This window comes from Medicago truncatula, chromosome 7 (assembly GCF_003473485.1).
Source record: "Medicago truncatula cultivar Jemalong A17 chromosome 7, MtrunA17r5.0-ANR, whole genome shotgun sequence".
Lineage (NCBI taxonomy): Eukaryota > Viridiplantae > Streptophyta > Magnoliopsida > Fabales > Fabaceae > Medicago > Medicago truncatula.
The window spans coordinates 40,889,806-41,025,176 of NC_053048.1; the positions used below are offsets into that span (position 1 = coordinate 40,889,806).

At 32.2% G+C, this 135,371-nt stretch overlaps 8 protein-coding genes and 1 long non-coding RNA gene across 28 annotated transcripts; 5 read left to right on the forward strand and 4 right to left on the reverse strand.

Moving 5' to 3' along the window:
• Nucleotides 1-36,149: 36,149 nt before the first annotated feature.
• On the reverse strand, nucleotides 36,150-41,488 carry LOC25480554 (putative FBD-associated F-box protein At5g22720). 2 transcript variants are annotated; one of them, XM_013586983.3, is made up of 4 exons: nucleotides 41,342-41,488; nucleotides 38,655-39,934; nucleotides 38,399-38,548; nucleotides 36,150-36,601 (listed from the first exon to the last, which is right to left on the reverse strand). In XM_013586983.3, exons 2-4 carry the CDS (start codon nucleotides 39,927-39,929, stop codon nucleotides 36,290-36,292), a joined length of 1,737 nt encoding a protein of 578 aa, XP_013442437.2. In that variant the 5' UTR covers nucleotides 39,930-39,934; nucleotides 41,342-41,488; the 3' UTR covers nucleotides 36,150-36,289. The 2 variants fall into 2 exon arrangements, with proteins under 2 accessions (XP_013442437.2, XP_013442438.2); XM_013586984.3 differs by having other exon boundaries at nucleotides 36,150-36,619; nucleotides 41,342-41,487.
• Nucleotides 41,489-44,099: 2,611 nt separating this feature from the next.
• LOC25480555 (alpha-L-arabinofuranosidase 1) lies at nucleotides 44,100-48,763 on the forward strand. Of its 4 annotated transcripts, none has more exons than XM_039827428.1 (17): nucleotides 44,100-44,285; nucleotides 44,396-44,450; nucleotides 44,718-44,923; nucleotides 45,014-45,135; nucleotides 45,256-45,409; nucleotides 45,542-45,611; nucleotides 46,121-46,266; nucleotides 46,347-46,392; nucleotides 46,490-46,542; nucleotides 46,670-46,814; nucleotides 46,956-47,074; nucleotides 47,195-47,266; nucleotides 47,354-47,457; nucleotides 47,603-47,659; nucleotides 47,773-47,968; nucleotides 48,106-48,249; nucleotides 48,479-48,763. In XM_039827428.1, exons 1-17 carry the CDS (start codon nucleotides 44,115-44,117, stop codon nucleotides 48,572-48,574), a joined length of 1,956 nt encoding a protein of 651 aa, XP_039683362.1. In that variant the 5' UTR covers nucleotides 44,100-44,114; the 3' UTR covers nucleotides 48,575-48,763. The 4 variants fall into 4 exon arrangements, with proteins under 4 accessions (XP_039683362.1, XP_039683363.1, XP_039683364.1 ...); XM_039827429.1 differs by having other exon boundaries at nucleotides 46,347-46,389; XM_039827430.1 differs by lacking the exon at nucleotides 47,603-47,659.
• Nucleotides 48,764-50,576: 1,813 nt separating this feature from the next.
• LOC11438482 (alpha-L-arabinofuranosidase 1) lies at nucleotides 50,577-55,259 on the forward strand. 4 transcript variants are annotated; one of them, XM_039827409.1, is made up of 17 exons: nucleotides 50,584-50,780; nucleotides 50,891-50,945; nucleotides 51,213-51,418; nucleotides 51,509-51,630; nucleotides 51,751-51,904; nucleotides 52,037-52,106; nucleotides 52,616-52,761; nucleotides 52,842-52,887; nucleotides 52,985-53,037; nucleotides 53,165-53,309; nucleotides 53,452-53,570; nucleotides 53,691-53,762; nucleotides 53,850-53,953; nucleotides 54,099-54,155; nucleotides 54,269-54,464; nucleotides 54,602-54,745; nucleotides 54,975-55,259. In XM_039827409.1, exons 1-17 carry the CDS (start codon nucleotides 50,610-50,612, stop codon nucleotides 55,068-55,070), a joined length of 1,956 nt encoding a protein of 651 aa, XP_039683343.1. In that variant the 5' UTR covers nucleotides 50,584-50,609; the 3' UTR covers nucleotides 55,071-55,259. The 4 variants fall into 4 exon arrangements, with proteins under 4 accessions (XP_039683346.1, XP_039683345.1, XP_039683343.1 ...); XM_039827410.1 differs by having other exon boundaries at nucleotides 52,842-52,884; XM_039827411.1 differs by lacking the exon at nucleotides 54,099-54,155 and having other exon boundaries at nucleotides 50,583-50,780.
• A 1,816-nt stretch (nucleotides 55,260-57,075) lies between these two features.
• Nucleotides 57,076-61,753, forward strand: LOC120576851 (alpha-L-arabinofuranosidase 1-like). 3 transcript variants are annotated; one of them, XM_039827416.1, is made up of 17 exons: nucleotides 57,076-57,275; nucleotides 57,386-57,440; nucleotides 57,708-57,913; nucleotides 58,004-58,125; nucleotides 58,246-58,399; nucleotides 58,532-58,601; nucleotides 59,111-59,256; nucleotides 59,337-59,382; nucleotides 59,480-59,532; nucleotides 59,660-59,804; nucleotides 59,946-60,064; nucleotides 60,185-60,256; nucleotides 60,344-60,447; nucleotides 60,593-60,649; nucleotides 60,763-60,958; nucleotides 61,096-61,239; nucleotides 61,469-61,753. In XM_039827416.1, exons 1-17 carry the CDS (start codon nucleotides 57,078-57,080, stop codon nucleotides 61,562-61,564), a joined length of 1,983 nt encoding a protein of 660 aa, XP_039683350.1. In that variant the 5' UTR covers nucleotides 57,076-57,077; the 3' UTR covers nucleotides 61,565-61,753. The 3 variants fall into 3 exon arrangements, with proteins under 3 accessions (XP_039683350.1, XP_039683351.1, XP_039683352.1); XM_039827417.1 differs by having other exon boundaries at nucleotides 59,337-59,379; XM_039827418.1 differs by lacking the exon at nucleotides 60,593-60,649.
• A 1,820-nt stretch (nucleotides 61,754-63,573) lies between these two features.
• LOC120576852 (alpha-L-arabinofuranosidase 1-like) lies at nucleotides 63,574-68,249 on the forward strand. The gene is given in 16 exon segments (XM_039827419.1): nucleotides 63,574-63,771; nucleotides 63,882-63,936; nucleotides 64,204-64,409; nucleotides 64,500-64,621; nucleotides 64,742-64,895; nucleotides 65,028-65,097; nucleotides 65,607-65,752; nucleotides 65,833-65,878; nucleotides 65,976-66,028; nucleotides 66,156-66,300; nucleotides 66,443-66,582; nucleotides 66,681-66,752; nucleotides 66,840-66,943; nucleotides 67,259-67,454; nucleotides 67,592-67,735; nucleotides 67,965-68,249. Coding segments are annotated over 16 exon segments (1,947 nt in total). The 3' UTR covers nucleotides 68,061-68,249.
• A 1,797-nt stretch (nucleotides 68,250-70,046) lies between these two features.
• Nucleotides 70,047-113,885, forward strand: LOC11426986 (alpha-L-arabinofuranosidase 1). 7 transcript variants are annotated; one of them, XM_024770429.2, is made up of 18 exons: nucleotides 103,494-103,569; nucleotides 106,073-106,165; nucleotides 106,272-106,326; nucleotides 106,595-106,800; nucleotides 106,891-107,012; nucleotides 107,133-107,286; nucleotides 110,807-110,876; nucleotides 111,386-111,531; nucleotides 111,612-111,657; nucleotides 111,755-111,807; nucleotides 111,935-112,079; nucleotides 112,221-112,339; nucleotides 112,460-112,531; nucleotides 112,619-112,722; nucleotides 112,868-112,924; nucleotides 113,037-113,232; nucleotides 113,370-113,513; nucleotides 113,743-113,885. In XM_024770429.2, exons 1-18 carry the CDS (start codon nucleotides 103,507-103,509, stop codon nucleotides 113,836-113,838), a joined length of 1,941 nt encoding a protein of 646 aa, XP_024626197.2. In that variant the 5' UTR covers nucleotides 103,494-103,506; the 3' UTR covers nucleotides 113,839-113,885. The 7 variants fall into 7 exon arrangements, with proteins under 7 accessions (XP_039683472.1, XP_039683471.1, XP_039683470.1 ...); XM_024770430.2 differs by having other exon boundaries at nucleotides 111,612-111,654; XM_039827537.1 differs by lacking the exons at nucleotides 103,494-103,569; nucleotides 106,073-106,165; nucleotides 106,272-106,326; ... (13 more) ...; nucleotides 113,370-113,513; nucleotides 113,743-113,885 and adding exons at nucleotides 70,049-70,267; nucleotides 70,378-70,432; nucleotides 70,700-70,905; ... (12 more) ...; nucleotides 74,087-74,230; nucleotides 74,434-75,053.
• LOC11431722 (F-box/FBD/LRR-repeat protein At4g00160) lies at nucleotides 75,264-89,246 on the reverse strand. 4 transcript variants are annotated; one of them, XM_039827541.1, is made up of 4 exons: nucleotides 88,524-89,246; nucleotides 82,091-83,382; nucleotides 81,826-81,975; nucleotides 75,264-75,723 (listed from the first exon to the last, which is right to left on the reverse strand). In XM_039827541.1, the coding sequence occupies exons 2-4, from the start codon at nucleotides 83,375-83,377 to the stop codon at nucleotides 75,715-75,717; spliced, it is 1,446 nt and encodes a 481-aa protein (XP_039683475.1). In that variant the 5' UTR covers nucleotides 83,378-83,382; nucleotides 88,524-89,246; the 3' UTR covers nucleotides 75,264-75,714. The 4 variants fall into 4 exon arrangements, with proteins under 4 accessions (XP_039683475.1, XP_039683474.1, XP_024625144.1 ...); XM_039827540.1 differs by having other exon boundaries at nucleotides 75,264-75,760; XM_024769376.2 differs by lacking the exon at nucleotides 75,264-75,723 and adding an exon at nucleotides 78,175-78,445.
• On the reverse strand, nucleotides 107,757-110,099 carry LOC120576903 (uncharacterized). 2 transcript variants are annotated; one of them, XR_005642977.1, is made up of 4 exons: nucleotides 109,770-110,099; nucleotides 108,965-109,057; nucleotides 108,788-108,883; nucleotides 107,757-108,020 (listed from the first exon to the last, which is right to left on the reverse strand). It is a non-coding gene; the product is annotated as an uncharacterized lncRNA (long non-coding RNA). The 2 variants fall into 2 exon arrangements; XR_005642976.1 differs by lacking the exon at nucleotides 108,965-109,057 and having other exon boundaries at nucleotides 109,770-110,096.
• A 2,838-nt stretch (nucleotides 113,886-116,723) lies between the features above and the next one.
• LOC11426987 (uncharacterized) lies at nucleotides 116,724-121,605 on the reverse strand. The gene is made up of 3 exons (XM_003624773.4): nucleotides 121,314-121,605; nucleotides 120,704-121,228; nucleotides 116,724-117,201 (listed from the first exon to the last, which is right to left on the reverse strand). The coding sequence occupies exons 1-3, from the start codon at nucleotides 121,465-121,467 to the stop codon at nucleotides 116,867-116,869; spliced, it is 1,014 nt and encodes a 337-aa protein (XP_003624821.1). The 5' UTR covers nucleotides 121,468-121,605; the 3' UTR covers nucleotides 116,724-116,866.
• Between the last annotated feature and the right edge of the window lie 13,766 nt (nucleotides 121,606-135,371).

Genomic DNA, 135,371 nt, shown 5'->3' on the forward strand with positions numbered 1-135,371 from the left:
CTTATAACTACTGAGCTGCTTGCTAAATACGAAGGTATCATAATCATAATGGATTTGGTATTAAAATAATGGTGTGAGAAAGGAATATTAGAAAGAGGAATGATATTTGTATGTATTGAAACAAGCTGAAACAAAAACTGATATGGTCAAACAATTCACGAAGAAGTTCGATACACGTTGACGCAAAAACAATTAAGTGGAAACAATTAAGTGAGTCCATTTTGAAACAACTAAAGCACTCCAATATCCTAAAGCATCAACTAGTATTAGTTGTTAAATACACAAATATAGTAGAACATTGAGATTTATCATCATCTAAAATTACATACGACCATCTTGTATAAGCCCATGTCAAATATTAAACAAAACATACGACATGTGTATGTATATCTTACACATTAGTTAAAGCTACATAAGTTAAAGTAGTTAAAATAAAAAACCAATGACCTGACTGAATCGATACCTCAACGCCTAATACAATCGATTCTCACAGAATACAATAATATCAGAAAGAATAAAAATGGTATCATATCAGATCCGTCATAAGGTTAAGTGGTTAACAATTTTCTTTTATACCCTGATTTCCTGAATTTCAAACGGCCCATTTTTATTTTCCCTAACTATGATTCTTAAACTTAATACCACCACCTGCATATCAAAACTATCTACCACTATGCTAAAAAGAGGGATGTTTACCTAGAATTAAAGACCCTTGAAACAGACGTGATACTTGAAGGAATGCCCACTTCCTTCCTATTATCCTTCATGTTAGTAGGCGTTCTACTTACATAAATGACCACTTCCTTCCCTTTCTCTTTGCTTTTTATAGGCGGACTTCTGGTAGGCATAACCACAACCTTTCCTTTATCATTCCTTTTGTTTTAAACCGGTCTTGAGACGTAGATTAAAGAATCACATCCGCATGTCCGCTGTTTCATTTTCCCCCCATTCACAGTCAGTGTCACACTCGTTTAATTAATGTCACATATACTATCACTACTACTGTAATTATTGTTATTATTATTATTTCCTATAGTCATGTTATATAGAATGATCACTGTGTTAGCTAGCTCATTTCAGGGACAATCATGTGTGTGTTTATCTACTTTTCATGAATGGTTGTGGTTGGGGTATAATGTAGTTAGTATATAGGGTATGTGTCTAGGCTATTTGGGCAGTAATACTATAATAATAATAATAATAATAATAATTGAAACTGATAATTGAAACAAAAGAAAGTAGAGATGACTAAAGAAGGCCAAGCATACCTAGTTTGTTGATGTAAAGGGTAAGTCACCATAATTCAGCGATCCATGACTACAGTTTAAATATTCAATCCTATAAAGTGCAAACATTCCATCTATCTTCTATCTACTAACTATTTATTAAAATTGATGCTATATAAATTTACAATTTTGCCCCTAGAAGGGGCAATTTAGTAATTCTATAACTCCTTAACCTTGGTGAGTGCCACCTCATCTAAATTATTTTTTATTTATTTTTTTATTTTTTATTTATTTTATATTATTTTCTTTTTTATTTTAAATTTATTTTATAAGAATAAAAATAAACCTAAATTCAGTTGCTTCTACATTATCGTTGTGGGAGATTAAGGTATCGTTTGACCCGGCTTTTTTTCCAACTTCTCTACATTTTTAAGGAGAAGTTAGGTCAAACGCAATATCAATTAAGTACTTAATAAAAAAAAAAACTTTTTTGAATGCCTAAAATTGAAGGGAATGAGCTTTGGCCAAAAAGTTGTTGAAAGTTACTTTAAAAAACAACTTCTCGATAATTTATTTCACAAACACCTCTTTTCAACTCACGCTGGGAACATTTTCTTTTATTTTTTAATATTATATTTCAATATATTTTTTTCTTCCATTTAATTTTATTTTTTGAACCGTTCCATTTAATTTTTTAAGGAGGTTCCATTTAATTTTATTATCTTTTTTTCAAAGGAATTTTATTATCTTTTTATCACTTATATATTTAATTTCAATATCGTTTAATCATCACAACCTCACAAATATTTTATTTACACTAAATGATACAAATATTTTTATTTCATTTCTTCAACCTCGCGAATATACACACACACATTAATGTATAGAGTAATGTTTTATGTCCGCCTGTCTGTTTTTTTTTTTTTATGCTAATGCATATACTTTTTTTTAGTGTTGCGTTGAGTGCTATTTCACCAATTTTTTTTTACCTATTTTCCAATTTTTATATTTTTAAAAACTTTTAACTATTTTACAATTTTTTTTTTGTTTTTAACTATTTTCCAATTTTTTCTCCCAAATTCAGTTGTTTCTACACCGCCGTTGTGGGAGATTAAGATACCGTTTGACCCAGTTGTTTTTCAACTTCTCTATATTTTTAAGGAGAAGTTAAGCCAAATACAAAATCAATTATTACTTATTAAAAAATATACTTTATTTTAATGCATAAAATTGAATGGAATGAGCTTTGGCCAAAAGTTATTGAATGCTACTTCACAAAACTACTTCTCGATATATTTTTTTTTTTTTGCTTTCGCACCGGTTTTTGACCCACCAAAGGTGGGCGACTAATCCGGCTCGTGCGTTGTTCCTCCTCGGAATCGAACCCGGTATTCCCCGGGTACGTCCTTGGAAGGAGTTCCTTGCCATTGGAGCCCAAGCAACTTGGTTTACTTCTCGACAATTTATTTCAGAAGCATCTATCTTCAATTCAGATTGGGAACATATTCTTTTATTTTTTAATATTATATTTCAATATGTTTTTTTCTTCCATTTAATTTTTTTTTTAACCGTTCCATTTAATTATGTTTAAGGATGTTCCTCTTAATTTTACTACCTTTTTTCAAAGGAATTTTATTATCTTTTTATCACTTATATATTTAATTTCAATATCGTTTAATTATCAAAACCTCTCAAATATTTTTATTCACGCTGTCATTTAATGATAGTAAATATTTTTATTTTCTTTCTTCAACCTCACTAATATACACACACACATTAACATTTAGAGTAATACTTTTTGTGTGTCGATTTTTTTGTTACGCTAATGCGTATAATTTTTTTTGGCATTGCATAATACATATGATTATTTTTATAAAATTTTTATTTTAATTAAAAGTAAAATTGTAGATGTCTTTTCTTAAAAAAAGGTATAGATGCCTAAAAAAATTATACTTATATATATATTGAACCTTTATATTGTTGGTGTAAGCTCTAGAGGCCAATAATTTATGTTAAACTTATCTTATGTATCATGACTTTTATTATTGAATAATATATGACACTCTTTATTATATTTATAGTAATGTTAATAAAGTTCTTAGAATAGATAGTTCGTGTAATAATATATTAAGTGTGACTTAATCATGAGATTACATTATCATAAAGAACATTATTCTTAAATGTATCCGTAGTTAAGCTTTAATATAATTAGGATAATAATAAAGCGTCGAGACTATTATGTATGTAGACTGATGACTGCATCTCATGGGTTATAGATATGAGATATTAAGTCTATATGTAGGTATAAATATTAGGAGTAATATTTATACTGGATAGACCCATTGTGAGAATACTACATAGTACGTTATGAGATTGTCATAAGATATTCTCACAATTATAATAGTGTATATCGCTCTTAGACCTGAAACCACTATGATCCCTAGATGTGGACTCAAGTACTTTGTTGTCATTCTAACGTTGTCTGTAAAAGGATAACCATAACGTTGGTTGATGGGTACTTGATGAATCATGTTGAGGGACATGAGTGTCCTAGATGGGATCTGTCCCTCCTCATAAACAGGAGATATATCTTTAGACCTCTTGATGAAATATGACTGTAAAATTGCATGGTCATGCCGAACTAAGTCAATATGAGATATTAGACTTATTCGTTATTCAGTATATTTCGGAATCAAGAAATATAAACATTGATCTATACAAGGGTGACAATATCTATGCATTGAGATCAATAAAGATATCGAGACAAAGGAGTAATTGTAAACATAATTATTATCATGGAAAAGGTTTCGTCATATCACTTGACATTCTTGTCACTTGGATAGCAATGATGTGTTGCTAGATACCGCTCATTGGTTATATTATTAAATATTAGATTTAATATTATTGCCAACGTGACTAGAATCTATAGGGTCACACACAAAAAACAGTCAAAAGAGAAATATATAAGTATGACTTATATAAGGGTGCGTTTAGTAAATAACGTTAATTAGTTAGCAGAATTACTAAACAAGTTATTGGGCTTACTGAAGCCCAATAGTGGCTTCTGACTTGCAGAGCACACAAGGAGTTCTATAAATAGAATCCTAGTGCTGAAGTTTGAGGTTGCACGTTTTTGAGAAACCTTAGCTCTCTGAAAGTTCTGATTCCTTGGCTAGCACCGAGTTTTGGAGGAGCACTGTTCGTGTGGACTTGCTATAGACTTTGGTGCTTGCTGCTTGCTTTGTTGTGATCGTGATTCCAGTTTCCAGTTTCCAGCTTTCAGATTCCACACTTCGAGGTAACAATCAGATCACTGATTCATGTGTAATTCGTAATGATCCAAGGAAAGAAAATCGAAAAATTTTATCCGCTGCTTATTCTGTTTTGAATTCGATTTTCCTTCAGTGGTAAGGTTTTGACACAATTTTTATTTTACCTTCTGGTACTGTAGTTGAAAAAGTGATGCATGTGGGTTATTTTAGTTTTTGTGAGTAATCCTAAAGCTGAAACAGTTTTCATATTTGGTTAATTTTTTCCTATATCATTGAGCCATACGAAAGTTGATTGGTGAAAATTTGTTTTGGTCATATCATTGAGGTCAAGAAAGTTGATACATAATTTTGTGCATTTAAGTTCACGTTGATTTCATGATACAAAAATTGATCACATAAAAATATGTTAGTTTCTTTCGATATGAGAATGAACAAAGGGAATAAAATTAAATGATGTATTATTGTATTTTCATATAGGACTTTCAATGTCAAAGGATTATGACTACATTGGATCTCAAAAATGATTTGGACATTTGAAAAATAGAATTTGGAGTGCTGGATTCTTGGATTGTGACTGGTAGTAATGAGAATCAAAGGACTCCAAATCCTATTTTCCAAATGTCCAAATCATATTTGGTTTATTTGTTTTTGTATTTCTATTTTTATGTGTGGATTCTTGGATTGGACATTAAGGTTGTTTTTGCTTCTGGTACAAATGTGTCGAAGTATGACAAGTTAACTGACATTGTTACTCATGAATTTCGCTTTAAGTTATTTAAGAAAATTCAAGATGGAAAATTCAAAACTGACGTTTTATATTGTATAGTTATGTTCTTTAATTTATTTACGTGTTTTCTCCGATTATAATGTTCTTATAGATGTAATTTTTTTTAAGAAATCATTGTGGTTCTTCATGAGATTGTCATTTATGAACGACAACAATTTCTTAGGAAAATGCAGCTATTTTTCTTAATTTGCTCATTTCTCCTTTATAACAAAGATTTTTCTATTTTAATCCCTAAATTTTTTTTTAGGGAAGCACGGGTTTGTAACTAGTTGATTGATGAAAACTAAAGCACACAAAGAAATATTTAATAAATAGAGAAAAAGCCAAAATTGTAGTAGTGTATTGATATTTAATAAATACTTAGAAAAATAGAGAACCAAATTGACTAGAAAAAAACTATATTTGATGACATTTTTCAAAATTTCAAACAAATTCTTCTCGAGTGTCAAGCCATTACAGATGATATTCTTTAAATTCCACACAATCAACATTTAACACAAAGTCTCTCAAGTGTCAAGCCATTACAGATGATATTCTTTAAATTCCACACCATCAACATTCAACACAACTCAAGGACAATATGCCACTAATTCATTCACACACTAATAATTCACTTCCGAAAATCAAACATGTGAAGAATAAAATTACAATTAGGCATGTAATTCACTTCCATGACAAATATGCAGACAAGTTAAATAAAATTACAATTTCTATGTCAATATTGTTCCTAAATCCTCAACTGGAGTCCACAAGCATGCTTCTACCTCTACAATTTTCTAAATCATTATTCATTTCAAATTACAATTCGTTAGCATCATAAATTACTTTTCGTTCTTAACCAACTTTCAACTCTTAGCAGCATTACAACAAACACATTTGTCGCGTCATTTTTCGGAGATCAAGGCTATTCGATTAGCTTTTGACTCACTAATTATTTCACGACTGAACATTTAATTTTTTATTAAAAGGGGAAAAAAGTTCAAACTACCCCATTTTGAAAAGATTTAGGGTTCGGGGGTTAGTTACATAAAGGGAAGGTGTTCGCACCCTTTATGTCCGTAGTACTCTACGGGAACCTCTTGATTTTATTTAATTAATGTGCTATAACTTGCTTACTTATTTTTGAAAAGAAGGAATTAAAGTGGAAAAATAAAGACCTAATTATCTACATTTTTTATTGATTTGAAAGGACGATTGTCCTCTGCCTACGTACCCGTGAGGGATCAAAACCTCGTAGTTCGGGGTAGAAATTAACGTTTGATTTGTTGAGTGTTTTTTATTAGTTTTGAAAAAGGTTTTAAAATGAAAAGTCAAGTGGCAAATTAGAATTTGTTTGTATTTTTTAATATTGAAAAAAAAGACTTAAAGTAAAGTTAAATTGATTGAAGTTTGATTAAGAAAAGAAAATAAAAATGCGGTCACTTGATTTGGATCAAGGTTTATTATGAAAATATTTTTGTGATTTTGATTATTTGCATGTTTTTTGTTGTTTTTTGGAATATTAAATAAAAATTAAACTAACGGAGCAATAAAAATGAAAGCGCGTGGATTTTTGTAGTGACGTTGGATCACCACAAAATCCCTAATCTAATTTTTTTGCATTTTTGGATATATATATATATATATATATATATATATATATATATATATATATATATATATATATATATATATAAGGCGGTAAAGAAATAAAAGGACACACACACCCACACACTTTTCTCATTTATATTTACATTGGACCTAAATACATTCTAATTGCTGGAAAATAAATAACAATAATTAAAATGCTAAAAAGAAATAAAATGCAAGAAAATAAAAGAAATGGACAACCGAAGGGACAAAATTCCGAAGGGACTTTTCCGAAGGGACAGAAAAAGGAGGGAGAAGAAAAGAATAGCTCGTCAACACAAGCTAAAGAGGGAGAAGAGAGAAAAGTTCTTTGACAACTCAATAGAACTTTTGGTGAGTGGAATGAGGGCTCTATTTATAGGTGAGGAGGTTGATGAAGAAAGGAAAATTGGTTTAATGGAAATGATGGGCAATTATGATGAATTTTGAAAAAGGAATGTTAAAGTTGACACTTGACTTGAAATTTTTTTAGACCTTGTACATTTTATTTTGGACCTATTGACACTTTGTTTTTTTTGGACACTAATTAATTAAAAAGAAATAAAAGAAAATAAACCTAATACGAAATAAAATAAAAAACAAATTAAACTAAATTATTTAAAGAAAAATAAAATTAAAAGATGGAAAATAAAAATTATTAAATATAAAAAAAAAAGTAACTAATCTTAAAATTAAAATTAATAAAAAGATGGAAAGAAAATAAAAAGAGAAAAGAGGGTCCGACTCGGAATCAAAAAATGAGGTATTTTAAAATACCTCCCTTCTGAATTTTTTTACTGAAAAATCAGAGATCGATCAGAGTCAAGTGACATGTGTCAGTGGGGCCTTAGGTCAAAAATTGGGGTATGACAGATGCCCCTATTTAAGTTTCTTCGTCTGGAGATTTGAAGATGAAATCTTTGATTTGACGAGTCGAAGAGACTTAAATACAAAGTACACCATTTTTGACCTAAGATGCTATGGATGCATGTGATGCAAATATGAATGCAGGACGACAAATTTGATTTGACTGGAATGAGAAACAATAATGGGATACCCTAATTCGTTGAAAGAAAAGGGGTCCGACTCCGCTAGGGGAATGTAGTTTCACCGGGGAAAATAATTGTCTACTATCATATTGATAGCTTAACGGAGATGATTGATACTTTTACCTAACTATCGATGAGATAGCTTAACAAAGGTAAGAATGAAAGAAAAACCATCGTCTAACTACCGTTGAAATGATAGCTTAACAAAGACAAATGATACTTTTACCTAACTATCGATGAGATAGCTTAACAAAGGTAAGAATGAGAGAAAACCATCGTCTAACTACCGTTGAACTGATAGCTTGAACAAAGACAAATGATACTTTTACCTAACTATCGATGAGATAGCTTACCAAAGGTAAGAATGAGAGAAAAAACATCGTCTAACTATCGATGAAATGATAGCTTAACAAAGACAAATGATACTTTTACCTAACTATCGATGAGATAGCTTAACAAAGGTAAGAATGAAAGAAAAACCATCGTCTAACTATCGTTGAAATGATAGCTTAACAAAGACAAATGATACTTTTACCTAACTATCGATGAGATAGCTTAACAAAGGTAAGAATGAAAGAAAAATCATCGTCTAACTATCGTTGAAATGATAGCTTAACATAGACAAATGATACTTTTACCTAAACTATCGATGAGATAGCTTAACAAAGGTAAGAATGAAAGAAAAACCATCGTCTAACTATCGTTGAAATGATAGCTTAACAAAGACAAATGATACTTTTACCTAACTATCGATGAGATAGCTTAACAAAGGTAAGAATGAAAGAAAAACCATCGTCTAACTATCGTTGAAATGATAGCTTAATAAAGACAAATGATACTTTTACCTAACTATCGATGAGATAGCTTAACAAAGGTAAGAATGAAAGGACAACTTGGTCAGTCACACTGGGGATGACACTATTGAGAGTTGAAATTGACTGGTGACACCACTTGCACAGCTACCGCTGGTGATGACACTTTTTGAAATTGAAATTGAAGTTTGATTAGTGTCATGACTAGCAAGGCTTCACGCCGGGGATGACACTTTGACAAAAGAAGGTAAATGGAAGAGGCTTATTTGTAGAAACTTGTGGCTTGACACAATGGTAAGTTAAGACTGAACCGAAGAGACACGACCGAATCGAGATTCTGGACGACTGATGCAATTATGTGTGAATTGATGTTGTGCATATGATGTGTACGTATAAACGTACGAATATGTGAAAATATTGATGAACGCATGATTGTATGAATGTGTGAATGTATGACTGTGTGAATGTATGACTGCATGACTGTATATGACATGTGACTCGATGAAACGAGACAAGACAAGTAAGATGGGAGACGGACTGACATCGCAGTACAAACACTCGGCAAACTTCCTTGGAGATGATACAAATGTGAACAAATCGAGCCGTTGACGGTGTAAGAACCTGGCACAAGGTAGAAATTGATGCCACCTTGGGGTAAGCCCATTGTTGATAAAAAGTTTGGAAGAAGTCGCCATTTGTAAACCGGCACAGAGTGTTCTTCCATTGGTATGCTTCAGCAGTCGTTTTTTTTTTTTTTAAAAGATCCCTAACTTTTGCCTGGACCGTCCTTTCAGATTTTCAGTCCATCGGGAATATATATATATATATATATATATATATATATATATATTTTCTTTTTGCCCCTAATTTTTGCCTGGACCGCCCTTTCGGGTTTTTCAGTCCACCGGGACGCTCTCTATTGCTTAAGCCGCCTTTTCAGGTTTTCAACTTAGCGAGCTTTGATTTTTGTTTTATTTTTTTTTGAATATTTTTTTTTTGACTGTGACAACATCTTGTTCAAGGCAGAGGTCCTTTCCATAGTGCTTAGCCATGTTTCTCTTTCGGAATGTAACTGTTTTCGAGGCGGATGTTGATGTATGCTTCATCTACTCATGAGTTCAAAGAGAGTGCGTTTGTTGTTCACACTTTTCAAAAGATGTTAAAAAAGTTTTTGTATTTTTTTTGAAAATTTTTGCTTTAAGTATTGCCATAAAAAGTAGAAGAAATTTTGCAAATAGAATAAATGAGAGTTTCAAACAAATAGGCATAGGCTCAAATTTGATGAATTGAGTGGTGACCTACCAATGGCATGGCTCCACGGATCTTTGAAAAATTTGGAAAATGGTAAATGTATGGGATAGTACATTGAAAACAATAACCGTTATTCTCCCTAACAACTTTGAATGCCCCTGTTCCGAGTCTTTGATCTGCAGATGCTTCGTATCGGAGGTCTTTTGATAGTTGGATGCCCCAAGTGGACTATGCCTGACCGGATGCAGTTACTTTGTCTTTTGATCCTTAACTTTTGCATAGATCGCCTTTTCGGGTTTGCGGTCTATCAGGATAATCTTTTTTGTTCATGTCTCTAACTTTTGCCTGGACCGCCCTTTTGGGTTTTCAGTCCACCGAGACGCTCATTTTTGCCTAAGCCGCCTTTTCAGGTTTGCGACTTATCGAGCTTTTATATTTGACAGAGTATTTCTTGACTACACCGGCATTCATAGGAAGTGCAAGTTTGTCACCATCCATAGTTGTAAAAGTCATTGCACATGAACCTTCATAGTTAGGCGTCCAAAGTCTCTTTCTTGAATTTTACGGGGACGAACCTTCTTGTTGGAAGTATATTTCAACCTCTTTTGACATGGTTGTACAAGGTCGTCATGCATTTTAAGTTCAATCAAGCTTGGACTTCGGCAAAACTTATATTGTCGGGACTTCGACCTCCACAGGAAGCACGACCTTCATGTTATATACTTGAGGGAAGGAGAGGGTTGCCCCTGTTAAAGTGTGTACTACCGGACAATACTCATGAAGTGCAAGTGGTAGCATCTCGTGCCAGTCTTTGTAAATGAAAGCAATTTTTTTGGATATTTTGTTTGCAGCTTTGACGGCTAAGATGCCCCAGTGGGCGAGAGATCTTGTTGGGAGTCTTTTCATTCTCCTCTTCTCCATCTTCGGTCACAGAGAACTCAAAGTTGGGAGAGAGTACATGGTTATTGTGTTCAACGGGTTTATTAATGCATGATTTGATTATTGATTTTGACAAGTAAGTACAAGTTATGATTATGCAAATATATGAGAATGATTAAAGATTTTTTTTTTTTTTTTTGGTTTTTTGTATTACCATTTTTCATAAAAAGCACAAAATAAAATAAAGTCGGGATCAAAACGACCTTTTTATTAATGATAACCAATACTTAAAGCAAAAAGCCCTACATAAGATCACTTTCATCTCGGGCGGGACGAAAGGATGTTTTTTTTTTTGAAAAGCGAAAAGCAACAAACAAACATTAATTGAACAAAAAGTAGCGGAAGGAACGTCAATAGTGTTGTTACCTCTTCACGAATGCTCGTGGATTTCTTGTTCAAACTGATACGTTCTCTTTTTTGTTTGCACGAGTGTTGTAGGTGCGAGTTGACTTTGGACGAGGACAGTTGGGACACCTTTGAGATGGATTGACCTTTAGTAGAAAAGACATAGTGTAAGACTCAGACTTGAAATTATGTATGCAAAATGATGCATGCTATGCTTATGCAAAAATATACACATTTTTTTGAAGGACTTGTCAAAGTAATTGTAAACTTGATAAGGAACATTGTTTTATTTGAAAATTGTGAAGATGTTGCAATTGGTTCCCTTTTTAAAAGTGAGAACGAAACCAAGGATAAAAGTTCTTAACAAAAGATAAAGCTTAGTTAAGATTTTTGAAGTTTGGATTTCCTGGTGTTCTTCCTTACAAGGACCATATCTTTGATGTTTACAAGAACTTATCTAAGTCCTTTGATATTTGTGAGAAAAAAGTTTTTATGAATGAATGCATGTATGCATGTTTATGGAATGCATGGTGAGGTTAAGTCCACAATGTTGGAGTCAAGGGTAACAACACCATTTGGTAAGGACTATGGTTTCAAATTGCACTTGTAACAAAGGTTCTACCAAGTTCCCAAAGTCTTTAACCACTTCCGAACATTTATCGGGTGATGGGAGTACTCCCATTCCAATTAACATCCGTCGGAAAGTCTCGTTTGGGTGTAGTATCGCGTATCAACTAAATCAAGAGTACTCTCGATTAGCCACCGCACTACGTCCTAAAGGACCAAGATGGGTTAAAGGTGACTAAGGGTCCTCAACTTCAATGGTCCCTTGAAAATAGCATGCCAAACATGAGTACTCACGTTGACAACATATACTTCCAAGATCCCTCCGTTGAGTGGGGTTATCACATGTACCAATACCGAAGAGTACTCTTGGCATGGAACTATGATTATACCACCGTCCTATCTTAAATTTCTCTCAAGCCCGGGTGTAGAGCTTATCTCACCACTCACGATAGAAAGAAGGTAGAACATATATACAAGTATTTCCATCTTTTATTTATTTTTATTTTTTTTAGCAAGTTATAGCACAAAGAATTAAATAAAGTCAAGTTAGGCTCAACCCTCTTAGGGGGGTCCCCAGTGAAGTCGCCATTTCTGTCGCATCATTTTTCGGAGATCAAGGCTATTCGATTAGCTTTTGACTCACTAATTATTTCACGACTGAACATTTAATTTTTTATTAAAAGGGGAAAAAAGTTCAAACTACCCCATTTTGAAAAGATTTAGGGTTCGGGGGTTATTACATAAAGGGAAGGTGTTAGCACCCTTTATGTCCGTAGTACTCTACGGGAACCTCTTGATTTTATTTAATTAATGTGCTATAACTTGCTTACTTATTTTTGAAAAGAAGGAATTAAAGTGAAAAAATAAAGACCTAATTATCTACATTTTTTATTGATTTGAAAGGACGATTGTCCTCTGCCTACGTACCCGTGAGGGATCAAAACCTCATAGTTCGGGGTAGAAATTGACGTTTGATTTGTTGAGTGTTTTTTATTAGTTTTGAAAAAGGTTTTAAAATGAAAAGCCAAATGGCAAATTAGAATTTGTTTGTATTTTTTAATATTGAAAAAAAGAGACTTAAAGTAAAGTTAAATTGATTGAAGTTTGATTAAGAAAAGAAAATAAAAATGCGGTCACTTGATTTGGATCAAGGTTTATTATGAAAATATTTTTGTGATTTTGATTATTTGCATGTTTTTTGTTGTTTTTTGGAATATTAAATAAAAATTAAACTAACGGAGCAATAAAAATAAAAGCGCGTGGATTTTTGTAGTGACGTTGGATCACCACAAAATCCCTAATCTAATTTTTTTTGCATTTTTGGATATATATATATATATATATATATATATATATATATATATATATATATATATATATATATATATAAGGCGGTAAAGAAATAAAAGGACACACACACCCACACACTTTTCTCATTTATATTTACATTGCACCTAAATACATTCTAATTGCTGGAAAATAAATAACAATAATTAAAATGCTAAAAAGAAATAAAATGCAAGAAAATAAAAGAAATGGACAACCGAAGGGACAAAAATTACCGAAGGGACAAAATTCCGAAGGGACTTATTCCGAAGGGACAGAAAAAGGAGGGAGAAGAAAAGAATAGCTCGTCAACACAAGCTAAAGAGGGAGAAGAGAGAAAAGTTCTTTGACAACTCAATAGAACTTTTGGTGTGTGGAATGAGGGCTCTATTTATAGGTGAGGAGGTTGATGAAGAAAGGAAAATTGATTTAATGGAAATGATGGGCAATTATGGTGAATTTTGAAAAAGGAATGTTAAAGTTGACACTTGACTTGAAATTTTTTTAGACCTTGTACATTTTATTTTGGACCTATTGACACTTTGTTTTTTTTGGACACTAATTAATTAAAAAGAAATAAAAGAAAATAAACCTAATACGAAATAAAATAAAAAACAAATTAAACTAAATTATTTAAAGAAAAATAAAATTAAAAGATGGAAAATAAAAATTATTAAATATATAAAAAAAAGTAACTAATCTTAAAATTAAAATTAATAAAAAGATGGAAAGAAAATAAAAAGAGAAAAGAGGGTCCGACTCGGAATCAAAAAATGAGGTATTTTAAAATACCTCCCTTCCGAATTTTTTTACTGAAAAATCAGAGATCGATCAGAGTCAAGTGACATGTGTCAGTGGAGCCTTAGATCAAAAATTGGGGTATGACAACATTCCTTATAAGAATCACAAATGAGTAATGAGTTAAATTAAATTGTGTTAAAGACATACAAAATATAGATTCAACAAGTTGTCTAAACTCTAAAAATAAAATTGAAATACCTTTATCAACAACAAGACCGAGATATCATCAAAAGTTTGATTCTGCCAGAAGATCGTCATTAGTTAGGGTAAGGTGCATTCCAACTACAACAATTGTCTTCCTTTGAATGAGATAAATTCAAACCTGTCAAGCAATAGGACTCGAGCATTTCGCTCGGCATTCATGTTTTTCCTTTGAAAAGATTAAATTCTTGTTAGGCTGGTTTAGATGAAGGTATTAAATGTCAAGGAATGAACCTCATTTCGTTGACACTTGAATACCATCATCTAAAGCACGCCTAACAAAAATTTATTCTTTTCAAAGGAAAACATGAATGCCGGGTGAAATGCTTGAGTCTTGTTGTTTGACAAGTTTGAATCTATCTCATTCAAAGGTAACACAATTGTTGTAGTTGGAATGCACATTCCAACTGCAACAATTGTCTTACTCTGGATGGGGCAATTCAAACTTGTTAATCGGCAGGACTCCAACATTCGATGAGCATCTTGAACAATGGTATTCAAGTGTTAAGGAATGCACCTTATTCTTTTGACACTTGAATACCAGCGTTCAAGATGCTGATCGAATACTGGTGTCCTGCTGCTTAGCAAGTTTGAATTTGCCCATTAAGTGGTAAGATGATTGTTGCAGTTGGAAGGTAAATTTCGGAATGTAATGCAATGTAATGTGATAACATATATTTTGTTTTGAATGGAACAATAATTATCTTATTTATTCACTTTTGAAATTTATTTATTCCAAATGCGATTTTATTCTAAGTACCATAATGTCAAACAAAATGTGCGCGACACAAAAATAAAACATAAAAAAATCCAAAACAATTAGGCATTAAAAGCCATTACATTCATTCTTCCTCGTCACACAAATCAATCGGGTTGCCCGCTACAGTCCCTGTGGTACCTTGTTTTGGTTGAGGACCGAAATAGCATGTCCTCCCGCTCCTCAACCTCGAGTGATTGTACACCGGCACCTTCGAACCCTTCTTTTTTTTTCGGAACCATCGCAAACAATTTTGTGCCACGGCATAGGCGATTTTTCTTTGTTCTTCTCATCACCCTGAACGTTACCCTGATTCTGATTCTGAGACATATCTACATAAAAAAAAAGGGTTAATAGGTCTTTACCCCCCTGTAATATAGGGCACTTTTGGTTTTGCCCCCTGTAAAAAAAAAAATTAGATTCCGTCCTTGTAAAATGAAGATTCTTCAAGATTGCCCCCAGATCCCTGTGACTCAGCAGAATCTATGATGTGACACATACATGGCTTTTTATTTTTTTTTGCTTACCACGTGTAAAAAATAGTTTACACGTCATTTTTATTTAAAAAAATTAAAATAAAAAATTAAATTTAAAAAAACGAAAATCATATTTTAAAAAATCTGAAAATTAATTTCCAAAATTTTAAAAAATCTAAAAAAATTCAAACTATTTTTTTAAATCGAAAAAAAAATTAGATTTTTTTTCCAAAAATAAAACATTTAGATTTTTTTTTCGAAATAGAAAATTGTCATATCTTTTTCGAAATTAAAAAACATTCAGATTTTTTTCGAAATAAAATTTTTTTTTTAATTTTTTCTACAAAGAATGAAAATTCTAGAATATATTTTAATTTTTAAAAATTTGGATATAAATGTTTTTGAATTCCAACTATGTAATCTGAAAAAAAATTGATTTTATTTAAATTTTTAAAATCTTAACTTTAGATATTTTCGAAAATTTTAAATTTAGAAAAAATTCTGATTTGTTTTTGAAATTTTTTATCAAATCCAGTTTTTTTTTTAAAATACTTCCTAATTTCAGAAAAAAAAAAGATTTTATTTTTATTTTTTTAAATAAAAAATAAATTCGTAAAAATTCAGGAATATATTTTTTGAATTTTTTTCTAAATGCTAACTTAATATATTTCCCATCAATGACAGGAAAACCCATATGGTATACCGTTTCCATTCTCAAACTTAATATATTTTCAAATTTTCCAAAAAAATTATACTAAATTTAAAAAAATATCCGAATTAAATTAAAATTATAAAATTTGGAAAAAAAAAGTATTATCTAATTTTTCTGAATTTTTAAAAAATATTTGAATTTTTTTTCTAATTATTTAATTTCAAAAAAGAATTTATAAAATTTCTGGAATAAAGATTTTGAAATAGAAAATATTTTTTTTATTTTAAAAATTAAATTAAAAAAATCTGCATGTTTTTTCTGATTTTAACAAAAATCCGGAACTTAATTTTTTTTTAAAAATCTGAATTTTTAAATTTTTTTAAAAATATCTGAATTTTTTTTCAATTTTTTAAAAAGAATCTGGAATTAGGAAGTATTTTAAATAAAATCTGAAACTTTATTTTAAAAAAAAAAATTTCAATTTTTTAAATTTTGAAAAAAAAATTCTATTTTTTTTTCTGATTTTTAAATTATTTTTCGTTTTTTAAAAAAAATAGATTTTTTTATTTTTTTAAATTTTAAATGACATGTAAATTATTTTTTACACTTGGCATCCAAAAAAAAATAAAAAAAAAATGCCACATCATAGATTCTGCTGAGTCACAGGGCTCAGGGGGCAATCTTGAAGAATCTTCATTTTATAAGGACGGAATCTAAAAAAAAACTTTTTACAGGGGGCAAAACCAAAAGTGCCCTATATTACATGGGGGTAAAGACCTATTAACCCTAAAAAAATGGCGATCAAAACCTAACAATTCAATAAAAGTTCTCTAACAATTCTAACCTAAACTATCCTAACATATCATAAAATCAACAAATCAATATAATCGAACCTATATAATTGAAATTTAACAAAAAATAACAAACAATTCGACCACAAAGCAACAATGCAATAAGATTCAAAAAACTTGTTTTTGTGATTGAAATTGGCTTGGAATGACTTCAAATGACTCAAAATCGCACCTTGGATAATAAAAAACGCAACAATGGAGTTTTGGAAACTCCTATGATGTTCTGTTCTTATAACATTTTCCTCGGCAGTTAACTGCCGAGGGGCATTTGAGTAATTTACTCGTGTTTCTCAGCCAAACTCAATGTGTCAACAACAATTGTCAAGTAAGGATACTCAAATGAGAGTTGCTATTTTGTTCCCACATTTGATAAGGTTGTGGCACACGAGTAATTTACGTTTTTGCCCCTTCGGTAATTAACTGCCGAAGAATTAGAAATCCGGCTGCAGTTAACTGCCGAGGATCTTCCTCTACAAATCTGGCAGAAGCTCTCTTATCCATTATTCATCTCATCTCATAAATTTACTTCAAATTTCTCTCACAAATCTCTCTAAAAAACACAATCAAATCCAACAAAATTTATTCAACAAAATCACAAGTAAGTAATTATAATGCTATTAACTTACATTTTAGTTGTTATAAATGTTTTTATTTTTTAGTTTTTGAGTAGATTTACATGTTATAATTAATTTTTAGGGTGGATGTTAGTTGATTAATGTTGTTAAAATATTTTCATGATGTTTATGTTATAATTTAGAATTTTATGGTTATTTATTATTTTGTTGTTTTATATTTTTTTTTTATTTTAGTTTTTAATTAGATTTACATGTTATAAATCAGTTTTAGATTAGATGTTAGTTGATTAATTTAGTTAAAATGTTTGCATGATGATTATGTTATAATTTAAAAATTTAGGGTTATATTTTAATTTGGTGTTTTATAATTTATATTTTATTTTAGTAAGAGTATATGATTTATTTTAAGAGTAAATATAAGTTGAATAATTTTGTTATATTTTATGTTATAACAAAAAAAAATTATGTTAAACATAAGTTGAATGATTTATGTTATATTATATGATTAATTTTTTTATTTTAGTAAGAGTATATGATTTATAATTTTTGGGTTATTTTTATGAATTTTAGAGTCTATGTATAATGTGCACACCAAGTGTTTGATGAAATGTTTGAATGAGTTTTTCATTGATTGTTTTTAATTTCTTATTGTGTAGATTTGAAACAATGGTCGGGTGGATCGACGTTCATGCGCAATTCAACGGCGGAGAACCTCAGAGGTTGAAGGTTCGATGCCTTGGTGTAACATTAAGAGGTCTCAAGGATGAACTGACTGAATTCAGCCAAGAAGTCAACCCTAGAGACACAAGGAGGGTGGAACAATTTCGGTATAAACATCCAACGCTCGACGAGGGGAGAGTATCATTCATTTGGGTGGAATTAACAAACGACGAAAACGTGACGGACATGTTTTGGGAGCACAACATGTTCCAGTGGATCGATATGCGGGTGACGTTGCTGAGATCAACTGAAGATATCATCAAAAGTTTGATTTCGCCATAAGATCGTCATTAGTTAGGGTAAGGTGCATTCCAACTGCAACAATTCTCTTACCTCTGAATTGGGGTAATTCAAACTTGTCAAACGGCCATGACTCAAGCATTTCGCCAGCGTTCATGTTTTTCCTTTGAAAAGATTAAATTCTTGTTATGCTGGTTTAGATGAAGGTATTAAGTGTCAAGCAATGAACCTCATTTTGTTGGCACTTGAATACCATCATCTAAAGCAAGTCTAACAAAAATTTATTCTTTTCAAAGGAAAAACATGAACGCGGGGCGAAATACTTGAGTCCTGTTGTTAGGCCAGTTTGAATTTACTCCATTCAAAGGTAAGACAATTGTTGTAGTTGAAATGCACATTCCAACTGCAACAATTGTCTTACTCTGGATGGGGCAATTCAAACTTGTTAATCGGTAGGACTCCAGCATTCGATAAACGTCTTGAACGCTGGTATTCAAGTGTCAAGGAATGCACCTCATTCTTTTGACACTTGAATATCAGCGTTCAAGATGTTGATCGAATACTGGAGTCCTGCTGGTTAGCAAGTTTGAATTTGCCCCATTCAGTGGTAAGATGATTGTTGCAGTTGGAAGGTACATATCGGAATATAATGTAATGTGTAATGCAATGCAATGTGATAACATATATTTTGTTTTGAATGGAACAATAATTATCTTATTTATTCACTTTTTGAATTTATTTATTCATTACGCAATTTTAATTAGTTGAATTCACGTTAGATTTAATTAGTTTTTATTCGAATACGCAATTGTTCAAAACGCGACTTTAATCGAAATTATTCCAAATGCGATTGTATTATAAGTACCATAATGTCAAACAAATGTGCGCGACACAAAAATAAAACATAAAAAAAATCGAAAACAATTAGGCATTAAAAGTCATTACATTCATTCCTCCTCGTCACACAAGTCAATCGGGTTTCCCGCTACAGTCCCTGTGGCACCTTGTTTTGGTTGAGGACCAAAATAGCATGTCATCCCGCTCCTCCTCAACCTCGAGTGATTGTACTCCGGCACCTTCGAACCCTTCTTTTTTTCGGAACCATCGCAAACAATTTCGTGCCACGTCATAGGCGATTTTTCTTTGTTCTTCTCATCACCCTGAACGTTACCCTGATTCTGATTTTGAGACATATCTACATTAAAAAAAAAATGGCGATCAAAACCTAACTAAACAACAATGCCATAAAATCGTAAAATCAAAAACTAAACCTAAACCTAAACTATCATCAAAACCTACACCTAAACCTAAACAATTCTAACAATTCTACAACGATTCATCAAAACATAAACCTAACAATTCAATAAAAGTTCTCTAACAATTCTAACCTAAATTATCCTAACATATCATAAAATCAATATAATCGAACCTATATAATCGAAATTTAACAAAAAAAAAAAAACAAACAATTCGACCACTCAACAACAATGCAATAGGATTCAGAAAACTTACTTGTTTTTGTGATTGAAATTGGCTTGGAATGGCTTTAAATTGCTCAAAATCGCAGCAAGGAGAATAAAAAACGCAACAATGGAGTTTTGGAAACTCCTATGTCTGTTATATTCTTATAACATTTTCCTCGGCAGTTAACTGCCTAGGGGGAAAAATCGTATTTTACTAGTGTGCCACTACCTTATCGAATGTGGGAACAACAATTCTCTACTCAAATGATAGTGTTTACATAAAAGTGCTATGCAACCTATTTTTTTAGAGTATCCTGTGATAGCGCTCGAACCTGTTGAGATAAATTCCAAGAATCTTTTTTTAAATTGTTTTAATGATAACAAAACATTTAAATTATATTAAAAGAATTCTGAGATTATTTGTTATTTAACATGTTTTCTTGAGTGTTATTAAAGATAGGCTTAAAGCAAACAAATACTTTTTTCAAGAATATTCTCATAACAAAGCTCATCACATAATCTTGGTATGCCACGCCAAAGTCAGCTCAAGCAAAGACAAAATAAGAGATCTTGGCTTTTAAGAAGAAGTTATGTGTTAAGGATCTTTGTGGAAATATGGAACAAAAGGATCAAAGGTTCTACACTACAAAAGGAACATATTTATTATGATGATATATCTTCAAAGGAATGAAGAAAAATAAATAAATATAGATCCTATAAGAAAATAGAAAAGGAACCCATAAGAATTAGACAACACATCAAGAATGAAGTTCCAAAGCAAATGAGAAATGGACAACACATCAAAGCAAAGGAATAGATAAAATCCAAGTCTCTTGTACTTGCTTTCTTTCTCTCCAAGGCGTGAGAATTTGACAGCCCAACAAAAGCAATCTTGGTTGCCAACTAGCAAACAAGATTTCTGCATGCTACTATTCATGACGTCACATCTTTAAGCAAGCTGTCCAAAGCAGATTTTTGAGAACGTTCTCAGAATTTCGAGAACAAGCTGCCAGGCATTTTTCTCAAGAATTTCTCACATTGATTAGTTGGCAAGTTTTATTAATTCTTCCTCTTATGCCCTCAGGAGCGTGTTTTATTTACTACAGCAAGGGACTCCTTTCATCTATAAATACAAGGTCTTGCAAAGAGGAAAAAGATTGAGTTTTTAAGCAAATATAATCATACTTGATTTCCAAAGCATCAAGAATATTTCAAAGACTCTTTCATCACAAGAAACAGCAAAAATCCAGCAGCAACTCTTTTACTTGAGTTCTTTACAAAGGCAACAAAAACATTGTATAACAAAAGCAAAGATATTGAAAAGAATCACTAAAAGTGTTTAGTGATCGTCATTGTAAAAATCTAGTTTGTGAAACTAGTGGAAAGACTAAGAGGTGAAAAGAAAGATATTGTATGGATCAAGTAAGTGATCTAAAAAGAAAAGGAGGAGTTGAGGTTAAGTTTTAACTCAACTATCTAGTGGATAATCTCACAGTATTGTGGGGACTGGACTAACCCACATTGGGGGAACCAGGATAACTTCTTGTATGTGTTTATTTTTCTCTATCTCTTTTACTTTAAAACAATATCACACACCTCACAATATTATTATTTCATCATCTAACGCACTAACCAATTTCCAAGTATTTACTTGAGAATTTTTATTTGGTAATTTTTATTAGATCACAATTCAAACCCCCCTTTCTTGTGATATTATATTACTTCAGAACCAACACGCTAAGTAAAGTCTATGTACTTCGTTTTTAATAGCATTTTAAACAAAGCGCTATTGAAGTAGTGCTATTAAAACTCAAAATTGTAGTAGTGATTGGACCACCTCACACTTGACCGACACGCAAACTTCCGAACTTGTTTCTGAACCTTGAGGACAAGGTTCAAGTGAACCCGTCGGCAATGTTAGAGGGTGTTGAACCTTGAGGACAAGGTTCAAGTGAACCCGTCGGTAATGATAGAGAATGCAATTAGGCTCAAATGAATAATTTAGATATCTAGTTTAAGAGTAAGATTATATTAGTTTATCTTTCACTTGAGTTGTTGCTAGTTGGGCCTTAAGTTAGGTCTTTAGTCTTTAGGCCCATTAGGGTTACTATCATTCTTATATATAGTGTCTTTGACACACCATCCAAAGGAATGAAATGAATCAAAAGTTATTTTATTTTATTTTATTTAGTTTATCCATCTTTATTGTTTGTTGCATTGTGAAGGTGAGAAAAACACAAAGAGGGGGGGGGGGGGGGGGGGGGGGGGTGGGGTTGAATTGTGTTGGCTTTTTCTCCTAACTGAAAATACAGATCTGAAGCAAATATAATTCTACTTCTGAAGAGATGTTCGGAACTAATTGCAGCGGATAAAACAGAGAGAGAAGAAAGACACAAGCAATTTATACAGGTTCCTTCCACAAACCGAAAGTCAGTCCTGTCCCCCTTGCATTTTCTCCTAACTGGAAATACAGATCAGAAGCAGATATAAATTCTACTTCTGAAGAGATGTTCAGAACTAATTCCAGCGGATAAAACAGAGAGAGAAGAAAGACACAAGCAATTTATACAGGTTCCTTCCACAAACCGAAAGTCATTCCTGTCCCCCTGCACTTCCAAGGAGAGTTCACTATGTAATATCTGAAGGGATTTTAAGAGGGGTTTTTCAAAATTTAAATCCTCTTTACGAGGGGTTGAATTGTGTTGGCTTTTTCTCCTAACTGAAAATACAGATCTGAAGCAAATATAATTCTACTTCTGAAGAGATGTTCGGAACTAATTGCAGCGGATAAAACAGAGAGAGAAGAAAGACACAAGCAATTTATACAGGTTCCTTCCACAAACCGAAAGTCAGTCCTGTCCCCCTTGCATTTTCTCCTAACTGGAAATACAGATCAGAAGCAGATATAAATTCTACTTCTGAAGAGATGTTCAGAACTAATTCCAGCGGATAAAACAGAGAGAGAAGAAAGACACAAGCAATTTATACAGGTTCCTTCCACAAACCGAAAGTCATTCCTGTCCCCCTGCACTTCCAAGGAGAGTTCACTATGTAATATCTGAAGGGATTTTAAGAGGGGTTTTTCAAAATTTAAATCCTCTTTACGGAAGAAATCCCATTGAAACGGATCTTGATTAAATCATTAATCACAAATCAAATAGAAACTTAAACACTTTAAGATTCATGTGTTTACCTCTTGAAGAGAAGAACCTTTGTAGCAGAAATCTTTCTGATCACGAGTAAAGCAAAGCAGCGATGCCTCTACTCAGTCCACACGAACAGAACTTCTCCGATGACCGGTGCTAGCCAATTCCAACGAAGATTCAGAGAGAGAACAAGGTTTAGAGAGCGGCGGCTAGGGTTTCACAACTTTTGTGAATTAGGTTAAGCACTCACAAAAAGTTAGTAATGTTTCAACACAAGGGTTCTATTTATAGAATCACTTGTGTGGACAACAAGACAACACTTAAATACACCGTATCTTACGGTGAACCGCGTTTCTCTATTTTTTGTAAATTAAATAATAATATCATATTTAATTATTTAATTAATAATAAGTCTCACTTATTATTTTATAAATAAGTCTTACTTATTTATTTCTCTCATCTATCTGTCCTTTGTGTGTGACCCTATAGGTTCCCGTAACATTGGCAATAATATTAAATAACATATTTAATATTATAAACAGTGAGAGGTATCTAGCAACACATCACTGCTACCCAAGTGATGAGAATGTCATGTGATCTGACGAAACCTTTCTGTGATAATGATCATGTGTATAATTACCCTTTTGCCCTCATGTCTATATTGAACACAAGGCATAGACCGTGTCATCCTTGTCTAGTTCAATATTGGGCCCGTAGACATTTCTCCTGTTATGTAGGAGGGGCAAATTCCATCTAGGTCACTCATGTCCCTCAGCATGATTCATGGAGTACCCATCAACCAACTTTATAGTCATCCTGTTACGGACAACGTTTGAATGGTGACAAAGCACTCGACTCCAACATCTAGGGTACATAGTGGTTTCAGGTCGAAGGGTGGAATACACCACTATCACTATGAGAATATCTTATGACACTTTTCATAACTTTTACTATGTAGTATTCTCATGGCGGATCAATCCAATATAAATATTACTCCTAATATTTATATCTATGTGAAGACTTGATAACTCTTTATCCATGATCTGTGAGATGTGATCATCAGTCTACCTACATAATAGTCTCTATGCTTTAATGATATCCCATTTCTCAATAAAGCTTGACTACGGATACTTTGAGAATAGTTTCCTTATGTTTAATGGGGTCTCACAATTAAGTTATACTTAATGTTCCATTAAACGGACTAACTATTCTAGGGACTTTATTATTTTGAAACAAAACAAAATCAATAAAGAAATGTCTTGTTATTATATATTCACAATATATATTTATATCAATATCATGATACAAAGCCGAACCCAATCAATATAGATTGGCTATTAGGGCTTATTCCAACAATATCTGATTACAATTGCTCACTACTAAACTTAGTAAGAGACTTCAAATGCTCAAGCACAACTACAAGAGACTTCCTATGCTCCTGAACACAATCAAGAGACTTCTATTGCTCAAGCACAACTGCAAGAGACTTCATAATTCAAACAGAATTACAAGAAAAATGTTTGAGCTTGAACACTTGATATATAATCAGTGGTGTTCACAATACAAATCAGATACAGACTCTAAAGACTCTAGAATTCCTAAGATATGAGCTTTGATAAGAAATTCTAAGTGAACTTTGACTGCATAACAATTTACGTAGAGTTTTGGCTTAGTTAATTCTTGGTATTGTTCTTCTGAAACTCTGAGTCTTCACTCCTTTATATAGAGGTGTGAAAGAGACGTTGAATTGCCAGCACATTCAAAATAGAGTCGTTTGAAGCTTTTGATCAATCACTAATGATTCTTTGCCTGATATGGTTATTCTCCTAAGAAGGATCAATTTCAAATGTATTCCTATTGAGAAGAAACAATGTTGCAGGCAGAGCTGTTTTTCTTGTCTTGTAGCATAGACAAAAACACAGTAGTGGAGATAGTGGTTGTACACTTCGTACAAACGTACTATGTCAACGCTCTTTGAAGAATAAGCATCCAATGCCTTCTAATCCTTCCAAAATAGTCGTTGCTATACTTTTCCAATCTTCTGCAATCTTTGATGAGTTTGAATCCGTTAAACAGCTTTTGAAGCTTTAAGTTGCATCTCCTGATGAACTACAACTTCTGGTGATTCTCAGCTTCTGATAAACTTGCTTCTGATGGCGTCATTACTTCAGGAGCACTTTGTCTTCATGAGCGCTTTAACTTCAGGAGCAGTTTTCGTCAGACGCTTTAAGCTTCATTATATATATATATATATATATATATATATATATATATATATGCTCTTTATTTGTTCTTTCAAGACCTTTTTAAGATGTCAAATTTTTGTCTATAGTCATGTACACTTGAACAAATATTAGCATATCCAATTGACAATTTTTAATACTTTGTAATCATCAAAACTCTTAAGAGTTATTATTGTTAAACACATTTTGTTCCAACAATCTCCCCCTTTTTGATGAGGACAAACAATAGTATTTAAAATGTTCAATTGTTGTTAATATAATTAACACGTTGACTTTAAGGGTATGAGGTTTGTAAGCTCTCCCTGAGTCTAATAGTACTTTAAGGTGAGGTTTGTAAGCTCCCCCTGAATTCTATCCATGTTAATTAAATTCATCATTAAATTCGCAATAATTCTTAGAATAAACTCACATTTATAAGACTTAGAGATTAAAAGATGGTCCTATTAATTTAACTTGATTAGAATTAAATTAATGGGGCTCAGAGCCTATAAATATTATACATCTACTTCCCCTTTTGTCATCAACAAAAAGTATAAAATACGAACAAAAAGAAAGAGATAAAAAAATAGTGAGAGATTCTACTATATATATATATATATATATATATATATATATATCAGAGCAAACAATGAAACAAGAAGTATACAAGAAGTTCAGAAGTATCCATTTAAATCAGAAGTAAATGGACAATGGCACAAGTTCAGAAGCAAATTAGAAAGTGCATAAATAAAAAACTTAAGAAATAACACTGAACAAGCTAAAAATATGTGTGCAACTAAAGTTGGGCTTGTCTTTGAATCATTTTCATCATATGTTGCATCATTCTTTGAGTTTCATCTGCCTTTTTGTTCATTTCTTGCTTAAATTCTTCCAACTTAGCATATGTAGACATCTTGTATTCAAGCATGAGTAGCTTCTAATTGAGAAGTTCCTTTCTCAGTTGCTTGTTCTCCCTTTCAAGTTCTGCATTCCTTTGCAAAAGCTCCAATTTAGTGGAAGCAGACTTGACGTAAATATTCTGGAGAAAAGTTAAATCAAATTCTCTTGGATGCACTCCTACTGGAATGAAATCTATTGGATTTCTTTCTCTTAGACATGGAAGAGATTGCACCCAAGTTCTTAGAACTTTCACTTTCTTCAGATCCTGGTCAATCCCTTTTAGCCAGTTCTGAAATTTCATTTGAGCAGCATCTTGAGCTTCAATGCAAGTTTCCTGCAGAGCAGACAGAACATAATCTACTATTTCCTTCAGCCTATTTCAATGTTGTTCATAATTATGCTTATGAATTAGCTCTTCCCTATCTTGAATCAGATTAGTCAGTTCCTAGTAAATATTTTCACACACACCTGACAATAGTGTAGAATCAAGAAAGATTGTTGGTGGGGAAGGTATTTTTGGTCGGTTGGTTGGGGCTATTGGTTGAATGGCTAAGGAAGTTGAGGGTTGGCTATTCGTAAAGATGGGAATTTGACTTGTTTGATTTGTTTGATCAGAACCAGACTCCATGATTACATTAGAAGAAGAGTTGTTAGGCTCTTCCTCAACATCAGAGGCATCTGATGTGATCATAGGTTCTGATTCAGGATTTAATTGGGAGATAGTTGGTGAAGAGGGTTGTTGTTCAGAAACAACTTGTTCAGAAGTGGTTTGAGGTTGGGTTTCTGATGGAGGTTGTTCAAAAGCAAATTGTTCAGGAACAATTTGTTCAGAAGTGTGAATGGTTTGTTGCTCTTAGGGGGTCTTATGAAATAACTTTTTCTGAAGCTACTTCAGAGGCTCTTTGTGGTTTAGGGTTGGTTTCAGGTTGAATCACATTGAGAGGTTGGATGTATGATGGTTGGAAAGGATTGTTAAGAGGTAGATGTTGACAAACATCTATTCTTCTTTGAGATAGATTCCCAATCCTTTCATCTGGACTAGGAACCATAGGTTCATAGGTTGTATTTTTCAAACTAGGCTTTTTATGGATCTTAGAGGTTGGTGAAGGGCTTTTATTAATTGTTGGATACACCTCTCCTAATGGTATGTCATCTAAATTTAAAGAGGATGAGGATGAGGATGATTCAGATAATATGGAGGGGGTTGAGTGCAACTATTACATTGTCAGAGTGAGGAGAATTGGAAATACCTTGAGGACTATCTGAGATAGTGGCTTCTGAAGAACCAACAACAATGTTCAACAGATGTTCTGCTTCAGAAGCTACCGGACTTAGTACTTCTTCAGCATCTGCACCAACATTTTCCCGTACTATGTTGGATGCAGGGATCTCTGTCTGCTTGGCAATCTCCAAGGCCTTCTGGATTGCAGCAGCATCCTCAGCTTGCTTTTTCCTTAGTTCTCTTGCAACTACTTCAGTTGCAGCCTCTTCTCCCTCTTTTTCTTCAGATGCAGCTGCTGCCATTCTTAGCTTTCTAATAGCATGCTTTCTCCTTTTCTTAGGAATAGCAGGCTGCTCAGGAGCTGCTTGAGAGGATGCAGCTTCCTTGCTACTTCTGGTCCTTTTGTTCAAGATCTCTTCAGCATTAAGATCCTGAACATCCTCTTGAATTGTTGGCAACTCAGAGCCAGCAATCAGTTCAGATGAGGACTTCTCCTTTTTGTCTATCTTTGCTTTCTTAGAGGTTTGTTTAGAAGCTTCCTCTAAGTAAGCATCTTTGCTTATGACCTTCCTCTTTGTTTTCCTGCTCTTGGCTACAGGCAGGGCTCCTCCATACATAGTTTCAAGTACATCCCTCAGACTGATTTTAATGCATGCTACTGCAAAATAGTCCTTGATGTAGTGCATCTGAACATCAAAGGGATCTTGTTTGCAAATTGGAGGGAAGTCCTTCATAATATATAGCTGAGACTCCATCAGATTCCTTCATATATGTGCTTAGCTTTTTGTAGTTTTCCTTGCTGATTAACCTCATTTTAATCAGAGTCTCTCCATTGATGATTTTCCCAGTCTCAGTTCCCAACAGATCATTAGTGAAGAAATCCACCTTGCAAAGAAGGTTTATGAGTCCTCCTTGGTGGAATATCTCTGAGAAGAACCTTCCATATGGTACCCAGCATATGTTCTTCAGCTGACTCTCCCTTAGTTGTTGAATCATGTGCCTGAAGATGTATCTTGGCACATTTGCTGGTTCACCAGTGATGAAGAGATGGAGAAGAATCTTGTGCTCCAATGATGGTTGATCACTGCCACCACCTTTTGGTAGCAGCTTGTCATTTTGAATCTTCAGCATCATCTTCTTTTCCATGCTCATATCAACATAGACACCCTTCTCTTTGTTGTTAAAGATTGATTGATTAACAATCTGATTCCATGAGCTGTTCTTAGCACTCTTGATTCCACCCCTATAAGTTCCTTCTGCAGGTCTTCTGAGGACGAAGGCGATGACTTGTTCTGAAATAGCAACAATGATACCCATAATGCTTGACCTGATTTCAGTCCTCTCAAAGGGTTCCAAACCCATTTCTTCCCTTGATTTCCCTTTAAGTTCTGGATGTAGCAGAACTTTCTCGGCTTCTTCTAGCTTGGTTGCTTCTTTGTCGTAAATGTTTGCCCTAACCCAGAAGTGACGTACCAACGTCTGATAGGTAGGTACATTCAGAAAGTTGAAGTATCTTACAAGCCCTTGTGCTTCATAGTATTTTCCAATGTCGCATCCGTGGTATGCTAGAGATGTGAAATCTACTGGACTTTCAGTTTGAATCTTTAAATCCCATTCCTCCAAGGACATGGTTCTTCCCTTTATCTCATATCCAGGAGCAGCTACTTGTTGTATGTTAGATGATGATCCAGGAGTAGAACTTGAAGATGCCATTTGAAGATAGAAATGAGTTCTGGGTTTTTAGGTTTTGAGTTATGAGATTGCGCTTACTTCACATAGAGTAGTTTGAGAAGATGAAAGGGTAGGTTGTGAAGTGAGTAGTGTGTGTTTTGAGTAAAACGTTTGCAATTCAGAAGTGGACAAACAAACACAACATTATTGACAATTGGGGGGGCGTGATAGTACGTTCAAAGCAAAAAATCATCATTGCCCACTAAAGTCATACACCAATACAAATAGACCACGTCAGACGAGTTTCAGAATAACTGCTTAGTTAGTGGGACAGGTGTTACTGAAGAGTAACTTCCAACGTTTCCACTAACACTGCTTATTCAGAAGCAAGGAATACAACTTCTGACGTTTAAGTGCTGACGTCATCTTCAGAAGCACATTTTCCTCATAATCTTAGTTAAGAGCTTCTGATGGACCATAGCTTCTGAACAGACTTCAGAACCAAACTTCTTTTTCAGGAGCAAGCAAATTTAATCAGACACAAAGTGCATGTTCAAATTTTTCTTTATAAAATCAAATATGTCCACAGTTAAAGGTTTAGTGAATATATCAGCCCATTGATGTTCAGTATCAATGAATTGTATATCTAAAATTCCTTTTTGAACATAGTCTCTAATAAAATGGTGTTTAATTTCAATATATTTGGCTCTTGAATGCAGAATTCGATTCTTTGACAAACAAATAGCAGCAGTATTATCACAGTAAATGGGAATACTGTTAGCATTTATCTGATAGTCTTCCAACTAATGTTTCATCCAAAATAGTTGTGTACAACAACTTGCAGCTGAGATGTATTATGCTTCTGTTGTAGACATAGCAATAGTTAACTAGCAAACAAAAAAGTAATTAAATATTTTTTGCAAGGGCGATATAAATATGACAAAAAAGTTAACCAGCATAACATTATAGATTTATAGTATGACAAAAAAAGTGCAAGGGCGATATAAATAGAAAAAGTTACTTCTTTGGAAGGATTAAAAAAAACTAATTTTGTACTCCTAATTTAAAAAGTAAATCATTAATCAAATATAAATAAAAAATTAAATTAATCTCTAATTTTATTTTATTTTAAAATAATGGATCTCATCAATGTATTTTTTTTATCTCTTGCTTGCATACATGAAATCTTTCTTTTCTTTAGTGGTCTAATTCACGTGCCTTCAATATGTACTATATTTCTTTGGTCAAGATCAATGTGTACTGTTTAGCACTCTGTAAATAGATTTTGAATATCCCTTATACTTGGCATAATGCATTTTGCTTATAGAAAAACTCAAAATAAACGAGCTTTGCTAATTATTTTCCGTCCTTTTTGACTCTGGTTCTACAGCAAAAAACAATTTTGAAATTCAGATCAAGAACCTTCTTTGCAACTTGCATCCAATTTTGAAAGAGTTGTCGGCTTAAAAAATTTCTATAATTGTATGTAGTTTAATCCTCTTGCCTTCGATGTCTACGATTTAGCACTATGTAAATAGGTTTTGATTACTGTGACTCATACATTAATTTCTACCTAATAAGAGAACAAGGGTTAGAAAGAGTGTTGAAAAAAGAGTATCTCTAGCATCCTAAGTAATGCTAGCAACATTCTCTCAAATACTCATTTATGTTCGGTCTTGTACTTTGGAAATGAGTTCCAAGTGGTGGACATACATTAATTTCACTCAATAAAAGAGTAAGTATTAAAGAGAGTGTCACTAACATTCGTCAATCCAACAAATGGGGTAGCATTTGGGTGCCATAGTTTTTTGGTGTCATAGGTAACTTTGTGTCTATCTCTATCTTAACAACTCATTCTCTCTCATCAAAATAATTTATTTTAATCATTATCTTTCATCTAAAATGAACATATGTCACCAATGGCACCAAAAAATTATGGCACCCAAGTATTTCACCTATCTTATACTAACTTGTCCTATAGCGAAATGATTCAGTTTTTTATTTTGAGTAAAAATGGTTAAGGTAAAGCCAAAACAAAAAAAAAAGGAGAAACTGTTCGAGTTTCAAAATTTATTTAGATTCATTATTAGTTTGAAATAGATTCATTATTCTTAAAAAAAAAAAATATTATGAAAAGTCGATTAAATAAAAAAAATAGTTCTTTAAACGTGTGATGTGTTTCTACAATAATCTTCTTTTTGTTTGTAAAATTATTTCAATAATTTTTAAATGTATCAAAAAATTTATTTAAAAAAATATCAAAATTACAAGAAAAACGTATTTAAATGTGTCTTGTAGTTTTTTTTTTTTTGACAAAAAATGTGTCTTTAATTAATCAATTATTTTGGCATTAATGTGTGTTTGCTAGTTAACTTAGAATTTAAATATGTTTTTCGTTAATTAATATAATCTATAAAACTATTAATAAAAGAGACACTTGAATATATATTTTTGTTACAGAGACACTTGAATCAAAAAAATATTTAATTACTTTTTTGTTTCGTGGCCTGTTATTGATATTATTTTATTAACTAAAAGTTGAGGAATTTGAAATTACAGAGACCAAAAGTGGGAGGAATCTGAAATTACAGCGTATAATTTATGCAGATTCTGCTGACGTGATGAAAGGAGAGACCAAAAGTGAAAGAATATGAAATTACAGGGACAAAATCTTTTTTTTTTTACAGAGACTAAAACCGGAATTCGCTAATATTACATGGACGAAAAGAGATATTTACCCTAAACACTATAATAGCGTAAGATAAATAAGTGGCTTAATTATATAAATGGTCCCTTAACTTATTTGTTGTTTTCGATTTGATCCCTTAACTTTAAAATTTTCTTGTTTGGTCCCTCAAATATGATCTGTCAGTCAGTTTGATCTATGTCAGTTAACTTTAACTCAAAACGTATTAGTTTGATCAACACTGTAGGTGGTCCACTGTAGACCTTATAAATTTTGTAATTTCAGGCCTTTGATATTTTTTTATAAAAAGGGGATGGCTAAATTATGGAGGTCTATTCACTCCATCACCACTATCTAATTTTTTTTTTTTTTTAACATTCTTTATCTTCATCGTCATTTTCATACATTCATAAAAAATTCCAAATAATTAATACATCATCCAGATAAACCCAGAAAAATTAATACAACAAAAAAACTTTAAACAAAAAATTAATACAGCATCCAAATTATTTATTTAGTTCATAGTAGCAAAACCATAACTAATAACTCAATTTTCTTCACTACAACGACACCATTTTTTTTAACTAGAAAAACTACTCCATTTCACTACCAGTCTACCGCCACTTCCCCTTTTTCGATTTTCCCTTTTTCTTTCCAGCACCGTTTTTATTATTTTGTTTCTTTCCCTTTCCCTCTCTCACACGAAGCCCCAGCTAATTCCTTTTCTTTATTGTTATCTCCGTCCTCTTCTTCCACCCTCAAATCTCCACAAATAATTGCGTTCAATTCTAAGAAGGGTAAAACGCGTATTGTGTCCGGAGCTTACTGAATAAGCAGCGGTGACACTCATGGTGAAAGGTGTTGCTATTTTCAAAGTTGGAACTTGTTGGGGTTTGAAAATTGGTGTTTCTATGTCAAATAGAACTTCTTTCACAGATTCCTCTGCAACAAGATTTTTTTGTTTGCAGTGATTTGAAGATTTTATCAAAATATGTCGATGAATGTGCAGATATGTGATGTTGTTCATCAATTTTGAAACTTCTGCAAAAGAATGTGCAGATCTGTTTGAGTTTGTAATGAATCATGAGTACAAAGCAATTGAAGTTGATGTTGTGGGCGTCAATTGTTGTGAATTCGGACAAAATCACATGAATGAATAACAAAGATGTGTGGAGCAAAGGAAGTGGTAATCAATAGATAAAATGTCTCCAAACAACAACAAAAACATACCTAAATCTAAGTATAGAGCAACACCACAAGCATAATTAAAGCAATAAAGATAAGAAATGAAAGAAAGGAGCAAACACACCAAAATTGTTGACCCAGTTCGGTTCAATATGACCTAATATGGGAAAGAGAGCAACCCTCCAATCCATTATGATGAAAGTGTTACAAAAGAGTTACAAGAAATTAGCTTATAAGCTTACACAAGAACAAGACCTAATTTCTACCTATTTTGTGTCACTCACACTCTTAATGAATCCTAAGAGAAAACACAAAAGGAAGTTTTTGAGGTGAAATCTCACTACCCAAGGTGTTTACAATGTTTCCCAATCCAAGAGATCTCCACTACAAAGACACTCAACCGTAAAGTTACCTCCTATGTAATCCAAGGTTCTCTCTCTTTCAAGCTATACTTCAAAATCTACAAAGAACACTTATATAGCAGTTTTCAGCTGTCAAAATCGTGACACGTTTGGTGCGTACGACTCAGGGTACGACCAACCTTATCATGAAAGCTTGCCCAGCAAGCCAAAAATCGTGTCACGTTTTCCCAAAATCGTGTCACGGTTGGACACCCTGCAAAACATGCTCTCGACATTGGAAAACCGTGAGTAATTGTTATGAATTCTGGACTCAAATTTCACACCAATACAAACTATGATGTGTGTAGCAAGTATCAATAGCAACCAATAATCAAATGTAAATAACCACAAGCAATAACAACAATCTAGATCTAATCTAGAAAACAAATGCATAGCAAAACCACAATCTAACCAAAGGAATAAACAAGATAAAGAGAGTAAAGAAAAGATAACAACACCAAGAAATGTTCACCCAGTTCGATCCAAACTTGACCTACCCTGGAGGAGAGATTGATCTCTCCAATCCACTATCAATGAGTTTTACAAAGAGATACAAATGAGTTACAAGAAATTAGCTTCAACAAGCTCACAATGAACAACCCTAATTTCTACCAATTTTCCCACTCTCACCAATGAACAAAACACTCATGATTTTCACTCTCCCAAAGTGTTTACAATTGTTTCCAACTCTATAATCTAACCCCAAAAGAGAACCAACTCTTAGTCTTTGATTTCACTAAGGATCTTCTCTTTTGGTTTTACAAGACTCACTCAAGTTGCTCACAAATAACTCTCCACTCATGTGTTTTCAACCTCATGAATCTTCCCCCAAAAGGCACCAACCCTTTTCACAAGAGCCCCCTCTTTTTGTTCTCCAAGATTCACATCTTGAAGCTTTGAACCTCACCCAAAGACCCGCAACCTTTAGTATCTAAAACCTATAAGTTTTCTCCTTTGGTTTCCATGAGATTCACCCAGCTTACCCAACAAATGTGTCATGGACTGCTTAAAACGTGTTTCAAATCTGTCAAAATCGTGTCACATTTTCCCAAATCGTGTCACGATTTGGCTTCCAGAACACACCCATTCACAACCTTGAAAATCGTGCCACGATTCCAACACTTTCTCAATTTCATTTTTTAGCCACATCTCAACAATTTCAAATAAGCAGCAGTTGTTGTCATTTCTGGATTAAAAAAAAGCAATTTTAAAGTTAAGTACCAAATTAAAAATAACAAATAAGTTAAGGGACCATTTATGTAATTAAACCTAAATAAGTAATAAACAAAAAATAAAGGCTTCATTACACTTTTGGTCCTTCTGTTTTGGCCTACTCACGAAACTGGTCTTGCCCTTTTAAAACATAACAAAACGGTGCTTCAATTATCATTTTTGTTGCATTTTTCATCCTACCCCCATTTTATTCTCCAAAAACGCAGAGAAATAACAGTTTTAGACTTACCTCTATGTTCAACCATGAAATAAACAAGGAATAAAACATCTGGGTACAAAGAATTCACTTTATTCCCAAAAAATGATAATTGAAGGACCGTTTTGTTCTGTTTTAAAAGGGCAGGACAAGTTTCGTGAGTAGGCCAAAACACGAGGACCAAAAGTGTAATTAAGCCAAAAATAAACTATAAGCTCATGATAAAAACAGGTACCAGCACATTAAATATGATTAAAGTTAAGGACCCAATTGAAAACAACAAATAAGAGTAAGGACTAATTATGTAATTAAGCCTAAATAAGTACTCCCACCGATCCTATCCTTATTATAAGAAAAAGTTGACTTTTTAGATTCATAGAATTAATATATCTTATTGTAAATATAGACTACTTACATCACTTACAAAATAAAACCAAAAAAGTCAATTGTTTATAATAATCAGGACTCGATGGAGTAATAAACTATAAGCTTGTGGTAAAAACGGGTAACAACACAGGTCATATTACTCCCTCCGTCCCTTAATGTAAACCCACTTTGTATTTTTCACATTTCTTACGAAAAGTTGTCAGTGCAATTAATATGTCTATTTTGTGCTAATATTACCAAATTATCCTTTGTTTGTATATATTAAAGGCTTAATTGCAATTTTCCCCATATAGTTTGCCAATTGTGCGATTTTGCACCCCATAGTTTTAAACGAGCGATTTTGCCCCCTATAGTTTCTCCCCTTTCTAATTTTATGGTCCCCATGACATTTAATGCTGGTTTTTTTTATCAATTAATGTGTGCCTAATTTCATTTTTTCTTAAATGGTATTTTTTAAATTTTGAGAGAAGGAGCATGTGATTTTTCAGATTTTAAGAAGAAATATCACGTGCCTCCTTCTCTCAAAATCTGAAAAATACTATTTTTTTTTTATTTTTAAAAAATAGAATTACACAGGTGACACACATTAATTGATAAAAAAACAGACATATCAACACTAAATGTCATAGGGACCATAAAATCAAAAAGGGGGAAACTATAGGGGGCAAAATCGTCAGTTTAAAACTATGGGGGGCAAAATCGCACAATTGACAAACTATAAGGGGGAAAAGTGCAATTAAGCCTATATTAAATTTGACTTTTCAAATTTCAAAACAAGTTAGTAGTATTAATTATAGGTATGTTTAAGAAAAAAATAATATAGTTATTTAAAAAGAGATTTACATTTAGGATCAAAAATAAAATCAAATGGATGCTTACATATAAGGACGGAGGGAATATCTTTTAAATTATAAAGTACAAAACATAAGCTAGTTTATTTGTGTTGCCAAACAAATCCACAACCAAATAATAACATGTATACTTCTACAATGATTATTTCGTATAAAATAGAAACACCCAAAAATAGTAAATATTGTAACTCATAAATAAAGTTATACAAAGTTTTTTCGAAAAATTACAAATAATAATAGTAGTAAAAACTAACTAAATAGAAAAAATACACTACAAAATTATAAGCTGACATTGTTCATTTACTTCATCCTTAAGCATCTCGTAAACATTTTTTCCTGACCAACAATGACCACCACATGCATTAAAAAAAGTTGTCCATCTACCACCTCCAAGATAGACTCTATCACTAGAACGGAAAGTCATTTTCTTAAGCGAATTTGCACTCCTCAATAGGTGAGTAGCTAACTGAATAACATTTATGGAGCAAACACAACCGCAAAACTCCACATATTCCAAAACATTATGAGAAAACCCCACATATTCGCTTTTCTGCCTCTTAAATCCGACCATATGTGAATGTTCCTGATATAGATTTTTAATCTGAAAATTAAAAATAAAGATCATAATATTACATTTATGAGGATTTTAAAATTCCATTAACATATAACACTAATCAAGGACTTATTCATTAATACCCCTGCAATATAGGTTACTTTTGGCTTCCCCCTGTAAAATTACACGTTGGCGGCCATGTATTATACCACTCTACTCCAAGTAGAGGGGTATTTAAAAAAAAAAAAAAAAAGCCAATATATAGGACGCAAGTCAAGCGTTGACTTGCGGGGTATAAAAAAAATTCAAAAAAACATAAGAAAATACCCCGCAACTCCGAGTGGAGTGGTACCAAAGACACCTGAAAAAGTAGGGTATTTTTGTGTTTTTTGGCATAAAGTAGGGCAGAAGAAGTGAAGAGAGATGTTGGTGAAGAAGTGAAGAGACAGGTGATATGATTTTGAGGCTGTAGCTTTTCGGTTCAACTAGAGGGAAAAGATATAGTCATTACCTCGGTAACTAACATTATATTAAATTCCACTAAAAAAATCATTTACTTTCAATCAATTTCAAGTTACAGCAAAACTTTCAACTGAATAAATACTCAAAATTTTATCGCTATTTATTTACCGGCAAAACCTACAAGTACTAACAAAGATTGCTGCTCATGGGAAAAAAATAACAGAAAAAGATTACTGCATTTAAAAACAGATTTTTGGTGATAAAAAATTATTTATCAAATATTAAGCATGTACGAAACATTAAACTTTTATATTCCCTTAAAAAAAATTAAGTGTTTTTATATTTTTTTCAAGAAAACATTATAGTAGTAGACTAGTAGTATTTAATTCCCTTAAAAAAGCACATTTAAAATATACAAAACGTTATATTTAATATTAATACCACCAAGACAACAACCGAAGATCATTAAAAAAAAGGCTAAAATATGGTTTTGATCCCTGCAAATATGTTCGTTTTGGTATTAATCTTTGTAATATTTTTTTTTTTGGTCCCTGCAAATATGTCTCGTTTTGGTTTTGGTCCCTAGCCCCACTTTTGTGATGATTTGCACACGTGGCACGTGATGATTGAACCAATTTATTAGAAAAATAGTCCCTGCAAAATCTTTTGATTTTAAAAAAGGTCCCTGCAAAATATTTTACTTTTGAAAAAAGTTACTCGATGGAATATTTTCAAAAACAAAATATTTTGCAGGGATCAAAAACAACAAAAAAAAATTACAAGGACTAAAACCAAAACGAGGCAAATTTGAAGGGACCAAAACCATATTTTAGCCTTAAAAAAACTTTATTTACAGTATTGACTTAATATTTGATGTGGAATTTCTTTTTAAATTGTGGGAAACTATAAGTAATTTTTATTTATTACTCCTTTATTAATTCATAATAAAAAATATATATTTAATTATTACCGGTTGGAACCCCGGTCCGACCTTAAAACCTTGAATCCATGAGTATACCGGTTTAATATCCGGATATATATATATATATATATATATATATAGTTCATAAATTTGGTAACTTTATATTATATCGGGTGAGTATGATTACTTCATAAATTAAAAAGGTTATATTTTCATTAAATGATTGAATAGGAGTCGGTTATAAATTTTAGGATTATATATTATATTTACCCCTGCCATTTGTGCGAGTTTCGGTTTGGTTTATCCAAACATTGAGATTTCCCCTTCTAATTTCAAGATTTTTGAATTTAGACTTCCATGCATATGATTGTATAATTGCTTAGTTTTAAAATAAAGTTCTAGTAACATTCAATACCCAAAAAAATAAAGTTTGAATAACTTACACTTAGAGTAAGTTTTTGGAGATGCTGAGAAGCTGTTGCAATATCTAAAAGCCAAGAGTAATCCATACTAGGATCGCATGCTCCTTCAATATGTAACTCCAATTGTCTAAGATTTTGAAACCGAACCAAGACTTTCGCTAATTCCTTTACCTGTTTACAACAAAGATAATTAAGTGAATTAAAAGCAACTAGGGAACAACGTAATGGAAAGAAACCTAGACAGTGCTGGAATGCACAATATTGTTGAATGACTCACTTGTAAAGTGTCGACGATCATAGCTAAATTCTCAATATGTGGTAAACTTGCAATTGGATCAAAAAGGTGTGGTCTATTCTCTCTCTCTAGTGTATCCCAAAAAACCTTTGATAACATTGGAGCCGTAAAAGAAATTATCCTCGTGGTGTACCCAGTATATTCAAAGGATGAAAGATTTAATGCATCAATAGATATCTCAGAAGGAGAGTTATTCACCCAAACACTATCAAGTATGATCAACTGACGTAACTTCGAACTGAAAATTTGTGTTGAACTTGTGAACAAACAGTTCTTAAGAGTGACATCTTCAAGTTGAGGACATTTAGAAAACAAATGAGGCAAGATGTTTGTGGATAGATCAACTAATAATGCATCAAACTTAATTGTTGTTACGTTCGTCAATCCAGATAACCCTATACGCTTTGAAAATGAAGCACCTCTAAAGCTAAACTTGGATAACATAGGAGCTTGAATGTTCATTTGGTGTACTACATGTTCTTTAAGACAAGAATACTCAAAGGACGAGAGACTTGAGGCAATGATAGTAATAAGATTTCGAGGGTAAAATCCAACATTAACAATGTTCAAACGAAGCAATGATGGGTTGTTTATTACCAACTTGGAAGTGATATTACAACCATCAAGGGTGAAGTCGACAAGGTGGTTGCAATTTGAACACAAAGTCTTAAGGAGTGTCTTCTTCACAATAACTTGTTGCAACACAAGAGTTCTCAAATTTTTTAATCCAGAGAAGTCTCTGGGTTTGTCTATGAGGCAGTTTTGTAGGTGCAAATAGGTCACAGAATCATTCTCAAGTAAGAGAATAAGGGAAAATCTGTATGGCATAATAGAAATAGTAGTATCAGTTGTTTTAGAAGAGAAGAGAAGTTCAATATGTTTGGCACCCTTAGCAATTCCTTTGGAGATCAATCTATCAATGACATCCCTATGTTCATTACCTAATGGAAATTTTACTCGAATGGAACGGATAATGACACCTTTATAATGGAGCATAAATTGATCCAAACTTGTGGCAAATTTAGATTGATAGTGAAACCTTTGAGAGAGAGGAACGATTTGTGGTAAGTCTTGATCTGTGTTATAGTCAAACATGGTATAGAGATCGAAGTTTAGGTCCATCCGTAATCCCCATTCATGAATCCATTGTTTGGACAATGCACTGGTTTTCACCAAATCCTTCAAAGCTAACTTGGAAAAGATACAAGATATAATATGATCAGGCAACTCATTCTCAAGCATTTCACAGTTCTTCATTGTTGCTGCAAGCAATATGATAATTCCAGTTAAAAGCATTTCACATCTCTTCTTTATTTTAAAGGCTTAAACGCACTTTTCACACCTAACTTTCTCAGAATGTAGAGATTTTAGCCCCTTCATTAAAAAAAAATAGCAAGAGACCCATATCATGTTAAGCACCTTTTGCAATATCTCTCAAGTTTGACTTAGTAGAGACTAAGTGTCATCCCACTTATTTTCTATTGTTACAAATCCAATATGGTGTGTTTAATCAAGAAATTAAAAATGGGTTTGAGACGATCTGATACTCAATTTGATGATTTTTTAGGTGTTTGCATCAAGGGTTTAGTTAGGTGGTTCTGCTAAACTGTTAGAGATGAGAGAGAGAGAGAGGGGAACTTGAACGGGATGAGTTTTATGGGATGATGATGGCGTGTTATATTGTGTTGTTCCAATTCTTTTTTATTTCTTTCTTTATTAATTTTATCCATTTTAGTAGGCTAGCATTTTTTCTAATAAATCAGAATCTCTATGGCTTAATTGGCAATACACATAGGCTTGACTAAGTCAAAATTAGGGTTTTGCAAAAAAGGACAAAACATGAGGGGGACTTTGGCTATTTTTTTTTAATTGGGGACCAAGATCAATACTGTTTAAAAGTTATTCAATTGTTGAAAATGAGCTAAAATAACATTTGACATTTGTCGTAAGCATGTATAGATAAATAAACAAGCGAGCACATCAAAAAGATTAAGTAACGCATTATAGAATACTTTCTAAATGATTATTTGACACATTATCTTGTTGATTAATATGCTATAACCAAGGTTCCTGATGTGTTTGAAACGTGCCAGTTTCTATGTTGGGTTTTAAAGCTACTTAAATCAAGAAGCACAGCAAACGATTGCATAAAAAGGAGAATTTTCTCAAAACAGAATTGTAACAAAGCAATAACAAATTCAATAAGCAATTAATAAAAGTAAAGGGGTGAAACAAATAGCAGCGGCCAAACAGCCGGCGTAGCATAATCAGGAAAACAGGAGATCTGGCCAGAAAACTAAGATATTTCTTTTTATAGTCTCTTATTTTAAAAGTCATAAGATATTAAACTGAAATTATAAATTAGGTATTTCAATGGCCGGAAAAGGTAGATCTGACCGAAAACATATATCTTCCAACGAAAAATTAAAATCTATCTAGGAAAACCCTTTCTTTCATCCAAAAAAAAAACGCAACCACCCACGAAAGCTTTCAGAATTGACTACTAGCCATCCCCCAATCAATCAAAGCAAACTATACTTGATTTTATTAACACATAAACAATTATGGCTAAACAGGTAAAGGAACAAAATTGAATAAATTTATCATATTCAAAGTAGAATCTAGAAAAGAAATTTAATCAGAGAGAGAGTAGAAGAAACAACGGGTACCTGCCAGTTTCGATCGGCCGAGGATTGAGATGCTTATTGTGTTGCGATCAAGAAGAAGACGACGGCTTGGATGGAAAGTTCGGGTATTACGTACGATTACTTCAGTCAGATTTATTTATTTATAGTCGTGTTGCCTAGGTTTAATTCTAACTGGGCCTTCCTTTTGAAGAATCTAACTGGGCCTCTTGTTCGTTTGTTTTTCACCATAAATGTACTTTTTTTATTCGATAGGTTTCTCACGCACTCTATTTTTTTTTTTCTTTCTTTTTTCAAAAATACACTTCGAATTTTAAAATAAAAAACAATTGGTTTATAATAAAATTGGACGAATCCTTAAAAAAAAATTGGACATAAGTGCATGTCTTCGTGGATTTATCATTTTTTTTTTCAAAATATAAATTATGTAAAAGACAAATAAGGTTAAAATTATATAAAAAAAATCATTATATTTATATATATCATTATACCAAAAAATTGAATTTATATCATTACACATTTTACCGAATGAATATATATTTCAATTAATGATATACATTTAATCTAATCCACCCTAAGATCTATACTAACATTATCAAGATTAAAACTTTCATCCTTTTCCATCTTCACATCATCTTTGACTTTCTTCTCAACAACTACCTTCTCTTTAGGATCAAGATTTTCAATAATGTACAAATCTTCTTCATCTCCTATCACCTCATAACTACCGCTGACCTTAGCGGTAGTTAACTAATGTTTGGTTAGATACGCTTCCGACGGAGTTGCACCTAGATTTCTTTCGTGATAGAGTTGGCTTGCCTAACTACAGGTTTCCTTAGTTCACAATAGTTTGCTTCAGTTTATTTTTGTTTATTTTCTTCTGAGGGTTTTGGCCTAGTCCCCCCTCTTCTTGTATATCTTTTTCCCATTTTTTGATAATATTTTAGAGTTTGACGGTATAGGATGGAGGTTTCCCGGGATGCCAACCTAATGGGATGTTGGTGTTTCCTCTCGATGCATGTCCTCTCTCTTTGCCTAGAAGAAAAAAACATTATGATATAAATGATATATATATATATATATGAGTCAGGATCCGTTGACACCAGGTGTCAACGGATTCGTTGACACCAAATCACAACCATCCATTAAAATTGATCTAAAGGTTCATAATTATTTACTTAAACCTTATTGTGATCTCTCTTTAATTGACTCCCATAATTAATGAGTGGTTTTCTCTCTTTCATATCTCTTGTTGCCGAAAAATAAGTTATTATCCTTCATCTTCTTTAACTGATCAAGCATGTTTTCCTCACAACAAACCAAGTTCCATTTTTATTCACAACCTATTTCATTTTTTTGACAAGATTCATAACCTATTTCATATCACCATCAATAAAAAATTAATTAATTCATTCATTCATTCATTCATTGAATTAAAAACTGGAATCCCGCCCGTGCCAATAATGATGAAATATCATAATTCTTTCAATTATCTATTTCTGAATTAGTTTTTTTTTTTAGACCAAATTTCTGAATTAGTTTTGTTATGTCAAGAACGTTATTTTTTTTTTCCTTCCGAATCTCACTTTTATAATTGATTACCTCATATTGATGGTGAACAACTATTTCATATCATAAAATAAACAATATTACGTGCTTCAATGTTGATACACACATATAAACAATGAATTTTCCAGAACATGAACCTACAAATTTATACTATTGGCATGGGTTTTTATTTGTCCAAAGAAATGGTGTAATTTTAATTTGTGGATGTCGAGAAGGTTCCTCTCCAAATTTCACTTTTAGTAGTTGTTTACCTCATTCTCTTCAATAATCTTCCCCTTTTGATTGAATTTAATATGTAAAAAACAAATTGACATTAAAGGAGGGACAAGAGACGATGGTAATCTGGAAACGTAATCACAGTAGCGTTAAAGGAAAGATCAATACAGTGTAAAAGGAGTCCACTCAAGTTATCACGTAGATAAATCGTAGCCGCTTGATTAAAAATTTAGACGGATAGGATTTGGTGTCAAACTAAAGTTTGACACCTGGTGTCAACGGATCCTGTCTCATATATATATATATATATATATGTGGAATACAAGCTTTTTGTGTTACTTTTATCTTTTGTATAACTATTTAATTTACAACTTAACCATTCTTTATTTAATCAAATAAGCAAATTTTCGATATCTATACTTTTATGTAAAAAATACTAAATTTAATTTGGTGTAACATTTTTCTTTATTTTGTTAACCATTTTCTCCCTCCTTTCTATTTTATTCTTCAAACTTCTATTATTTTTATCGATAAAAACGGAAAGGTGTAGTTGATCACCTCAAGTTGGGATTATCCAAAAAAAATTGCTGTAGTTTTTTTATACAAAGAAAAACAATTGCTGTAGTTGATATACTTCAAGTTGGGATTATCCAATTTTTCATAAACAAAGAATGTAGGTACTAGGTAAGAGTTTTAAACTAGAACTAGAATATAAATTAAATTAAGGAATGTTTTTAATCCAATTTTTCATAAACAAAGAATGTAGGTACTAGGTAAGAGTTTTAAACTAGAACTAGAATATAAATTAAATTAAGGAATGTTTTTAATAATTTGATTTGTAAATAGTAAATAAGGGTACTACAGCTAAAGTATAGGTAATGTTGTTAACAACTGATCATTATCCTTATCTCACTAAAAAAAAAAACTCATCATCCTTATCATCATCTTCAATTGTGTCTTTGTTCCTCTATAAATATAAGTGAAAATGATTGCTCAAAATATATTAGCAACAATGTCTTTCTCACATATGTTTACTGCTTTTCTTTTCTCTTTGATTGTGTGTTTGGTCATTTCTGAATGCCACGCTGATGTTAATGTTAATGCTAGCCATATATCAAAATTAGTGATTGATGCACGTACTAGAAGGCCTATTCCAGACACATTCTTTGGAGCATTTTTTGAGGTAAATTATAATATATGTTTTGATTACTGTAAAGATTACTTAATTAGTTATTTGGTTAGTGACATGACAACTTATTATTTATTGATTCAATTAATACATATTTTTTCCAGGAAATTAATCATGCAGGAGCTGGGGGATTGTGGGCAGAACTTGTGGATAATAGAGGTATATATTGATTGTCACTTATTAAAAAAAATCTTCAGTAATTAACTCACCAACACTAATTTTGGTGACCGAATTAGAGATATGTTTCTTACATTTCCTTTGTAAATTAGTTTATCTCACTAATTTTGTGCCACTTTTTATGTATGAGATATTACCTGCTTTGAGTCTTTTTCTCCTTTATTTAAAAAGTCTCTTAGATGGGTTGAGGTCTAACCAAGGACAAATTCGTGATTTAATTATTTTTATTATTCTAAATTAATGTTTCAGGTTTTGAAGTAGGGGGTTCCAATGTTTCATCAAATATCAATCCATGGATAATTATTGAAGATAATTCATCATCGATTATCGTATCAACTGATCGTTCATCTTGTTTTGAGCGTAATAAGGTTGCTTTACGTTTAGATGTTCTTTGTCAAGGACAATCATGTCCACTTGGTGGTGTTGGTATCTCCAATCCTGGATTTTGGGGCATGGTGAGTATTAATATTCTAACATTTTGTTTTGTATATGACAAAAAAATTAATGTCATTTATAACTAATGTTTCTAATATTTTTACAAACAGAACATTGAGCAAGGGAAAAAGTATAAAGTGGTGTTCTATGTTAGATCACTTGGTCCTATTAATTTACAAGTTTCATTTATCGGATCTGATGATGGAGTAAAATTGGCTTCAACAAACATAAGGTGATAATTTCATCATTAATTAATTTTTAAGCTACATTGTATATTTTTAATTTTTCATCAAATAAATTGAGTTATTGTAACTAAAATTAACTAATTGAGTTATTAATTAATCGATGTCAGTGCTTTTGGAGTTAATGTTACAAAGTGGAGTAGGATGGAGACAATTCTTGAAGCTAATGGTACAAATCATAATTCAAGTCTACAAATAACAACAAGCAATAGAGGGGTAGTATGGTTAGATCAAGTGTCAGCTATGCCCTTGGATACATATAAGGTATGATATTTTTCTTTTTCTTTTTTCTATGTTTTATTTTGACAAATTGGCAATGCAATTATTTTATTTTAATTTTTTTAGGAAAATTCTTTTAAATGGACTAACTTCATTAATCAATATATCTTGGCATAGGGTCATGGTTTTCGAAGCGACCTTTATCAAATGGCGGCAGATCTGAAGCCAAAAACTTTTAGATTTTCAGGTAGGGTACAATAATAAGTTAAAATTGTTAAGGTTGATTTGAATGATATCTCCTATTCTAGCACTGTCTTTTTTAACATTTATTCATTTATAGAATAAGTAAAAGTTATATGAGACTCACCATTTTATATAGGGTCTATTTTCAATATGGTAGGATCTACATAATTTTTACTCAATAAAAAGATATTTGTTAAAAAATGTATGTTAGGCAATATTGCCAAAAAAAAAGCATTGTTTCTTAGGCAATAATAAATTTAAAATAATTATATTTTTACTATTCAATACTTAGTTCACATGTTTTCAAAAAATGTTGAGTTCATATGTTAAATTAAGAGTCGGAAAACATAACACACAAAAATCACTCATAAGTTTTGTTAATTTCTTTTACAATCTCATGCAAAAATTCATGCATTTTTATTATAGGTGGGGAAGTTTGATATCCATCTATATTATAAAATAAAAAATAAAAAATTATGTAAACCTAACACAATTTTTTTTGTTTTGTTATAGGTGGTTGTTATGTAGAAGGAGATTATCTGAGAAATGCATTTAGATGGAAAGATACAGTTGGACCATGGGAAGAGAGACCTGGCCACTTTAATGACATATGGAATTATTGGACTGATGATGGATTTGGTTATTTTGAGGGGCTTCAAGTAATTTTATTTCCTTTCTAAAATATTAATCCTTTCCTTATCAAAATGAAAAATCTAAGTCTTATTGTTTATTGAAACAGCTATCAGAGGATCTTGGTGCATTCCCAGTGTGGGTGTTTAACAGTGGTATTGTTCTTCCTAAAAAATCCATTATAAAGTCTAGTCCCTAAGTTATTTATTTTTCTTTCTTTTTAATTGCTAATTTATCTATTGTCTCTTATAGGTATTAGCCATCATGATGAAGTTAATACGTCTGATATTTCACCATTTGTGCAAGTATACTTTTCTTCACAGTATTTTTCATTTTTTTATAGAAATTATTTTTTATTCTTCAGCAGTATTTTTAATTTTATTTATTTATTTATTATTATTTATATTTACACTTTGGATCATTAATTAATAGGAAGCCCTAGATGGTATTGAGTTTGCTAGAGGTTCTTCCACATCACAATGGGGTTCTCTTAGAGCTTCCATGGGACATCCTGAGCCATTTGATTTGAGATTTGTTGCCATTGGAAATGAAGACTGTCATAAATATAACTATCTAGGTATAACTTTTTTAAGTTAATTTGGAAGACAAATTGAATTTTTTTTTATGTATATTTAATCAAAAAATATTTGATAAGTGAGGTGGTTGAGCAATTAATACACTTTAGTTTACTAATTTGTATTTTTTTTTTATTGAATAGGAAACTACCTAAAGTTCTATGAAGCTATAAAACATGATTATCCTGATATTCAAATTATCTCAAATTGTGACGGTTCTATACATCAATTAGATCACCCAGCAGATCTCTATGATTTTCATGTAATAGTCTTTCTTTTTTTTTGTTCTTCCAATTTTTAAAGTTATTAATTTTGTATTTCAGTTTAAGCCACTTACATTTTATATATCCTTGTTAATAATACTTTTTATTTTTATTAATAGATTTATACAGATTCTAAGGACATGTTTTCCGATTATACCAAGTTCGATAACGCACCAAGATCCGGTCCAAAGGTTTGATTAATAATTCTTTATAGAAATAAAAATTTCTTGATAGGTGAATTTTCTCAAGTTTTATTAATTTCTACAATAAATATACAGGCATTTGTTAGTGAGTATGCTGTTTGGAAGGAAGATGCTGGTGCTGGAAGCCTTTATGCAGCTGTTGCTGAAGCTGCATTTCTCATTGGGCTTGAAAAGAATAGGTTTGATTATATATAACTATAGTTATATAGCTATATAGCCATAGCTTTTCATGAAATTTGATTTATAAGGTTTAATATTATGAACTAGTATGTGTTATTTTGAGCTAAGTTTTAATCATATTTCAATTTTATACTTTTTCTGCAGTGATATTGTTAGCATGGTTGCATATGCACCACTCTTTTTAAACACAAACGACAGAAAGTAATTTTCCTATGTTTTACCATTTATTTTTATTTATCATTTATATATGTAATTTTTTTTTATTTTATGTAAAAGATAGAGATGATTATTTAATCTATTTTTCATCAAAATAGGTGGATACCAGATGCAATTGTTTTTAACTCTTATCAGAATTATGGAACTCCAAGTTATTGGCTACAACATCTCTTTATTGAATCTAGTGGAGCAACATTGCTTAATTCAACTCTTCAAAATTCTTCTAGCTCAATTGTTGCATCCGCAATTGAGTATAAAAATTCTCAAGATGGGAAGAATTATCTAAGAGTAAAGGTAATGGTAACTTGAATTTTTATCAAAAGTGAATGTTGATTTAAATCTTGAAAAATGTTTAATCTTTTTTTACGGTAAATGCTAAGAATGAAGATTATAACTCAATTAATTAACTTTGAAATTATTGACTTTTACAGGTAGTCGACTTTGGAAATGCCACTGAGAACTTCATGATTTCAATAAATGGTTTAAATTCAATTGTTCAATCGTCTAATTCATCAATGGTGGTGCTTACGTCCTCCAATAGAATGGATGAGAATTCCTTCTCGGAGCCAAATAAGGTTACAAATTTTTTTCATCACAAAATATTATTAAAGTTTCACCCTTCGAACATGATGATTTTCCTCCTTTTTGAAATATGTAGTTTGTCACATGTGCCCATTGAAATATGTTAGTATTTGTGACGAGGACTAAAAATTATTTTCTAAAGATAGAGACGAAAAACTTATTTAACCACGTAGTCTTTGATTGTGTTAAAACTAAATATATGATTATTTTATGTATATACAGATTGTGCCCCAAAGAACTGCACTTGGAAATGCAAGCAATGACATGGATGTTAGACTTCCTCCTTATTCAGTTACATCATTTGATCTATCAATCTAAAATACGATGGTTGGATGTTGTTTTGTATTTTGAAAGAAGGGCGTAATGTTGCTTAGAGTCGAAATTGGGAGAAATGTATACATTTCTCGGTTCAAAAAATGTATATATTTTTATTTCATAAATAAATTATTTCACCTTTTTGTACCAACTTTTTTTATTTCTCCTTTATCTTAATGTTGATATTCACTACCTACTAAAGTACCTTTATTATTACCATTAGTTTGCACTTTCTATTAGTATATGTGTATCTGAATTCTGAATAACTTCGGAGAAATTTTTCAAAGAATAACGTAAGTTGTTCAAGAGATTTGTATGGTCTCTAGATTACCTACAATGTTGATATTTTTATATTATAAGTTTTTATTTGAAATTGAACTCCTGATCACGCAATTTTAGGTATGAGTTTTAAGTGTGTTTATCACTTTAACTAATAAAAAAAATGTCCAGGGCTTCTTTAACTTTGGGGAGTTCTTCTCAAGCTATGTCCGCTTACGAAGTTGGGGAGCTTGGCCAATCTCTCCATCGCCCTAACCTTTGAAAGAGGATACTCTTTTTTGGCACTAAGATATCTTTCGCCCGATTCGACATCGGAAGAAGCCCATTAACGTAAAAATATGGTAGCTTTTAAAGGAAAATATGTTGAAAATGTTTATTGTTCCCCTCCTTCATCTTTATAAGCAATAAAGGATTTTACCATCTACTAGAATTTGATTATGACTTACTGATATTGGTAAAGAAAACAGAGATAGTACTTGTCTCTAAAAATGTCAATATTTCCTTTATGAAAGTGGTGGCAAACAAGACTCGAGAGTAACTTAAGTCCTTGGAAAATTTGTCCCTTCATCAAAAGCTATACAAAAATAAAAGCCACATAGAGAGGTGCACCATGTTCTAAGTAAACCCAACTTTGGTTATTATAGTTAAAAAATAATAATTTCTCAATCACTAAAAAATAAAATTATCCATCAAGGCCTTGGTCTTATGAAGTTGCAACCAATAATTTTTTTTTTCTTTCTTTCTTTTCTAGCCATAGAGAAAGATGACATTGATTGCAGGCATTCCTTCAAGCTATCTATGGGGTTCACTTGAACGGTCCAATTTTCTACCGATAAGGCATTCCTTCAATTATTAATTGTGTTAATGAAACATAAATGTTGATTGAAAGCAAAAAAGGAAACCTAATATTATTAAAATGATCAAGAATGGTGACACACATGGTTATTGAGAAGACTTAAATGTAATCCATTAGATTAAGATAAAATTAAAGGTGGAGATGTGGAGTAACTCCTTAGAGTTACTCTTGGAGTCAATATATCCTTCCCATATATATATATATGGAATACAAGCTTTTTGTGTTACTTTTATCTTTTGTATAACTATTTAATTTACAACTTAATCATTCTTTATTTAATCAAATAAGCAAATTTTCGATATCTATACCTTTATGTAAAAAATACTAAATTTAATTTGGTGTAACATTTTTCTTTATTTTGTTAAACCATTTTCTCCCTCCTTTCTATTTTATTCTTCAAACTTCTATTATTTTTATCGATAAAAACGGAAAGGTGTAGTTGATCACCTCAAGTTGGGATTATCCAAAAAAAAAATTGCTGTAGTTTTTTTATACAAAGAAAAACAATTGCTGTAGTTGATATACTTCAAGTTGGGATTATCCAATTTTTCATAAACAAAGAATGTAGGTACTAGGTAAGAGTTTTAAACTAGAACTAGAATATAAAATTAAATTAAGGAATGTTTTTAATCCAATTTTTCATAAACAAAGAATGTAGGTACTAGGTAAGAGTTTTAAACTAGAACTAGAATATAAATTAAATTAAGGAATGTTTTTAATAATTTGATTTGTAAATAGTAAATAGGGTACTACAGCTAAAGTATAGGTAATGTTGTTAACAACTGATCATTATCCTTATCTCAGTAAAAAAAAAAACTCATCATCCTTATCATCATCTTCAATTGTGTCTTTGTTCCTCTATAAATATAAGTGAAAATGATTGCTCAAAATATATTAGCAACAATGTCTTTCTCACATATGTTTACTGCTTTTCTTTTCTCTTTGATTGTGTGTTTGGTCATTTCTGAATGTCACGCTGATGTTAATGCTAATGCTAGCCATATATCAAAATTAGTGATTGATGCACGTACTAGAAGGCCTATTCCAGACACATTCTTTGGAGCATTTTTTGAGGTAAATTATAATATATGTTTTGATTACTGTAAAGATTACTTAATTAGTTATTTGGTTAGTGACATGACAACTTATTATTTATTGATTCAATTAATACATATTTTTTCCAGGAAATTAATCATGCAGGAGCTGGGGGATTGTGGGCAGAACTTGTGGATAATAGAGGTATATATTGATTGTCACTTATTAAAAAAAATCTTCAGTAATTAACTCACCAACACTAATTTTGGTGACCGAATTAGAGATATGTTTCTTACATTTCCTTTGTAAATTAGTTTATCTCACTAATTTTGTGCCACTTTTTATGTATGAGATATTACCTGCTTTGAGTCTTTTTCTCCTTTACTCAAAAAGTCTCTTAGATGGGTTGAGGTCTAACCAAGGACAAATTCGTGATTTAATTATTTTTATTATTCTAAATTAATGTTTCAGGTTTTGAAGCAGGGGGTTCCAATGTTTCATCAAATATCAATCCATGGATAATTATTGGAGATAATTCATCATCGATTATCGTATCAACTGATCGTTCATCTTGTTTTGAGTGTAATAAGGTTGCTTTACGTTCAGATGTTCTTTGTCAAGGACAATCATGTCCACTTGGTGGTGTTGGTATCTCCAATCCTGGATTTTGGGGCATGGTGAGTATTAATATTCTAACATTTTGTTTTGTATATGACAAAAAAATTAATGTCATTTATAACTAATGTTTCTAATATTTTTACAAACAGAACATTGAGCAAGGGAAAAAGTATAAAGTGGTGTTCTATGTTAGATCACTTGGTCCTATTAATTTACAAGTTTCATTTATCGGATCTGATGATGGAGTAAAATTGGCTTCAACAAACATAAGGTGATAATTTCATCATTAATTAATTTTTAAGCTACATTGTATATTTTTAATTTTTCATCAAATAAATTGAGTTATTGTAACTAAAATTAACTAATTGAGTTATTAATTAATCGATGTCAGTGCTTTTGGAGTTAATGTTACAAAGTGGAGTAGGATGGAGACAATTCTTGAAGCTAATGGTACAAATCATAATTCAAGTCTACAAATAACAACAAGCAATAGAGGGGTAGTATGGTTAGATCAAGTGTCAGCTATGCCCTTGGATACATATAAGGTATGATATTTTTCTTTTTCTTTTTTCTATGTTTTATTTTGACAAATTGGCAATGCAATTATTTTATTTTAATTTTTTTAGGAAAATTCTTTTAAATGGACTAACTTCATTAATCAATATATCTTGGCATAGGGTCATGGTTTTCGAAGCGATCTTTATCAAATGGCGGCGGATCTCAAGCCAAAAACTTTTAGATTCCCAGGTAGGGTACAATAATAAGTTAAAATTGTTAAGGTTGATTTGAATGATATCTCCTATTCTAGCACTCTCTTTTTTAACATTTATTCATTTATAGAATAGAGTAAAAGTTATATGAGACTCACCATTTTATATAGGGTCTATTTTCAATATGGTAGGATCTACATAATTTTTACTCAATAAAAAGATATTTGTTAAAAAATGTATGTTCGGCAATATTGCCAAAAAAGCATTGTTTCTTAGGCAATAATAAATTTAAAATAATTATATTTTTACTATTCAATACTTAGTTCACATGTTTTCAAAAAAATGTTGAGTTCATATGTTAAATTAAGAGTCGGAAAACATAACACACAAAAATCACTCATAAGTTTTGTTAATTTCTTTTACAATCTCATGCAAAAATTCATGCATTTTTATTATAGGTGGGGAAGTTTGATATCCATCTATATTATAAAATAAAAAAATAAAAAATTATGTAAACCTAACACAATTTTTTTTGTTTTGTTATAGGTGGTTGTTATGTAGAAGGAGATTATCTGAGAAATGCATTTAGATGGAAAGATACAGTTGGACCATGGGAAGAGAGACCTGGCCACTTTAATGACATATGGAATTATTGGACTGATGATGGATTTGGTTATTTTGAGGGGCTTCAAGTAATTTTATTTCCTTTCTAAAATATTAATCCTTTCCTTATCAAAATGAAAAATCTAAGTCTTATTGTTTATTGAAACAGCTATCAGAGGATCTTGGTGCATTCCCAGTGTGGGTGTTTAACAGTGGTATTGTTCTTCCTAAAAAATCCATTATAAAGTCTAGTCCCTAAGTTATTTATTTTTCTTTCTTTTTAATTGCTAATTTATCTATTGTCTCTTATAGGTATTAGCCATCATGATGAAGTTAATACGTCTGATATTTCACCATTTGTGCAAGTATACTTTTCTTCACAGTATTTTTCATTTTTTTATAGAAATTATTTTTTATTCTTCAGCAGTATTTTTAATTTTATTTATTTATTTATTATTATTTATATTTACACTTTGGATCATTAATTAATAGGAAGCCCTAGATGGTATTGAGTTTGCTAGAGGTTCTTCCACATCACAATGGGGTTCTCTTAGAGCTTCCATGGGACATCCTGAGCCATTTGATTTGAGATTTGTTGCCATTGGAAATGAAGACTGTCATAAATATAACTATCTAGGTATAACTTTTTTAAGTTAATTTGGAAGACAAATTGAATTTTTTTTTATGTATATTTAATCAAAAAATATTTGATAAGTGAGGTGGTTGAGCAATTAATACACTTTAGTTTACTAATTTGTATTTTTTTTTTTATTGAATAGGAAACTACCTAAAGTTCTATGAAGCTATAAAACATGATTATCCTGATATTCAAATTATCTCAAATTGTGACGGTTCTATACATCAATTAGATCACCCAGCAGATCTCTATGATTTTCATGTAATAGTCTTTCTTTTTTTTTGTTCTTCCAATTTTTAAAGTTATTAATTTTGTATTTCAGTTTAAGCCACTTACATTTTATATATCCTTGTTAATAATACTTTTTATTTTTATTAATAGATTTATACAGATTCTAAGGACATGTTTTCCGATTATACCAAGTTCGATAACGCACCAAGATCCGGTCCAAAGGTTTGATTAATAATTCTTTATAGAAATAAAAATTTCTTGATAGGTGAATTTTCTCAAGTTTTATTAATTTCTACAATAAATATACAGGCATTTGTTAGTGAGTATGCTGTTTGGAAGGAAGATGCTGGTGCTGGAAGCCTTTATGCAGCTGTTGCTGAAGCTGCATTTCTCATTGGGCTTGAAAAGAATAGGTTTGATTATATATAACTATAGTTATATAGCTATATAGCCATAGCTTTTCATGAAATTTGATTTATAAGGTTTAATATTATGAACTAGTATGTGTTATTTTGAGCTAAGTTTTAATCATATTTCAATTTTATACTTTTTCTGCAGTGATATTGTTAGCATGGTTGCATATGCACCACTCTTTTTAAACACAAACGACAGAAAGTAATTTTCCTATGTTTTACCATTTATTTTTATTTATCATTTATATATGTAATTTTTTTTTATTTTATGTAAAAGATAGAGATGATTATTTAATCTATTTTTCATCAAAATAGGTGGATACCAGATGCAATTGTTTTTAACTCTTATCAGAATTATGGAACTCCAAGTTATTGGCTACAACATCTCTTTATTGAATCTAGTGGAGCAACATTGCTTAATTCAACTCTTCAAAATTCTTCTAGCTCAATTGTTGCATCCGCAATTGAGTATAAAAATTCTCAAGATGGGAAGAATTATCTAAGAGTAAAGGTAATGGTAACTTGAATTTTTATCAAAAGTGAATGTTGATTTAAATCTTGAAAAATGTTTAATCTTTTTTTACGGTAAATGCTAAGAATGAAGATTATAACTCAATTAATTAACTTTGAAATTATTGACTTTTACAGGTAGTCGACTTTGGAAATGCCACTGAGAACTTCATGATTTCAATAAATGGTTTAAATTCAATTGTTCAATCGTCTAATTCATCAATGGTGGTGCTTACGTCCTCCAATAGAATGGATGAGAATTCCTTCTCGGAGCCAAATAAGGTTACAAATTTTTTTCATCACAAAATATTATTAAAGTTTCACCCTTCGAACATGATGATTTTCCTCCTTTTTGAAATATGTAGTTTGTCACATGTGCCCATTGAAATATGTTAGTATTTGTGACGAGGACTAAAAATTATTTTCTAAAGATAGAGACGAAAAACTTATTTAACCACGTAGTCTTTGATTGTGTTAAAACTAAATATATGATTATTTTATGTATATACAGATTGTGCCCCAAAGAACTGCACTTGGAAATGCAAGCAATGACATGGATGTTAGACTTCCTCCTTATTCAGTTACATCATTTGATCTATCAATCTAAAATACGATGGTTGGATGTTGTTTTGTATTTTGAAAGAAGGGCGTAATGTTGCTTAGAGTCGAAATTGGGAGAAATGTATACATTTCTCGGTTCAAAAAATGTATATATTTTTATTTCATAAATAAATTATTTCACCTTTTTGTACCAACTTTTTTTATTTCTCCTTTATCTTAATGTTGATATTCACTACCTACTAAAGTACCTTTATTATTACCATTAGTTTGCACTTTCTATTAGTATATGTGTATCTGAATTCTGAATAACTTCGGAGAAATTTTTCAAAGAATAACGTAAGTTGTTCAAGAGATTTGTATGGTCTCTAGATTACCTACAATGTTGATATTTTTATATTATAAGTTTTTATTTGAAATTGAACTCCTGATCACGCAATTTTAGGTATGAGTTTTAAGTGTGTTTATCACTTTAACTAATAAAAAAAATGTCCAGGGCTTCTTTAACTTTGGGGAGTTCTTCTCAAGCTATGTCCGCTTACGAAGTTGGGGAGCTTGGCCAATCTCTCCATCGCCCTAACCTTTGAAAGAGGATACTCTTTTTTGGCACTAAGATATCTTTCGCCCGATTCGACATCGGAAGAAGCCCCATTAACGTAAAAATATGGTAGCTTTTAAAGGAAAATATGTTGAAAATGTTTATTGTTCCCCCTCCTTCATCTTTATAAGCAATAAAGGATTTTACCATCTACTAGAATTTGATTATGACTTACTGATATTGGTAAAGAAAACAGAGATAGTACTTGTCTCTAAAAATGTCAATATTTCCTTTATGAAAGTGGTGGCAAACAAGACTCGAGAGTAACTTAAGTCCTTGGAAAATTTGTCCCTTCATCAAAAGCTATACAAAAATAAAAGCCACATAGAGAGGTGCACCATGTTCTAAGTAAACCCAACTTTGGTTATTATAGTTAAAAAATAATAATTTCTCAATCACTAAAAAATAAAATTATCCATCAAGGCCTTGGTCTTATGAAGTTGCAACCAATAATTTTTTTTTTCTTTCTTTCTTTTCTAGCCATAGAGAAAGATGACATTGATTGCAGGCATTCCTTCAAGCTATCTATGGGGTTCACTTGAACGGTCCAATTTTCTACCGATAAGGCATTCCTTCAATTATTAATTGTGTTAATGAAACATAAATGTTGATTGAAAGCAAAAAAGGAAACCTAATATTATTAAAATGATCAAGAATGGTGACACACATGGTTATTGAGAAGACTTAAATGTAATCCATTAGATTAAGATAAAATTAAAGGTGGAGATGTGGAGTAACTCCTTAGAGTTACTCTTGGAGTCAATATATCCTTCCCATATATATATATGGAATACAAGCTTTTTGTGTTACTTTTATCTTTTGTATAACTATTTAATTTACAACTTAATCATTCTTTATTTAATCAAATAAGCAAATTTTCGATATCTATACCTTTATGTAAAAAATACTAAATTTAATTTGGTGTAACATTTTTCTTTATTTTGTTAAACCATTTTCTCCCTCCTTTCTATTTTATTCTTCAAACTTCTATTATTTTTATCGATAAAATCGGAAAGGTGTAGTTGATCACCTCAAGTTGGGATTATCCAAAAAAAAAATTGCTGTAGTTTTTTTATACAAAGAAAAACAATTGCTGTAGTTGATATACTTCAAGTTGGGATTATCCAATTTTTCATAAACAAAGAATGTAGGTACTAGGTAAGAGTTTTAAACTAGAACTAGAATATAAAATTAAATTAAGGAATGTTTTTAATCCAATTTTTCATAAACAAAGAATGTAGGTACTAGGTAAGAGTTTTAAACTAGAACTAGAATATAAATTAAATTAAGGAATGTTTTTAATAATTTGATTTGTAAATAGTAAATAGGGTACTACAGCTAAAGTATAGGTAATGTTGTTAACAACTGATCATTATCCTTATCTCAGTAAAAAAAAAACTCATCATCCTTATCATCATCTTCAATTGTGTCTTTGTTCCTCTATAAATATAAGTGAAAATGATTGCTCAAAATATATTAGCAACAATGTCTTTCTCACATATGTTTACTGCTTTTCTTTTCTCTTTGATTGTGTGTTTGGTCATTTCTGAATGTCACGCTGATGTTAATGCTAATGCTAGCCATATATCAAAATTAGTGATTGATGCACGTACTAGAAGGCCTATTCCAGACACATTCTTTGGAGCATTTTTTGAGGTAAATTATAATATATGTTTTGATTACTGTAAAGATTACTTAATTAGTTATTTGGTTAGTGACATGACAACTTATTATTTATTGATTCAATTAATACATATTTTTTCCAGGAAATTAATCATGCAGGAGCTGGGGGATTGTGGGCAGAACTTGTGGATAATAGAGGTATATATTGATTGTCACTTATTAAAAAAAATCTTCAGTAATTAACTCACCAACACTAATTTTGGTGACCGAATTAGAGATATGTTTCTTACATTTCCTTTGTAAATTAGTTTATCTCACTAATTTTGTGCCACTTTTTATGTATGAGATATTACCTGCTTTGAGTCTTTTTCTCCTTTACTCAAAAAGTCTCTTAGATGGGTTGAGGTCTAACCAAGGACAAATTCGTGATTTAATTATTTTTATTATTCTAAATTAATGTTTCAGGTTTTGAAGCAGGGGGTTCCAATGTTTCATCAAATATCAATCCATGGATAATTATTGGAGATAATTCATCATCGATTATCGTATCAACTGATCGTTCATCTTGTTTTGAGTGTAATAAGGTTGCTTTACGTTCAGATGTTCTTTGTCAAGGACAATCATGTCCACTTGGTGGTGTTGGTATCTCCAATCCTGGATTTTGGGGCATGGTGAGTATTAATATTCTAACATTTTGTTTTGTATATGACAAAAAAATTAATGTCATTTATAACTAATGTTTCTAATATTTTTACAAACAGAACATTGAGCAAGGGAAAAAGTATAAAGTGGTGTTCTATGTTAGATCACTTGGTCCTATTAATTTACAAGTTTCATTTATCGGATCTGATGATGGAGTAAAATTGGCTTCAACAAACATAAGGTGATAATTTCATCATTAATTAATTTTTAAGCTACATTGTATATTTTTAATTTTTCATCAAATAAATTGAGTTATTGTAACTAAAATTAACTAATTGAGTTATTAATTAATCGATGTCAGTGCTTTTGGAGTTAATGTTACAAAGTGGAGTAGGATGGAGACAATTCTTGAAGCTAATGGTACAAATCATAATTCAAGTCTACAAATAACAACAAGCAATAGAGGGGTAGTATGGTTAGATCAAGTGTCAGCTATGCCCTTGGATACATATAAGGTATGATATTTTTCTTTTTCTTTTTTCTATGTTTTATTTTGACAAATTGGCAATGCAATTATTTTATTTTAATTTTTTTAGGAAAATTCTTTTAAATGGACTAACTTCATTAATCAATATATCTTGGCATAGGGTCATGGTTTTCGAAGCGATCTTTATCAAATGGCGGCGGATCTCAAGCCAAAAACTTTTAGATTCCCAGGTAGGGTACAATAATAAGTTAAAATTGTTAAGGTTGATTTGAATGATATCTCCTATTCTAGCACTCTCTTTTTTAACATTTATTCATTTATAGAATAGAGTAAAAGTTATATGAGACTCACCATTTTATATAGGGTCTATTTTCAATATGGTAGGATCTACATAATTTTTACTCAATAAAAAGATATTTGTTAAAAAATGTATGTTCGGCAATATTGCCAAAAAAGCATTGTTTCTTAGGCAATAATAAATTTAAAATAATTATATTTTTACTATTCAATACTTAGTTCACATGTTTTCAAAAAAATGTTGAGTTCATATGTTAAATTAAGAGTCGGAAAACATAACACACAAAAATCACTCATAAGTTTTGTTAATTTCTTTTACAATCTCATGCAAAAATTCATGCATTTTTATTATAGGTGGGGAAGTTTGATATCCATCTATATTATAAAATAAAAAAATAAAAAATTATGTAAACCTAACACAATTTTTTTTGTTTTGTTATAGGTGGTTGTTATGTAGAAGGAGATTATCTGAGAAATGCATTTAGATGGAAAGATACAGTTGGACCATGGGAAGAGAGACCTGGCCACTTTAATGACATATGGAATTATTGGACTGATGATGGATTTGGTTATTTTGAGGGGCTTCAAGTAATTTTATTTCCTTTCTAAAATATTAATCCTTTCCTTATCAAAATGAAAAATCTAAGTCTTATTGTTTATTGAAACAGCTATCAGAGGATCTTGGTGCATTCCCAGTGTGGGTGTTTAACAGTGGTATTGTTCTTCCTAAAAAATCCATTATAAAGTCTAGTCCCTAAGTTATTTATTTTTCTTTCTTTTTAATTGCTAATTTATCTATTGTCTCTTATAGGTATTAGCCATCATGATGAAGTTAATACGTCTGATATTTCACCATTTGTGCAAGTATACTTTTCTTCACAGTATTTTTCATTTTTTTATAGAAATTATTTTTTATTCTTCAGCAGTATTTTTAATTTTATTTATTTATTTATTATTATTTATATTTACACTTTGGATCATTAATTAATAGGAAGCCCTAGATGGTATTGAGTTTGCTAGAGGTTCTTCCACATCACAATGGGGTTCTCTTAGAGCTTCCATGGGACATCCTGAGCCATTTGATTTGAGATTTGTTGCCATTGGAAATGAAGACTGTCATAAATATAACTATCTAGGTATAACTTTTTTAAGTTAATTTGGAAGACAAATTGAATTTTTTTTTATGTATATTTAATCAAAAATATTTGATAAGTGAGGTGGTTGAGCAATTAATACACTTTAGTTTACTAATTTGTATTTTTTTTTTTATTGAATAGGAAACTACCTAAAGTTCTATGAAGCTATAAAACATGATTATCCTGATATTCAAATTATCTCAAATTGTGACGGTTCTATACATCAATTAGATCACCCAGCAGATCTCTATGATTTTTATGTAATAGTCTTTCTTTTTTTTTGTTCTTCCAATTTTTAAAGTTATTAATTTTGTATTTCAGTTTAAGCCACTTACATTTTATATATCCTTGTTAATAATACTTTTTATTTTTATTAATAGATTTATACAGATTCTAAGGACATGTTTTCCGATTATACCAAGTTCGATAACGCACCAAGATCCGGTCCAAAGGTTTGATTAATAATTCTTTATAGAAATAAAAATTTCTTGATAGGTGAATTTTCTCAAGTTTTATTAATTTCTACAATAAATATACAGGCATTTGTTAGTGAGTATGCTGTTTGGAAGGAAGATGCTGGTGCTGGAAGCCTTTATGCAGCTGTTGCTGAAGCTGCATTTCTCATTGGGCTTGAAAAGAATAGGTTTGATTATATATAACTATAGTTATATAGCTATATAGCCATAGCTTTTCATGAAATTTGATTTATAAGGTTTAATATTATGAACTAGTATGTGTTATTTTGAGCTAAGTTTTAATCATATTTCAATTTTATACTTTTTCTGCAGTGATATTGTTAGCATGGTTGCATATGCACCACTCTTTTTAAACACAAACGACAGAAAGTAATTTTCCTATGTTTTACCATTTATTTTTATTTATCATTTATATATGTAATTTTTTTTTATTTTATGTAAAAGATAGAGATGATTATTTAATCTATTTTTCATCAAAATAGGTGGATACCAGATGCAATTGTTTTTAACTCTTATCAGAATTATGGAACTCCAAGTTATTGGCTACAACAACTCTTTATTGAATCTAGTGGAGCAACATTGCTTAATTCAACTCTTCAAAATTCTTCTAGCTCAATTGTTGCATCCGCAATTGAGTATAAAAATTCTCAAGATGGGAAGAATTATCTAAGAGTAAAGGTAATGGTAACTTGAATTTTTATCAAAAGTGAATGTTGATTTAAATCTTGAAAAATGTTTAATCTTTTTTTACGGTAAATGCTAAGAATGAAGATTATAACTCAATTAATTAACTTTGAAATTATTGACTTTTACAGGTAGTCAACTTTGGAAATGCCACTGAGAACTTCATGATTTCAATAAATGGTTTAAATTCAATTGTTCAATCGTCTAATTCATCAATGGTGGTGCTTACGTCCTCCAATAGAATGGATGAGAATTCCTTCTCGGAGCCAAATAAGGTTACAAATTTTTTTCATCACAAAATATTATTAAAGTTTCACCCTTCGAACATGATGATTTTCCTCCTTTTTGAAATATGTAGTTTGTCACATGTGCCCATTGAAATATGTTAGTATTTGTGACGAGGACTAAAAATTATTTTCTAAAGATAGAGACGAAAAACTTATTTAACCACGTAGTCTTTGATTGTGTTAAAACTAAATATATGATTATTTTATGTATATACAGATTGTGCCCCAAAGAACTGCACTTGGAAATGCAAGCAATGACATGGATGTTAGACTTCCTCCTTATTCAGTTACATCATTTGATCTATCAATCTAAAATACGATGGTTGGATGTTGTTTTGTATTTTGAAAGAAGGGCGTAATGTTGCTTAGAGTCGAAATTGGGAGAAATGTATACATTTCTCGGTTCAAAAAATGTATATATTTTTATTTCATAAATAAATTATTTCACCTTTTTGTACCAACTTTTTTTATTTCTCCTTTATCTTAATGTTGATATTCACTACCTACTAAAGTACCTTTATTATTACCATTAGTTTGCACTTTCTATTAGTATATGTGTATCTGAATTCTGAATAACTTCGGAGAAATTTTTCAAAGAATAACGTAAGTTGTTCAAGAGATTTGTATGGTCTCTAGATTACCTACAATGTTGATATTTTTATATTATAAGTTTTTATTTGAAATTGAACTCCTGATCACGCAATTTTAGGTATGAGTTTTAAGTGTGTTTATCACTTTAACTAATAAAAAAAATGTCCAGGGCTTCTTTAACTTTGGGGAGTTCTTCTCAAGCTATGTCCGCTTACGAAGTTGGGGAGCTTGGCCAATCTCTCCATCGCCCTAACCTTTGAAAGAGGATACTCTTTTTTGGCACTAAGATATCTTTCGCCCGATTCGACATCGGAAGAAGCCCCATTAACGTAAAAATATGGTAGCTTTTAAAGGAAAATATGTTGAAAATGTTTATTGTTCCCCCTCCTTCATCTTTATAAGCAATAAAGGATTTTACCATCTACTAGAATTTGATTATGACTTACTGATATTGGTAAAGAAAACAGAGATAGTACTTGTCTCTAAAAATGTCAATATTTCCTTTATGAAAGTGGTGGCAAACAAGACTCGAGAGTAACTTAAGTCCTTGGAAAATTTGTCCCTTCATCAAAAGCTATACAAAAATAAAAGCCACATAGAGAGGTGCACCATGTTCTAAGTAAACCCAACTTTGGTTATTATAGTTAAAAAATAATAATTTCTCAATCACTAAAAAATAAAATTATCCATCAAGGCCTTGGTCTTATGAAGTTGCAACCAATAATTTTTTTTTTTCTTTCTTTCTTTTCTAGCCATAGAGAAAGATGACATTGATTGCAGGCATTCCTTCAAGCTATCTATGGGGTTCACTTGAACGGTCCAATTTTCTACCGATAAGGCATTCCTTCAATTATTAATTGTGTTAATGAAACATAAATGTTGATTGAAAGCAAAAAAGGAAACCTAATATTATTAAAATGATCAAGAATGGTGACACACATGGTTATTGAGAAGACTTAAATGTAATCCATTAGATTAAGATAAAATTAAAGGTGGAGATATGGAGTAACTCCTTAGAGTTACTCTTGGAGTCAATATATCCTTCCCATATATATATATGGAATACAAGCTTTTTGTGTTACTTTTATCTTTTGTATAACTATTTAATTTACAACTTAATCATTCTTTATTTAATCAAATAAGCAAATTTTCGATATCTATACCTTTATGTAAAAAATACTAAATTTAATTTGGTGTAACATTTTTCTTTATTTTGTTAAACCATTTTCTCCCTCCTTTCTATTTTATTCTTCAAACTTCTATTATTTTTATCGATAAAAACGGAAAGGTGTAGTTGATCACCTCAAGTTGGGATTATCCAAAAAAAAAATTGCTGTAGTTTTTTTATACAAAGAAAAACAATTGCTGTAGTTGATATACTTCAAGTTGGGATTATCCAATTTTTCATAAACAAAGAATGTAGGTACTAGGTAAGAGTTTTAAACTAGAACTAGAATATAAAATTAAATTAAGGAATGTTTTTAATCCAATTTTTCATAAACAAAGAATGTAGGTACTAGGTAAGAGTTTTAAACTAGAACTAGAATATAAATTAAATTAAGGAATGTTTTTAATAATTTGATTTGTAAATAGTAAATAGGGTACTACAGCTAAAGTATAGGTAATGTTGTTAACAACTGATCATTATCCTTATCTCAGTAAAAAAAAAAACTCATCATCCTTATCATCATCTTCAATTGTGTCTTTGTTCCTCTATAAATATAAGTGAAAATGATTGCTCAAAATATATTAGCAACAATGTCTTTCTCACATATGTTTACTGCTTTTCTTTTCTCTTTGATTGTGTGTTTGGTCATTTCTGAATGTCACGCTGATGTTAATGCTAATGCTAGCCATATATCAAAATTAGTGATTGATGCACGTACTAGAAGGCCTATTCCAGACACATTCTTTGGAGCATTTTTTGAGGTAAATTATAATATATGTTTTGATTACTGTAAAGATTACTTAATTAGTTATTTGGTTAGTGACATGACAACTTATTATTTATTGATTCAATTAATACATATTTTTTCCAGGAAATTAATCATGCAGGAGCTGGGGGATTGTGGGCAGAACTTGTGGATAATAGAGGTATATATTGATTGTCACTTATTAAAAAAAATCTTCAGTAATTAACTCACCAACACTAATTTTGGTGACCGAATTAGAGATATGTTTCTTACATTTCCTTTGTAAATTAGTTTATCTCACTAATTTTGTGCCACTTTTTATGTATGAGATATTACCTGCTTTGAGTCTTTTTCTCCTTTACTCAAAAAGTCTCTTAGATGGGTTGAGGTCTAACCAAGGACAAATTCGTGATTTAATTATTTTTATTATTCTAAATTAATGTTTCAGGTTTTGAAGCAGGGGGTTCCAATGTTTCATCAAATATCAATCCATGGATAATTATTGGAGATAATTCATCATCGATTATCGTATCAACTGATCGTTCATCTTGTTTTGAGTGTAATAAGGTTGCTTTACGTTCAGATGTTCTTTGTCAAGGACAATCATGTCCACTTGGTGGTGTTGGTATCTCCAATCCTGGATTTTGGGGCATGGTGAGTATTAATATTCTAACATTTTGTTTTGTATATGACAAAAAAATTAATGTCATTTATAACTAATGTTTCTAATATTTTTACAAACAGAACATTGAGCAAGGGAAAAAGTATAAAGTGGTGTTCTATGTTAGATCACTTGGTCCTATTAATTTACAAGTTTCATTTATCGGATCTGATGATGGAGTAAAATTGGCTTCAACAAACATAAGGTGATAATTTCATCATTAATTAATTTTTAAGCTACATTGTATATTTTTAATTTTTCATCAAATAAATTGAGTTATTGTAACTAAAATTAACTAATTGAGTTATTAATTAATCGATGTCAGTGCTTTTGGAGTTAATGTTACAAAGTGGAGTAGGATGGAGACAATTCTTGAAGCTAATGGTACAAATCATAATTCAAGTCTACAAATAACAACAAGCAATAGAGGGGTAGTATGGTTAGATCAAGTGTCAGCTATGCCCTTGGATACATATAAGGTATGATATTTTTCTTTTTCTTTTTTCTATGTTTTATTTTGACAAATTGGCAATGCAATTATTTTATTTTAATTTTTTTAGGAAAATTCTTTTAAATGGACTAACTTCATTAATCAATATATCTTGGCATAGGGTCATGGTTTTCGAAGCGATCTTTATCAAATGGCGGCGGATCTCAAGCCAAAAACTTTTAGATTCCCAGGTAGGGTACAATAATAAGTTAAAATTGTTAAGGTTGATTTGAATGATATCTCCTATTCTAGCACTCTCTTTTTTAACATTTATTCATTTATAGAATAGAGTAAAAGTTATATGAGACTCACCATTTTATATAGGGTCTATTTTCAATATGGTAGGATCTACATAATTTTTACTCAATAAAAAGATATTTGTTAAAAAATGTATGTTCGGCAATATTGCCAAAAAAGCATTGTTTCTTAGGCAATAATAAATTTAAAATAATTATATTTTTACTATTCAATACTTAGTTCACATGTTTTCAAAAAAATGTTGAGTTCATATGTTAAATTAAGAGTCGGAAAACATAACACACAAAAATCACTCATAAGTTTTGTTAATTTCTTTTACAATCTCATGCAAAAATTCATGCATTTTTATTATAGGTGGGGAAGTTTGATATCCATCTATATTATAAAATAAAAAAATAAAAAATTATGTAAACCTAACACAATTTTTTTTGTTTTGTTATAGGTGGTTGTTATGTAGAAGGAGATTATCTGAGAAATGCATTTAGATGGAAAGATACAGTTGGACCATGGGAAGAGAGACCTGGCCACTTTAATGACATATGGAATTATTGGACTGATGATGGATTTGGTTATTTTGAGGGGCTTCAAGTAATTTTATTTCCTTTCTAAAATATTAATCCTTTCCTTATCAAAATGAAAAATCTAAGTCTTATTGTTTATTGAAACAGCTATCAGAGGATCTTGGTGCATTCCCAGTGTGGGTGTTTAACAGTGGTATTGTTCTTCCTAAAAAATCCATTATAAAGTCTAGTCCCTAAGTTATTTATTTTTCTTTCTTTTTAATTGCTAATTTATCTATTGTCTCTTATAGGTATTAGCCATCATGATGAAGTTAATACGTCTGATATTTCACCATTTGTGCAAGTATACTTTTCTTCACAGTATTTTTCATTTTTTTATAGAAATTATTTTTTATTCTTCAGCAGTATTTTTAATTTTATTTATTTATTTATTATTATTTATATTTACACTTTGGATCATTAATTAATAGGAAGCCCTAGATGGTATTGAGTTTGCTAGAGGTTCTTCCACATCACAATGGGGTTCTCTTAGAGCTTCCATGGGACATCCTGAGCCATTTGATTTGAGATTTGTTGCCATTGGAAATGAAGACTGTCATAAATATAACTATCTAGGTATAACTTTTTTAAGTTAATTTGGAAGACAAATTGAATTTTTTTTTATGTATATTTAATCAAAAAATATTTGATAAGTGAGGTGGTTGAGCAATTAATACACTTTAGTTTACTAATTTGTATTTTTTTTTTTATTGAATAGGAAACTACCTAAAGTTCTATGAAGCTATAAAACATGATTATCCTGATATTCAAATTATCTCAAATTGTGACGGTTCTATACATCAATTAGATCACCCAGCAGATCTCTATGATTTTATGTAATAGTCTTTCTTTTTTTTTGTTCTTCCAATTTTTAAAGTTATTAATTTTGTATTTCAGTTTAAGCCACTTACATTTTATATATCCTTGTTAATAATACTTTTTATTTTTATTAATAGATTTATACAGATTCTAAGGACATGTTTTCCGATTATACCAAGTTCGATAACGCACCAAGATCCGGTCCAAAGGTTTGATTAATAATTCTTTATAGAAATAAAAATTTCTTGATAGGTGAATTTTCTCAAGTTTTATTAATTTCTACAATAAATATACAGGCATTTGTTAGTGAGTATGCTGTTTGGAAGGAAGATGCTGGTGCTGGAAGCCTTTATGCAGCTGTTGCTGAAGCTGCATTTCTCATTGGGCTTGAAAAGAATAGGTTTGATTATATATAACTATAGTTATATAGCTATATAGCCATAGCTTTTCATGAAATTTGATTTATAAGGTTTAATATTATGAACTAGTATGTGTTATTTTGAGCTAAGTTTTAATCATATTTCAATTTTATACTTTTTCTGCAGTGATATTGTTAGCATGGTTGCATATGCACCACTCTTTTTAAACACAAACGACAGAAAGTAATTTTCCTATGTTTTACCATTTATTTTTATTTATCATTTATATATGTAATTTTTTTTTATTTTATGTAAAAGATAGAGATGATTATTTAATCTATTTTTCATCAAAATAGGTGGATACCAGATGCAATTGTTTTTAACTCTTATCAGAATTATGGAACTCCAAGTTATTGGCTACAACAACTCTTTATTGAATCTAGTGGAGCAACATTGCTTAATTCAACTCTTCAAAATTCTTCTAGCTCAATTGTTGCATCCGCAATTGAGTATAAAAATTCTCAAGATGGGAAGAATTATCTAAGAGTAAAGGTAATGGTAACTTGAATTTTTATCAAAAGTGAATGTTGATTTAAATCTTGAAAAATGTTTAATCTTTTTTTACGGTAAATGCTAAGAATGAAGATTATAACTCAATTAATTAACTTTGAAATTATTGACTTTTACAGGTAGTCAACTTTGGAAATGCCACTGAGAACTTCATGATTTCAATAAATGGTTTAAATTCAATTGTTCAATCGTCTAATTCATCAATGGTGGTGCTTACGTCCTCCAATAGAATGGATGAGAATTCCTTCTCGGAGCCAAATAAGGTTACAAATTTTTTTCATCACAAAATATTATTAAAGTTTCACCCTTCGAACATGATGATTTTCCTCCTTTTTGAAATATGTAGTTTGTCACATGTGCCCATTGAAATATGTTAGTATTTGTGACGAGGACTAAAAATTATTTTCTAAAGATAGAGACGAAAAACTTATTTAACCACGTAGTCTTTGATTGTGTTAAAACTAAATATATGATTATTTTATGTATATACAGATTGTGCCCCAAAGAACTGCACTTGGAAATGCAAGCAATGACATGGATGTTAGACTTCCTCCTTATTCAGTTACATCATTTGATCTATCAATCTAAAATACGATGGTTGGATGTTGTTTTGTATTTTGAAAGAAGGGCGTAATGTTGCTTAGAGTCGAAATTGGGAGAAATGTATACATTTCTCGGTTCAAAAAATGTATATATTTTTATTTCATAAATAAATTATTTCACCTTTTTGTACCAACTTTTTTTATTTCTCCTTTATCTTAATGTTGATATTCACTACCTACTAAAGTACCTTTATTATTACCATTAGTTTGCACTTTCTATTAGTATATGTGTATCTGAATTCTGAATAACTTCGGAGAAATTTTTCAAAGAATAACGTAAGTTGTTCAAGAGATTTGTATGGTCTCTAGATTACCTACAATGTTGATATTTTTATATTATAAGTTTTTATTTGAAATTGAACTCCTGATCACGCAATTTTAGGTATGAGTTTTAAGTGTGTTTATCACTTTAACTAATAAAAAAAATGTCCAGGGCTTCTTTAACTTTGGGGAGTTCTTCTCAAGCTATGTCCGCTTACGAAGTTGGGGAGCTTGGCCAATCTCTCCATCGCCCTAACCTTTGAAAGAGGATACTCTTTTTTGGCACTAAGATATCTTTCGCCCGATTCGACATCGGAAGAAGCCCCATTAACGTAAAAATATGGTAGCTTTTAAAGGAAAATATGTTGAAAATGTTTATTGTTCCCCCTCCTTCATCTTTATAAGCAATAAAGGATTTTACCATCTACTAGAATTTGATTATGACTTACTGATATTGGTAAAGAAAACAGAGATAGTACTTGTCTCTAAAAATGTCAATATTTCCTTTATGAAAGTGGTGGCAAACAAGACTCGAGAGTAACTTAAGTCCTTGGAAAATTTGTCCCTTCATCAAAAGCTATACAAAAATAAAAGCCACATAGAGAGGTGCACCATGTTCTAAGTAAACCCAACTTTGGTTATTATAGTTAAAAAATAATAATTTCTCAATCACTAAAAAATAAAATTATCCATCAAGGCCTTGGTCTTATGAAGTTGCAACCAATAATTTTTTTTTTTCTTTCTTTCTTTTCTAGCCATAGAGAAAGATGACATTGATTGCAGGCATTCCTTCAAGCTATCTATGGGGTTCACTTGAACGGTCCAATTTTCTACCGATAAGGCATTCCTTCAATTATTAATTGTGTTAATGAAACATAAATGTTGATTGAAAGCAAAAAAGGAAACCTAATATTATTAAAATGATCAAGAATGGTGACACACATGGTTATTGAGAAGACTTAAATGTAATCCATTAGATTAAGATAAAATTAAAGGTGGAGATATGGAGTAACTCCTTAGAGTTACTCTTGGAGTCAATATATCCTTCCCATATATATATATGGAATACAAGCTTTTTGTGTTACTTTTATCTTTTGTATAACTATTTAATTTACAACTTAATCATTCTTTATTTAATCAAATAAGCAAATTTTCGATATCTATACCTTTATGTAAAAAATACTAAATTTAATTTGGTGTAACATTTTTCTTTATTTTGTTAAACCATTTTCTCCCTCCTTTCTATTTTATTCTTCAAACTTCTATTATTTTTATCGATAAAAACGGAAAGGTGTAGTTGATCACCTCAAGTTGGGATTATCCAAAAAAAAAATTGCTGTAGTTTTTTTATACAAAGAAAAACAATTGCTGTAGTTGATATACTTCAAGTTGGGATTATCCAATTTTTCATAAACAAAGAATGTAGGTACTAGGTAAGAGTTTTAAACTAGAACTAGAATATAAAATTAAATTAAGGAATGTTTTTAATCCAATTTTTCATAAACAAAGAATGTAGGTACTAGGTAAGAGTTTTAAACTAGAACTAGAATATAAATTAAATTAAGGAATGTTTTTAATAATTTGATTTGTAAATAGTAAATAGGGTACTACAGCTAAAGTATAGGTAATGTTGTTAACAACTGATCATTATCCTTATCTCAGTAAAAAAAAAAACTCATCATCCTTATCATCATCTTCAATTGTGTCTTTGTTCCTCTATAAATATAAGTGAAAATGATTGCTCAAAATATATTAGCAACAATGTCTTTCTCACATATGTTTACTGCTTTTCTTTTCTCTTTGATTGTGTGTTTGGTCATTTCTGAATGTCACGCTGATGTTAATGCTAATGCTAGCCATATATCAAAATTAGTGATTGATGCACGTACTAGAAGGCCTATTCCAGACACATTCTTTGGAGCATTTTTTGAGGTAAATTATAATATATGTTTTGATTACTGTAAAGATTACTTAATTAGTTATTTGGTTAGTGACATGACAACTTATTATTTATTGATTCAATTAATACATATTTTTTCCAGGAAATTAATCATGCAGGAGCTGGGGGATTGTGGGCAGAACTTGTGGATAATAGAGGTATATATTGATTGTCACTTATTAAAAAAAATCTTCAGTAATTAACTCACCAACACTAATTTTGGTGACCGAATTAGAGATATGTTTCTTACATTTCCTTTGTAAATTAGTTTATCTCACTAATTTTGTGCCACTTTTTATGTATGAGATATTACCTGCTTTGAGTCTTTTTCTCCTTTACTCAAAAAGTCTCTTAGATGGGTTGAGGTCTAACCAAGGACAAATTCGTGATTTAATTATTTTTATTATTCTAAATTAATGTTTCAGGTTTTGAAGCAGGGGGTTCCAATGTTTCATCAAATATCAATCCATGGATAATTATTGGAGATAATTCATCATCGATTATCGTATCAACTGATCGTTCATCTTGTTTTGAGTGTAATAAGGTTGCTTTACGTTCAGATGTTCTTTGTCAAGGACAATCATGTCCACTTGGTGGTGTTGGTATCTCCAATCCTGGATTTTGGGGCATGGTGAGTATTAATATTCTAACATTTTGTTTTGTATATGACAAAAAAATTAATGTCATTTATAACTAATGTTTCTAATATTTTTACAAACAGAACATTGAGCAAGGGAAAAAGTATAAAGTGGTGTTCTATGTTAGATCACTTGGTCCTATTAATTTACAAGTTTCATTTATCGGATCTGATGATGGAGTAAAATTGGCTTCAACAAACATAAGGTGATAATTTCATCATTAATTAATTTTTAAGCTACATTGTATATTTTTAATTTTTCATCAAATAAATTGAGTTATTGTAACTAAAATTAACTAATTGAGTTATTAATTAATCGATGTCAGTGCTTTTGGAGTTAATGTTACAAAGTGGAGTAGGATGGAGACAATTCTTGAAGCTAATGGTACAAATCATAATTCAAGTCTACAAATAACAACAAGCAATAGAGGGGTAGTATGGTTAGATCAAGTGTCAGCTATGCCCTTGGATACATATAAGGTATGATATTTTTCTTTTTCTTTTTTCTATGTTTTATTTTGACAAATTGGCAATGCAATTATTTTATTTTAATTTTTTTAGGAAAATTCTTTTAAATGGACTAACTTCATTAATCAATATATCTTGGCATAGGGTCATGGTTTTCGAAGCGACCTTTATCAAATGGCGGCGGATCTCAAGCCAAAAACTTTTAGATTCCCAGGTAGGGTACAATAATAAGTTAAAATTGTTAAGGTTGATTTGAATGATATCTCCTATTCTAGCACTCTCTTTTTTAACATTTATTCATTTATAGAATAGAGTAAAAGTTATATGAGACTCACCATTTTATATAGGGTCTATTTTCAATATGGTAGGATCTACATAATTTTTACTCAATAAAAAGATATTTGTTAAAAAATGTATGTTCGGCAATATTGCCAAAAAAGCATTGTTTCTTAGGCAATAATAAATTTAAAATAATTATATTTTTACTATTCAATACTTAGTTCACATGTTTTCAAAAAAATGCTGAGTTCATATGTTAAATTAAGAGTCGGAAAACATAACACACAAAAATCACTCATAAGTTTTGTTAATTTCTTTTACAATCTCATGCAAAAATTCATGCATTTTTATTATAGGTGGGGAAGTTTGATATCCATCTATATTATAAAATAAAAAAATAAAAAATTATGTAAACCTAACACAATTTTTTTGTTTTGTTATAGGTGGTTGTTATGTAGAAGGAGATTATCTGAGAAATGCATTTAGATGGAAAGATACAGTTGGACCATGGGAAGAGAGACCTGGCCACTTTAATGACATATGGAATTATTGGACTGATGATGGATTTGGTTATTTTGAGGGGCTTCAAGTAATTTTATTTCCTTTCTAAAATATTAATCCTTTCCTTATCAAAATGAAAAATCTAAGTCTTATTGTTTATTGAAACAGCTATCAGAGGATCTTGGTGCATTCCCAGTGTGGGTGTTTAACAGTGGTATTGTTCTTCCTAAAAAATCCATTATAAAGTCTAGTCCCTAAGTTATTTATTTTTCTTTCTTTTTAATTGCTAATTTATCTATTGTCTCTTATAGGTATTAGCCATCATGATGAAGTTAATACGTCTGATATTTCACCATTTGTGCAAGTATACTTTTCTTCACAGTATTTTTCATTTTTTTATAGAAATTATTTTTTATTCTTCAGCAGTATTTTTAATTTTATTTATTTATTTATTATTATTTATATTTACACTTTGGATCATTAATTAATAGGAAGCCCTAGATGGTATTGAGTTTGCTAGAGGTTCTTCCACATCACAATGGGGTTCTCTTAGAGCTTCCATGGGACATCCTGAGCCATTTGATTTGAGATTTGTTGCCATTGGAAATGAAGACTGTCATAAATATAACTATCTAGGTATAACTTTTTTAAGTTAATTTGGAAGACAAATTGAATTTTTTTTTATGTATATTTAATCAAAAAATATTTGATAAGTGAGGTGGTTGAGCAATTAATACACTTTAGTTTACTAATTTGTATTTTTTTTTTATTGAATAGGAAACTACCTAAAGTTCTATGAAGCTATAAAACATGATTATCCTGATATTCAAATTATCTCAAATTGTGACGGTTCTATACATCAATTAGATCACCCAGCAGATCTCTATGATTTTCATGTAATAGTCTTTCTTTTTTTTTGTTCTTCCAATTTTTAAAGTTATTAATTTTGTATTTCAGTTTAAGCCACTTACATTTTATATATCCTTGTTAATAATACTTTTTATTTTTATTAATATATTTATACAGATTCTAAGGACATGTTTTCCGATTATACCAAGTTCGATAACGCACCAAGATCCGGTCCAAAGGTTTGATTAATAATTCTTTATAGAAATAAAAATTTCTTGATAGGTGAATTTTCTCAAGTTTTATTAATTTCTACAATAAATATACAGGCATTTGTTAGTGAGTATGCTGTTTGGAAGGAAGATGCTGGTGCTGGAAGCCTTTATGCAGCTGTTGCTGAAGCTGCATTTCTCATTGGGCTTGAAAAGAATAGGTTTGATTATATATAACTATAGTTATATAGCTATATAGCCATAGCTTTTCATGAAATTTGATTTATAAGGTTTAATATTATGAACTAGTATGTGTTATTTTGAGCTAAGTTTTAATCATATTTCAATTTTATACTTTTTCTGCAGTGATATTGTTAGCATGGTTGCATATGCACCACTCTTTTTAAACACAAACGACAGAAAGTAATTTTCCTATGTTTTACCATTTATTTTTATTTATCATTTATATATGTAATTTTTTTTTATTTTATGTAAAAGATAGAGATGATTATTTAATCTATTTTTCATCAAAATAGGTGGATACCAGATGCAATTGTTTTTAACTCTTATCAGAATTATGGAACTCCAAGTTATTGGCTACAACAACTCTTTATTGAATCTAGTGGAGCAACATTGCTTAATTCAACTCTTCAAAATTCTTCTAGCTCAATTGTTGCATCCGCAATTGAGTATAAAAATTCTCAAGATGGGAAGAATTATCTAAGAGTAAAGGTAATGGTAACTTGAATTTTTATCAAAAGTGAATGTTGATTTAAATCTTGAAAAATGTTTAATCTATTTTTACGGTAAATGCTAAGAATGAAGATTATAACTCAATTAATTAACTTTGAAATTATTGACTTTTACAGGTAGTCAACTTTGGAAATGCCACTGAGAACTTCATGATTTCAATAAATGGTTTAAATTCAATTGTTCAATCGTCTAATTCATCAATGGTGGTACTTACGTCCTCCAATAGAATGGATGAGAATTCCTTCTCGGAGCCAAATAAGGTTACAAATTTTTTTCATCACAAAATATTATTAAAGTTTCACCCTTCGAACATGATGATTTTCCTCCTTTTTGAAATATGTAGTTTGTCACATGTGCCCATTGAAATATGTTAGTATTTGTGACGAGGACTAAAAAATTTGTATCATAATTTAGTCTGCAAAAATAAGTTAAAACTTACATGTTAAATTTTACCAATATTTAGGATGCACAAACTGAACAAGCTACCACACAAGCTGCTGGCCTAAATGCTGATGCACAAGGTCCTACACATGCTGCTGGCCTAAATGCAACTGCACAAGCTCCTACAAATGGTGCAAATGCAGTTGAACAAGCTACCACAATTTCTGCTAGAACAAATGCAATTGCACAAGCTGGAACAAATTTGCATTCAAATGTGACTAACATTGCTGCTGAACAGGGAAGCAAACAAAGCAAGAAGCAGACTGCTGCTGCTATTAACAAGACTGCTGTTGTTAACATTGCTGCTGTTAATACTACCACAACCAACACATCTGGTACAACTTTAGGTGGCAGACATGTTGTTGGTGAGGTTTCATTGTTCGTGCCAAGAAAGTCTAGAACCACAGGGGTTAAGAGGTCAATTCGTGAGGTTGGAAATGTTGGGACTCAACAATCAGTGAACAAGACTTAACCTATGAAAAAACATGATGAGAATGATGTTACTCTAAATTATATTTTGGTTATCTAATGTAATATCAAGTACTCTTAATTATATTTTGCTTATGTTTAGGTTAAGTGCTCTAAATTAGACTTAATTATCTTTTGGTGATGTACTCTAAATTTAAGTACTCATAACTCTGTTTTGGTGATGTTAAGTACTCTGTAATGTTAAGCACTCTAATTACAATGTATTTTGGTATGTGAATGCTAAGTTTTGTGGTTACATTTTGGTTACATTTTGGTAAGCTGTAAATGCTAAGTTTTGTGGTTACATTATGGTAAGTTCTTTCAACTTCTCAAACTCCACATGATACATACCAATCATAACATCAAACATCATAACAACAAATATAACTTTATTAGGACAATATGTCATTCAAAACATCAAACTTAATTCATTTCATACATCATAACAACATTACATAAGTTTTCATTATATAATAGCACTACATAACTTATCCAAGCTTAATCAAAATGACCAAAACACTAACAAACAACAACATTCCTAAAATTACAATAGTAAACACAAGCATTCTCTCTTTATTCTTCAATGCATCATTTTTCTTTAACAGCCCTCTAATTATTTTCTTCTGCCTTTGAGGAACTTCTGGATCAAACCAACGAAAAAAACTGCACTTTCTTCTCTGCCAATACTTCCCACATCCATGGAACCTCCTTCCTGGATTTTCATCAATCCAAGCCGTTACTAGAGGGGAATCAACACCACATTAACATACCAACTTCGTTTTACCCAGACATGATGACCCACTCACTGTTGAACTTGATGAATATGGTTCACCCATTATTTTTCCTTCAAATCGATACAACAACAAAGGTTGGTTGATGAACTGCAATTCGAAAAGAATAAAAGGAAGGAACACAAAAGGACTTGATGAAGAAGGAATGAATCAAAAGAAGAAAAGAATAAGAAAGGAAGAATATCGATTACAGGAAAATGGAGATTGGGGAAAAAATTGGAGCTTTTAAAACCCTAACATTTTACCGTTGAACAGCTCTCACACGTGCCACAACTTGGATTTTTTTTTTTTTAATTCCATTAAAATCCGGCGTGGCTTAAAATTAAATAAAAAAAAATTTATTTACCCACATGGACGGTCATCGTGTGCCAAATCATCATTGACTGAGTCAAAATATAGCAAAAGGACGAAATAAGCAAAGGGGCTAATTCTTAGGGGGGGGGGGGGGGGGGGGAATTGTGGTTTTGGTACTTAGGGGGCCAAAATTGCAAGATTTTGAAAGATAGGGGGGAAAAGTGCACTTTAGCCTAATAATAATAGTAAAAACCAAGGTAATCAAAACCGGACCGGACGTTAAACCGGTGTAGGCATGGGTTTAAGGTTTTGGGGTTCAACCGGAATTAATTAATTAAATAATAATTTTTTTATTATTTTAATATAACATTCTAGTAAAAATATAATTTTTTATTACATATATCAAAACTCAAAAAAAAAAAAATATATATATATATATATATATATAAATACTCACCTCACGAGCCCAAAGTCATTATTCTTTTTTAACATATAATATATATTTCTTTTTAAATGACATTTTTCATGGGCTTCATTTATAAGCCCAACCCATCACTAACCCTAAATTATCACATTCAATATTGATTTCTTGAACATTGCTTTTTAGGCCCCCACCATATCTTCTTAGGCCCCCTGAAATTACTAAATTAGCCTTTCTTATATGTACGGTATATAAATGCCGAACTAAATTAACCTTTGTTACACAGCAATGCATATGGCTAGGGATGGCAATGAGTAGGGTATCCATCCCCATACCCGCGTTTGTTAAAAATGTCTGTACCCGTGTCTGTACCCTCGTGGGCAATAACTTTAGTGCCCTTCCCCATACCCTATGGACACTTAAGTGCCCATACCCGCACCCATTACCCACACTTGAAATAAAACTATGATCCAAATTTTTTTAAATCAACTTACGAAATAATATGAATCGTAATATTTAGCCAAATAAAGAAACATCCAAAATATTTCTGGAAAGAAAAAAAATAGATACCTTACATCAGTTATACGTTAAAAAGTTGTAGTTGCATGTTAAAATCATAATAAATTGTTACTAAAGTTTTTTAATCTGTTTTAGGTTTAAGGTTAGGCTTAAATAGTTAAATTTATTAATTAATTGTACACCAAAAATAAATAAATTATTTATAATATTATATAGATACATATATGCAGGTTGCGGGGCTGGGTAGTACAATGCCCATACCCGTGCCCATACCCATATAAATTTGCAGGTAATTACCCATACCCAAGCCGGGATCCATGAAAGCGGGATTTTACCCTACCCATAACGGGTATTTTTTGCGGATGTCCATAGGATCTTGGTCCAATTGTCATCCCTACATATGGCACATTATATATACTTGCATATACCATACCTTCTATAATAACCAGTATCAGATTATACCTTCTTTTAAGGGCATAATGCATATGGCCAACAAGCTTTTCTTAACCGTCACAAAATAATGGAAAGAGGTGTTTGATAAATTACAAAGTGGGTCTGAATTAAAACAGAGTACTTAATTCAACCTAAATGTGCTTCCCGTTGATACATTCCGGAGGTATAAAATCTTGAAAATTAAAATAAACTACCGGATTATATTTACCGGATGTATTATTAAGGGCATTTTTGTATCTTTAGGGGGCCTAAAGAGATATTGAGGGGGCCTAAAAAGCAATCCTCTGATTTCTTGATGAGGACAAACAGCCGCCCCTTTCCCTTTTCCAATCTCACACTCAGATTCCAATTGATTCACTATTCTTCTTCTCCAATTTTCTTTTTTCTTCTCTTACATCTTCACTTGTACTTCCATGGAAACATCACCATAATGAATTGCTTTGCTTGCTTTCCCTTCTTTACTAATCTTTCTTCTGAAATCTTGTTTATTACTGATCATTATCAAACCAATATATTTTCCTGTCTTGAATCTTGTAGCAATTGATAATTGTACAAATCTTGAAACAATTTGTGTGGAATGAGAACAGATCAATAAGATTCACGTCCTTCCGAGAAAAGACGAAACCACAAACGGTCAGACTTGCAAAACCGCCTGAACCGGCGGTTTCCCAGTTTTTCGGTTGTTTGCCCGGTTCTATGAACCAGCGGTTTTTAGGGTCACTCGGACCGGTCAGTGTTTCGGTTCCCGGTTCAACCGGTTGAACCGGTCGGCCCGGTTTTCACTACCGTGGTAAAAACCAATTATAAATAGAAAAAATGACATTACAAAATTATAAGCTGACATTGTTCATTTACTTCATCTTTAAGCATCTCGTAAATAACATTATTTCCTAACCAACAATGACCACCACATGCATTAAAATAAGTTGTCCATCTACCACCTCCAAGATAGACTTTGTGACTGGAACGGAAAATCATTTTCTTAAGCGAATTTGCACTCCTCAATAAGTGAGTAGCTAACTCAAAAACATTTATGGAGCAAACACAGCCACGAAACTCCACATATTCCAAAACATTATGAGAAAACCCTGCACATTCGTTTTTCTGCCTCTTAAATCCAACCATATGTGAATGTTCAGGATATAGATTTTTAATCTGAAAATTGAAAACAATTGAAATAAGATATTTATTACGATAGAGATTATGTTGACAACGTCAAACTGTTAACTTATAAGATACATGTCACAAGTTGATAATGTGTACTATTCTTTCTTTCTTTTTTAACGTTGATAATATGTATTATTCACAAGACTTATTTTAAGTATATTTTTTAACTATTATATAAACACTAATGTTAATATATAAGATTTTGTTCAGCTTATCTCAATGAATATTTATAAACATATCTAATTTTAATAATTTTTTTACCAAAGACAACTAAAGATATTGATTATCAAAGTTGTGTATGTACCTTGTCAATAATGATGTGGCAGCACTTACGTAGATACATTTAATATCTATGTCAGAACTAATTTGTTTATTTCATAATACTATTTTATGCAATATTTAATTATTGAAATAATATTCACAAACCCAAAAATCGTCCTTCAACTCCATATTTATCTCTAAACCCAAAAGTAATTCTTCAAACTCGAGGTACACTGTTTGATTTTCTTGATTATAGATGGTTAAAAATAAATAAAAGAAAGGGTCATGCTAACATAAATGGTAAATATTTAATGAAAAACATTAATTTTAAACTTTTTGAACATTGGGAGAATTTTCAAGGCAGAATTTTTACTTTAGGTTCCTTTGTGTACACAGGTTAGCATTTTTATAAAAGGATAAAAAATAAAAACGCTGGTTCCAATGTTTTGTTAAAGAATAAATTTTGCTTCAATTTGCGGTCCCTTATACCCCGTTTGAAGAACACAGCTGACAAAGTTTCCTTCATTGAAGACCCATGGTAAAATGAAATCATCCCCAATTCAGTACCCATGATTCCAATACTTGTTTCCACACTCACCATCACCATGATTCTCTTTTTCTTTTTCTTTCATTTTGCAATTACACAAATTGAGAAGAGGGGTGGTTGTTAAGAAATTGGAGTTGAGAACATAGGAGAAGGGAATTGAAATTGAGGACGAGAATGGGAAAAATGGATCTATGATGATGTTTCACTACCAAAACATTATGGTATCTCTCTCTGCAAAAATGTCATAGTGAAACTAGAAAGACGGTGAAAAAAAAAATGGCACTATTTTCTTTTTTTTTTGTAAGTTCAGCAAACTTGAACAGCCTGTAATCGTTTAGAGGAACAAAAAGAAGGGGTGATGTGGCAATTTTTTATTGGAGTGTGTTAAATGAGTGTGTTAGAGGGTGTGTCCCTAGGAAGGGAGGAGGGATAGTTCGGTGTGGAGGATGTTGTCCGCAATCCGTAGTGGTGTCGGATCGGGGGAGGGGGGCTGGTTTGAGGAGAACATTCGTAGAATGGTTGGTGGAGGGAGTAGCACCTATTCTTGGCTGGACAATTGGGTGGGGGGCGCACCCTTACACGTGCGTTTTCCACGCTTATTCGATCTGGCTGAAAATAAATGGGCAACGGTGAGGGAGATGGCCGGTAGAGGATGGGTGAGGGAGATGGCCGGTAGAGGATGGGTGGTTGGAGGTGACGCTTGGGAGTGGCGGAGGCGTCTTTTGGCGTGGGAAGAGGAGTTAGTTACCGAGTGTTCGTCCTTGTTGTGTAATGTTTTGCAGGATCATGTTCATGACACGTGGCGGTGGGTTTTGGATCCTATCAACGGTTACTCAGTCAAGAGGACTTATCAGTATCTCACGCGACATGATACATCTATGGAGCGCGGTCTTTACGACGTTGTGAGGCTGAAGCAGGTTCCGTTAAAGGTATCAATATTTGTTTGGCGGCTTCTCCGCAACAGACTTCCTACCATTCCGTTAAAGGTATCAATATTTGTTTGGCGGCTTCTCCACAACAGTCTTCCTACCAAAGATAATCTTATTCGTAGGAGAGCTCTTCATCACGAAGACATTTTTTGCATAGGTGGTTGCGGTTGTCAGGAGACGACGAATCGTCTTTTTTTCAGCTGCGGCATCTTTAGCAATGTTTGGCTCAGGGTTTACCAGTGGCTCGGTTTATCTTTCATTTCTCCAAATTCTGGTCGTGACCATTTTCATCAGTTTGGCCATATGACGGGGTTACCGAGAGTTACACGTTCTTTCTTCAAAGTTATCTGGCATGCTTGTGTTTGAACAGTGTGGAAGGAAAGAAACAACAGGATAATAGGCTAACTTCAGCTTTCAGTTATAATGACGGGTGGGGGCATCCCGTAACTTGTATGGGTGTTATGGAGTAGTTTTTTCTTCATTTTTTTTAGTTGTTTTATTTGGCCAACAGATACTTGATTTGTACTCTTTTGAGGAGTAATTCTCTTTGCACACCTTGTGCGAGATGAATCGCTCTTGGTGATTATTTATTTCATTTTGTCTTCTTCAAAAAAAAAAAAAAAAAAAAAGGGTGTGTCTCTTCCTCCGGGTATAATTGTAACTTTAAACTACCAAAACAACAGTTAATTAGAAACGTTAAATCACAATCAAACGACACTTAAAAAGGAAGAGTGTGTAATAGAGTATATGCAGGTTGTCTTTTAGAAATTATAAATAAAATTGAGATTTTGAGTCGAACATTAAGTTGAAGTAAAGACCTATTTACGGGTTTATTCTAATTGAAAGAAATAGTATATTTTAATTCTTGTATTCACTAACTGGAATATGTATGAGCTTTGTTTTTGTGTACTACGGGAATTTAACACATAAATATTTTTGAAAACAAAAAAACAAATAATTTTGAGGGATACATTGGTAGTATAGATACATTAGTGTCTATGAATGAAATCGATTTATGACATAAAGGGCCCTGATTGGACATATAATTTGAAAATATTCTATCTTTACTCCTGAAGCTAGTTTTCAATAAAAGGTTCTAACTTATTAGACACACACACACATGTATTTATATCTTAGTTAATAAATTTGGTAACTTTATATTTTATTGGGTGAGTATGATTACTTCATAAAATTAAAAAGATTCTATTTCTAATATATTGAATAGGAGTCAGTTATAAATTTTAGGGTTATAATATATTTACCCCTGCCATTTGTGCGAGTTTTAGTTTTTTTTTTTTTTTTTGTGCTGGCTGGGATTTGAACCATGAACCTTACATATTGTTCATTGTCTCTGCCAATTGAGTTTTACCCCTGCCATTTGTGCGAGTTTTAGTTTATCCAAATATTTGAGATTTCCGCTTCTAATTTCAAGATTCTTTGAATTTTAGACTTCCGTGCATATAATTGTATAATTGTTTAGTTTTAAAATAAGCTACTAGTTCCATTCAAGACAAAAAAAAAAAAAAAAAAAAAAAAAAAAAAAAAAACAGTTTGAATGACTTACATTCAGAGTAAGTTTTTGGAGATGTTGAGAAGCTGTTGCAATATCTAAAAGCCAAAAGTAGTCCATAGTAGGATCGCATGCTCCATCAATATTTAACTCCAATTTTCTAAGATTTTGAAACCGAACCAATACTTTCGCCAATTCCTTTACCTGTTAATGATAATGATAATTAAGTGAATTAAAAGCAACTAGTGAACAATGTAATGGAAAGAAACCTAGAAAGTGCTAGAATGCACTATAGTGTTGGAATATCTGAGTAACTCACTTGTAAAGAGCCGACGATCATAGCTAAATTCTCAATATGTGGTAAACTTGCAATAGGATCAAAAAGATGTGGTATATTCTCCCTCTCTGATGTATCCCAGAAAACCTTTGATAACCTTGGGGCCGTAAAAGAAATTATCCTTGTGGTGTACCCAGTATATTCAAAAGATGAAAGATTTAATGCATCAATAGATATCTCAGAAGGAGGTGAAGGAGAGTCATTCACCACACTATCAAGTATGATCAACTGACGTAACTTCGAACTAGTAAATTTATTATTTATTGAACTTTTGAACAAGCAGTTCTTAAAGGTGACATCTTCAAGTTGAGGACATTCAGAAAACAAATTAGGCAAGATGTTCCTGGATAGATCAGATAGTAATGAATCAAACACAATTGTTGTTACGTTCTTCAATCCAGATAACCCATTATTGTTTGAAAACACAATACCTCTAAAGCCAAACTTGGATAACTTAGGAGCTTTAATGCTCAATGGGTGTTCTAAATAATGTTTAAGACAAGAATATTCCAAGGACAAGAGACTTGATGCAATGATATTTATAGGCTCTCGATAGTAACACCCAACATTAACAATTTTCAAATGAAGCAATGATGGGATGATTATTATCAACTCAGAAGTGATCTTACAATCATCAAGGGTGAAGTCAACAAGGTGTTTGCAATTTGAACACAAAGTCTGAACAAGTGTATTCTTCACAATAACTTGTTGTAACACAAGAGTTCTCAAATTTTTTAATCGAGAGAAGTATCTGGGTTTGACTAAGAGGCAGTTTTGTAGGTGCAAATAGGTCACAGAATCATTCTTAGGTAAGAGAATAAGGGAAAATTTGTATGGCAAAATAGAAATAGTAGTATCAGTTGTTTCAAAAGAGAAGAGAAGTTGAATATGTTCGGCACCCTTAGCAATTCCTTTGGAGATCAATCTATCAATGACATCCCTATGTTCATTACATAATGGAAATTTTACTCGAATGGAACGGATCATGGCACCTTTATAATGGAGCATAAATTGATCCAATCTTGTGGCAAATTCAGATTGAAAGTGAAACCTTTGACAGAGAGGAAGGATTTGTGACAAGTCTTGATCTGTGTTATAGTCAGACATGGTATAGAGATCGAAGTTAAGGTCCATCCTTAATCCCCATTCGTGAATCCATTGTTTGGACAATGCACTGGTTTTCACCAAATCTTTCAAAGCTAACTTGGAAAAGATATAAGATATAATATGATCAGGCAACTCATTCTCAAGCTTTACACAGCTCTTCATTGTTGCTGCAAGCAAGCAATATGGTAATTCCAGTTAAAAGCATAATCAATCTATCAAAGCTTTAAAAAATAAAAAATAAAAACAGACAATTCAGTGTGTACGTTTCCGACACCGGCACCTAAACCAAGAAGTGTCCGTGCTTCATAGGTGATCAACATATGCATTAAACACAATTTATTTCATTTTTTGTGTAGTGTAGTAAAGGGGTGAAACAAATAGCAGTTTAAAATACAATACAAGGTTCATGATGAGTTCAAAACGTGCCAGTTTCTATGTTGGGTGTTAACAGTCAGACAGAAATTCAATAAAAGAAAAGCAACTGATAAAAGCTATTTAAATCAAGAAGCACAACAAACAATTACATAAAAAGGAGAATTTTTAGAACAGAATTGTAACAAAGCATCAACGAATTCAATAAGTGTTGAATAAGTCAATGTTAATTTAGATTAAATTAATTACTTTTCTGTTTTGATGCTTTTACCCACGTTTAGGATATGCTGTTAGTGTGGGTTAGTTTCCTAGTTTTTTGCTAGTCAGTTGTATTGCTAAGCCTATAAACTTAGCCTTTTATTATTCAATGAATAAGAAACACAGTATTACTCTTCCAAAACCGTTTCTGTGTTAACATCTGGCATCAGAGCTAGGTGTGTACCAGTGAAGAGAAGCAGCAGACTTCAATCATGACTACAACCACGGATAGCAATTTCGTGCAACCTGCAATTCCAAAATTGGGTGAGCATTATGACCATTGGGCAATGCTCATGGAGAATTTTTTAAGGTCAAAGGAGTATTGGAATCTTATAGATCCAGGGATTCCTCAACATGCAGCTGGTGTTGTATTGACAGAGAATGAGAAGAAAACATTGGAGGAGTTGAAGCTGAAGGATTTGAAGGCAAAAAATTATCTCTTTCAAGCAATTGATCGAGCTGTGCTTGAAACAATTCTGAATAAGGGGACGTCGAAGGAGATTTGGGATTCTTTAAAGAAGAAATACCAAGGGACTGCTAGAGTGAAGAGAGCACAGCTTCAGGCCTTAAGACGCGATTGGGAAATTTTGTCGATGAAAAGTGGAGAATCTGTTAACGACTACTTTGCTCGTACCCTCACAATTGCAAATAAGATGAGAATGTATGGTGAACAAATGGCGGATCTTACTGTTATCGAAAAGATTCTTCGCTCAATGACCGCTAGGTACGATTATGTAGTATGTTCTATTGAAGAATCACATGATTTGGATTCCATGGCTGTAGATGAACTACAGAGTAGCTTGTTGGTACACGAGCAAAGAATGAATGGACATAATTCACACGAAGAGCAAGTGCTGAAAGTAACTCAAGATGAGACAAGTGCTGGCCGTAGCCGCGGAAGAGGTGGCTTTCGAGGTGGAGCTACTCGAGGAAGAGGCAAAGGAGGTAGAGGAGGAAAGGCAGCAGTGGAGTGTTATTATTGCCATGAGTTTGGACATTTCCAGTATGAATGCCCAAATAAACCCCTGAACAACACCGCAAATTATGTTGAGACCAACGAGGAAGCAATGCTACTCATGGCACAACTTTCATCAGATGGAGAATCAAATACACAAGACATGTGGTTCATCGATTCAGGCTGCAGCAACCATATGACAGGTAGAAAGGACTGGTTTTCTTCACTTGATGCTTCTTTTTGTGATGAGGTAAAATTAGGAAATAATTATGCTCTTAAGGTCAATGGGAAGGGTGTTGTCAAACTTTTGATTAATGGAGTTATGCATTTTGTGAATGATGTATTTTATGTGCCTGAGTTAAAAAATAATTTATTTAGTGTGGGGCAATTTTTGGAAAGAGGATTGAATGTTGAAATGAAGCAAAACAAGTGTAGTGTGTTTAATGAAAAGGGTCTTATTTTCGAAACATACATGACTACTAACCGTATGTTTGCTATGAGCGTAAAATCTGGAGTTTCTCAACCTTGTTTTCAGGCTAGTTTTGTGCCACCAGCTCAAGTATGGCACTCTCGTTATGGTCACTTGAGCTATAGTGGACTGAAAACTTTACTAGAATATGATATGGTAAAAGGGTTGCCGTCCATTAAGTCACCAACTCAACTTTGTGAACATTGCCTCAAAGGTAAGCATCAACGAGATTCTTTTCCACGACAAAGTAATTGGCGTGCATCTCAGTTGTTGCAGTTAATTCACTCTGATATTTGTGGTCCTATCAGTCCTACATCCAATGGAAATAAAAGGTACATGCTTACTTTTATTGATGATTTAAGTAGGAAAGTATGGGTATATTTTCTTATGGAGAAAAGTGAAACTTTTGGTGTATTTAAAGAGTTCAAAGCATTAGTTGAAAAACAAGCTGGTGTTCCTATCAAAATCTTGCGTACTGATAGAGGGGGAGAGTATCTTTCTAAAGAGTTTGCTGATTTTTGCAGTGAACATGGTATTCAAAGGCAACTCACTGCTTCATATACGCCACAACAAAATGGCGTAGCTGAGAGGAAAAACCAAACTATTATAAATATGGTTCGGAGTGTTTTGATAGAAAAAGGAGTTCCAAGATCTTTTTGGCCAGAGGCTGTAAAATGGGTGATTCACATTTTAAATAGAAGTCCTACTCTTGCTGTCAAGAACGTCACACCGGAGGAAGCATGGAGCGGAATTAAGCCATCTGTTTCATATTTTAGAATATTTGGCTGCATTGGATATGTTCATGTACCTGATCAAAAAAGGAGCAAACTTGATGACAAAAGTGTCAAATGTGTGCTGTTGGGTGTGAGCGAGGAGTCTAAGGCCTACAAACTTTTTGATCCAATTAAAAAGAAAATTATAATTAGCAGAGATGTTAAATTTCAGGAGGATGCTGCATGGGATTGGGGTGAAGCAAAAACGAGCATAGAAACTGATACAAATGAGATAAATCCTTTGGAAGAGTCTTGTCAAGAAGTTGAGCAGATAATCCAGCAAAATTCTCATGACACAGCAGAAACTTCTAGTGCATCAGCTCCAAATTCAACTTCAAATATGTTGGACTCTCCTATTTTAGGAGCTTCAGAAACTCCAGCTGAAGGGAGGGTTAGAAGGCCACCAGCGTGGTTAGGGGACTATGTCACAGGTGATGATTTAACCGAGGAAGATGCGGTGAATTTTGCCATGTTTGCAGGTGCAGATCCAGTTACATATAAACAAGCATCCAAAATTCAGCATTGGAGGGAAGCAATGGATGCTGAAATTCAAGCAATTCAGAAGAATGATACATGGGAGCTGATTGATCCACCACCAAATTGCAAAGTTGTGGGAGTCAAGTGGATTTTCAAGACTAAGTTGAAGGAGACGGGGCAGATTGACAAATTCAAGGCTAGACTTGTCGCAAAAGGCTACACTCAAGAAGAAGGCATAGATTACAACGAGATTTTTGCACCAGTAGCTCGGCTTGAAACAATCAGAACTGTTGTTGCATTGGCAGCTTTAAAGAGATGGAGTATTCATCAACTCGACATTAAATCAGCTTTCTTGCATGGAGCAATCAATGAAAATGTCTATCTAGAGCAGCCACCAGGTTATGTATTTCAGGGACGCGAGCATCAAGTATACAAGCTCAAGAAGGCCTTATATGGCCTTAAGCAGGCTCCTAGAGCATGGTACAGCAAGTTGGAGTCTTACCTTACAACAAATGATTTTTTGAAATGTCCACATGAACACACTTTGTTTATAAAGAAGAAAGAGAAAGGTGAAATTTTAATTGTGTGTGTTTATGTAGATGATCTTATATATACTGGTAATGATGAAGTCATGTTTCAAGAGTTCAAAACTATGATGATGAAAGAATTTGCAATGACTGACTTAGGCAAGATGAGATATTTTTTGGGCATTGAAGTCTTGCAAGGTTGCAATGGCATTTTCATTGGGCAAAAGAAGTATATTAAGGATATGCTGAAAAAATTTGATATGTCTGATTGTAATCCAGTGAAGACTCCCATAGTTCCAGGCAGCAGATTGCTAAAATCAGACAAAGGAGTGGAAGTTGATAACACTCTATTTAAGCAGCTAGTGGGAAGTCTCATGTACCTTACAGCTACAAGACCAGATATTTCTTATTCTGTCAGCTTGATAAGTCGCTTTATGGAGGATCCAAAGGAGAGTCATTTTTTGGCAGCAAAGCGTATTTTGAGATATTTACAAGGCACTCAAAGTCTGGGAATTCTCTACAAGGCAGGAGGAAATGAAGAATTAGTTGCCTATACTGATAGTGATTACGCAGGAGATCTTGATGATAGGAAGAGCACTTCCGGTTATGCTTTCTTGTTGGGAGGTGGTGTGATTTCTTGGGTGTCAAAGAAACAACCTGTGGTTAGTTTATCCACAACAGAAGCAGAGTTTATAGCAGCTGCGTTATGTGCGTGTCAATGTGTTTGGTTGAGAAGAATTTTGGAGCATTTGAATAACTGTCAAGAAAGAGCTACTGAGGTATTTTGCGATAATGTTTCGACAATTAAATTATCAAAAAATCCAGTTTTGCATGGAAGAAGCAAACATATTGATGTCAGGTTTCATTTTTTGAGAAATTTATGTAATGATGGTGTCATTGAGTTGAATTATTGCAATACAAAAGATCAGTTAGCAGACATCATGACAAAGCCACTTAAAGTTGAAGAATTCCAACATTTGTTAAGTGCTTTAGGAATGCTTGATGAGTCTGAGATAAACTGTTGCAAGGAGCATGCAGTTTAAGGGAGGGATTGTTGAATAAGTCAATGTTAATTTAGATTAAATTAATTACTTTTCTGTTTTGATGCTTTTACCCACGTTTAGGATATGCTGTTAGTGTGGGTTAGTTTCCTAGTTTTTTGCTAGTCAGTTGTATTGCTAAGCCTATAAACTTAGCCTTTTATTATTCAATGAATAAGAAACACAGTATTACTCTTCCAAAACCGTTTCTGTGTTAACAATAAGCAATTAATAAAAGTAAAGGGGTCAAAAGAAATAGCAGCGGCCAAACAGCCAGCGTAGCATAATCAGGAAAACAAACTATACTTGATTTTATTAACACATAAACAATTATGGTTAAACAGGTAAAGGATCAAAATTGAATAAATTTATCATATTCAAAGTAGAATCTATAAAAGAAATTTAATCAGAGAGAGAGTAGAAGAAACAACGGGTACCTGCCAGTTTCAATCGGCCGAGGATTGAGATGCTTATTGTGTTGCGATCAAGAAGAAGATGACGGTTGGATGAAAAGTTTGGGTAGGATTACTTCGGATTTATTTATTTATAGTTGCCTAGTTTAATTCTAATTGGGCCTTCTTATTGAAGAATTTTACTGGGCCTGCCTCCTTGTGCGTTTGTTTGAAAATTGGTTTTTTGACAATGAAACCGTTTTTTGACAATGAAACCTTCCTATCATAGTTTTAAAAACCAGACCGGACCGGCCGGTCGAACCGATCCGACCGTAAATCGGTGATGTGGCCGGTTCGAGCAACATGTTGGATCGGACATGCATTTAAACCGGAGAGAACCAGTATGGCTCGGACAAAACCGGTAAAAACCGGTGACTCAGCCGGTTTGGTGAACCGGACCGGGTCAATGCATCAGTCTTGATTTTTTTAAAAAAATAAAAACTGAAAAATAGAAGAAGTGAGACAATGAAGACTGCAGCAGTAGATCTGAAGAATGGAGAAAACAAAGAAGCAGTTGTAAGGAACTCAATCCAAAATATTAAAGAGGTGATAAGTTGGGATAGAAATTTAATGAGAGGGAGATGGGAGGAAGAGAGGGACGGCGGCACTCCAAGATGATGAACTGGGTTTTCTCACTTGTTATGCTTTGCCGTTTGTTACATGTTAGTTAGAAGACCTAATCTTCTAAAGTGTTGTTTTCGGGTCAGCACACACGAGTGAAAAGCCCATTTACTTTTACTAATATGTATCTTCTTTTTCTTTGTATAGTCACGTGCCACAACATATAATCCCTTACAAAATAACTAATTAACCTATAATAATAATATTCCTTCAAAGACATATAATAATAATAATAAATAATATTAATAATAATATCATTTCTCCCCTAAAAAAAATACACATCGTATTTTTATTTTTTTTAAGAAAATCTTCATATTATTAATATTAATTGATATGCAAAACAAAAATTATCTCCTATATTTTTCAAAAAAAAATAATATTTTCTATCAACAAATATAGCTATACAAATATTAATACACATATTACATGTCATTTTTTTTTGTTTTTAAGTGGCCGAGTCATCGGTTCAATCCGATTTAATCTAGTTAAATACTTATAAAAAATTAATCTTAAAACCGGGTCATCTAGCCGAGTTATTTGGTTTAATCCGATTTAGTCATGCGGTTCAACCAATGACTCAGTGGTTCGACCATCAACCCAGTGATCCAGTACCCCTGCAGAGTCGATCACCGAGCCGAGTTTTAAAACTATGCTTCCAATTGACACAAATAAAATACGTAAATGCCTCCAACGGCAGTTAACAACCGTTGGAAGAATCGCAGGTAGTTAACAGCCGTCGGCACTCAACGGTAGTGTTATACCCTTATTTTGGACCTAAAAATACTCATTCAAATTTATTTTCTACTACTGATAATTGTCAAATTACTGTTGTTTTACTCTGAACCTTTACTTTGTTTCATCTGCACCTTTTACTGTCTCTGTCTCAAAGTATTTTCAATTGTGATTTTGTCTGTGATTTTCTTACATAAAACCATCCAAAGTGTCCTTTCTTGTGTTACAAGTCATCTGAAAACTCTCTGAATCATTGCTTTGTTTTCTTGCATTTTAATTCAAATATTTGCAAAAATCATACAAGAAGGGTATTTTGGTCATTTCCTGCAGTGGAACCCATTTTAGTCCCTGTGTTTATCTCTGAGTCTTTTCAACTTGTTTTACAAATCACTGTTGAGTCTTTGTTTAAAAACCATTTCAAAAATTGCATCTGAGTCAGTTTAGTCCCTAGGGGCATTTTGGTCTTTTCCCATCAAAATTTCGACAGAGAGGTATTTTAAAATACCTCATTTTTGTAATTGGTTCATTTTAGTCCTTTTGTTGGTTTTATTTTAGGTTTCACTTTACTCTTTTTTTTTCCAATTTACCAATTTTAGTCCAATTTTATTTTTAATTGCATTTTGGTCCCAAAACAGTTTCAGAAATTGCATTTTGGTCCCAAACATTTTAAAATTGCATTTTTAGTCCTTTTTCTTATTTTGCAGTCCAGTCCTTCAATTATCTTATTTTGCAGAAAGGTCCCCAAGTCCAAATGGTCCAAGGCCGAGCCAGCTAAAGTCCAATTACAGGTGTCCCTCTCCCATTGGGTCTCAAGCACACTTGGCAGCCTATAAAAGGTGCATTCACTGCACAAGTCAGAAGAGAGAGCCACACAATACACGCCACATCACAAACAGAGAGAAATTTCTCTCTCTTTTCAGTTAGGATCAAAATCCAAAATCACCAAGAACGTGAAGAACAAACTCAAACCCTAAATTTCCAGAATCACAATTCAATACCAAATTCAACGAATTCCTCACAATTCTCAGTGATTCATTGCTGAATCTTCATCATCGAATTGGTTTCTCTGCAATTCAAGGTGCGAATTCGTCACTGGAAGTGACAAACTCCAGCGCCAATCACAGAGAATCAGTGAGAAGAAGAAGAGAAAGAAGACGAAGAAGATTGAACCGTAACACATAAACTTCATCTTTCTTTCTCAAAAAGCATCAACAAGAACGAATCAATGTAGATCCATGGGAGTTTAAAGTGTTTCTTTCAAAAATTTAAAAACCTAAAAAATATTTTTGAAAACCGTAAATAAATCTTTCGATCTACAAAGATTCAAGCCTTGCATGCAAAATCCAGTGTTAGATTCATGTTTAGAACGTAAAAACGAGTAGGTTGATGTGATTTTGGTGGATTTCTGGTGAGTTTGGATGTCGGAATCTGGAGATCTCGCCGGAGAAGATGAAGATTCCGGCGGACCTTTGAAGGTTCCGGCCGATCTTCATCCCCTCCGGCCGTTTCTTTCAGAAACCGGCAAGGGAAGATGAGAGCCTAGTGAGAGAAGGAGAAGTTTATAGAGAGAAAGGAGAGTTGCAAATGAAATAAACCGGTGCCTCCACATATATATAGGCCATTGAACCGGACCGGTCCAAGTCCGGTCCATTTTCCCTTGATCTTGGCCGTTAGATCTAGGGTTTCATCCCCTGGATCAATCCAACGCTCCCTGAGTGTCCAGGTCCAATAGGCTTGGGCTTGGGCCTTTTTTTCCTGTGGTTTCCTGCGTTTTTGCTATTTCTTGCTATGTGCACCCTCTGTTTTTTTGCTATGTGAACCTCCTGTGTGCTCAAATTTTCTTGTAAAAATTCCTAAAATTTTTATGTGTTTCTTGATGCATTTTTTGATATTTTTGTGATGTTTTTACATGTTAAAAAATGATAAAAACATATGTGATGTTTTCTTGATTGATTTGCTCCCTTTCTTTGTCTAAACTTGTGAATTTTCTTGCTATAATTTGTTCAAGAGATCTTGGCATGGTATGAATGATTGATATGCTATTTTGTGATGAATATGCCTCTGATCATGTGTTTGTTTTACTGTTTTTGATGTGATTTGTTAGTTTCTTGTGTTGCAAGTAATGTGTTTCTTTTTACATTTTGGTTATTGTTGACATTTTTACCGTTTATCTCGTATTCCTTTGTTCTATCATTTTACACCCTATTTTACTAACCTTTTTACTTCGTTTCATCCATTTCATAAGCATTCTACCACCTCCATCTCAATTTCTTGTAGTTTAGGCATTTTTACCCTTCAATTTCTATGTTAAAGTTGGCATGTAAATTTAGGTAGTTTCAATTTCTCTTTTTTAATTTCTTGCAAGACCATAGAATGTAAACTAGGGCCAATGTAACGGACAATGGACTCTAATGATGTACACCGACACAAGCACCAACACGCACACACGTTGTATGATGATTTACCGGTTTAGATGTATGCTTAGGGAACGCGATACTTAGAAAAATACTCTTTTTTTTAAAATAAGCAAATTCCATCACTTGAAAAAAATTTCCTAATAAACCTTGGAGTCAAAACTCCATTGAATTTTCCCTTTATTTTCTTAAGAAAAACTCAAATGAACTCTAATTCCAACTGAGACTTTTTTTAATAATTGAACCAATCATTCACCATTTTCTTCTCTCATGCCTTTACGCCCTCTTTCCCTTCTTTAAAACCATTTTTCAAAACTTAAAATCAATTGAAACACACAAAAAATATTTTTGAAAGAGAACTACATGGAATTTTGATCCCTTAAAAGGGTATGTAGGCAAGAGGTCAAAACCTCTCCAAGTCCAATAAAATAAAAATCCAAACGCTTCTCCCCCCATTCTTAACATAAGCAATTTCTTTTTCAATAAATAAGCATAAAAGTAAAGCGTAGACATAAAGCTAGGAAAGCGGTTCCTATAGAATATTATAGTCGTTACGGGTGCCTAACACCTTCCCGTAACGAAAACGACCCCCGAACTTAGAATTTCTAAGGGTTTTTTCTCAATTTTACCCTTCCCAAGAAAAAATAGAGAATATCAAAGATTGAAAGGTTCAAGCCTAATTAATGACTTGATACCCCAAAATCGAGATAACAGGTAGTTAACTACCGTTGCATTCTGTATCTTAACAGAACGTAGAAACCTCTAGTTTCTCATTACATACATGTAAATTTCATTCAAAATATAACAAACAATCACCCAAATTTCAATTTGCTCGGAAATCATCCAAATTTCATCAATTAATTCACATGTTACTTGTTACTATAACCTCCCGTTTAAAATAACCTCCCGTTTCATTTTTTATATGTTACATGTTACTTGGTTGGATTTTTATGCTATGTTAAATGCTTTAAAAGTATATAGTTTTTAAGGAAATTGTTATCTCGATTTTGGGGTATCAAGTCATTAATTAGGCTTGAACCTTTCAATCTTTGATATTCTCTATTTTTTCTTGGGAAGGGTAAAATTGAGAAGAAAAAAAACCCTTAGAAATTCTAAGTTCGGGGGTCGTTTTCGTTACGGGAAGGTGTTAGGCACCCGTAACGACTATAGTATTCTATAGGAACCGCTTTCCTAGCTTTATGTCTACGCTTTACTTTTATGCTTATTTATTGAAAAAAAAGAGAGTTTATTTAGGTTAAGAATGGAGGAAGAAAATGTTTGAGATTTTATTTTATTGGACTTGGAGAGGTTTTGACCTCTTGCCTACATACCCTTTTAAGGGATCAAAATTCCATGTAGTTCTCTTTCAAAAATATTTTGTGTATGTTTCAATTGATTTTAAGTTTTGAAAAATGGTTTTAAAGAAGGGGAAGAGGCCGTAAAGGCATGAGAGAAGAAAATGGTGAATGGTTGATTCAATTATTAAAAAAGGTCTAAGTTGGAATTAGAGTTCATTTGAGTTTTTCTTAAGAAAATAAAGGGAAAATTCAATGGAGTTTTGACTCCAAGGTTTATTAGGAAAAAAATTTCAAGTGATGGAATTTGCTTATTTTAAAAAAAGAATATTTTTCTAAGTATCGTGTTCCCTAAGCATACATCTAAAGCGGTAAATCATCATACAACGTGTGTGCGTGTCGGTGCTTGTGTCGGTGTACATCATTATAGTCCATTGTCCGTTACATTGGCCCTAGTTTACATTCTATGGTCTTGCAAGAAATTAAAAAAGAGAAATTGAAACTACCTAAATTTACATGCCAACTTTAACATAGAAATTGAAGGGTAAAAATGCCTAAACTACAAGAATTTGAGATGGAGGTGGTAGAATGCTTATGAAATGGATGAAACATGAAGTAAAAAGGTTAGTAAAATAGGGTGTAAAATGATAGAACAAAGGAATACGAGATAAACGGTAAAAATGTCAACAATAACCAAAATGTAAAAAGAAACACATTACTTGCAACACAAGAAACTAACAAATCACATCAAAAACAGTAAAACAAACACATGATCAGAGGCATATTCATCACAAAATAGCATATCAATCATTCATACCATGCCAAGATCTCATGAACAAATTATAGCAAGAAAATTCACAAGTTTAGACAAAGAAAGTGAGCAAATCAATCAAGAAAACATCAAATATGTTTTTATCATTTTTAAACATGTAAAAACATCACAAAAATATCAAAAAATGCATCAAGAAACACGTAAAATTTTTAGGAATTTTTACAAGAAAATTTGAGCACACAGGAGGTTCACATAGCAAAAAACAGAGGGTGCACATAGCAAAAAATAGCAAAAACGCAGGAAACCACAGGAAAAAAAGGCCCAAGCCCAAGCCTATTGGACCTAGACACTCAGGGAGCGTTGGATTGATCCAGGGGATGAAACCCTAGATCTAACGGCCAAGATCAAGGGAAAATGGACCGGACTTGGACCGGTCCGGTTCAGTGGCCTATATATATGTGGAGGCACCGGTTTATTTCATTTACAACTCTCCTTTCTCTCTCTAAACTTCTCCTTCTCTCACTAGGCTCTCATCTTCCCTCGCCGGTTTCTGAAAGAAACGGCCGGAGGGGATGAAGATCGGCCAGAACCTTCAAAGGTCCGCCGGAATCTTCATCTTCTCCGGCGAGATCTCCAGATTCCGACATCCAAACTCACCAGAAATCCACCAAAATCACATCAACCTACTCGTTTTTACGTTCTAAACATGAATCTAACACTGGATTTTGCATGCAAGGCTTGAATCTTTGTAGATCGAAAGATTTATTTACGGTTTTCAAAAATATTTTTTAGGTTTTTAAATTTTTGAAAGAAACACTTTAAACTCCCATGGATCTACATTGATTCGTTCTTGTTGATGCTTTTTGAGAAAGAAAGATGAAGTTTATGTGTAACCTGAGGTTTTAATCGGAGATTCGAACTGGAATCTTCGGAAAAACTTGAGTCAGATTCTGTTTGTTGATTTCTTGCTTTGAAACCGAAAATAAATTGGTGTTTCTTCATTGATTTGATTTCTTCTTCTTCTTCACCGGTTCAATCTTCTTCGTCTTCTTTCTCTTCTTCTTCTCACTGATTCTCTGTGATCGGTGCTGGAGTTTGTCACTTCCAGTGACGAATTCGCACCTTGAATTGCAGAGAAACCAATTCGATGATGAAGATTCAGCAATGAATCACTGAGAATTGTGAGGAATTCGTTGAATTTGGTATTGAATTGTGATTCTGGAAATTTAGGGTTTAAGTTTGTTCTTCACGTTCTTGGTGATTTTGGATTTTGATCCTAACTGAAAAGAGAGAGAAATTTCTCTCTGTTTGTGATGTGGCGTGTATTGTGTGGCTCTCTCTTCTGACTTGTGCAATGAATGCACCTTTTATAGGCTGCCAAGTGTGCTTGAGACCCAATGGGAGAGGGACACCTGTAATTGGACTTTAGCTGGCTCGGCCTTGGACCATTTGGACTTGGGGACCTTTCTGCAAAATAAGATAATTGAAGGACTGGACTGCAAAATAAGAAAAAGGACTAAAAATGCAATTTTAAAATGTTTGGGACCAAAATGCAATTTCTGAAACTGTTTTGGGACCAAAATGCAATTAAAAATAAAATTGGACTAAAATTGATAAATTGGAAAAAAAAAGAGTAAAGTGAAACCTAAAATAAAACCAACAAAAGGACTAAAATGAACCAATTACAAAAATGAGGTATTTTAAAATACCTCTCTGTCGAAATTTTGATGGGAAAAGACCAAAATGCCCCTATGGACTAAACTGACTCAGATGCAATTTTTGAAATGGTTTTTAAACAAAGACTTAACAGTGATTTGTAAAACAAGTTGAAAAGACTCAGAGATAAACACAGGGACTAAAATGGGTTCCACTGCAGGAAATGACAAAAATACCCTTCTTGTATGATTTTTGCAAATATTTGAATTAAAATGCAAGAAAACAAAGCAATGATTCAGAGAGTTTTCAGATGACTTGTAACACAAGAAAGGACACTTTGGATGGTTTTATGCAAGAAAATCACAGACAAAATCACAATTGAAAATACTTTGAGACAGAGACAGTAAAAGGTGCAGATGAAACAAAGTAAAGGTTCAGAGTAAAACAACAGTAATTTGACAATTATCAGTAGTAGAAAATAAATTTGAATGAGTATTTTTAGGTCCAAAATCAGGGTATAACAGAAATGCTTAAATACATTGTATTCTTAAATACATTGTCCACTTATTTGTGTTTTTTTTAAATTTGTGTTGAACAGATAAGACTAGGGACGAGGATGAGCGGCAGCGGGTTATTAGAGGGGATAGGATGCGCAAAGGCAAAGCAGCGAGTACCGCTAGTGCTCGGAGAGAAAAGGTGGATCAAAACCCGTATATCCCGAAGGCTCGGAAGCGGAGGGACGCGAGGCCAGGTGTAGAGAGTTCACAGCCACATATGGATTACTCCTCCCAGATGGTTGATTCGACACAAACGTATGAGTACGCGGAGGGATTTCAGGGATATGATCGGATGGAGAAGGATCGAATGTTTTATCAGCCGTAGGACGAGGCAGAGGATGAGGAGGTGGCAGGTGATGAAGATGTACTAGAGGATGTTGTGGCGGATTATATTGAGGCAGAGAATGTTATTCCTAAGGGTGAGCATGAGCCTCAGACTCAGCGACGACGTCGTCGTGTTCCGCTGATATCGGCATATCCTGTTGGAGGGCCTCCTTTTCCTAGAGGACCTGAGACCACGTCACTGTTGTCCGACTACGCGAGGCACGTGCCAAACCCTCTTTGGGTGAACCATCATAATATAAGTGTTTAAATTATTTAAAATTCTTTAAATGCTTTAAAGTGATTATTTAAAATAATGTAGCGTAAATGTTTTAATTATATAAAATAATATAGCGTAAATGTTTTAATTATTTAAAATAATGTAACATAAGCATTTTAATTATTTAATATTATGTAGCGTAAGTGTTTTAATTATTTAAAATAATGACAATGTCTTATTTAATTTGAATTTCAGATGTGGTATGATTAGGCAGATTACAAGTGTATAAATGCAGGGAAAAGGATGAAAGAGCTTGGTAAGCCGAATCGCGCGCATGTAATTATATCTTTGGATTGAACGGTTTTTTTTTGTCTTAAAATTGATCAACCGCATCTCAAACATCTGTAAATAGGCTTATAATAAAAATGGTGCTGCTAACCGGTGCCCCCGGAACACTGATTAAAGAACAATAAATTAAATTAATGTATCATATTTGTTTTAACTCAATTAAATAGTTGACTTATTTCTCAATTAAATACATATCCATTAAATAGTAAAAAGTTGTATTTAATTCTCTGTCAAATTTTCTTTCCTTTACATATCATTTCCTTTTTTTTTTTTTGTGATTTCAATTTCGGGAATGGTCACATTATGTAACACCCCGTTTTTTCAATTTAAAAATTTCATCAATAATCAGTAAAACATCACATAAACGGGATATCACACTTCTTAAAATCTCAAATAGATAAATAATAATTTATCCTTCAACAAAAACTTCAACATAAAAGCAGCGGAATTAAATTCAACTTCATAAATTGTCTTGGCACGCAGGACTCATCATATCACATCATAAATCTAGTTCAAAAACATTATTCATAAATCAAATACGTATAGGAACAAGAAATAGCCACAAAAGATCACATTCCCGTTACGTATCAGAGCAACCTAAGACTCAGTGAGGAAAGGCCACTCACGACAGCAAAACACGGCAACTACTCTGGATCACCTGCAAGTTACTCATACGAAGAGCAACATTTCCAAGCAGAAGGAGTGATATTTCACAAAACAATAATAATATTAAGCATATAATTCAACAATTATATTTAACAACATAAAACATCTCATTATTCAACATTGATAATAATATATCATAAAATCACTTGAGTCTTAATAATCACCAATTAATCATTTTATCATCATCGACTCGACAAATGCAAATATGCAACTTAGACCTCTTATATGCATGTGGTACCAATACAGGGCATCAAGCCCCCATCGCTATTTTGAGTATTAATATACTTCCAAGGCATCAAACCCTCATCACTAATTTTGAGCTAATGCTCCAACGTGGTGAGTACAAAGCTCCAGGGCATCAAGCCCCCAACAATGAATGCTAATGCATGGACTCGACCTCTTAAAACAACTTAATTCGACAACCTCTTATATTAATCCAATAATTTGGAACATCATCATCTTCAACAACTTAGACCGACTCATGCAGCTTAGTTAAATAACAAACAGCAACATAGGCAGTATGCAAACCATCATGATATAATAATATCGAATGTAAATCAACAACTCAATTATCAAACTTAAGTCATGTAATGTATATACAATTATATAACATTATAAGCAACATTAATTCATAAGCATCAGTCTTACTGGGACATTAACAGCAAGGTAAACAACTTAGTTTCTAACCTCTAAGATCAACTCACATCAACTCGAATGACAGGGATCGCATTTAACCTAAAAAGGCATTATGTAACACAAACGCTCGCGAGGCAAGAGCCTCTGCTCGCCATGGCGAGTTCAGTCAGATTCTCCAAATTTTCATTCTAAGTCTTTACAGGTTCAATCTCATTCTAAATTCTTTCTTGATCATTATTAGACATGTTCAGACACTCAAAAGCATCTAAGGTTCAACTCAAAAGTCAAAAATACGAAATCTTGCATGCTCTCTGGTCTAGCTCGCTAGGCGAGTTCATCTATTCGCTATGGCGAGCTGCGATGTGCAACTCGCGAGGCGAGGGAAAAAGGTTCGCGAGGCGAGCGATGAACTTCATCCCTCGCGAGGCGAGGATCATCGTTCGCGAGGGCGAGCGATGAATGTTGGCTCGGGCAGAAGTGCAGTTTTTACGAAAATTCATCTTTTCTCATGGTTTTAAGCCTAACATTGATTCCAGATTTCATCATAATCATTATCTAAGGTCTAAGAACAGTTTCTACATCAATCTAACAACTTTTCACCGTTTAATCATCAATTCTATCAATTTGACCTAATTTATGATTCTTCTTAAACTCACCCTAATTCATGTTAAATGTAACTGTTGATTCATAGACTTAATAAAATTGCAAAGTTAGTCTCACCCTTACCTTAATGAAGAAAATCGCAGCACTCTTAGGCTTTCTCCCTTCTCTTTGTTTTTCTCCCTTTTCTCCAAAAACTGATCGTACGTACAATGTTTTTCTAAACTAGGTTTTCTCTTTTTATATCTCCTCCAATTATCTTATCTTATTTCTCTTTCTCCCCAAAAACTCTTTAAAATCTCAAAACAGCCCCTAAACTCAATATTTATTTTATTTTCAAATCTTATTTTATTAAACAATAAAATAAGTCACAACTCCTCATAAAATCATATAATCCACCTCAATCTTATAAATCATATAAATCACACATATATTATACAAATATAATATAAACTCATCTTAATAAATTATAGACTCAATTAAATAATTAAATAATTCGAAACGGACGTTACACATTACATCACATTAAAGAGGGAACACATATCACATGATACTGTAGAGCTGTCAAAACGGGCGGCCCGGCCCTAAACGGGCCGGCCCTAGCAGGCCGGGTCAAAAGCCCGGTTGACAAAACGGGCTTGAAATATACTACCCGAGCCCGGCCCTACACGGGCCGCGGGCTAAACGGGCCGGCCCGTATTTATTTTTTTTATTTTAAAAAAGCACTATAAAACACTGCTATAATTTTTTTATAAATAATATTTTTAATATGTTTAAATAATGTCTAGCACAAAAATAAATTGTAAACATTTTCGTACAAATGTGGTAAACTAAAACGACGAGTAAAATGATTTTAAATAAATTAGATATGTTATGGTTATAGATATTTATATATTCGATCTTTAAAATTATAAATAACGAAATGAATAAATATAATTTTATATTACATTTATATTTGTGTTAATTCATTGAATTTTCACTTTTGTTTTTTACTTTGATAATCAACTAAGTAAATAATTATTTGAAAAATATATATAATTTATAGAATTTTTTTTGTTATGCGGGCTAACGGGCTACCCGCGGCCCGTTCGGGCTAGCCCTAACGGGTACCGGGCTTTTAAGGGCCGGGCTAAAAAGCCCTATTAAAATTTGGCTCAATATTTTAGGCCCAAACCCTATATTTATTCGGGCTAAACGGGCCGGCCCGTTTTGACTGCTCTACATGATAGACTAAACCGCATGATTGTCCAAATTAAAACTAATTTGATTGTCAATTTAATGGCATTTACTCCTCTAGCTGCATGATTAATTCAATTTGCAAAAACTAATCAATTAAATAGTGTGGAGCACTTCTATAAAAAAAAAAAAAAAAACATAGTGTGCAGCTCCAGGCTTATAAATCATGACCTTTTTCTATCTATAATAGACCATTTACACTATCTAAATTTTTGAAAACACCATAATGGATGACATCATACAGTTCTTAAATCAATCACTAAGAGGGTGTTTGCGTTTGTTTCAAGTTTACGAAATATAATCAATTTTCCTGAGAATACAAGATGGAAAGGAATTTTATCCCTGGGTTTATAGAGAAAATGTGTTTGATTAATAGTTAAAGTAATTAATAATTTTATTCTCACTATCATATTTCAGAAATCTCCAAATATGACTAAACAAACGCCCTTTAAGAAAATCATATAAAACATTGCCAACTGTTTTATATTCCATAACACACCAAATTTATTGACATCTGAAATATTTTTTTTTTCTCTCAAAAAAAAAAATCTGAAATAAATTTTTCAAAACACACCAAATTTATTAACATCTAATTAAAATTAAGCTTCTAGTATTGATCTTAAAAGGTATTGATCATAAAAGTGATGTTTTTGTTTGGCACTAAAGAATAAGAGAGAGATAATTGAACAACACTAGGGTTTCATTAGAATGACAAAAGTTTTACAATAGGGTATAAATACTAATACTATAATACTCACATAAGTGAGTTAGACACCTCATCTTTACTCAAATCCTTAAGATATTGAGTTTCTGGAATCTCTCACTTATAAGAGATGATTAAATGACTTTGTAAAAAAAAATATATATATTAGTGCATCGTATTTGATGCACTAAAGAGATAGGATAAAATAAACTATTTTTCTATCCTATCCTGACTTGCCTTTATAATTTTTATCCGGAGTATAAGCTTAGTATAAAATTACCCTGACATTATTACAAATTCATTCCTTACTTATTACCATGATATTCTTCCGTTTTTAAAATGTTGTCTTTACTTACTTATTTATAATTAATTACATGCCATATTTAAAATATTTAATTAACTACGAGAGTAATTTTCTCGTTTAATTATAATAAAATAATGATATCCTATTTGTTATCATGTGCATAGGTCCATATCAAATCCCGACTCTTTTCAGCTCTATATTCTATCATGTCTTTATCTTATACTGACCATAAAACATGCAATGGTCGGGATAAAAAGATATTTTTTTTAAAGGATAAAACTTATTTCATTTTCCTAAGAAATCTATTTTTTATTTTTTTGGTAAAAGAAGAGGGCTGACGCTCAAAAATAGTTTTGTTCGTCTACATCCATATGTGTGAGCTAGCCACAAAAAAAAAAATTGTTCTCCACTTTTTATTCTGAATGTCATGCAGGTGATGGTTGATATTCTTGAAGATCTAATCCTTGCAGTTAAACTGAAAAAAATAGAGATTTGATTTGAAGGGACTAACCTTATCCAAGTTTGGATTGCTAGGGGGTAGTCCCGCAAAACATGAATAGTTGTTTCATTGTCTTTATCACATCCAGAGCATGTAGCAGATATCCCGGCACCCCATTTGCTTATACGATAATTTGTGAGAAGTCGCTCACGAGCCGTCATCCACATAAAAGTTTGAATTCTATGAGGGCCTTTCCAACTCCACAAGGCCTTCCAATCTCCCTCGATAAGCTAAGCTCTATTCATCTGAGATTCATACGCACTTTGAATTGTGGTCTCTAATGTTGGTTCCTCCCCAACCAATATTCTCAGGTCCATCAGTTTTCTTAGGTGTTGGGAGTGCGAGGACCTGCAAAGCAAAGGTAAATGGTAAGTTAGAAGTAATAAAATTATAATCTCAATCTCTTGAAGGGGTTACCACATCCTTAACATAGAGGGTTGTGTCAACATAATTTTGATTAGTGATGGAGAAAAGAGAGGTTCCACATAGGGTCCATTTATCCAACCAAAAATTGATGGTTTTCCCTTCACCCAACAGCCACACAATATTTTGCTGAAAATTTTCCCAAATGCCTAATAATGCTTTCCACAAAGGAGAATCGTAGGGTTGAGAATTTATAGTAACCCTAAGGTTCTTATTTATATATATATATATATATATATATATATATATATATATATGGAATACAAGCTTTTTGTGCGACTTTCTCCTTTTTAATTTTATCTTTTGTATAGATTATTTAATTTACAACTTAATCGTTCTTTATTTAATTAAATAAGCAAATTTTCGATATCTATACCTTTATGTAAAAAATACTAAATTTAATTTGGTGTAACATTTTTCTTTATTTTGTTAATCATTTTCTCCCTCCTTTCTATTTTATTCTTCAAACTTCTATTATTTTTATCGATAAAAACGGAAAGGTGTAGTTGATCACCTCAAGTTGGGATTATCCAAAAAAAAATTGCTGTAGTTTTTTTATACAAAGAAAAACAATTGCTGTAGTTGATATACTTCAAGTTGGGATTATCGAATTTTTCATAAACATTCAAAAAAAAAAGAATGTAGGTACTAGGTAAGAGTTTTAAACTAGAACTAGAATATAAAATTAAATTAAAGAATGTTTTTATTCCAATTTTTCATAAACAAAGAATGTGGGTACTAGGTAAGAGTTTTAAACTAGAACTAGAATATAAATTAAATTAAGGAATGTTTTTAATAATTTGATTTGTAAATAGTAAATAGGGTACTACAGCTAAAGTATAGGTAGGTAATGTTATTAACAACTCATCATCCTTATCATCATCTTCAATTGTGTCTTTGTTCCTCTATAAATATAAGTGAAAATGATTGCTCAAAATATATTAGCAACAATGTCTTTCTCACATATGTTTAATGCTTTTCTTTTCTCTTTGATTGTGTGTTTGGTCATTTCTGAATGTCACGCTGATGTTTTTTTTTTTAAGAAGCTAAAATGAGATATATTAACAAAGAGTTTTGTTCCCTAGCACAAGGAGTGCCAAAGGAGACAAAACAAGGTTACAAAATAGTTCCAATCAAACCACAAAAGATATGAACGAAAAATACATCATACATCAGCCAATCCCTAAACAAGTAAGGGGACGCTGCCACCATAAATGATAACCAAAAGGAAAGCACACATTTTTTGCTTTCAACCATTTGAGAGATGTAATCTTAACCTTCTCAAGAAGTTGCTCTGTTGTTTTAGCTGTGTTGACAAACAATCTATTATTTCTTTCATTCCAAAGAACCCAAATACCACAAAGCCAAATCAAATGAAGAAAAGACATTCTTGGAGCATAATCACCTGAAGAATAAACAAACTGATAATAATGGTCCAAAACCTGATGAGGATCCACAAAAAACACACCGATCCAAGTTTTAATTTGTTGCCAGAGAGCTCCAAAAATAGGACAATGAATAATTAAGTGGTCTATTGTTTCATTTTGTCCACAACCTGTAACACAAAATTGAGTATCATAAGAAATAACACCTCGTCGCACCAAGTTATCCTTTGTTGGCCATTTATTGCGGAGAAGACGCCACGCGCAAATAGAGACTTTCAGAGGAGCACTCTTATGCCACGGAGCATCCGAAACAACGTCATAATTGTGCATCTCCTGCCGCATGAGCATTTGATACACACCACGAACAGTGTACCCATCACCAATGTTGGGCCGCCAAAGCCAAACATCTGATTCAGTATCCTGCAAAGTAACATTAGTAAGTAAAATCCTAATCTCCACTACCAACTCCTCCTCCCAAGCTAACAAACGTCGCCTCCACCTCCAAGCCTCTCCATTTTCACCCCAACCTAAAATGTTCATCTCTCCCACTGACAGGTCCTTATGAATCGATAAGTCATACAACCTTCGAAATCTCACCATGAACCACTCTGTCCCTAACCAACAATCCGACCAAAAGAAAGTATTTAAGCCATTGCCTAAACGTTTTGAGATACTTTCTTCGAACCAACTACCACCTTCCACACCTACTCCATTTTGAATTTTAATTATCTCACTCAACCAAGCTGAACCTATCATGCCCCCCTCCTTCAACCGACCACCTTGCTCACCATATCAAGAGGACAACACCCTAAACCATAAACCCTCCCTATCCACTAGACACCTCCAACACCATTTACCAAGAAGAGCAATATTAAACTCAAGTAATCTCCTTACCCCCAATCCACCAGCCCCCTTATTCATGCAAATAGTATTCCAGTCTACCCAGGCAATTTTTCTATGATCCTCACTCCCACCCCAAAAAAATTTAATTAAAATAGATTCAATGGAAGAGATTATACCTGCGGGAGCTCTGAAAAAAGAAAGGGCGTAGACAGGCAGCGAAGACAGGACAGACTTAAGGAGAATCAAGCGACCACCGTAAGATAAATTTCTACTTTTCCATTCCGACAATCTAGATCTTAAACGCTCTAAAACCGGATCCCAAAAACAGAGACGTCTAGCATCACCACCAATGAGCAGCCCCAAATACATAAATGGAGTTTTACCAAGTTTACAAGACAAAATAGAAGCGGCTTCCTGTAACCAAGATTCAGCAATGTTAATACCAACCAACATGCTCTTATTGTAGTTTACCTTCAAGCCAGACATATTCTCAAAAATCACAAGGATTGACCGCAAGGCACGAACATTCGCCCAACTCTTGACACCTAGTAAAAGCGTGTCATCAGCGAATTGCAAGTGGGAAAGCACAGTGGGGGAATGCATTCCTATAGAGTAACCAGTAAAAAGGTTTGAGTTTACTGCTGAAGTCATTAGAACATTCAAACCTTCAGCTGCTAGAAGAAAAAGAAAAGGCGAGAGAGGATCGCCTTGACGCAGTCCCCGTTGCATATAAAACTCGTCAGTAGGGCTACCATTAACCAGAACAGAAACAGTTGCAGTACTGACACATTCCTTCATCCACTTACGCCACAAAGTTGGAAACCTCATTTTTCCCATAACATCATCAAGATAATTCCAATCAACCGAGTCAAACGCTTTTTCAAAATCCACTTTAAACAATAACAATTCTTTTTTCAACTTGCGGGCCTCATCCACCACCTCATTAGCTACTAGAATACCATCAAGAATTTGGCGATCTTTTACAAACGCTGACTGAGTATCCGAGATTACCGTTCCCATTACCTGACGCAAACGGTTTGCTAGCAACTTCGCCAAAATTTTGTATAAACAGCCCACTAGAGCAATGGGGCGAAAATCATTAAGACGATGCAGACAATCAATCTTTGGAATAAGAGCGATGAAGGTGCTATTTATTCCTTTTGAGAGGCGACCGTTGCGATGAAATTCCAACACAAACCGCATAATGTCACCTTTCAAATCCAGCCAAAATTCCTTAATAAATCCCAAAGGAATGCCATCCGGACCCGGACTCTTGTAACCATCACAATCCCACACAGCTGATGTTAATGCTAATGCTAGCCATATATCAAAATTAGAGATTGATGCACGTACTAGAAGGCCTATTCCAGACACATTCTTTGGAGCATTTTTTGAGGTAAATTATAATATATGTTTTGATTACTGTAAAGATTACTTAATTAGTTATTTGGTTAGTGACATGACAACTTATTATTTATTGATTCAATACATATTTTTTCCAGGAAATTAATCATGCAGGAGCTGGGGGATTGTGGGCAGAACTTGTGGATAATAGAGGTATATATTGATTGTCACTTATTAAAAAAAAATCTTCAGTAATTAACTCACCAACACTAATTTTGGTGACCGAATTAGAGATATGTTTCTTACATTTCCTTTGTAAATTAGTTTATCTCACTAATTTTGTGCCACTTTTTATGTATGAGATATTACCTGCTTTGAGTCTTTTTCTCCTTTACTCAAAAAGTCTCTTTGATGGGTTGAGGTCTAATCAAGGACAAATTCGTGATTTAATTATTTTTATTATTCTAAATTAATGTTTGAGGTTTTGAAGCAGGAGGTTCCAATGTTTCATCAAATATTAATCTATGGACTATTATTGAAGATAATTCATCATCGATTATCGTATCAACTGATCGTTCCTCTTGTTTTGAGCGTAATAAGGTTGCTTTACGTTTAGATGTTCTTTGTCAAGGACAATCATGTCCACTTGGTGGTGTTGGTATCTCCAATCCTGAATTTTGGGGCATGGTGAGTATTAATATTCTAACATTTTGTTTTGTATATGACAAAAAAATTAATGTCATTTATAACTAATGTTTCTAATATTTTTACAAACAGAACATTGAGCAAGGGAAAAAGTATAAAGTGGTGTTCTATGTTAGATCACTTGGTCCTATTAATTTACAAGTTTCATTTATCGGATCTGATGATGGTGTAAAATTGGCTTCAACAAACATAAGGTGATAATTTCATCATTAATTAATTTTTAAGCTACATTGTATATTTTTAATTTTTCATCAAATAAATTGAGTTATTGTAACTAAAATTAACTAATTGAGTTATTAATTAATCGATGTCAGTGCTTTTGGAGTTAATGTTACAAAGTGGAGTAGGATGGAGACAATTCTTGAAGCTAATGGTACAAATCATAATTCAAGTCTACAAATAACAACAAGCAATAGAGGGGTAGTATGGTTAGATCAAGTGTCAGCTATGCCCTTGGATACATATAAGGTATGATATTTTTCTTTTTCTTTTTTCTATCACTACTACAAAAAAGGGCTTAGATAGCGCTTTTTTTGGGCTTTAGCCAGCGCTATGTAATTTGGTGCTGGTAAAGGTTAAATAGCGCTTTAAAATAAGCAAAAAGCGCTATCTAAAGATGATGGCCTTATATAGCGCTTTCACAAATAAAAGCTATCTAAATGGGGGTTTTACATAGCGCTTTCACAAATAAGCGCTATCTAAAGGGGGATTTACATAGCTTTTTTAACTTTTGATCGCCATCTAAGGTGTGGTTTTACATAGCGCTTATACCTTTAAACGCGATCTAAGGGTGCGATTATATGTACAGCAGCTGTGGTATTTTTCGAATTAAAATCTAAATCATTTATAGATAATATATTATACCATAGCAGAAAAAATATATTTTTATATGCATGTAGTAGTTGAGACGGGTGTATTTATCCAATAAAAATTTAATATATCATAAAATGTAGGTAATTGTTATATATAACATAAAAGATACAAATGATTCTCTGCCATCTCTAATCTCTAAGAAGTTACAAATGATAAAATATCTCTTTCAGTTACAAATAGTCAACAGAAACATCAAAATCTTCTTAGCAAGCAATCTTATCCTGTTTCTTGGTTGTCTCAACCTTTCTCCCCATAACAAGCCATAGAAGATGTTATATGAACAAACAGACCGATCATGATGCACTTCCATTTTTGAGATCTTCCTTCACCTAAATATAGGGAAAAAAAAAAAGAAAGTCATTTAAAAACAAATATAGGGAAAAAAAGAAAGTCATTTAAAAACAAATAATGCTGCATTAGGAATTATATTTGGTCCCTATTCAATGACTGTCATAATTCACAACTTAGCGTAACTCACACATTGAAGTGCATTAGAGCAGCCTGAGGAAAATGTCTTACCAACGAAAACAAACTCTCTTATTGAAAGAAGATTCACTTATAGGTGTTAATTATTGGAGTCAACCTTGTGTTTTGTACATATCAAAATTATAATGTATAATTAACAAGACAAATATTTTTTAAGGGATTATCATGGCAAATATAATTTTCTTTTTCTTGGTTATAATTTATAAGGACTCATGTTTGATTGTCTATATAATATAATTAGAGCCTGTAATTTGTAACTTACCAAGCAATCATTACATATTCCTTAAAAAAAAAATTCAATCATTAAATATTAATATGAATAAAACTTTCAAGTGTATCTACTAAAAAAATTACTAATCTAAACAATACCTACTATACATATTGTCAATAGCGCTTATCCAACTTGTGATACTATTACCAACTAAACAAACAATGAGCCAAGTAATGGGCGATTTTCAACACACATAAATCACATAATTGAAGGTAAAACTTACTATTATTTGCCCACCACGTCCACCGGCAATGTCAATCATTTTTATGTAAAGACATTCTTCTACCATGTTATAAACCTAGTAATATAAAATCAACATTATTTAAAGCAAAAGCTCACCCAGAATATCCATTGGAAGTAAATATATTGAAGATTTGCCTACTCATAGTCAGCTACATGAATTTTAGAGTCTCTTAGCCTAGCCCCAAATCTGACCTGCAAAAAAAAAAAAAAAAAACTAATTGCATATGTCTTTAATATTGCCTACATAACAGCAACCATGTGTGGCTAAAATACCTTGCATCTTCCTTCACAACCAATTTTATTAGCATGTTTCTTTGATGCAATACACAAAGGTTTTTTACAAAGCCAGAGAAGTGATCCTTAGTCCTTACAATGCAGAGAATTAAACAAAAAAATATCAAGGATCGTCTCAAAGCTTAACTTGTAGCACTAACATCAAACATGTATTTTAGGGTGCAAAATCGATGCCCAAACAGATAAATAATCATGAAGTTTTCGCTTATATAGATGGGACACCAAAACACACAATACATATACCTTTAAATAAAATAGACATTCTGAATTATTGCCTAGAAATAAATTGTATTTATAATTGTTCAAATATATGCAAAGCCATTGACAGTCTTATATTTTTTCCTTAACTTGCAACCACTTGAGTAAATAGGAATAAGTTACACAACTCCTTAAAGTACTTCATTTCCTAAATAAAATAGACCCCAAAACTTAAAGTTAGAACAATGAGAAAAATATGCTTTATTAATTAACATATGGAGAGAGCTAACCAACCAATAATCTAAAACTAAGTGTGGGTAGAAATAACCATTACAAATTAAAAAGTTGACTGAAGCAATTCCACAAACACTTGATGGGCATAATACAAGCAGGAGAGTAGTTTGTGTTCTTATAGACTCAAATCATATAATTCATAACAGAAAAAAGTTCACATCACAATCACAAACTAACTTTTCTGCTAAAACAGGACATTTATCATCATATTGTATTACAATCAATTTGATTTCAAACTTACCAATCAAGGGATGAAACATAAAAGAACAAAATCCATTAGTTTTAGAGTTACCTACGCACACAAAGAAGACTTTCATCGTCGTGGCCACAAGGAATCGCACTGCTGCCGTCGGAGAAGAGCGGTGAACAGAGACGGTGGTGAACGACGAAGTTTGTGAAGGATAGTGGTCGTGAACAGAGATCACGAACGGAGGAGATGCGTGAAATCATGAAAGGAACAGCGGCGAGAAATCGTGAATGAAGGAGGTTGAATCGAAGAAAGGGTTTATGGGTTTTTCAAGATGAATCGAAGAAAGGGTTTCTTGCAGAGTTGAATCACAAAAGGGTCTTTGGATTGTCTCAGGAGTAAAATTTATGCTATTTTTAATGATTTTAATAAATACTCACTTTTCATGAAATAAGATAAAAAAGAGATTAGTTAAGAATTTAAAATACTAAAAAGCGAAAATGGCTGAAGCCAGAATCGAACAGGTGACCACTAGGTTCCAGCAACCTTAAAAAAAGGAAGAAAAAAAAAAAAAAGCAAAAATTGGCTGATGCAAGATTCAAGCACGAGACCACTGGTTACCAAAAACCTTACTTAGCCACTCGGGTAAATTCAACTTTTGCAAAATAGCACTTTTTATCATATATATAAACGCTATCTATTATTTCCTTCTAAAGATAGCGCTTTTTATCATGTCTATAAACGCTGGCTATTTCCTTCTAAAGATAGCGCTCACAAACGCTATCTAATATTGAATTATAGATAGCGCTTTTTCAATCAAACGCCATTTAAGTAAATCGTACACGCTTTTTTAAATTTAACACTTTTTTATGGAACCATACAAGCGCTTTAAAATAAAATGCTACTAGAAATTTGTACCTTATATAGCGTTTTTTTTGAAAAAGCGCTAGCTAACACTTCCGTGTTTCTTTTAATAGCGCTTTTGTGATATAAGCGCTATTAAAGTAGCGTTATTTTTCCTCTATTTTGTAGTAGTGTATGTTTTATTTTGACAAATTGGCAATGCAATTATTTTATTTTAATTTTTTTAGGAAAATTCTTTTAAATGGACTAACTTCATTAATCAATATATCTTGGCATAGGGTCATGGTTTTCGAAGCGACCTTTATCAAATGGCGGCAGATCTCAAGCCAAAAACTTTTAGATTCCCAGGTAGGGTACAATAATAAGTTAAAATTGTTAAGGTTGATTTGAATGATATCTCCTATTCTAGCACTCTCTTTTTTAACATTTATTCATTTATAGAATAGAGTAAAAGTTATATGAGACTCACCATTTTATATAGGGTCTATTTTCAATATGGTAGGATCTACATAATTTTTACTCAATAAAAAGATATTTGTTAAAAAATGTATGTTCGGCAATATTGCCAAAAAAGCATTGTTTCTTAGGCAATAATAAATTTAAAATAATTATATTTTTACTATTCAATACTTAGTTCACATGTTTTCAAAAAAATGCTGAGTTCATATGTTAAATTAAGAGTCGGAAAACATAACACACAAAAATCACTCATAAGTTTTGTTAATTTCTTTTACAATCTCATGCAAAAATTCATGCATTTTTATTATAGGTGGGGAAGTTTGATATCCATCTATATTATAAAATAAAAAAATAAAAAATTATGTAAACCTAACACAATTTTTTTTGTTTTGTTATAGGTGGTTGTTATGTAGAAGGAGATTATCTGAGAAATGCATTTAGATGGAAAGATACAGTTGGACCATGGGAAGAGAGACCTGGCCACTTTAATGACATATGGAATTATTGGACTGATGATGGATTTGGTTATTTTGAGGGGCTTCAAGTAATTTTATTTCCTTTCTAAAATATTAATCCTTTCCTTATCAAAATGAAAAATTTAAGTCTTATTGTTTATTGAAACAGCTATCAGAGGATCTTGGTGCATTCCCAGTGTGGGTGTTTAACAGTGGTATTGTTCTTCCTAAAAAATCCATTATAAAGTCTAGTCCCTAAGTTATTTATTTTTCTTTCTTTTTAATTGCTAATTTATCTATTGTCTCTTATAGGTATTAGCCATCATGATGAAGTTAATACGTCTGATATTTCACCATTTGTGCAAGTATACTTTTCTTCACAGTATTTTTCATTTTTTTATAGAAATTATTTTTTATTCTTCAGCAGTATTTTTAATTTTATTTATTTATTTATTATTATTTATATTTACACTTTGGATCATTAATTAATAGGAAGCCCTAGATGGTATTGAGTTTGCTAGAGGTTCTTCCACATCACAATGGGGTTCTCTTAGAGCTTCCATGGGACATCCTGAGCCATTTGATTTGAGATTTGTTGCCATTGGAAATGAAGACTGTCATAAATATAACTATCTAGGTATAACTTTTTTAAGTTAATTTGGAAGACAAATTGAATTTTTTTTTATGTATATTTAATCAAAAAATATTTGATAAGTGAGGTGGTTGAGCAATTAATACACTTTAGTTTACTAATTTGTATTTTTTTTTTATTGAATAGGAAACTACCTAAAGTTCTATGAAGCTATAAAACATGATTCTCCTGATATTCAAATTATCTCAAATTGTGACGGTTCTATACATCAATTAGATCACCCAGCAGATCTCTATGATTTTCATGTAATAGTCTTTTTTTTTTTTTGTTCTTCCAATTTTTAAAGTTATTAATTTTGTATTTCAGTTTAAGCCACTTACATTTTATATATCCTTGTTAATAATACTTTTTATTTTTATTAATAGATTTATACAGATTCTAAGGACATATTTTCCGATCATACCAAGTTCGATAACGCACCAAGATCCGGTCCAAAGGTTTGATTAATAATTCTTTATAGAAATAAAAATTTCTTGATAGGTGAATTTTCTCAAGTTTTATTAATTTCTACAATAAATATACAGGCATTTGTTAGTGAGTATGCTGTTTGGAAGGAAGATGCTGGTGCTGGAAGCCTTTATGCAGCTGTTGCTGAAGCTGCATTTCTCATTGGGCTTGAAAAGAATAGGTTTGATTATATATAACTATAGTTATATAGCTATATAGCCATAGCTTTTCATGAAATTTGATTTATAAGGTTTAATTTTATGAACTAGTATGTGTTATTTTGAGCTAAGTTTTAATCATATTTCAATTTTATACTTTTTCTGCAGTGATATTGTTAGCAAGGTTGCATATGCACCACTCTTTTTAAACACAAACGACAGAAAGTAATTTTCCTATGTTTTACCATTTATTTTTATTTATCATTTATATATGTAATTTTTTTTATTTTATGTAAAAGATAAAGATGATTATTTAATCTATTTTCCATCAAAATAGGTGGATACCAGATACAATTGTTTTTAACTCTTATCAGAATTATGGAACTCCAAGTTATTGGCTACAACAACTCTTTATTGAATCTAGTGGAGCAACATTGCTTAATTCAACTCTTCAAAATTCTTCTAGCTCAATTGTTGCATCCGCAATTGAGTATAAAAATTCTCAAGATGGGAAGAATTATCTAAGAGTAAAGGTAATGGTAACTTGAATTTTTATCAAAAGTGAATGTTGATTTAAATCTTGAAAAATGTTTAATCTTTTTTTACGGTAAATGCTAAGAATGAAGATTATAACTCAATTAATTAACTTTGAAATTATTGACTTTTACAGGTAGTCAACTTTGGAAATGCCACTGAGAACTTCATGATTTTAATAAATGGTTTAAATTCAACTGTTCAATCGTCTAATTCATCAATGGTGGTGCTTACGTCCTCCAATAGAATGGATGAGAATTCCTTCTCGGAGCTAAATAAGGTTACAAATTTTTTTCATCACAAAATATTATTAAAGTTTCACCCTTCGAACATGATGATTTTCCTCCTTTTTGAAATATGTAGTTTGTCACATGTGCCCATTGAAATATGTTAGTATTTGTGACGAGGACTAAAAATTATTTTCTAAAGATAGAGACGAAAAACTTATTTAACCACGTAGTCTTTGATTGTGTTAAAACTAAATATATGATTATTTTATGTATATACAGATTGTGCCCCAAAGAACTGCACTTGGAAATGCAAGCAATGACATGGATGTTAGACTTCCTCCTTATTCAGTTACATCATTTGATCTATCAATCTAAAATACGATGGTTGGATGTTGTTTTGTTTTTTGAAAGAAGGGTGTAATGATGCTTTGAGTCGAAATTGGGAGAAATGTATACATTTCTCGGTTCAAAAAATGTATATATTTTTATTTCATAAATAAATTATTTCACCTTTTTGTACCAACTTTTTTTATTTCTCCTTTATCTTAATGTTGATATTCATTACCAACTAAAGTACCTTTATTATTACCATTAGTTTGCACTTTCTATTAGTATATGTGTATCTGAATTCTGAATAACTTCGGAGAAATTTTTCAAAGAATAATGTAAGTTGTTCAAGAGATTTGTATGGTATAGATTACTGACAATGTTGATATTTTTATATTATAAGTTTTTATTTGAAATGGAACTCTTGATCAGGCAACTTTACGTATGAGTTTTAAGTGTGTTTATCACTTTAACTAATAAAAAAAATGTCCAGGGCTTCTTTAACTTTGGGGAGTTCTTCTGAAACTATGTCCGCTTACGAAGTTGGGGAGCTTGGCCAGTCTCTCCATCGCCCTATCCTTTGAAAGAGGATACTCTTTTCTGGCACTAAGTTATCTTTCGCGCGATTCGACATCGGAAGAAGCCCCATTAACGTAAAAATATGGTAGCTTTTAAAGGAAAATATGTTGAAATATGGTTATTGTTCCCCCTCCTTCCTCTTTATAAGCAATAAAGGATTTTACCATCTACTAGAATTTGATTATGACCTACTGATATTGGTAAAGAAAACAGAGATAGTACTTGTCTCTAAAAATGTCAATATTTCCTTTATGAAAGTGGTGGCAAACAAGACTCGAGAGTAACTTAAGTCCTTGGAAAATTTGTCCCTTCATCAAAAGCTATACAAAATTAAAAGCCACATAGAGAGGTGCACCATGTTCTAAGTAAACCCAACTTTGGTTATTATAGTTAAAAAAAAGTAATTTCTCAATCACTTAAAAATAAAATTATCCATCAAGGCCTTGGTCTTATGAAGTTGCAACCAATAATTTTTTTCTTTCTTTCTTTCTTTTCTAGCCATAGAGAAAGAATTCATTGATTGCAGGCATTCCTTCAAGCTATCTATGGGATTCACTTGAACGGTCCAACTTTCTACCGATAAGGCCTTAGCGGAGAAATATAGAAATACCAAATATTTCTACCTTATATTGCATGAGTTAAAACAAGAAATAAAATAAAGCCTTAAGGGTAAAGTTTTGTTCTCAAGATAAGAGAGATATGATAATGCAAATTAAGATATCTTATCCAAATCGAATATTTATTAATTAGTCAGCAAAATATGATATTATCACCCTATCCTATGATCTTTAGTATTTCTTGTTATAGGGTGGAGCTAAGTTAGAAATTATCATGATAAGAAGAAATTATAACTTATTTTGATTAAGAAATTATAGCTTGGAATACAAGATAGAAATAAAGATGTAAGAGTAAGTTTTGTGCTCAATATAAGAGAGATGCTAGATATAATGTCTGTGCATTTATGGGTATCTATATTTATTTAAAAATATTTTAAAATAAAATTTTAAAAACTATAATAGATTATTATAGATTAAATGTATTAAAAATAAAAAAAAGGATTTAATCAAATAATATTATCATATATATATATAAATAAAAAAGTTTTGATTGCATTCATGTAATATTAGATTTTCTTATTTTTGGTCCATCAATTTTGTTCTCGTGAATGTGTTGACGTGGCATGTTTATGGTCTTGATGGAATATCTTGGAAAATTTTCTTCATCTTGCTGCTCTCGGGTTTCTTTAGGAGTGTCTCCGGTTTTCACTTCTTGAACTTGTGATTGTAGTGTCTGGTTTAGGCGTCACTGCTCTTACATGGTTGTTTGCATTGCAATGAGAGCTTCACTATCCATAGGTAGAGATTGAACTCGGACCGTCGTCTCGATGGTGTTATGCCATTATGGTGTGGCAGGGGAAACATCTTTATTGCAGCCCCACGATTGTTGGATTATGGGGGGAGCTCGGAGGACCGTCCACATCGAGGCTTGAACAACCATACAAGCGAGAGAGACACCACACTCTTACCCAAAACCTTAAGACAATGGGTTTATGAGTCCTCTCACTTATAAGGTGTTCAACATTTACTTTTTTATCCGATGTGAGACATATAACTCACATTTGTACACAACAACAACGATGGGGCCAAATATTCTTGCTAAGAACTGTATGTATGATGCACCTTGTAGGCAATGTGTCGTAACCAAGATTTGAGGATTAGTATCTATGGAGTAGAAAGTGTATATCATATGGTTTATTCCGAGCTAACCATACATACTGGTGGAGGTTAGACTGATGCTCCCATCATGGTCAAATCTTGAGTCCTCATACTCATAAAGTAGTTGACACATTCCTTGCCCCTGTCTATCGTGTTCTGCTCCCAAACATTCGAGTGTAACATACATGTGCATTTTACTTATATCCTGGGACGGATTTAGAAATACATTTTAAGTGTGGTTAAATAAGTAGCAATTGAATTGACGAACAATTTTTAATATTTTATACTTTAGCGATTGAATTTTCGATCACTATTTATGTCGTTAAACGTATGAGAGATTTATTTTTACTATAGTGACTGAATTTTCAGTCACTATTTTTGTCGCTAAACATATTAACGACTAATTTTCATACCTTAGCGACTGAAAATTCGGTCGTTAAAGAAAAAAATACTAATTTTTTTAAAAAAAAATTCATATGTTGCTATAGCTACACATGACTATGAGATAGATCCGTCCCTTACCTATCTGACTTGGTCTTTTCAGGTCTTTGGGTATATGACTCGGTAATGGGCTTTGGACGTATTGGATGAAAGGTCGAGCAAGTGTTCTAAAAATATGTCAATCTATATAGTATTTTGTGAGTAAATAAATAAATTGATTGTACATTATGTTGAACAATAACCTGCAGCTAAATCCAATGTAATTTGTTAGATAACATACACTATATAAATTTATAAAAAACAACAATCAAGCAAAAAGGAACAAAATAATGTTATATAGTTCAGAAGCATAGTCTTCTCTTACAGGACTCAAATGGCAAAGTATTTGAGCATCCTAATTCTCTAACAATCTCTTCAATTAAATCCCTGCATATACAATCCTGCAAAGCTAATCCTATTCTTCCAAGCTCTCTATTTTCTCCCCAAGCAACATCCCTACACACCTCATCTACACTTCTCTTCATGCCCTTGCTACTCCACATAACTGAATGATCTTCATCGTTGACTTTCTTACTAACCAACTCGTTTGTCATTCTCTCGTGCATATATAACGTGCTGCTGATTTCTTCCTCTCCTGGCTTCTTCAGTAACTGCTGCTTCTGTTGTTGCATTCGTGCTGTGCACAAAACAAAGTCATTAGACATCAGTTTTATTTTTCGAAATAGAGAAACAAAGTTTTATAAGCTAGAAATGGAAGGAATACTTCAACTCATATTAAAAGTATGTTTAATTTTTTTTTAAGAAAATGTCATATTATATAGACATTTGTTTGGAAGTTTATCAACACTATTTTTTTAGTTTTAACATTCAAATTCCTAGGTAAATGGACAACCCCTAAAAATTTGAAGTTCATTTGGCCATAAGTGAGCAAAATTTGACTAACTTCAATCAAGATTTGAACTTAGGTTCGCCAACTGATTCTCTTATGATTGGAGTCCGTTAACCACTTGAGTTCAATCACTTAGTTATTAACACATCTTTAAATAAACTAGGTATAACACAATTGATACAAGATTAAAGTGTAAGCATGTCGTTATATCAACTTTTTCTTTTTAAATCCACAATCCATGTGAGAACCCTTATGGTATTCCATAGCTTTGAGGATATTTTTGGTTCGAAGGGAATTCTTTGTAACCTAATTTTAGCTCGAGTTAAAATGTAATTTTACATTTATTTTCTCATTAAAATCCATCCTCTCATCTTGTTGAACTAAACACAAATCGTTTTAAAATTCATCCCTTTCATGAGTTCCGTTGAACCAAATAGTCTTAGGTTGAATATGACACTAATTTTCTGTACACCAATGTTGGTACCAGGGACCCACCCAACAACTAATTTTGATATTGATTTAGTTGTACTTAAAATTCTTTATTTTAACTTAAATAAAAGTAATGGACATTTATACATGTTCTACTATATGACTGCAGATAGCCCTCAATAATGATAACTGTTTCCTTATATATAAACACAATAAGAGAAGACAACGTCTTCATCAGGCCACCACACGCATGAATCAACCTGCAGAAATGCAGTACCTGCGCGAGCAAGTAACAAGGCTCTTGTTTGTTGGGAGGGAGTTGAGTGGTTTGGTGGGGTAAAAAAATTAACAAATCCCTGAAAAAGTGCGTTTCTGCATGACTAGGGGCAGGTAATAAAGTTCCAAAGGGTGGTGTAGTGTATTTCTTTCTCTTCCCTCCTTTTCCTTTTGAAACATCTTTTGACTGTCTCATATCATAGCTAGCATGAGGCATAGTCCTTTCTTATAGTACAAAATAGTGGTCCAAGATCCATCCACCAAAGTACCATGATTTATTAGTTTATATTACTATCGTTTTGGACCACAGAAAAACGGTCATTAGTTAGCTTCTCTTTAATTCCGGTTCTATAGTATATGGAAATTAAGACAATCCACAATGCAGCCTTCCATTTGAGTGATTAAATGGATTCCGATTATATATGTAATTCGTTTTATAATTAATATTTAATAAGTATCAAATCTTTTAAACTCATTACCTCAAAATAATTATTAATTGGATCCATGAAATAACTCTATATCATTAAATTTTAACAATAATTTATATATTTATTTATAATTATATAATTTTAAAATATTGAAGTAATTTAATTATAAATTAAAAAAAAGTTAAAACTTGAAAAAACAATATAAAATAAATGATGGTAAATTATTTGTTGTTTTGTTTAAATCCAATCTATGTATTTTTTTCCATTCAAATGGGTAAATTATTTGTTGTTTTAAAAAAAGTTTTTGTTGAAAATTTAATGTTGATCAATTAAATATTACTCTTGCAACTAATATATAATTTATTTTTAAATATTAAAAAAATACAACAATTAAATATAGAAAAAAATAAAATTAGTTATATGTGGGATCCATGAGTAATAGGAGAGAGGATGTCTATTAAACCACTCATCTTTATAAGCATCATATTAATTGGTGTCACAATGGGGTAGATCATATATCATATATCCACTTTTTCTTTTTTCTTTTTTCTTTTTTCTTTTTTTGTCAAGATATATCCACTAATCATGATATGTTAATTAAATTGAATAGACGGTTAATTCATTCTATGGTCAAAATTTATGGTTAATTCAACTATATGATTAACCAAATTTTATAATTATTTAAGTGATTTAAATCAATTATACATTCAATTGGAATAACCACAATTTTACATGTGATTAACCAGATGTTTTAGGGAAAAACGGGTGTAAAAAAAACATTTTTGTAGTAATAATAGTTGGGAAGAGGAAATTAATCATAGTTAAATTAGGTTCAGGATGAATGGACTAAGGGGAAATTATCATTAATATCTGTAAATTAATCACTGTTAAATTAGGTGCAAGATGATTGCATAACCAACAGGAATTAAGTTGTCTGCCACTATATGATGGTCATGATGTGTTGGAATAGAAGAAGTTTATGATTTAAAATTTGGCATCCTAAATTTTGTTGGATAGAGGCAGCATGTGCTCTTTGATAGAAAATCATTGTGTCTCCTATAAGAAATTAAATTCATATACATCATCTCAACAAGTTAATTGCAAACTTATATTTTAGCTCAAAGATTGTAAATGTTCTTTCACTGGAATGATAGTCGTCTTAGTTAAAATATTGTGTATATTTTAAGAAAAATGTAATGAGTGTTATAAGGATATTTTGAAGGACTTTATATAATAAATTGTACGAAAATTTGTATATTTAATAATACATTAAAAATTGAATTATTAAGTTTTTTTAAAAAATAGTTTCTTAATTGAGAATCGCTAAAGAGTGTTTAGACACTCGTTAACAATCACTATTGAAAGAAAAAACATTTGTTAACAAGGTCCTATTTTAAATTCTAGTTTGATATTTAAATGAAAAAATAAAAATTCTGCTTTAAAATATAGACCATTCAACTTAATCTAACAACTAAATGCATGTAATTATCGGTTATCCAAATCCCAAAAAATACAAGAGTAGTACATGTCAACTTCCACATTAATTTTAATAGTAACTTACTAACCTTTTATGCAATTATGTACTCCAAAATAAAATTAGGAATCAATTAATCCAAAACATAAAAAGGGAGTTTATCTGTGCCCCATTTCCCCCCCTACTTTTAGTCATTTCACACCTAACTCTTTAAAGCAAATTCAAAAAAGAAAATACTATTGGAAGTTCATAATATAATCTCCAAGAAAAAAAAACAAGAAAATCAAAGCAACCTAAATAGTTAATCAGTTCATCTAATGATCTATCAATAATACAAAGAGACAAAATCCTTTTTCTAATGATCTACAAACAAATCAAGTTTTGATTGCTACCAAAAAAAATTACTACCTAAAACGTAAACTCTGTTCCTTGCTAGTAAAATAATAAATTACACCTTCAAATTTGTGATTGTGATGTTTCCATGCAAAGAGTATGTTAAAATCATGCAATTCACACATTGGAAAATTCTTAGCATGCATTCAATATTTTAGCAAATTTAAATCAATATTTTAGGTGCGTGTATAGTGTTATTACAATTAGAATGATCGCGAATTGAAATCAAATTAACGTTTAAAACTAATTAGTAAGAAAAAAAAAGAGATTATGAAGATTAAAGACTTACAATGTGAATGGCGTCCGAAGTGACAATTTGGACTGAGTGGCGAACGAGTGAACTCGTCAAGTACAGAAACAGGACTCGGTTGCTGTTGTTCACCGTTAACCACCGAACATTTCACCTCACCAACCGTTCGTTTAACCACCGCCGGCGAAGGTGACGAAACCGGTTCAGGAGTCCTCACTGATTCAATGATTTTCTTCAGCACCTTGAGATCCTCGTCGCATCTCTGCAAAGCTCCAAGCAGCTTCTGTCTCTTCTCCACAACTGACTCCGGTGAAGCCGGAAGCGATTCCAGTCCCATCAGCCTCGCCACTAACGCCGGCGTTTCACGAACATTCTCCGATGACTTCCTTGGACTCGAACGGCGAATCTCCGCCGGTAAAGTCGGACTCCTCGGAACCTCGCGTGATAATTTTGAATTTCGTACGGTTGAAACTTCATCACTACTCTTCTTCTCATTCGTTTTTTCTGGTGGCAAATTAGCGGTGGCGGTGACGGTAGAAACTTGATTCTTAGACTGTTTCTTACCTGAAAATGAGTACAAAAAAGGAATAATCAAATAAAATTTTCTGAGAAAGCATAATAATTAACGAAAATGTGAAACGAAACGAACCGAAGGTGAGGAAACGGCGGTGGCGACGGGAATTAGAAGTGGAGATGAGATGGAGAATGCCGGACATGCAGCCGATTGTCTTGACGTGAATTTTGTCCGGCGTCGTTTCTCGCCGGGACGACGACGGCGACACCGTGCTGCTTTGTCTCTTCATTTTCTTCTCCTTTATGAAAGTGAGTTTTGGTGAGTGGTGTAATAAAGAGTATAACGGTTACCACGCTGAAGAAAGAATAAGGTAGTAGTAAAATTAAAGTAAAGTAAATTGCACGTGGTGTGTTAATTATCAGGGTTCGGTTTTCTTTTCTCTTTTCATCATCTTTTTTATTTTTTATTTTTTTATTTTAAGAAAATGAAAATGGAAATGGTAATTTGGTAGTGATTAGTTAATTTTTGGTTGAGTTTTGTGTTTAGCAGTGATTATTACTAGTGATTAGTGAAGTAAGTAAGGGAGGGAGGTTTGTTGAAGTTGCACGGGATCTCAATGACTGTCCCGGCAAAGAAGGAAAAAAGTAGGAGGGGGTATTCGTTAAAAGGAAAATAAAATAATGACTTGATATGATATGGGCATCCAAATATGCATGAAGCTCATTATGAATAGTGAAGTCAAGTCCAAATGTGTTCTCTGTGTATGCTTTAGATTTTCATGTGTTTCAATTGGTGGCGGAGCCAAAAAGAATTATAAAATTTATTGTAAATTCATGTGACATAATATATATAAAGGTTTTGTTAATCAGTATTCGAGGCTACTAGTTAAAAAACTAAAAGTAGAAATAAATGTCAACTTTTGCATTAAAAATAACACTTTTTCAACTTTGAAAAAGTAGAATATACAATTTTCAAGAGAATAATTCCATTTATAATTCCTTAACAAATGTCCCGGGAGCACTTGTTAACATTTCCCCATATATAAATAGTCATATATCGAAATAAAAAAGATTCGTTATTTTTTCTACTTCAGCTTCCGGTTTCACAACATTCATATTCTCAATACTTGTTTTATCAACCAAAAACTTCCTCATCTCTTAAAGTTTATACAAAAGATAACATATCAAATGTTTGAAAATTTAAGAAGCATTATTTCAACTCTTGTCCATCAATAAACCAAATATATTAGGATAAGAAGAATCATATAAGTAGTTTACTTTTCAAGTCATTAAAAAATTGGAAGAAATACTTGTTCTAAAATTATGAATACTCTCAATAACAAAAATGAACCCTCCATGTTTCCGGAGGGACACATGTTTTATAAAGGTATATACTTGTTCTAAGGGCACGAGAATAAAAAATTGTCAATGTTATACAACTTAGCAGTTGCTATAAAATAAAACTTATACTACAAAGATAGCTTTCAAGTTCAATGCCTCATACCACAAATTCTTGATCAAATTATCACCCAAGTCAGAAAGTATAGACACGTATATATTTAAACAATTTTGCTTATCAAATAGTGCATCTCAGCATAGATCCTTAGTTTTAGGAAAACTGAACACACACTGCTTATAGATAATACCTATAGAAAAACAGAATAATGTAATCTCCAAATTTCTTGAACTATGCATACTTCAAGAAGTTCACTTGATTAACAACTCTTACTACACTAATTATCCATTATTCTATACCCTCTCTAACATATATAGTGACATGTTTCCATTTGGAGAGATGGCAGCAAAATATTATTTGCAAAAATCTGAAGAACTAAATTAGAACAATGATGTGTGTTTATTCTTGATTAAATGAGATCAAAATTAGGCTTGCAGAGTATCAATTCAACATAAAAGTTACCAGTTTATTAGAAAGAAAAAAAAAAAACAAGCAAAGCATGTATTGTATAGAACATATAATATAGAGAGATTAATTCTTATTCATTCTTTTAGCACTTGACAATATCTTCTACATAACATATAAATTATAATAACATTATTAGAAAGAAATGTAGTACTTAAGCAATGCAAGAGTCCTATAAAAGTATATTAGTTAAAAATTCTTCATATTACAAAAACACTTTGCATATCGTCTCGTTCCTTCGGATTCTATATTGATGAATATAATTAATATTGATTTGTATCAAAGATAATGAAATATGAAAAACAAAATATAAACAATAAAAGAACTTAGAAAAAGAATTGTGAATAAGGAAAAAATTGGTTCAGAGAGTCAATCAACTTAAGTATTAGATTATACATAAATAAAAGAACTTGTTGGTGCTAACAATATAATCACGTGGATGAAATCTAGAGTTACTAGTTGCTAATTTAACTTTAAATAAGGTACATTTCTGCATGGTTTTCTATGGTATCCCTCATAGAACTTATAAAAGAAATTAAAGACACCTATGAAATCAAAGAAGAATCATTGATCCAAGCATAACCTTCAATTTGGCAGAAAATACATTCTCATGTGCAAGCCAAGGAGAATATTAACATATTTCAGCAAAAATAAAAATTACTCATGGCTAGAGCATCGTGTTGATAACGTGTTATGAAATAAACTAAAAAGACAAGATCAAATATGGAGAAGATGAAGGCTTTGTGTATTATTCTTCTCACAAGTGTGTTATTTACATTGAAATATAAGTCCTATTTATAGGACACAAATATGGTAAGTTACAAGTACATGAAAAACCATAAGACTAAGTGTCAATAACAATGAATATAGGCATTCACTCATAGGAGTTAAGGAACGTGGAAATATTAATATTATTGATAACCGTAGTGAGATTGAGGCCTATAATTCTCCTCGGGGTCTCGTACTCTAGGCTTTACAGGATGGTTACCATTACCAGGAGGAGGATTATCTTTGATACCAGGCTCATTACGAGGAAGCCTAAGACCTTCAGGAGCAGGCTTAATAAAAGGCGTACGAAAGCCGCCCATGCCACCGCCAATATCAAATTCCTCTTCAGCAAATGCAGTAAAATAAGTTAGTTGAAGAAAGAGTAAAAACAATGTTAGGGTTTTGGCCATATTTCTCACCATTTTCTCAATAAGAGAAAGTAAACCTGAAAGAGAGGGAGATAAAATGGTTTTGGTGTTGTGAGAGTATGAGCATAAAGATTGATTTATTTATAGGAACAAATGCGCAAAATCATCGGGCTCAAATTCATGTTTCGTAAACAATTTTTCTTGAAATAAAAATAGTTTCTTTTTTTTAGTATAAACGAGTCATCAAAACTGAATCGCGCGCATGTCACTATATCTTTGGATTGAACGGTTTTTTTTGCCTTAAAATTGATCAACCACATCTCAAACATCCTCAAATGGGCTTGTAAAAAAACATCCTTAAATAGAACAAGTGGCACGAGTGGCACAAATGTAATGGCTAATTTGAATATCGTCGAGAACAGTTTGGAAGACAAATGCATTTATAAGATTGATGTGTATTCCTTAAAAAATGAAATCGATGGCATTAGTGGCACAAACGAAGTAGGATTGGGAATGGATCGCAAAATAAGATCAAAATATATCATTAAAGTATTTGGTAAAGACCGCAAAATCGTTTGTTTAACTTTCATTGCCATCATGCTTACATCTTTTTCTCTAAAACCCAAAATAATAAAATAATTTAAATGAATGAAACAATTGAATAAAAACCACCTCAAACTTTCAACCCTACCAAATTTAGGAAGTAAGAAACAAATCAATTAAAATGGTTCGGTTATTTTCTATGTTCTTGTCCAAACCAATCAAAACTGATTTATATTGGTTTAAGTATCATCGATTTCATATAATTCAAAAGAAAACCGGTAACAAGTGTCTTAATAACGAAGTAAATATAGTAATAAATATATTGTATGTTGTGCAGTCAATTCTTAACAACTGTTTAGTGGAATTTGTTAACATGAACTAGAACTAACTCAAGTCTCGTGAGTATAGTTCAATTGATAAGATAAAGCATTATTATATATAGGAGATGGGTTCGAACCCTGGACTCCCCACTTATTCACCTTATAAGATGATTCTAATCATTAGACTATCTGACAAAAAAAAAAAAAAGAACTAACTCAAAACGGATCACCTAAATCTATAACCAAATCATGTCATTTTATTTCATATTATATTAGTAATTCTATATTAAAAAATATTTTTTTAATCATTATGTATTATTAAAGGTAGTGAAAAAAGAGTGCTAATAAGACTCTCTTTTTTAAACACTCTCTTAGTCAGGGCGCGGTTATGGTGCATAAGGAAATCCTTATGCAACCTGCATAAATCCAGAAATGGTTTTTGTGAATTGTATTCCAAAAACATTAGATGTACTTAATGGTTCCAGCACCCTGCATAAGGATTTCTAGCACCATGCATAAAATTATGTCAAAATCATTTTGTTGTGAAAATGGTTTGTGTGAGTTGTACTCCAAAACCATTTATGAATTTATGCAGGGTGCATAAGAATTTCCTTATGCACCATAACCGCACACTCACTTTAAAAATTAATGTAGATCACATACTTTAAAAATTAATTTCAAGTAAAATGGTAGAACTCGCATGATTTTAATATATATAAAAGAGTAAGTCTTAAAAAAAGTGTAAAAAAAAGAGTATCTTTAACATCTCTCGTTCTGAAAACATAAAAAATGGAACGATTGAATTGTTTTGTTCGATTTATATATACTTTTAAATTTAAAAATAATGTTCCATATCAAAACATTTAACGTCTATTTAAGGAGGTTTATTAAGCTTGAAGTGAAGTTAATCCATAGTGAACATAAAGAGAAGATGAATGTATACAATTATTTTTATACTAGTTCACAACAACCTCATATCTAATTCTCTCTTTTCGGAGAGATTTTGTCTCGTTAAAGTCGACGACTTAATTCACTAAGGTGTGTTTGAATGGAGGATTTGGGAGGGGAAGATTTACTTTACATTTTGTAATTACGGACACTATGAATGTTTTATAAAAAAGTTAACATATTAATATGATAAGCAATCATATAATACTTCAATCACACTTAATTTATTTTAGAAAAACATGTTATATAGTTCCGTAATTTTAAAATGAAAAGTAAATCCTCCCCTCCCTTCTCCTCCTAAACCTTCAATTCAAACACACCCTAAGAGTATTGTTTATACCGCCTTTATGAGCATTGTGGGGAGTGGTTATGGTGCATAAGAAAATCCTTATGCACCGTGCATAAATCCCAACACTACTTCCTACACCTCCAAAGGAAACCAAACAAAATGAACCAAACGCGGAAACAAACTGAATCATCACCGTTGATGGGATAAAACCGCAAGTGCACAATCTTACCGAAGTAGTAATGAAAAGAGTATATCGTTCCGACAGGGAGTTGTTTAATTCAATTAACTTTATTTGGTAATTTGAAGAGAATCAAGAATATAAGATTGTTGTTTTCAATTGGTTGAAAGAGAAAATAATAATAAAAGAGAGTCTTGGGATCGTTGATCCGTCAAAGGCGACAAATCATTCATAAGCCAAGCCATTAAACCTAAACCTTATTTTAGACCTACAAAGATAGCTTTCAAGTTCAATGCCTCATACCACAAATTCTTGATCAAATTATCACCCAAGTCAGAAAGTATAGACACGTATATATTTAAACAATTTTGCTTATCAAATAGTGCATCTCAGCATAGATCCTTAGTTTTAGGAAAACTGAACACACACTGCTTATAGATAATACCTATAGAAAAACAGAATAATGTAATCTCCAAATTTCTTGAACTATGCATACTTCAAGAAGTTCACTTGATTAACAACTCTTACTACACTAATTATCCATTATTCTATACCCTCTCTAACATATATAGTGACATGTTTCCATTTGGAGAGATGGCAGCAAAATATTATTTGCAAAAATCTGAAGAACTAAATTAGAACAATGATGTGTGTTTATTCTTGATTAAATGAGATCAAAATTAGGCTTGCAGAATATCAATTCAACATAAAAGTTACCAGTTTATTAGAAAGAAAAAAAAAAACAAGCAAAGCATGTATTGTATAGAACATATAATATAGAGAGATTAATTCTTATTCATTCTTTTAGCACTTGACAATATCTTCTACATAACATATAAATTATAATAACATTATTAGAAAGAAATGCAGTACTTAAGCAATGCAAGAGTCCTATAAAAGTATATTAGTTAAAAATTCTTCATATTACAAAAACACTTTGCATATCGTCTCGTTCCTTCGGATTCTATATTGATGAATATAATTAATATTGATTTGTATCAAAGATAATGAAATATGAAAAACAAAATATAAACAATAAAAGAACTTAGAAAAAGAATTGTGAATAAGGAAAAAATTGGTTCAGAGAGTCAATCAACTTAAGTATTAGATTATACATAAATAAAAGAACTTGTTGGTGCTAACAATATAATCACGTGGATGAAATCTAGAGTTACTAGTTGCTAATTTAACTTTAAATAAGGTACATTTCTGCATGGTTTTCTATGGTATCCCTCATAGAACTTATAAAAGAAATTAAAGACACCTATGAAATCAAAGAAGAATCATTGATCCAAGCATAACCTTCAATTTGGCAGAAAATACATTCTCATGTGCAAGCCAAGGAGAATATTAACATATTTCAGCAAAAATAAAAATTACTCATAGCATCGTGTTGATAACGTGTTATGAAATAAACTAAAAAGACAAGATCAAATATGGAGAAGATGAAGGCTTTGTGTATTATTCTTCTCACAAGTGTGTTATTTACATTGAAATATAAGTCCTATTTATAGGACACAAATATGGTAAGTTACAAGTACATGAAAAACCATAAGACTAAGTGTCAATAACAATGAATATAGGCATTCACTCATAGGAGTTAAGGAACGTGGAAATATTAATATTATTGATAACCGTAGTGAGATTGAGGCCTATAATTCTCCTCGGGGTCTCGTACTCTAGGCTTTACAGGATGGTTACCATTACCAGGAGGAGGATTATCTTTGATACCAGGCTCATTACGAGGAAGCCTAAGACCTTCAGGAGCAGGCTTAATAAAAGGCGTACGAAAGCCGCCCATGCCACCGCCAATATCAAATTCCTCTTCAGCAAATGCAGTAAAATAAGTTAATTGAAGAAAGAGTAAAAATAATGTTAGGGTTTTGGCCATATTTCTCACCCTTTTCTCAATAAGAGAAAGTAACCTTGAAAGAGAGGGAGATAAAATGGTTTTGGTGTTGTGAGAGTCTGAGCATAAAGATTGATTTATTTATAGGAACAAATGCGCAAAATCATCGGGCTCAAATTCATGTTTAGTAAACAATTTTTCTTGAAATAAAAATAGTTTCTTTATTTAGTATAAACGAGTCATCAAAACTGAATCGCGCGCATGTCATTATATCTTTGGATTGAACGGTTTTTTTTGCCTTAAAATTGATCAACCGCCTCTCAAACATCCTTAAATAGGCTTGTAAAAAAAACATCCTTAAATAGAACATGTGGCACGAGTGGCACAAATGTAATGGCTATTTTGAATATCGTCGAGAACAGTTTGGAAGACAAAAGCATTTATAAGATTGATGTGTATTCCTTAAAAAATGAAATCGATGGCATTAGTGGCACAAACGAAGTAGGATTGGGAATGGACCGCAAAATAAGATCAAAATATGTCATTAAAATAATAAAATAGTTTAAGTACGTTATAAAAAAGTTGAGAAGGTTAACGTATTTGTTTTTTTTGAACAATCAAAAATGGAATTATATTAATCACCAAAAGCAACTCTTCTGGCACAAGGTGTGCCAAAAGAGCTACTCTACAAATTTAGAGTCATACAAACAACCAAAACAAACCATTATGTGATGCCCAAGCATTGTAAGGGACTTGAACACCACATATCTGAACCAAACCTAAAAACAACCTTATTGGCTTTCAACCAGGCTAAAGACATATATTTAACTTTATCTAACAACCTGGGAATTGAAGTTACAACATTATTGAAAAGCCTGTTATTACGTTCGTTCCATAAAACTCAAACGCACAAGAGCCAAATAAGCTGAAGAAAATCTCTAACAGCTTTACCTCCACCTGTCAAGTTCACAAACTGAAGAAAATGATCCAGAAGAACATTGGTATCAACACCAAGAATACCCAGCCAATTGCGCACCAGAGGCCATAAAGATGAAAAAGTGTCACAAGATAGAAACAAATGTTGCGCTGTTTCACTCATGCCACAATCTGAAACACACAAAGAAGCTTCTAAGTCAAGCACCCGTCTTTGAACCAAATTAGCTTTAGTAGGCAGTCTATCACGAAGCAGCCTCCAAGCAAATAAAGAAACCTTCAACGACACCTGGTTATGCCATATCAGAGATGACGCATGATCCCTAAGAGGAACGTCTCTAGAAGTCAGCATGTGATATGAACCACGAACAGAGTAACCTACCAAAGGGTCTGGCAACCACACCCACCTGTCGGAAACAAAATCTTGCAAAGAAACATCATTCAATAAGGCCCTACACTCCTCTAACTCCTCCTCCTCCCAGGCCCACAACCTCCTACTCCACTTCAACGCCTCCCCACCCCGATCAACACCAAGAGAGAACAAGTCTGCCACCGAAATGGACTTATTCTCAGAAAGATCGAACAATCTAGAAAACCGCTCACACAAAGAAACCGATCCTAACCACTTATCATACCAAAACAAAGTGTCAGAACCATCCCCCAACTTCTTAGACACACACTCCCCAAACCAACCTCCACCTGAATCATCTCCCCCTTCTCTAATCCGCCCTACCTCCCTCCACCAAGAAGAACAACTCCGGCCCCCAACCTCCCACCTACTCCGCCATAACGGTCGACTAAAACTCGATACCAAAAACCACTCCTATCAACTAGCATCCTCCAACACCACTTCCCTAATAAAGCCAAATTAAATTCTTTCAACCGACGCACCCCCAAACCTCCAAACTCCCTATGAAGGCACACATCATGCCAACCTATCCAAGATATTTTCCTATGGTCCTCACTCCCCCCCCCCCAAAAAAAAAAAAAAAATTTAATAAATAAAGAATCAATGGAAGAGATTATACCTGATGGAGCTTTGAAGAAGGAAAGCGCATAGACAAGCAGAGAGGTCAGAACAGACTTTAACAGAACCAGACGGCCACCAAAAGATAAAAAACGACTATTCCAACCAGACAACCTAGCTTTTATACGATTCACAAAAGGTTCCCAAAAACTCAAACGCCGAGGATTTCCCCCAATAGGCAAGCCCAAGTACAAAAACGGCACCTTACCCACTTTACAATTTAAAACAGACGCTGCCTCACTTAACCACGAAGAAGAGATATTCACGCCAACCAAGCTACTCTTATGAAAATTCACCTTCAAACCAGACATGGCCTCAAAAATAACAAGAGCAGCCCTTAAAGCACGGACGTTAGCCCAATTTTTAGTACCTAGCAACAAGGTGTCATCAGCAAATTGAAGATGAGAAACCACAACCGGATTAACCACCCCAAAACTATACCCAGTAAACAATTGAGCCTGAACCAAAGAATTCATCAGAACATTTAGGCCCTCTGCAGCCAACAAAAAAAGAAACGGTGACAGAGGGTCACCTTGCCTCAAACCCCTACGTAACGGGAACTCGTCAGTCGGGCTCCCATTCACAAGCACTGAAGCTATTGTTGTACTAACACACTCTTTAATCCACTTCCTCCACAGAACCGGGAAAGACATACGCCCCAGAACAGAATCCAAATAACCCCAGTCGACAGAGTCATAGGCTTTTTCAAAATCCACCTTGAACATCAAAAGATCTTTCTTCAGATTCCTAGCCTCATCCACTGCCTCATTCGCTATAAGAATACCATCAAGAATTTGTCTATTTTTAACAAACGCTGACTGAGCGTCCGAAATAACAGACCCAATAACCGCACGCAAACGATTAGCTAATAATTTAGCTAGAATTTTATACAGACTACCCACCAAAGAAATAGGACGAAAATCATTAAGGCGCTGAGGGTTGTCAACCTTAGGAATGAGAGCTATGAATGTGGAGTTAATACCTTTAGCTAATTTCCCATTGCGATGAAACTCTGAGACAAAACGAAAAATCTCATCTTTTAATTCAAGCCAAAACTCCTTGATAAAACCAAAATTAATTCCGTCAGGTCCCGGACTCTTAAAGCTATCGCAATCCCACACAGCCGCCTTAACCTCATCAAACGAAAACGGTTTAATGAGACTCACCCCCTCCTCAACGAACAAAGATTGAAACTGTAAGTTGGACAGACTAGGCCGCTCCACTGCTACAGATCGAAAGTGATTCTCAAAGTGCCGAAAGACAGCTTCACGAATAGGGTGAACACCTTCCACCACAACCCCATCCACCAGAATAGTGCATAATGAATTGCGACGACGCCTGCTGGCCAAAACGGAATGAAAAAACCTAGAATTAGCATCTCCTTCACGCAACCATTGAACCCGAGATTGCTGCCAGCAAATACTAGTATTAAGACGGGACAAGGAAAGAATGTCCAAGGAAACTCCATGAATCTCTACGCATTCCTCATCCGTCAACAATAAAGATTCACCCTTTTCTTCTAAAGTTGCCAAACGCTCCTTCAAAGTCAAGATCTTCCCTGGTAAATTCTGAGAATGAGAGGCGTGCCACTCCTTAAGAGCAATTTTTAATAATTTGAATTTTTCTTTTAAGACATAACTCAAGTCTTAAAAAGAAAAAAGATCGGTAATTAGGATTGGGAATGGATCGCAAAATAAGTTGTTAACGAAGTAGGATTTTAATAATTTGTGTAGTCAATTGTTAACAGTTGTTCAGTGGATTTTGTTAGCATGAACTAGAACTAACTCAAGTCCCGTGAGTATAGTTTAGTTGATAGGACAATGCAGTATTATATGTAGGGGACGGATTCGAACCTTGAACTCCCCACTTATTCACTTTATAAGATGATTCTAGCCATTAGACTACCTAAAAAAAAAAAACTAACTCAAAACGGATCACCAAAATCTATAACCAAATCATGTCATTTTATTTTATATTATATTAGTAATTTTATATTAAAAAAATATATTTTTTAATCATTATGTATTATTAAAGGTAGTGAAATAAGAGTGGTAATTACACTCTCTTTTTTAAACACTCTCTTAATCACTCACTTTATAAATTAATGTAGATCACACACTTTAAAAATTGATTTCAAGTAAAATGGTAGAACTCACATGATTTTAACATATAAAAGAGTAAGTCTTAAAAAAAGTGTAAAAAAAAAAAAAGTATCTTTAACATCTTTCGTTCTGAAAACATAAAAAATGAACGATTGAATTGTTTCGTTAGATTTATATATATTTTTAAATTTAAAAATAATGTTCCATATCAAAACATTTAACGTCTATTTAAGGAGGTTTATTAGCTTGAAGGGAAGTTAAACCATAGGGAACATAATGAGAAGATGAATGTATACAGTTATTTTTATACTAGTTCACCACAATCTTGATATCTAATCCTCTCCTTTCAGAGAGATTTTGTCTTGTTAAAGTCGACGACTTAATTCACTAAAGTGTGTTTGGATGGAGGGTTTGAGTAGGGACGAGAGGGGAGAATTTACTTTTCATTTTTAAATTACGGACACTATGAAATGTTTTATAAAAAGTTAACATATTAATATGATAAACAATCATATAATACTTCAATCACACTTAATTTATTTTAGAAAAAACATGTTATATAATCCGTAATTTAAAAATGAAAAGTAAACACCCTCCTCTCCTCCTAAACCCTCAATCCAAACACAACTAAGAGTACTATTTATACTGCCTTTATGAGCATTGTGAGTATCCTCTTAATGCCTCTCGAAAGCCTAATAGTATTATTATATGACCCCCACCCGAGGAGTATTATTTCCCCATATGTATCCCCGTAGATCCCCACGAATTTTCAGGGAGTTCATAGGCTTAAGTTTGTTTGGATGTATATGAAACATTTGAGGCAAAACTTATGGGCTTAAATTGTGTATTGTTTTAACAATACAGAACTCTTTAATATTTGGAAAAATGTATTTTTCTAAAGATTTTTCAAAATGTTTTTTTTTAAAAAAGAAAAAGAGGAATGCGAACGATACTATATTTTTAACATTTTCTCTAACACTCACTTTCTTATTAGATAAAATCAATGTAAGTCTCATGGTTTCATTTTCAAAATGTACGACTTATATTGATTTTAATCAACAAAAGAATAAATGTTAGAAAGGGTGTTCAAAAAGAGTATTTTTTTTTTACTAAAAAAGAAGGCTTAATTGCACTTTTCCCTCCCATCTTTTGCCAATTGTGTTTTGTTCAAAATCATCTTTAAAAGAGGGGAATGGGGGCAAAAGATGGGGTGCAAAATCGCTAAAAAAAATAAGAGGGGGTGCGAAATCGAACAATTTGAAAAAAGATAGGGGGCAAAAGTGCAATTAAACACAAAGATGGGGTGCAGAATCAGAAATGGGGCAAAAAGACGGCGTGCAAAATCGCTCAAAAAAAGAGGGGGGTGCAAAATCGCACAATTAGCAAAAGATAGAAGGGAAAAATACAATTAAGTCAAAAATAATGTTGATAGAAGTACTCTTATAAAAATGTCTTTAGTTTGTTTAAAATTTCTTGACAAGTGATTCCATAAAATGTTTTTTATTGTTTCAAATCTTTCCCATCCAATAAACAGAACAAAATCGACATGTTACATCACTAACTAAATCAATTTTCAAAATTTTATTGTTTTTGAGAATTTTGTTTGTAGTAGTAAGGAGGTTGGTGGTTTGGGGGTAAGGAGAATTAGGGAGTTTAATTTAGCGTTGTTAGAGAAGTGGTGTTGGAGGTTGTTGGGTGATACCGAGAGTTTGTGGTTTAGGGTGTTGTCGGCGAGCTATGGAGAAGAGGGGGGAGGTCATGAGGCATCGTTGTGGTGGCGTGACAGTCATGCCTTGTGTAGGGAGGAGTGGTTTAGCGATCATGTCAGTCGCTCTGTTGGTAACGGGAAGCATACGCTTTTCTGGTCGATGTTTGATTTGGTGGGGTGTCGTTTAGAGTCAGGTTCAGCAGCTTATTTGACTTGTCGTTGTTGAAGGGGATATCAGTCAATGATATGTGCCAGTTAGGTTGGGGTGAGGAGGGTGAGGCCTGGAGGTGGAGGCAGAGGTTTTTTGTGTGGGAGGAGGAGGGCATGGGGGAACTTATTTTACTGCTTCATAATTTGATTTTGCAGGATGACAAGGAGGATAGGTGGCTATGGACATTGGAATCCTTTAAAACTTTCACTGTTCGTAGTGCTTATAATTTCCAAAATATTCAGCCTTCTATTGCTTCTCCGGTGGATGTTTCCTCTCTTTGGCATAAGGACGTCTCTTTGAAGGTGGTGTTGTTTGCTTGACGTTTGTTCCGAGATAAGCTGCCTACAAAAGACAATCTGCTTGATCGCAGTGTTATTGAGCACGATTATACATTGTTATATTTTTGGGTTTGTCTGGCATTTTATATATAGATGGCTTGACACTTCTACGACCATCCCTTATAATGTGCCAGACCACTTAAATCAATTCAGGTTTTAGTGGTTGTATCGCAAAGGTGTGTCGTTCGATCTCTCAAGTCATTTGGTTTGCTACAGTGTGAGAAATTTGGAAAGAAAAAAATAACATGTTTTTCAGAGACAAAGAATGTTCAGTAATTCAGGTGGTTGACAAAATTAAGTCTCTCGTTTTTTGGTGGTTGAAGGCGAAATTTCATATTATTCCCTTCAATTATCATGGTTGGTGGCTTAGTCCTTTCACCATGTTGGGCATAGGCTAAAAATTATTTCTTTTCTTGTGTTTTATTTTTTGTACAGGTTCTGTCTGTAAATACGTTGTGGACTTTGTTGTCTTCTCCTTAGTACTCCTTATACTAAGAAAGACATTTTGATTTGGTAATATATTTCATTTTAACCTCTTTAAAAAAAACTAACTAAATCAATTTCAGTAAATAAATATGTGTACATGCGTATATTTCATTTTTTTCCCACAATTGCAATTTTGTTCGCTTAAAGTATATCGTATGATTTTGGATCTCACATTTCCCCTTTTTGTAATTTGGTAGTTCCCTTT

Bases quoted from the DNA above. Each gene is read 5' to 3' on its own strand.
- LOC11426987 (XM_003624773.4), bottom strand. From the start codon at position 121,467: ATGAAGAGACAAAGCAGCACGGTGTCGCCGTCGTCGTCCCGGCGAGAA. The intron at 121,229-121,313 runs GTTCGTTTCGTT...ACTCATTTTCAG, and splicing joins CCGCCGTTTCCTCACCTTCG to GTAAGAAACAGTCTAAGAAT. The intron at 117,202-120,703 runs GTAAGTCTTTAA...TTTTGTGCACAG, and splicing joins CTTCGGACGCCATTCACATT to CACGAATGCAACAACAGAAG.
- LOC25480555 (XM_039827428.1), top strand. From the start codon at position 44,115: ATGTCTTTCTCACATATGTTTACTGCTTTTCTTTTCTCTTTGATTGTG. The intron at 47,267-47,353 runs GTTTGATTAATA...ATAAATATACAG, and splicing joins CACCAAGATCCGGTCCAAAG to GCATTTGTTAGTGAGTATGC. The intron at 47,969-48,105 runs GTAATGGTAACT...TGACTTTTACAG, and splicing joins AGAATTATCTAAGAGTAAAG to GTAGTCGACTTTGGAAATGC.
- LOC25480554 (XM_013586984.3), bottom strand. From the start codon at position 39,929: ATGAAGAACTGTGAAATGCTTGAGAATGAGTTGCCTGATCATATTATA. The intron at 38,549-38,654 runs GTGAGTCATTCA...TGTTGTAAACAG, and splicing joins TGATCGTCGACACTTTACAA to GTAAAGGAATTAGCGAAAGT. The intron at 36,620-38,398 runs GTAAGTTATTCA...TTTAATTTTCAG, and splicing joins TCCAAAAACTTACTCTAAGT to ATTAAAAATCTATATCAGGA.
- LOC11431722 (XM_003624765.4), bottom strand. From the start codon at position 83,377: ATGAAGAGCTGTGTAAAGCTTGAGAATGAGTTGCCTGATCATATTATA. The intron at 81,976-82,090 runs GTGAGTTACTCA...TATCATTAACAG, and splicing joins TGATCGTCGGCTCTTTACAA to GTAAAGGAATTGGCGAAAGT. The intron at 78,513-81,825 runs GTAAGTCATTCA...TTCAATTTTCAG, and splicing joins TCCAAAAACTTACTCTGAAT to ATTAAAAATCTATATCCTGA.
- LOC120576851 (XM_039827416.1), top strand. From the start codon at position 57,078: ATGATTGCTCAAAATATATTAGCAACAATGTCTTTCTCACATATGTTT. The intron at 57,276-57,385 runs GTAAATTATAAT...TATTTTTTCCAG, and splicing joins TCTTTGGAGCATTTTTTGAG to GAAATTAATCATGCAGGAGC. The intron at 58,602-59,110 runs GTAGGGTACAAT...GTTTTGTTATAG, and splicing joins AAAAACTTTTAGATTCCCAG to GTGGTTGTTATGTAGAAGGA.
- LOC11426986 (XM_039827536.1), top strand. From the start codon at position 70,070: ATGATTGCTCAAAATATATTAGCAACAATGTCTTTCTCACATATGTTT. The intron at 70,268-70,377 runs GTAAATTATAAT...TATTTTTTCCAG, and splicing joins TCTTTGGAGCATTTTTTGAG to GAAATTAATCATGCAGGAGC. The intron at 73,248-73,334 runs GTTTGATTAATA...ATAAATATACAG, and splicing joins CACCAAGATCCGGTCCAAAG to GCATTTGTTAGTGAGTATGC.
- LOC11438482 (XM_039827409.1), top strand. From the start codon at position 50,610: ATGTCTTTCTCACATATGTTTACTGCTTTTCTTTTCTCTTTGATTGTG. The intron at 50,946-51,212 runs GTATATATTGAT...TTAATGTTTCAG, and splicing joins AGAACTTGTGGATAATAGAG to GTTTTGAAGCAGGGGGTTCC. The intron at 52,762-52,841 runs GTAATTTTATTT...TTATTGAAACAG, and splicing joins GTTATTTTGAGGGGCTTCAA to CTATCAGAGGATCTTGGTGC.